General features: G+C 41.2%; 2 protein-coding genes across 2 annotated transcripts in view; both read left to right on the forward strand.

Annotated features, from left to right (window-relative positions):
* Positions 1–227: 227 nt before the first annotated feature.
* LOC136877325 (esterase FE4) lies at positions 228–83,746 on the forward strand. The gene is made up of 10 exons (XM_067151267.2): positions 228–448; positions 8,099–8,236; positions 12,717–12,870; positions 20,881–21,066; positions 49,488–49,687; positions 61,177–61,351; positions 69,142–69,323; positions 78,587–78,725; positions 81,083–81,206; positions 83,451–83,746. Exons 1-10 carry the CDS (start codon positions 239–241, stop codon positions 83,605–83,607), a joined length of 1,665 nt encoding a protein of 554 aa, XP_067007368.2. The 5' UTR covers positions 228–238; the 3' UTR covers positions 83,608–83,746.
* A 14,699-nt stretch (positions 83,747–98,445) lies between these two features.
* The window catches only part of LOC136877730 (esterase FE4), a 67,308-nt gene continuing 21,574 nt past the window's right edge, over positions 98,446–144,179 (forward strand). Inside the window, exons 1-5 of the mRNA XM_067151940.2 lie at positions 98,446–98,655; positions 116,420–116,557; positions 122,047–122,200; positions 127,808–127,993; positions 132,617–132,816. Of these exons, the coding sequence (XP_067008041.2) occupies positions 98,446–98,655; positions 116,420–116,557; positions 122,047–122,200; positions 127,808–127,993; positions 132,617–132,816 (888 nt within the window). The remainder of the gene's footprint in view (positions 98,656–116,419; positions 116,558–122,046; positions 122,201–127,807; positions 127,994–132,616; positions 132,817–144,179) is intronic.

Below are 144,179 nucleotides of genomic sequence, written 5' to 3' on the forward strand. Positions count from 1 at the left end.
GTAGGCCAGAAGCTAAGGTCGTAGGAGACATGTGGAGAGGAGGTGATCTAATGAAATGAGATAAATTTCTGCGCTCAATTAGAGAAGTGTCTTATCGAAGAAAACAAACCTTGCCAAAACAATTGACGTTCAGCTCTTGAGAGGTAAATCTTATCACTTGGTTCCACTTTATCTACATCATAAGTGCTTATTCAGCTCTATATAACTGTGAGCGATCCATGATCTGCATAGCATAGAAATGAAGGGCACAAGAGCACTACTCTGGACTTTATTCGTCCTGGCTACCAGTCAGCTGGCGGAAGTCTTCGCTGATGACGAATACCCGATAATAACTCTGCCGCAGGGTGCTCTGAGGGGGAGGAAGGTGACTCCAGATAATCTTTCTAGTTATTATACCTTCCTCGGCATACCTTACGCTAAGCCTCCGGTGGGAAATCTCCGTTTTAAGGTAAGAAACTGTCATAAAAATTGTGATGTATTTTCAGTGTGCCCTCAAATTTTAAACTTAAGGGAAATTGGAGAGTTTAAAGAATAAAATCGGCTTATAGATTTTCTTCATATAAAATACAAAGTGTCCTGATGATGAAGATGATGATTATGATGGCGTAGGGAGAGGGTGAGAACTGGTATAGGTATGTATCCTGCTCCTGTCGAAAAATACAAGGGAGTCTGCTCAAGCCTTACAGTCTCCATTGGACGGAAGAATAACTTAAGCAACGTCATACGCCCCCACTTGATATGAACTCTGCGGAGAGATTAGGATCTGATCCCCGTCTTTTGGCACTCAATCTAGTGTTTAGAAATTGTATACCACCATCTCCTCTACCCTGCCAGCCATCGTTGTGATGGTTGAACACTTTTCCGACAACGGGACACGAACCAGCTAACCACCGTGTCAGAATTTGACGTCATAGCCACGAGGCGGGTACATTGTCTAATTAAATTAATGTATTAATTGTTACAAAACTCGTCCATAAATGATCAATTTCTTTTGTAGCGACAATTCAGGATATATGCATTCGGACCTTGTTTAACGAAATCATGCCCCAACTGAGATACCGTTTCACAATATGAGGGACATGAGAGAAATAAGGCACTCAGTGGGCCTCAGTTCAGCGCACCAGGTTACAGTGCCTTTAATGTGAGTAATGATTTTAAGGTAAAAGATGGCTTTAAGTTAGATACCATCCCGGAATTTGCCTGGAGGAGAAGTGGGAGATCGCGGTAACCCACTTCGAGGATGGCTGAGGAGGGAATCGAACACCCATCTACTCAGCCGACCTTCTGAGGCTGAGTGGACTCCGTTGCACTCCTTGTAACACTTTTCTAATTTCGTGGCAGAGCCGGGAATAGAACCCGGGACTCTGAGGACGGCAGCTAATCACGCTAACAACTACACCACAGAGGTGGACTTTATGTGTTGACAACGTTGGAAATTTCTCCGCTTTATTTTGGGCAAAAAGTTTTCTCTCTCACTTATTAGTCGTCAGTAGTAGATAAGTATGTAAGATGTTAAATTCAATATACACTGACTGACAGAGCAAATGCAACACCAAGAAGGAGTGGTTCGAAAGGGATGAAAGTTGGGGAAAAAACAGAGACGGCACGGACGAATAATTGATGTTTATTTCAAACCGATATGCAGGTTACACAATGCGCACGGCATCGACGCAGTAGGATGTAGGACCACCGCGAGCGGCGATGCACGCAGAAACACGTCGAGGTACAGAGTCAATAAGAGTGCGGATGGTGTCCTGAGGGATGGTTCTCCATTCTCTGTCAACCATTTGCCACAGTTGGTCGTCCGTACGAGGCTGGGGCAGAGTTTGCAAACGGCGTCCAATGAGATCCCACACGTGTTCGATTGGTGAGAGATCCGGAGAGTACGCTGGCCACGGAAGCATCTGTACACCTCGTAGAGCCTGTTGGGAGATGCGAGCAGTGTGTGGGCGGGCATTATCCTGCTGAAACAGAGCATTGGGCAGCCCCTGAAGGTACGGGAGTGCCACCGGCCGCAGCACATGCTGCACGTAGCGGTGGGCATTTAACATGCCTTGAATACACACTAGAGGTGACGTGGAATCATACGCAATAGCGCCCCAAACCATGATGCCGCGTTGTCTAGCGGTAGGGCGCCCCACAGTTACGGCCAGATTTGACCTTTCTCCACGCCGACGCCACACGCGTCTGCGGTGACTATCACTGACAGAACAGAAGCGTGACTCATCGGAGAACACGACGTTCCGCCATTCCCTCATCCAAGTCGCTCTAGCCCGGCACCATGCCAGGCGTGCACGTCTATGCTGTGGAGTCAATGGTAGTCTTCTGAGCGGCCGCCGGGAGTGCAGGCCTCCTTCAACCAATCGACGGGAAATTGTTCTGGTCGATATTGGAACAGCCAGGGTGTCTTGCACATGCTGAAGAATGGCGGTTGACGTGGCGTGCGGGGCTGCCACCGCTTGGCGGCTGATGCGCCGATCCTCGCGTGCTGACGTCACTCGGGCTGCGCCTGGACCCCTCGCACGTGCCACATGTCCCTGCGCCAACCATCTTCGCCACAGGCGCTGCACCGTGGACACATCCCTATGGGTATCGGCTGCGATTTGACGAAGCGACCAACCTGCCCTTCTCAGCCCGATCACCATACCCCTCGTAAAGTCGTCTGTCTGCTGGAAATGCCTCCGTTGACGGCGGCCTGGCATTCTTAGCTATACACGTGTCCTTTGGCACACGACAACACGTTCTACAATGACTGTCGGCTGAGAAATCACGGTACGAAGTGGGCCATTCGCCAACGCCGTGTCCCATTTATCGTTCGCTACGTGCGCAGCACAGCGGCGCATTTCACATCATGAGCATACCTCAGTGACATCAGTCTACCCTGCAATTGGCATAAAGTTCTGACCACTCCTTCTTGGTGTTGCATTTGCTCTGTCAGTCAGTGTATCTATACTTGACAGGAGATTACCCATATTAACAACACAAAGAAAAGAAACAACGCTGCTAATTCCTTTAAGAATAAAGGGCAACTACTACTGAGATGAGCATCCAATGCTGTTTGCTAATTAAAATAATGACCAAAAATAATTATACACATATTCGGAAGTAGAAGTGTGCAATTACACAGTTCAAAAAAAATAGGGGATCATGTTTTTGAACGTATGCCATGCTCCACAAAACAATACCTCACACCCAGGTATATTACCAATTAAACCTTTATTCTTTACCGTTGAAGTATTCAAAAATCATCGATGAATTAGCGTTCATTTTCAGAACACAAACGGAAATGTACAAATAGGGCGAAACAAAGTGATAACAGTCTTCCAGGGTGGATTTTTATCACAGTTGGAGAGTTTCAGTAATGTGTATGTCCTCCACGAATATTTGTCACAGCTTGGCAACTACGTGGCATTCTCCGTATAAGTTGATGGAGGTCACGTTTTGCGGTATCAGGTCCCATTCTTCAGTGAGAGCCTGTTGTGGTCTTGGAGAGTCCGTGGTGAAACAGGATGCCCACGAAGACTTCTGTCGAGCTTTGAACGTCATGTTCTCGCAAGACAGCTCTGGCGATGTGCACTATATGAGCTCTGGCATTGTCGTGCATTAGTAACAATTTATGGCAACACCGTATGCAGCAATCAACGCATGCTGTAGCAGTATCTACTCGATGGACACCGTAGCGGTAAGATTACCATGGACGACGACAAGATCCGTAGGACCATCAATATTGATGCCAACCCAGACCATCACAGTACCTTGTCCGAATCGGTCGCCTTCCTGGACAATACTCGTATTTGACATTCATTGGTCACCATACACGTTGACGTCCACCACGCTTTGTCAGGGGAAATCTTGACTCGTCTGCGAACGACACAGTTCTCCAAAGGCGAAGTTGCCAGTTGTCGTGGGTACGGACAAACAGAAAGCGAGCTGCGTGATGTTGCTTCGTTAAACGGGGCACTCGAACAGGACGTCTGGGTCGTAAGGACACTTCTCTTAACCTGTACCTTACTGTCTGGTCAGAATCGTGACTCCAGTGACCCTCCAGAGGTCTAATCGCAATTCTCTGACAGTTGCTAAACGACGCCGCAACGCACAGATGGTCAGATATCGGTCATCTTGTCGGATTGTCATGCGTCTACGACTTTGTCCAACCCTCCTTGTAAACTGCCTCTCTCATTGTAGCGTTTCCACAAGCGCGAAATAACTGACGGAAATACATTGAGATCCACAGCGTCTCATGGGATGTGCTGGTTGATGTACAACGTGCTCATATGACCTCGGTAGTCTGTGTACCTCCCAACGACACACAGACGCACCGCTATTCACTTTGTTTTGAGGGATCACCTGAGAGTTTAATGCATTTCTACGCCTACAGATGGAGTATAACTTCGATTTGACATACCCTGAGTAGCTAAGGTTTCAAGGTATGCTGTACGACCATTGGAACCGCATTTACCAAATGAACGTTCACATACCAGACGTTACAAAACATGTTCCCTTAATTTTTTGAACTGTGTATAAAACATACACAACTTAAGAAAATGGTACCTGGAAGAAATACACGGAGTATATTAATTATATTCTTTCCTTTATTCGTTACCTTACTTAGCTAATTTTTTTCTCAGAATTTATCATCGGCATATCTTATAATATCCTAACCCTATACGTCGAGTAATCCAGATATTAATTTAAGAATTCCACATGCTAAGATCGTATCTGGATGATATGCAGTACGATAAATCCTCGCTTGTGACACACGTTTATAACTGAGATAATAAAACTTCTCATTTTACAGCACTACCTTTACTAATGAATTAATATGTCAATCTCAATCAAGGATGGTTGGCACATAAATCAGGAAGAACGCTATGCTCACATATACATCATCTTAACACTCATGCACTACTATTATCTAGAGTTACTTATTCCAAATAAAATAGTCTTAGTTCTTATTAATCGTGTCTATGTCAAAAAACTTCCAGGATCACAATTACGACCCCTCGTTACAATATTATCGACAATTCATCATTATTCCGCCTTTTTTATTATACGTAGTCTATGCACTACTCCATATAGACGAACATAACTATTTATTACATCCATTTCTACGGTGACACATTTATATTTAACCTTGTTGAAGATCTCTTTCTTATACGTCTTATTATTATCAAACAAGTGATCACTACAAATCGTATACACAATGAAAAAGAAATGGCGTATGGCGCTTAGTGCCGGGAGTGTCCTAGGACTCGGCTAGCCAGCTGCAGCTTTTGATTTGACTCCCATAGGTGACCTGCGCGTCATGATGGGGATGAAATGATGATGAAAACGACACATACACCCAGCCCCCGTGCCAGCGAAATTAACCAATGATGGTTAAAATTCCAGACCCTGATTGGAATCGAACCCGGGACCTCTGTGACCAAAGACCAGCACGATAATCATTTAGCCATGGAGCCGGACATATACGTAATAATATAACGCTATAAAATGCTCAAGTCGACATACCCTCCTCAATATACACTCCACTTTGGTTAAATATCATCAATGGCCTTCGAATGAAATGCCTTCAAATTCAACGTGTTGAAATTACAATAAGCGTATCACCTTTTTATGTTCTTTCATATCGAGGCTTACTACGAATATTGGCTCATGATTGTTACTCTCATAATAGATATATGAAGTATACCCCAAATATAATTATTCCATGCTGATACTCCCTAGATTCATAACCTGTAAACACACATAGGTAACTCCAAATATGTGGACTCCTTGAAGTACAGGTTAGCCTAGGTTTACCCTGTTCGAGGGGTAATAAAGAAACCAGTTCTAACATTACGAAAGAGGTACTCTTCTAGTCACATCTAATGCAAGAAGAATGAAAATAAGAAAATATAGCAAGGAAATGTCCACTTGTCTTACTCCATCTGGTCACCTATCACAGTGGTCAATTATGGTATCCTTCCTTCGGCCTCCTCCACTGCTAATTTAGCACGTCATGTTTTTATCCAGGCAGTTGTCATTAGACATTATAATTTCTTTGTCACACATGATACTTGATTATTTCAGTGATAATATGTCAATTGTACCGAAACTCAAATATATATTAATTAGAACAAGTAGCATATAATTTCATTATTATTTCAACTCAGTTCTATTTTACACACTCGTCTTTGACAACTCATTGACTACAAGTCTTTTGACAGATAAATACCACGGATTACCATTATTTATTTCTTAATACATGTTCTACATTATTCATTTTAAAACGCTTTCCATTTTGTAATACCCATTTTACCCTAGTATTCATTTTTAATTCTCTCTTATTAATACAATTATATGTGTTTAAATCTGAGCACCCTGAAAACATCTGTACCTTTCAGCTGTTGATATTTGGAACGTGTCTGTCATTGTCATATCTCTACTAACAAGCTATACTTCTCAGAACAATTTTAGAGTTGCTATTAATTTTATAGCAACTTTTCATATCCTTAACTAATTAACAATACTACAACCACAGACCACGGGGCTCTAATTGACTTTGGGGTTTATCAATATTACAGAATAAATGTATATAGGCCTACTGAGAGCGCAGTACCACGATATGAATTTTCATCCGGGTCTAGTCCTATATTGCATCAAAATATCTATTTACTGTGTCGGGTAAGAGGAACGCCACTAAAAGTTTTTGAAATTTGCTTGACTGATCGAAAGTATAGGGTAAAAACTGATAATATGTAAGGATAAATAACTTCTATTTAAAGAGGTGTTCCACAAGGAAGTATCCTGGGACCCATTTTGTATATTATATTTATCAACGATATAAGCTAATACGTTATAAACTGTAAAAATTTCATGTATACGGATAATAAACTAATTGCATCAGTACATAAAAACTCAAAAGTGGCAGAAAAGCATTTACAAATAGAGTACAACAAATTTCAATAATGGCGCCATGAATAGGGGCTAATATTTAACACTTCAGAAACAAAAGACTAGTACATTAGTACCCCAAAAATGCAGAGAGAAAACGTTTGAATACCAGGTCATTCAGTTTAGTGTGTTCGTGATCGTGAACAAATACCATGCAATTATGACTATGTAATAGAGGAAGTTGATAACATGAAATATCTAAGTATAATAATAGATATATATTTTTCATGGAAGCAACAGGTTAGTAAGTTGTAGGAGAGTCTGAGGCTAAGCTTCTCAAAATGCAAGTGGTTAAGTACATATTATCCCATGATAGCTTAAAAGTAGGTTATCGTTCAGTTGTTGAATCACTTATATCATATGGTGTACGTGTATTGGAATCGGCATCAGTTACACACATAAACATGACACAAATTTTTCAAAATCGTATAATCAAAACATTCTTTTGAAAAGAAAACTTACAATAGTTAGCTCAAGTGAGAACGTGTTAACAGTGATGTACCAGTTGATAAGGTTCTCGAGAGTTAAACAGTCTTATATGTGTAACGTAATTAAAGAACATTCCTAGAAGACTCAGCATAGAATTGTAAATGATCATACACATGGAAAAATACTGAAGCATAGCAGTTATTTTCAGATGATCAGACACTACAACAAATATGGATCGAGAACACTACAAGTTGTAATTCCTAAATTTTGAACAAGTTTCCCTTAGGATTGACGTACTTGGGAATAAAATACCAATTAAAATAACATAATAAACTATGGATAATAAAATATAAAAACAATTTAAATATTTGCACATTAATGAAAAATGTATCAGACTTATCTATTTTGAATGATACTTTAAGGGATTGATAAAAACAGAGACAACATGACTAAAATACCATGCTAATTATACCAATGTAAATGTACGAATCTTATTAATGTAATAAACAATAAGAATTACAACAATGTATAAGAATATGAAACAACAACACTGGTAGATAAGCACAGTAAGTGCTTTGCGGGTGTAAATAGTTGCAAGGATAATGTATATGCATAATATCTTACTACACATTTGCAAATGCATTTTGGATAAGTTGTAAATAAATAAATAAATACTTTATTAAGCATTGGTAGCCAATTCACTTAGTTTGTTGTTGTTTTATATTCCTGACAGGCTCCTGTCCCTGCTGAGCCGTGGAATGGAACCCTGGAAGCACTAAAGGAAGGGCACATGTGCAAGCAGCCTAGCGGCCCTATAAGAGACTCTTATAGTGATGAAGACTGCCTCTTCCTGAATGTATTCACGCCAGAGGTGAGTAAACAGGAGTATGATAAGTTACAGTATCAAACAGCAGAGACTAGATTCAATCTGCATGTATGCTCTGCAATAACTGTTACTTTGTTTAGTACTTCAAACATATATTATGATTCAAGTTACATTAATTCACTTAATTATAATTATAGAAATTCCAATTATAATTCTAAAAGAAAAATAGAAATTGTCAGCATGAACCCATCGTGCGAGTACAACAAAAGTTGCCACACGGCATCGTCCCCACCTGGACGATTGGCCCATTCATTCCCCTCAACTGACGTGTAAATTAATGCTGGATATTGATCTTTACTTGTGAGCCATCTTCGGTATCACTCTGAACTATTCCAAATCGGTCCTGCACCCGGAAGTATCCTTACATACATTGTGGTTACAAATGACATTCCTGCTCAGCAGATTTCTCTGCACCATGCCACCCAGACGCGTACCCTCCTCTCTTGTGCACGCGCTGGCGCGATGTTCCCCTTACCAACTTCATCAGGTTTCAGGCTTCTATTCATGGCTAGTCTGGATCATGGGATGGCCAGTGCTCTTGTCAAAACATATATTTTCAAGAGAGGTTTCCTGGATCGGCCGACTGATCACCCCGGGCTTCCTTGCCACACGTCCAAGAATGTCAGCTGGCCACCATAGATCTTCGCAGACACCACGCCATATTCCATTCCTGCGTTCGAGTGCCTAGCTTCTATTAATGCGGCGGAGATGGCGGCAGTAGCGATGCAGTCCACCGGACTCTCACTGACCTACAGGTTTACCAGTATGATAGCATAATTATTATTGTATATACTGATAGCGCAATAGTGCTATATGTATTGCCATCCGAGCGTGCTTCCTTGTTGCATCACAATAACTATTCACTTGTATATATCTTAATGTAATAAAGTTAGCATCAGAGATGGGATTGCCATCTTGTGGAGCCCCATTGCCTCAACAACCAATTCGGCAGATCCCCCTCCAGGGAAGTGCTAGATACAGTACACGCGAGCCTCATTTGAGTATACGAGGAGGCTTGATCCTGCAGGGACGTCAGTAGGTGCATCAGCGGATCAGGTGATGGGACTTCATAATAATAATACGGCATGAGCCGTCCGCATCACTGGGCCCGTAGGACTCCTTATGCGGAAGGAGCGGGATCAGGAACGGGGTCTACTACGGTCTACTACGGTCCCACACCGAAACACTTCAAGACTATTGGCAACTATTCGACCCGGAGAATGATACTCTTCAACAGCTCCTCCCTTGCCTGAATCCATCTATGTGGAATATGAACGGTAGAGATCTGCGCTGTGGGACATCGTTGGTGATGACGCACTGCACGATCCGGCGTGGCCAGGCACCTATGGCTCTCAGCAAGACATACATGATATCGAGGAAAACGAGGACTCGCTCCAGGATCCCTCGACTGCCACCGGAACCATATCATATGAGGACCAGTTAGGAAATTTTCCTTTAATGAATACCTATTTTTGATAGGAAGAAAATATGTTTCCACATATCTGACAGACACTTCTCGTGTTCTTAACCTCAGTATTTGGTACTCCTTATGTTAGGAGGAAATCCTTACTTTCCTCCCCCAGAAAATTATTCTGCTGTTTAATATTTTCAGTCAATGATTCTTCGTTTAAGGTGTGTTCCGAGGGTAAAGTACCGGTATGCGAAATTTCTCTCGAACCGGACACATTGATTTCATTGGGAATCTTCTCTTTTACTTTTCTTTCAGAATTGTCAAACATACACACGAGACTCTTCCCTTTCTTCTTTGTAACATTAATCTCTGACTTTTCGCACTGCTATAATGCACTCATGTCCATAAAAACCGAAACACCTTGAAATGATCAAGATAGGAAGTTCATATTCACAGGACATGTACACTAGTATGTTTTGAAGAAATTATTAGCATTTAACGATGTAGGCTCTTAGATTCGAGTTCCACATCGATATATCGGCGAACAACCACCGACTGGTAAATTGTGCCTGCGGCTCTTGTTGTCGCTATACACCGAAGGTAATGGATCAGTGAAACTTGAGCAGACGTGCAGGGTGCCTCGCAGGCGCATGCGAGAACCGTACCGTCAAATTAGTGAGATTGAAATAGGGCGTATTACTGGCATGAGCGAACCTGGTGCATTAATTCGGGAAATTGAAGCTCGTGTGGGACGAAGTTTGCCGGCAGTGCAACGGGTGTGTACAGAAAGTTTCACAGGAGACCGTAGAACACTACGAGATGGGTCTGCTTGCACCACCCAGACCACACTCCGAGAATATCGACACCTCATCCAAATAGCATTTGCAGGACAAATCCTGGAACATATCGCTCACATTCAGTAGTGATAGTCCGTCCTACCTTTGGATAATGTGCATAAGCATGCTGAAGTGCAATGGTGTACGAAACGATTTAACTGGTGACAGGAATGGCAGCAGATTGTGTTTTCGAAAGAATCCAGGTTCTCTTTGTTGGAAAATGGTGGCCGCATTTTGGCTCGCCGCAGACATGGGTAGAGGCCTCACATTGACTGCATTTGCACAAGACATACAGCGCCAAATCGAGGCCTTACGGTGTGGGGTGCTATTGGATATAACCACAAATCAGAGATGGTACGTGTTCAGGGCACTGTGACCTGTTTTACCTACGTAAATGGCATCCTGCGACCCGTAGCCATACCCTTTTTGCAGGACACCCCGGACGCCATACTTCAGCAGGACAATGCACCATCACATGTTGCTGCACGCACACGTGCCTTCTTGTTATCGCAGGATGTCAGACTATTGCACTGGTCCACCCGATCACCGGACTTGTCATCAATCGAAAATGTTTGGGGTATGGCGAAACGACGGATGCGGCTCTGTGAGCCAATGCCAACCACCAAAGATGAACTGTGGAACCAGGTGAATGTAACATGGATGGCTATATCCCAGGACGCCATTATACGCGTGGATGCCATCACGCCTGACAAATTATTAGTGCACATGGAGGACCCAGAGCCTACTAGGCAGCAGGACACTTGCTGAACCTAGGTGACTGAAATGCTAATCCTTCCTGCAGAACATGCTAATGAACATATCCTGTGAATATGAAATTCCTATCTCTAGTCTTTCAAGGTGTTCTGTTTTTTATGAACATGAGTGTAACAATCTTTACCTTCATCACACGGCAACTTCAAATGTGGAAGAGCGATAGATTTCAGCTTTCTTCTAGGGTTTAACTGAAGTAATCCTGACTTTAAATCTCGTTCATAATCTTCCATTTGCAAACTTTTCGGAACAAATCCTTGTATTATTTGTTTACAAGGTTCAGTGTCTTTAGGGAAAGATTGAAAGTAGATGTTTCGTTCATTTGCGTGTCTACTGTGATTTGTGTAGCATACAATGCCACAGCATGTTGACATGGAAATTAGCATCAAAACACTCTATGGGCCGATGACATAAACAGCAACAAAACAACAACTATAAACTGATACAAATGGTGGAAATGGAGTACTATGTTTGTTGAAATGTCTTTGTTTTGGTTTTCAGTTTTTTATTCGAATTTACTTTACGTCACCCCGACACATTTACTGTAGCTCTTAGAGCGACGATGGTATAGGAAACGGTTAGGAGTGGAAAAGAAGCGACTGTGGCTTTAATTGAGGTGTAGAACCCCAAGATTTGCCTGGTGTGAATGGGAATCCACGTAAATCCACTTTCAGACATGCCAATACAGTGGTTCGGACACACGATATCTCGAATGCAACCTAACAACTATGTGACCCAAACCGCGCTGTCACTTGTTCGGTTCGAAACACCTCATAAGCTATGATATTCCTCTTTAAAATGACGTACTCTTCTCCTTCCACATTTTCTAAAAGACACTCGGGAACGTAGCCGTACAGTAAGTGAGCACCGAGCTGTGAAGGAAGGCTATTGAACTTCCCTTATTAAGTCAGCAATTATCATGCCCTTCACCCAAGTCCGGCAGTCTCAAATGATTTTCTTCGGGTGTATACGTGTATACGTCAACAAGCTAACAAACATTCTGGAGTTCAAGAACAATATTCGCGAGAAAAAAGATTCGTTACAGCCGTAGACTGTTGACAAGGGAATGAAACTGCTTTGAATAGAGACCATCTTTGAGGAGAACTGAACGGTAGCCAGATTTGCAAAGCCAGTATGGCATAAGCAAAGTCATTTGTTATAAATTGTGCAAGTTCATGTGTGACTTTTGAGCAAGCCTGTAGTAAATCAAAGCAAAATCCTTCTCCATACGGACGTTCAAAGCTCAATGGGTTAAATATCTTGGCGGGGAATCAAAGCCCTTGTCCTCCGAGTGAACCGAGCACAATTTTACCGCCTTGGATATGTGGTCCACTAATGCGTGTTAAGTTTATCACATCTTCAAATTCACGAAGAGGTAGTAAGATAAGGTCCAGTAGTGCAGAAATAACTTTGTATGCTTTTTAGTTAAACTGTTGAATTGTTTCAGCTTCCAGGCTCAGGATCCTTGAAACCGGTGATGGTTTGGATCCACGGAGGTGGTTTCATGTTTGGCTCTGGTAACCGCAATAGACAAGGTCCTCAGTTCCTCATCAATAAAGGAATAGTTTATGTTAGCATAAACTACCGACTTGGTATATTCGGTAAGTGACATTTAATGTAACATTCGGACACAATAAATATCAATTAATCGTTTCTTCAATGCACTAGTGAATTCTCTCAAAATCTGACACGTACTTCTTGATAAAATGGAATGTCTTCAAGTGTGTTACGTTTGCCAGCCGTGCAACGAATCAATGCTGTTCCTTAAAAGCAATTTCATATCCGTTTCTCATCTGAAGGTTGCCTGTGATAATATTAAATGTTTTAAACCGCACAATGTGATAATGATTTATTTACGCACACAGTGGAGTGAATAACTGGCTACCTGAAGAAATTGAGGGAAAATGTTGTCACCAACGGCACTTAGCTAGGATTTATGCACAACAATATCCAAACAAAAGCCACAAGACATCCAGATCGCAAAATGTTCATGAATGTTGAGAAGAGACTACGCCGTATTGAGAAAATCTGTTGCCGGAAAAACTCATTCAAGTACTAAAATCATGCCACACATATTGGAAATACGTCACCCCAATGAACAGAGGATTATTACTGGAACATACTCTGCACTGGCACCCGTGGATGGAACACGTGCGACCTGATGTCAATGCTCGTCAAGAGAATTATTGAGAGTACATAGCTGAACAATTGAGTGGCGCGCATCTGATGTTATTACATACATGTCATAAAATTACATAGGCTATGTTGTGGCTCGTGCAGTTTTGGTTTACCAGGTTACATCTCCAATTTCATCAATTAACACCCCGTGGAACTTCATGTGGTAATCAAATTTATCTACTGTTCCCAGAATACAGGGCGTCCGGTTACAGGGCTAAATGGTTAGTGTGCTGGCCTTTGGTCCAGAGAGTCCCGTGTCCGATTCCCGTCCGGGTCGAGGATTTTATGTTTTACTGGTTAATTGCCATGGCGCTGGGTGGGTGTGTGTGGCGTATTCAGTGCTAGATATCATCCTAGGTAGCGCCCTCATCTTCACAGATATGTAGGTCGCCTAACAGGCCGTCTACGGGTAAAAGACCCGCACCAGGTCCCTCCGGACGCCATACGTCATTAATGAAGCGTAGCCTACAGGACTGAACTCGTGCAAGAGCAACTATCACACCAACATTGATATCAAGAGTATGAGAGAGCACAGTGGGAAGACTAGCATTATGTGCGGAACAGGGACGGGGCGAATTTGAACATTTGTTCTGATGAAATTTGGAGACGGCTTTGGGCGGCTATACACATGCTCGTATGGAGAAAGCTAGCCCAAGGTGGCGGATATACATAGGTTCGTATGGAGAAATCTGGCTCAGGAGGGACATAGATTTAAGGAGACGGCCTAGGGACGATTGCACAAGATGGCGGCTGCGTACAACTTCCTAGTGCTAAACCCCCAGGCAAGATGGACGCTATATATTAGTTATATGAGACTAACTTTAAAAAGAGGGACTAGTAGCTAATGGTGATACATTGTTCTTATAGGCCTATCTCCAGAGAGCTGCTGCCTCAGGGGCTTACAACATTAACTTATGACCTATTATTTTTATCAGCTTGACGTTCGAGAATTGAGGTAAGTGCTACTAGGCAAGGTAACTGATATATTCTATTCATATAGACCTAACTAGAGAGCTGCCTTAGGGTCTTAGGGCCTTACAACTTATGATCCTATTAATTTTATTACCTAACATTTGTGAACTAGGGCAGGCAAAGCATTATCAGAATTATGATATGTAGATAAACATAGAATGTTGTTATAACCTAACTTTGTAATCTGTTACAAGTGTTAAAGTTTATTCAATGTAGGAATGGAAAATGCTGAACCGAATAAAATCGTGCTACACACACGATAGTGAATGGAACCCAGGGGTCACGTCTTATCAGAATGGCAAAAGGACGAAAGGACTCTTCCTCTTCCTCCTTACCGTGTCCTCCTCCTAAGGATAATGGGCTAAAGGGCTAAAGAGCTAATGGGCTAATGGGCTAAAGGGATTAATGTCTTAAAGGGATAAAGGGCTAAAAGGCAAAATTCTCTCCGTGCCCTCTTCCTAGGGATAAAAGGCTAATGGGTTAAAGGGGTTCTGGTCTAATGGGCTAAAGGGCTAATGTACTAAAGGTCAAATTACTCACCGTGCCCTCCTCCTAGGGATAAAGGGCTAATTGACTAAAGGTCTAATGGGCTAAAAGGGCTAATGAATTAAAGGGATAAAGGGGTAGAGGACAAACTTCTCACCATGCCCTCCTCCTAGCGATAAAGGGCGAATGATCGAAAGGGCTAATGGGCTAATGCGCTAAAGGGCTAAAGTGCTAATGGGTTAAATGGATAAAGGTCTAAAGGGCAAATCTAGAGTTGACTGTAGAACAAGAGAAATCATATTGACGATTAGTGCTTAGAACAGAAAATTTATAACGCAAACACAATATTTACTGTGCTGTATATCTCTATTCGAGAAGACAAGTTCAATCCTGTTACAATTAGCAAACACTAGAATTGATTTTAGAACAAGCTAATGCTGTATATCTTCATCCGACGAGAGAAAACATGTTGGTTATTGAGGAGAAACACTTATAATGAAAACACAATAGTTACTGTGCTGTATGTCTATATTCGACAAGACTAGTTCAATCGTGTTAAAATTAGTAGACACTAGAGTTGATTGTAGAACAAGCTAATGTTGTATGTGTTCATCCGACATGACAAAACATGTTGACAATTAGTGTTCAGAACAGAAAACTTATAACGCAAAACAATATGAGATTCCAATTCTGCTTTTACGTGCATTATGGGATTAATCTTTCTGTTGATAAAAACGTACTTCTGTGCAATAAGCGCGCGCATATAGGATTGCAAATCTTGTATATCTCCATCCGGCATACTTCTTCTGAATCACTGCAGATAAAATATTCACTACTTAGCAGGGGATACCTTTGTACTAAGGAGATGGATTTTGCGGGATTCGAGCACATGCAACGTCTGTATAGTGATTTAGTTATCGAAACAGAATGCAAAATCATACTACTGTGCAGATAAAATGATTTTACTACTTACCTTTGTCCTACATCATATTTTGTTAAGGAGAAATATCATGGATTCAAACCCTGTTCTAGCACCATAGTTAGAATTAAAAATCATGCGATTCGAACTTTGTTTACAAGGAAGAGGAATAGAAGTGTGCTTCCTCTTAAATCAGTAATTACTATCACCATGCAGATGCCGACATACAGTTGTACTTCTTCTTAATCACTGCTGATAAAATGATTTTAGTTACTACTTAGCAGGGGATACAATGAAAAATATTTGTTCCAAGGAGATGGATTTTGCGGCATTCGCATACATGCAACATCTGTATAGTTATTTAGTTACCGTTACAGAATAAGGAATCACACCACTGTGCAGATAAAACGACTTTACTACTTAGCAGGGGATACGTTTGTCCTACATCATATTGCGTTAAGTAGAAAAATTATGGATTCAAAGCCTGTTCTAACACCATTGTTAGAATAAAGCACCATAGGATTCGAACTTTGTTCACAAGGGTGAGGAAGAGAAGTGTACTTCCTCTTAAATCAATAATCACTAACATCATGCTGATAAGATGAGGTGTGACAGGGATCAGAAATGTATATTGTTAACTTACTTTCAGGCTCAGTGAGAAAAGCAACGGGAAACTGTCTCACTCCTCATTTCCTTAGTATGCCTCTTTAGTGACACCTAGGCTATCCATGACAGCTGTTGGTGGAGATGTAGGGGATCAAACTAGCCCTTGTTTTGAATACCCAACATACACATTGATTTTAGTGACGGCTACTCACGCGACAGCCTTTCTTTAGTCGACAGGTGTTTTGAATTGATGTAACCTCGAAGGATTTACTTCTACGAATTGAAAACTCAGCCTCGTAAACTAGCTGATCGACTGGATGCCGACTGGCTACGACCCTAATACTTTCACTGTAACGGAGGTTTGTTAAAAAGCACGTGGATTTTAAATTGCCCGCCACTACATGCATAGCTACTCTACTAGACCTCGGGTGCTGACTCAGCAAGAAAAATGCCGACGCTTGTATCCAGAACTGTCATTGTTCCACTACTAATGTGTGAAAATTATTCTTGAAAAATATTCTAATTTAGTAGATCAGAGAGTTTCTCTTCTGCCTTATTCTGAAAATATTTAGACCATGATATGGCTTGGTAAGAAGACAACTTATTTTTCCTGATCTCGAAGGTAAGAGAAAAAATCAGGAGCCTGCACAAAAGCAAATATAGTAATATGATTTAGTTGTCAATAAACACAAACATTTCCCATCAGAAAAATATAACATTTAAGTGTATTCGTAGATTTTATCAGGGTCCATAGTTGAGAGTATTTTTCAGTTTAAGAAAATAATGTTAGAGCCGTTACCTCAATAAGTATTGCAGCCCTGGAGATGTATGGCAAATTCATTTATGAGCCGTATAGTAATATAACCGAAAGCGAAAAGAGATTTCCTTTATATTAGACAGTTTGGGAATTATTTGAAGTGAACGTTCTCAGCTGACTCACCTCATATAATAAATGTTCTATTGTGAGTCTTGACATGTTAGGAGTAAAATATCCTTTAATGCTTATCTTCAGAACGGATGGGAATTACGGAATTGTCATATTTAGTCCTTTCAAGAGCAAATTTCGCTCACTTAGGACCTACTCTTAGGACACTGTCCACAGAGTAGGAAATAAGTCTTTCATATTATCGCTGTCCACATTTTGAATATTCATGGCAATTTACATCCCAAGATATTCAAAATGTATTGTTAGACGAAGATGAGTAGACCTGGTAAAAAATCATGGATTTGGCCTTTCGGTGAATGTTTCGAAGCACATCCTTATGTGTGGTTGTGGAAAGGTGTCCACATCCAAATCCTAAGATCATGGACTGAAACCAGCAGAGGTAGCCTCAATGTTGATGGGAAGGAAATGTTCAATTTTTCGCACTCCATTGTACCAACATATTCAGTGTTTACTTGACAAAATTAATTAAAACTCGGCCATACATCGCCCAACACTCATCTTTCTATTAAAAAGTCACTATAAATTCACTGAACGTCTGTTAGACACATTGAAAATTAGAACAGGAAAGAGTGAGGATTATTTAGCCGTTGCCAATACGTTTTCGTTCAGATGTAAAATTCAAATTGATATTGTTCGCTGTTATGAGAGTTTTAACGATGCTGTTATAGAAGTTGTTCAGAAATTGCTATTCTTCTCAAACTGACTTCTTTACCCACATACTTCAGACAGGTATTCTTCCTAAGGAGTTTAAGAACACTAAAATCCTTACCATATTGAAACCTGGTAAACCAAAAATATATCACAAATCTACAGACCAATCGCTCTCCTCAGTTGTTGCTATAAACTCATTGAAAGATTACTATACATCAGAATTAGCATTGTAATTAATCAGCTTATTCCTATTGACCAAGCTGGTTTTAGGCAGAATCGTAGCTGTTGTGACCAAGTCCTTGCACTCACAACATGCATTGAACCAGGTTTTCAGAAACAGTTCCAAACCTCTGCTGTTTTTCTGAATCTTTCTGCTGCTTATGACACGGTTTGGAGAGAATGACTGCTGTGTGAACTTCTTCAGGTACTACCATGAAAAACCACGGTACAATTAATTGGAAACATTCTTTACAATAGACTCGTTCAGGTTGTTCTAGGGAATAGGACTATCAAACTGAGAAGATTGAACAACGGTCTCTCTCATGGATCAGTCTTGGTTCCTCTCCTGTTCAATCTGTATGTATCAGATTTGCCACCAAAGAAATCTACAAAATTTTGTTATGCTGATGATATACAAATAGCTTTTGCTACAAGTCATAGTAACCTGAAAAGTACGGAGAACATTTTAACTGATGACCTTTCCATCCTTAGTGACCATTTTCGGAAATGAAGACTCCAACCAAACACCAGAAAAACTGAGGTGACCTGCTTTCATCTAAATAACAAAATGGCAAACTGTACTCGCCAAGTGTCTTTTAACGGCAAGGTCCTCATACACAATAATTACCCAAAGTACTTAGGTATAACATTAGATCCGACACTCTAAATACAGCAGCAAAGATTAGAGTCCTAACAACCTTCTGCAGAAGTTGTGTTGTACAACCTGGGGTGCTTCTGCAACTACCTTGAGATGTTCTGCCCTTGGTTTAGTTTTCTCTCTCGTCGCCATAAGACCTATCTGTGTCGGTGCGACGTACAGCAACTAGCAAAAATAAGTTTTCTCTGCGGCAGAATATTGTGCTCCTGTGTGGATCAACAGCTGCCATATGAAACTTGTGGACCCTCAACTCAACAACACTATGAGAATTATTTCAGGTGTAATAAGATCAACTCCTACTTACCGGCTTCCTGTCTTGAACAACATCAAGCCTCCTTTATTCCGTAGAGCACAAGCTCTCTTGAGAAAATACTCCATAATAAATGAGAAACCTGGCTTGCCCATAAACTCCATTATTCCCGACCTTCAGGTGAACCGGTTGAAATCTAGGCATACGCCAGTTAAGTTCGCTCAGAAGCTCACAGAAGACAATTTGAACCCCTATGCCCAATGGAAGGAAGAATGGATCTCAAAAACAGGTGAACAACCCTGGCCTTTCTTCCCACCTAACTCGAGGTCTGATATCCCAAGAAGAACTTGGACTATCCTTAATAGGATTCGATATGCTCATGGTGTGTGTGCTGCGTCCCTGTATAAATAGGGAAAGATACAATCCCCCGAGTGTGACTGTGGTGCTCCTTTTCAAACAATCGTACTCATTGTAAAGGAGTGTAGCAGAAGAGCCTACCCTGGAGATTGGTTTGATTTTGGACATTAAAATATAATGTACTTGCTTTCTTGTTTCTGTATACATATATGCCATGCGATAAATAAATAAATACATTTGTACTTTGATAAAAGCCAAACCTATCACTCGCGAAAATTCAACCATGGGCCAACTCTTCGTATTCTTTGTCACACTATACGTAGCTGACATCTCGTACACTGCATACGCTAGTACTTTTTTAAGGTTAATTGTTTTTGCGTCACACTAACTACTCTGATGATTATCAGAGACGCCGAGGTACCGAAATATTGACCCGAAGGAATTATTTTACGTGCCAGTAAATCTATCGAAACGATGCTGACGTTTTTGAGCACCTTCAAATACTACCGGACTGAGCCAACATCGAACCTCCGAAGTTAGGGTCAGAAAGGCCAGCGCCTCAACAGTCTGATTCATGCGGCCCGGCAACAAGGTTGTTAATTCGGGTGTTTTCTCGACTGCCAAAGTAAGATCAGTATCAGTTGAATTAGGATAAATGGCCAATGTCATCATTACATTTTTGCCTTTTCTTGGTACGTAAGATAAACATGTGATCTCGCCAAAATGTGCAAATCCAGAGCTGTTTCATTCTTTTCCCATTCACGAGTTAGCTTATTTGTCAACTGAGGTTTGTTTTTCCTGCTAGTACGAGCGACGACATTATTTTCTTCAGCATTTTTCTGCGAATGAAACACTCGAAAGCCAATTATCTGCAGTAATGTTTCTGTCCGTCCCGTAGACATGGTCTGCCTGAGAACATCGTCTTGTGGTGAATTAGATATATTGGAAGGACCATCACACTCTTTTCGATATTACGCCTCCATAGACGTAATATACCAGGTTCTTGCATCGCCGTGATGCTATCCTTGCCAGGCTTGCTCCGTAAGTTCTGTTTGGAAACACATTCTTCTTGTAAAGGGGACAAGCTACTCGTTGGTGCGGGCATATTCGATAGTGTTTCATTCTTAACTGTTCTCGGTCAACACTGTGAAAAGTTCTGTAATGCGAACCAATTTGCCACTTCTCTACGCTCTGGGTGATCATTTATGTCATCAACATTTAGACACCCCAAAATAAATAGATATCCGCCGTAGATGCGAGGGTGTGCAATATTTTTAATTCCTTCAAATTTATCTTTGCTGCACGACGAGAACCATAACGATTACTTATTCCAAGTTCAATGATGCCATGCAACATACATTTCTTTCAGGTTTCCTGAGCACTGAAGACGAGGTAGTTCCGGGCAACGCTGGAATGAAGGACCAAGTCCTTGCTTTACGTTGGGTGCAGCAGAACATCGCCGCATTTGGTGGCGATCCAAACCAAGTGACTATTGTAGGAGAGAGTGCTGGTGGTGCCGCAATACACTACCACATGCTGTCTCCCATGTCTAAAGGTAAGATGTTACCATAGAAGTGTTACTGTATGGTCCAGTGGACCTTGAATTTGAGACATAATTTTTCTTAGCTTACATTTCCTCTGTACATTAAATTCCTAGCATCTTCTGAATTTAAACTTCATGCTGAGGATTTACAAAATATTTTAGGTGTAGATTGATAGACGGATAGACAAAGAATAGATAGATGGTTTATTTTACCTGGCTAAGTTAGGAATACTGGTCCCCGTTTCAAGCGTAACGTAACCTGAAGTCCAAATAGAAGACTAATATAAACTGAATTTAACTCCTGACGTACTGCAACATTTAACCTACGTGAACAGTAAATCTAATACAATTTTGTTTTGCTAGTTGCTTTTCGTCTCGCCGACACAGATAGGTTTTATGGTGCCGATGGGATAGGAGAGGCCTAGGAGTTGGAAGGAAACAGCCATGGCCTTAATTGATACAGCCCCATCCGGCCCCGCGGCGTAGGGGCAACACGTCCATCTGTCACTGGCGGCCCCGGGTTCGATTCCCGGCCGGGTCAGGGGTTTTTAATTGTAAATGATTAATGTCCCTGGTCTGGTGACTGGATGTTTGTGTCGTCCTAAATGTTCCTTTCCTCACTTTACTCGTAATCCATTTCCAAATACACTCAGGTTCACAACATATGGTGCAAGGTAGGGACAAAAGATCTTAAGTCGACGACCCGAAGGAAGAGCATTAAAAAAAGATACAACCTCAGCATTTGCCTAGTGTGAATATGGGAAAACACGAAGAACCATCTTCAGGGTTGCCGATGGTGGGATTCGAACCCACTATCTCCCGGATGCAATCCAACATCCGCGCGCCCCTAACCGCGCAGCCAACTCGTCCGGTAAACTAATACAGTAAACAAACTTAATTCTCATAATAATTTCTAAATATAAGAAGAAGAAGAAGAAAACCAACATTTCTAGCATTTCAGGCAAGCAACTCAATGTTGAACACATCCAAACATTCTAGGGATATGAGCCACGAATGTTAGGTAAACAAAATAAAATAAAGTGTGAGAACATATTCTCTATCTATTCCTAAAAATTACAATCCTTTTACCGAACTCGATAGCTGCAGTCGCTTATGTGCGGCCAGTATCCAGTAATCGGGAGATAGTGGGTTCGAACCCCAATGTCGGCAGCCCTGAAGATGGTTTTCCGTGGTTTCCCATTTCCACACCACGTAAATGCTGGGGCTGTACATTAATTAAGGCCACGGCCGCCTCCTTCCCATTCGTAGGATTTTCCTATCCCATCGTCGCCATAGGACCTAACTGTGTTGGCTCCGTAGAACACACAGCCTGTATAAGGAAGAGAAGCCTGTCTGTGCCGTCCGTAGAACACACAGCTTGCATAAGGAAGAGAAGACTGTCTGTGCCGTCCGTAGAACACACAGCCTGTATAATGAAGAGGAGACTGTCTGTGACGTCTGTAGAACACACAGCCTGCATAAGGAAGAGGAGATTGTCTGTGCCGTCTGTAGAACATACAGCCTGTATAAGGAAGAGAAATCTGTCTGTGCCGTCCGTAGAACACACAGCCTGCTTAAGGAAGAGGAAACTGTCTGTGCCGTCTGTAGAACACACAGCCTGCATAAGGAAGAGAAGACTGTCTGTGCCGTCCGTAGAACACACATCCTGTATAAGGAAGAGGAGACTGTCTGTGCCGTCCGTAGAACACACAGCCTGTATAAGGAAGAAGAGATTGTCTGTGCCGTCCGTAGAACACACAGCCTGTATAAGGAAGAGGAGACTGTCCGTGCCGTCCGTAGAACACACAGCCTGTATAAGGAAGAGGAGACTGTCTGTGCCGTCCGTAGAACACACAGCCTGCTTAAGGAAGAGGAGATTGTCTGTGCCGTCCGTAGAACACACAGCCTGTATAAAGAAGAGAAGACTGTCTGTGCCGTCCGTAGAACACACAGCCTGTATAAGGAAGAGGAGACTGTCCGTGCCGTCCGTAGAACACACAGCATGTATAAGGAAGAGCAGATTGTCTGTGCCGTCCGTAGAACACACAGCCTGTATAAGGAAGAGCAGATTGTCTGTGCCGTCTGTAGAACACACAGCCAGTATAAGGAAGAGGAGACTCTCTGTGCCGTCCGTAGAACACACAGCCTGTATAAGGAAGAGGAAACTGTCTGTGCCGTCCGTAGAACACACAGCCTGCTTAAGGAAGAGGAGATTGTCTGTGCCGTCCGTAGAACACACAGCCTGTATAAAGAACAGAAGACTGTCTGTGCCGTCCGTAGAACACACAGCCTATATAAGGAAGAGGAGACTGTCCGTGCCGTCCGTAGAACACACAGCCTGTATAAGGAAGATAGGACTGTCTGTGCTGTCCGTAGAACACACAGCCTGCATAAGGAAGAGAAGAACGTCTGTGCCGTCCGTAGAACACACAGCCTGTATAAAGAGGAGAAGACTGTCTGTGCCGTCCGTAGAACACACAGCCTATATAAGGAAGAGGAGACTGTCCGTGCCGTCCGTAGAACACACAGCCTGTATAAGGAAGAGGAGACTGTCTGTGCCGTCCGTAGAACACACAGCCTGTATAAGGAAGAGGAGACTGTCTGTGCCGTCCGTAGAACACACAGCCTGCTTAAGGAAGAGGAGATTGTCTGTGCCGTCCGTAGAACACACAGCCTGTATAAAGAAGAGAAGACTGTCTGTGCCGTCCGTAGAACACACAGCCTATATAAGGAAGAGGAGACTGTCCGTGCCGTCCGTAGAACACACAGCCTGTATAGGGAAGAGGAAACTGCCTGTGCCGTCCGTAGAACACACAGCCTGCTTAAGGAAGAGGAGATTGTCTGTGCCGTCCGTAGAACACACAGCCTGTATAAAGAAGAGAAGACTGTCTGTGCCGTCCGTAGAACACACAGCCTATATAAGGAAGAGGAGACTGTCCGTGCCGTCCGTAGAACACACAGCCTGTATAAGGAAGATAGGACTGTCTGTGCCGTCCGTAGAACACACAGCCTGCATAAGGAAGAGAAGACTGTCTGTGCCGTCCGTAGAACACACAGCCTGTATAAGGAAGAGGAGACTCTCTGTGCCGTCCGTAGAACACACAGCCTATATAAGGAAGAAGCGATTGTCTGTGCCGTCCGTAGAACACACAGCCTGCTTAAGGAAGAGGAGATTGTCTGTGCCGTCCGTAGAACACACAGCCTGTATAAAGAAGAGAAGACTGTCTGTGCCGTCCGTAGACCACACAGCCTATATAAGGAAGAGGAGACTGTCCGTGCCGTCCGTAGAACACACAGCCTGTATAAGGAAGATAGGACTGTCTGTGCCGTCCGTAGAACACACAGCCTGCATAAGGAAGAGAAGACTGTCTGTGCCGTCTGTAGAACACACAGCCTGCATAAGGAAGAAGAGATTGTCGGTGCCGTCCGTAGAACACACAGCCTGTATAAGGAAGAGAAATCTGTCTGTGCCGTCCGTAGAACACACAGCCTGTATAAGGGAGATAGGACTGTCTGTGCCGTCCGTAGAACACACAGCCTGCATAAGGAAGAGAAGACTGTCTGTGCCGTCTGTAGAACACACAGCCTGCATAAGGAAGAAGAGATTGTCTGTGCCGTCCGTAGAACACACAGCCTGTATAAGGAAGAAGAGATTGTCTGTGCCGTCCGTAGAACACACAGCCTGTATAAGGAAGAAGAGACTGTCTGTGCCGTCCGTAGAACACACAGCCTGTATAAGGAAGATAGGACTGTCCGTGCCGTCCGTAAAACACACAGCCTGCATAACGAAGGGAAGACTGTCTGTGCCGTCTGTAGAACACACAGCCTGTATAAGGAAGAGGAGACTGTCTGTGCCGTCTGTAGAACACACAGCCTGTATAAGGAAGAAGAGATTGTCTGTGCCGTCCGTAGAACACACAGCCTGTGTAAGGAAGAAGAGGTTGTCTGTGCCGTCCGTAGAACATGCAGCCTGTATAATGAAGAGAAATCTGTCTGTGCCGTCCGTAGAACACACAGCCTGTGTAAGGAAGAAGAGATTGTCTGTGCCGTCCGTAGAACACACAGCCTGCATAAGGAAGAGAAGACTGTCTGTGCCGTCCGGAGAACACACAGCCTGTATACGGAAGAGGAGACTCTCTGTGCCGTCCGTAGAACACACAGCCTGTATAAGGAAGATAGGACTGTCTGTGCCGTCCGTAGAACACACAGCCTGCATAAGGAAGAGAAGACTGTCTGTGCCGTCTGTAGAACACACAGCCTGCATAAGGAAGAAGAGATTGTCTGTGCCGTCCGTAGAACACACAGCCTGTATAACGAAGAGAAATCTGTCTGTGCCGTCCGTAGAACACACAGCCTGTATAAGGAAGATAGGACTGTCTGTGCCGTCCGTAGAACACACAGCCTGCATAAGGAAGAGAAGACTGTCTGTGCCGTCTGTAGAACACACAGCCTGCATAAGGAAGAAGAGATTGTCTGTGCCGTCCGTAGAACACACAGCCTGTATAAGGAAGAAGAGATTGTCTGTGCCGTCCGTAGAACACACAGCCTGTATAAGGAAGAAGAGACTGTCTGTGCCGTCCGTAGAACACACAGCCTGTATAAGGAAGATAGGACTGTCCGTGCCGTCCGTAGAACACACAGCCTGCATAAGGAAGAGAAGACTGTCTGTGCCGTCTGTAGAACACACAGCCTGTATAAGGAAGAGGAGACTGTCCGTGCCGTCCGTAGAACACACAGCCTGTATAAGGAAGAGGAGACTGTCTGTGCCGTCCGTAGAACACACAGCCTGCTTAAGGAAGAGGAGATTGTCTGTGACGTCCGTAGAACACACAGCCTGTATAAAGAAGAGAAGACTGTCTGTGCCGTCCGTAGAACACACAGCCTGTATAAGGAAGAGGAGACTGTCCGTGCCGTCCGTAGAACACACAGCCTGTATAAGGAAGAGCAGATTGTCTGTGCCGTCCGTAGAACACACAGCCTGTATAAGGAAGAGCAGATTGTCTGTGCCGTCTGTAGAACACACAGCCTGTATAAGGAAGAGGAGACTCTCTGTGCCGTCCGTAGAACACACAGCCTGTATAAGGAAGAGGAAACTGTCTGTGCCGTCCGTAGAACACACAGCCTGCTTAAGGAAGAGGAGATTGTCTGTGCCGTCCGTAGAACACACAGCCTGTATAAAGAAGAGAAGACTGTCTGTGCCGTCCGTAGAACACACAGCCTATATAAGGAAGAGGAGACTGTCCGTGCCGTCCGTAGAACACACAGCCTGTATAAGGAAGATAGGACTGTCTGTGCCGTCCGTAGAACACACAGCCTGCATAAGGAAGAGAAGACTGTCTGTGCCGTCCGTAGAACACACAGCCTGTATAAAGAGGAGAAGGCTGTCTGTGCCGTCCGTAGAACACACAGCCTATATAAGGAAGAGGAGACTGTCCGTGCCGTCCGTAGAACACACAGCCTGTATAAGGAAGAGGAGACTGTCTGTGCCGTCCGTAGAACACACAGCCTGTATAAAGAAGAGAAGACTGTCTGTGCCGTCCGTAGAACACACAGCCTATATAAGGAAGAGGAGACTGTCCGTGCCGTCCGTAGAACACACAGCCTGTATAAGGAAGATAGGACTGTCTGTGCCGTCCGTAGAACACACAGCCTGCATAAGGAAGAGAAGACTGTCTGTGCCGTCCGTAGAACACACAGCCTGTATAAGGAAGAGGAGACTCTCTGTGCCGTCCGTAGAACACACAGCCTATATAAGGAAGAAGAGATTGTCTGTGCCGTCCGTAGAACACACAGCCTGCTTAAGGAAGAGGAGATTGTCTGTGCCGTCCGTAGAACACACAGCCTGTATAAAGAAGAGAAGACTGTCTGTGCCGTCCGTAGAACACACAGCCTGCATAAGGAAGAGAAGACTGTCTGTGCCGTCCGTAGAACACACAGCCTGTATAAAGAGGAGAAGACTGTCTGTGCCGTCCGTAGAACACACAGCCTGTATAGGGAAGAGGAAACTGCCTGTGCCGTCCGTAGAACACACAGCCTGCTTAAGGAAGAGGAGATTGTCTGTGCCGTCCGTAGAACACACAGCCTGTATAAAGAAGAGAAGACTGTCTGTGCCGTCCGTAGAACACACAGCCTATATAAGGAAGAGGAGACTGTCCGTGCCGTCCGTAGAACACACAGCCTGTATAAGGAAGATAGGACTGTCTGTGCCGTCCGTAGAACACACAGCCTGCATAAGGAAGAGAAGACTGTCTGTGCCGTCCGTAGAACACACAGCCTGTATAAGGAAGAGGAGACTCTCTGTGCCGTCCGTAGAACACACAGCCTATATAAGGAAGAAGAGATTGTCTGTGCCGTCCGTAGAACACACAGCCTGCTTAAGGAAGAGGAGATTGTCTGTGCCGTCCGTAGAACACACAGCCTGTATAAAGAAGAGAAGACTGTCTGTGCCGTCCGTAGACCACACAGCCTATATAAGGAAGAGGAGACTGTCCGTGCCGTCCGTAGAACACATAGCCTGTATAAGGAAGATAGGACTGTCTGTGCCGTCCGTAGAACACACAGCCTGCATAAGGAAGAGAAGACTGTCTGTGCCGTCTGTAGAACACACAGCCTGCATAAGGAAGAAGAGATTGTCTGTGCCGTCCGTAGAACACACAGCCTGTATAACGAAGAGAAATCTGTCTGTGCCGTCCGTAGAACACACAGCCTGTATAAGGGAGATAGGACTGTCTGTGCCGTCCGTAGAACACACAGCCTGCATAAGGAAGAGAAGACTGTCTGTGCCGTCTGTAGAACACACAGCCTGCATAAGGAAGAAGAGATTGTCTGTGCCGTCCGTAGAACACACAGCCTGTATAAGGAAGAAGAGATTGTCTGTGCCGTCCGTAGAACACACAGCCTGTATAAGGAAGAAGAGACTGTCTGTGCCGTCCGTAGAACACACAGCCTGTATAAGGAAGATAGGACTGTCCGTGCCGTCCGTAGAACACACAGCCTGCATAACGAAGAGAAGACTGTCTGTGCCGTCTGTAGAACACACAGCCTGTATAAGGAAGAGGAGACTGTCTGTGCCGTCTGTAGAACACACAGCCTGTATAAGGAAGAAGAGATTGTCTGTGCCGTCCGTAGAACGCACAGCCTGTGTAAGGAAGAAGAGGTTGTCTGTGCCGTCCGTAGAACATGCAGCCTGTATAATGAAGAGAAATCTGTCTGTGCCGTCCGTAGAACACACAGCCTGTGTAAGGAAGAAGAGATTGTCTGTGCCGTCCGTAGAACACACAGCCTGCATAAGGAAGAGAAGACTGTCTGTGCCGTCCGTAGAACACACAGCCTGTATAAGGAAGAGGAGACTCTCTGTGCCGTCCGTAGAACACACAGCCTGTATAAGGAAGATAGGACTGTCTGTGCCGTCCGTAGAACACACAGCCTGCATAAGGAAGAGAAGACTGTCTGTGCCGTCTGTAGAACACACAGCCTGCATAAGGAAGAAGAGATTGTCTGTGCCGTCCGTAGAACACACAGCCTGTATAACGAAGAGAAATCTGTCTGTGCCGTCCGTAGAACACACAGCCTGTATAAGGAAGATAGGACTGTCTGTGCCGTCCGTAGAACACACAGCCTGCATAAGGAAGAGAAGACTGTCTGTGCCGTCTGTAGAACACACAGCCTGCATAAGGAAGAAGAGATTGTCTGTGCCGTCCGTAGAACACACAGCCTGTATAAGGAAGAAGAGATTGTCTGTGCCGTCCGTAGAACACACAGCCTGTATAAGGAAGAAGAGACTGTCTGTGCCGTCCGTAGAACACACAGCCTGTATAAGGAAGATAGGACTGTCCGTGCCGTCCGTAGAACACACAGCCTGCATAAGGAAGAGAAGACTGTCTGTGCCGTCTGTAGAACACACAGCCTGTATAAGGAAGAGGAGACTGTCCGTGCCGTCCGTAGAACACACAGCCTGTATAAGGAAGAGGAGACTGTCTGTGCCGTCCGTAGAACACACAGCCTGCTTAAGGAAGAGGAGATTGTCTGTGACGTCCGTAGAACACACAGCCTGTATAAAGAAGAGAAGACTGTCTGTGCCGTCCGTAGAACACACAGCCTGTATAAGGAAGAGGAGACTGTCCGTGCCGTCCGTAGAACACACAGCCTGTATAAGGAAGAGCAGATTGTCTGTGCCGTCCGTAGAACACACAGCCTGTATAAGGAAGAGCAGATTGTCTGTGCCGTCTGTAGAACACACAGCCTGTATAAGGAAGAGGAGACTCTCTGTGCCGTCCGTAGAACACACAGCCTGTATAAGGAAGAGGAAACTGTCTGTGCCGTCCGTAGAACACACAGCCTGCTTAAGGAAGAGGAGATTGTCTGTGCCGTCCGTAGAACACACAGCCTGTATAAAGAAGAGAAGACTGTCTGTGCCGTCCGTAGAACACACAGCCTATATAAGGAAGAGGAGACTGTCCGTGTCGTCCGTAGAACACACAGCCTGTATAAGGAAGATAGGACTGTCTGTGCCGTCCGTAGAACACACAGCCTGCATAAGGAAGAGAAGACTGTCTGTGCCGTCCGTAGAACACACAGCCTATATAAGGAAGAGGAGACTGTCCGTGCCGTCCGTAGAACACACAGCCTGTATAAGGAAGATAGGACTGTCTGTGCTGTCCGTAGAACACACAGCCTGCATAAGGAAGAGAAGACTGTCTGTGCCGTCCGTAGAACACACAGCCTGTATAAAGAGGAGAAGACTGTCTGTGCCGTCCGTAGAACACACAGCCTATATAAGGAAGAGGAGACTGTCCGTGCCGTCCGTAGAACACACAGCCTGTATAAGGAAGAGGAGACTGTCTGTGCCGTCCGTAGAACACACAGCCTATATAAGGAAGAGGAGACTGTCCGTGCCGTCCGTAGAACACACAGCCTGTATAGGGAAGAGGAAACTGCCTGTGCCGTCCGTAGAACACACAGCCTGCTTAAGGAAGAGGAGATTGTCTGTGCCGTCCGTAGAACACACAGCCTGTATAAAGAAGAGAAGACTGTCTGTGCCGTCCGTAGAACACACAGCCTATATAAGGAAGAGGAGACTGTCCGTGCCGTCCGTAGAACACACAGCCTGTATAAGGAAGATAGGACTGTCTGTGCCGTCCGTAGAACACACAGCCTGCATAAGGAAGAGAAGACTGTCTGTGCCGTCCGTAGAACACACAGCCTGTATAAGGAAGAGGAGACTCTCTGTGCCGTCCGTAGAACACACAGCCTATATAAGGAAGAAGAGATTGTCTGTGCCGTCCGTAGAACACACAGCCTGCTTAAGGAAGAGGAGATTGTCTGTGCCGTCCGTAGAACACACAGCCTGTATAAAGAAGAGAAGACTGTCTGTGCCGTCCGTAGAACACACAGCCTATATAAGGAAGAGGAGACTGTCCGTGCCGTCCGTAGAACACACAGCCTGTATAAGGAAGATAGGACTGTCTGTGCCGTCCGTAGAACACACAGCCTGCATAAGGAAGAGAAGACTGTCTGTGCCGTCTGTAGAACACACAGCCTGCATAAGGAAGAAGAGATTGTCTGTGCCGTCCGTAGAACACACAGCCTGTATAAGGAAGAGAAATCTGTCTGTGCCGTCCGTAGAACACACAGCCTGTATAAGGAAGATAGGACTGTCTGTGCCGTCCGTAGAACACACAGCCTGCATAAGGAAGAGAAGACTGTCTGTGCCGTCTGTAGAACACACAGCCTGCATAAGGAAGAAGAGATTGTCTGTGCCGTCCGTAGAACACACAGCCTGTATAAGGAAGAAGAGATTGTCTGTGCCGTCCGTAGAACACACAGCCTGTATAAGGAAGAAGAGACTGTCTGTGCCGTCCGTAGAACACACAGCCTGTATAAGGAAGATAGGACTGTCCGTGCCGTCCGTAGAACACACAGCCTGCATAAGGAAGAGAAGACTGTCTGTGCCGTCTGTAGAACACACAGCCTGTATAAGGAAGAGGAGACTGTCTGTGCCGTCCGTAGAACACACAGCCTGTATAAGGAAGAAGAGATTGTCTGTGCCGTCCGTAGAACGCACAGCCTGTGTAAGGAAGAAGAGGTTGTCTGTGCCGTCCGTAGAACATGCAGCCTGTATAATGAAGAGAAATCTGTCTGTGCCGTCCGTAGAACACACAGCCTGTGTAAGGAAGAAGAGATTGTCTGTGCCGTCCGTAGAACACACAGCCTGCATAAGGAAGAGAAGACTGTCTGTGCCGTCCGTAGAACACACAGCCTGTATAAGGAAGAGGAGACTCTCTGTGCCGTCCGTAGAACACACAGCCTGTATAAGGAAGATAGGACTGTCTGTGCCGTCCGTAGAACACACAGCCTGCATAAGGAAGAGAAGACTGTCTTTGCCGTCTGTAGAACACACAGCCTGCATAAGGAAGAAGAGATTGTCTGTGCCATCCGTAGAACACACAGCCTGTATAACGAAGAGAAATCTGTCTGTGCCGTCCGTAGAACACACAGCCTGTATAAGGAAGATAGGACTGTCTGTGCCGTCCGTAGAACACACAGCCTGTATAAGGAAGAGGAGACTGTCCGTGCCGTCCGTAGAACACACAGCCTGTGTAAGGAAGAAGAGATTGTCTGTGCCGTCCGTAGAACACACAGCCTGTATAAAGAAGAGAAGACTGTCTGTGCCGTCCGTAGAACACACAGCCTATATAAGGAAGAGGAGACTGTCCGTGCCGTCCGTAGAACACACAGCCTGTATAAGGAAGATAGGACTGTCTGTGCCGTCCGTAGAACACACAGCCTGCATAAGGAAGAGAAGACTGTCTGTGCCGTCCGTAGAACACACAGCCTGTATAAGGAAGAGGAGACTCTCTGTGCCGTCCGTAGAACACACAGCCTATATAAGGAAGAAGAGATTGTCTGTGCCGTCCGTAGAACACACAGCCTGCTTAAGGAAGAGGAGATTGTCTGTGCCGTCCGTAGAACACACAGCCTGTATAAAGAAGAGAAGACTGTCTGTGCCGTCCGTAGACCACACAGCCTATATAAGGAAGAGGAGACTGTCCGTGCCGTCCGTAGAACACATAGCCTGTATAAGGAAGATAGGACTGTCTGTGCCGTCCGTAGAACACACAGCCTGCATAAGGAAGAGAAGACTGTCTGTGCCGTCTGTAGAACACACAGCCTGCATAAGGAAGAAGAGATTGTCTGTGCCGTCCGTAGAACACACAGCCTGTATAACGAAGAGAAATCTGTCTGTGCCGTCCGTAGAACACACAGCCTGTATAAGGGAGATAGGACTGTCTGTGCCGTCCGTAGAACACACAGCCTGCATAAGGAAGAGAAGACTGTCTGTGCCGTCTGTAGAACACACAGCCTGCATAAGGAAGAAGAGATTGTCTGTGCCGTCCGTAGAACACACAGCCTGTATAAGGAAGAAGAGATTGTCTGTGCCGTCCGTAGAACACACAGGCTGTATAAGGAAGAAGATACTGTCTGTGCCGTCCGTAGAACACACAGCCTGTATAAGGAAGATAGGACTGTCCGTGCCGTCCGTAGAACACACAGCCTGCATAACGAAGAGAAGACTGTCTGTGCCGTCTGTAGAACACACAGCCTGTATAAGGAAGAGGAGACTGTCTGTGCCGTCTGTAGAACACACAGCCTGTATAAGGAAGAAGAGATTGTCTGTGCCGTCCGTAGAACGCACAGCCTGTGTAAGGAAGAAGAGGTTGTCTGTGCCGTCCGTAGAACATGCAGCCTGTATAATGAAGAGAAATCTGTCTGTGCCGTCCGTAGAACACACAGCCTGTGTAAGGAAGAAGAGATTGTCTGTGCCGTCCGTAGAACACACAGCCTGCATAAGGAAGAGAAGACTGTCTGTGCCGTCCGTAGAACACACAGCCTGTATAAGGAAGAGGAGACTCTCTGTGCCGTCCGTAGAACACACAGCCTGTATAAGGAAGATAGGACTGTCTGTGCCGTCCGTAGAACACACAGCCTGCATAAGGAAGAGAAGACTGTCTGTGCCGTCTGTAGAACACACAGCCTGCATAAGGAAGAAGAGATTGTCTGTGCCGTCCGTAGAACACACAGCCTGTATAACGAAGAGAAATCTGTCTGTGCCGTCCGTAGAACACACAGCCTGTATAAGGAAGATAGGACTGTCTGTGCCGTCCGTAGAACACACAGCCTGCATAAGGAAGAGAAGACTGTCTGTGCCGTCTGTAGAACACACAGCCTGCATAAGGAAGAAGAGATTGTCTGTGCCGTCCGTAGAACACACAGCCTGTATAAGGAAGAAGAGATTGTCTGTACCGTCCGTAGAACACACAGCCTGTATAAGGAAGAAGAGACTGTCTGTGCCGTCCGTAGAACACACAGCCTGTATAAGGAAGATAGGACTGTCCGTGCCGTCCGTAGAACACACAGCCTGCATAAGGAAGAGAAGACTGTCTGTGCCGTCTGTAGAACACACAGCCTGTATAAGGAAGAGGAGACTGTCCGTGCCGTCCGTAGAACACACAGCCTGTATAAGGAAGAGGAGACTGTCTGTGCCGTCCGTAGAACACACAGCCTGCTTAAGGAAGAGGAGATTGTCTGTGACGTCCGTAGAACACACAGCCTGTATAAAGAAGAGAAGACTGTCTGTGCCGTCCGTAGAACACACAGCCTGTATAAGGAAGAGGAGACTGTCCGTGCCGTCCGTAGAACACACAGCCTGTATAAGGAAGAGCAGATTGTCTGTGCCGTCCGTAGAACACACAGCCTGTATAAGGAAGAGCAGATTGTCTGTGCCGTCTGTAGAACACACAGCCTGTATAAGGAAGAGGAGACTCTCTGTGCCGTCCGTAGAACACACAGCCTGTATAAGGAAGAGGAAACTGTCTGTGCCGTCCGTAGAACACACAGCCTGCTTAAGGAAGAGGAGATTGTCTGTGCCGTCCGTAGAACACACAGCCTGTATAAAGAAGAGAAGACTGTCTGTGCCGTCCGTAGAACACACAGCCTATATAAGGAAGAGGAGACTGTCCGTGCCGTCCGTAGAACACACAGCCTGTATAAGGAAGATAGGACTGTCTGTGCCGTCCGTAGAACACACAGCCTGCATAAGGAAGAGAAGACTGTCTGTGCCGTCCGTAGAACACACAGCCTATATAAGGAAGAGGAGACTGTCCGTGCCGTCCGTAGAACACACAGCCTGTATAAGGAAGATAGGACTGTCTGTGCTGTCCGTAGAACACACAGCCTGCATAAGGAAGAGAAGACTGTCTGTGCCGTCCGTAGAACACACAGCCTGTATAAAGAGGAGAAGACTGTCTGTGCCGTCCGTAGAACACACAGCCTATATAAGGAAGAGGAGACTGTCCGTGCCGTCCGTAGAACACACAGCCTGTATAAGGAAGAGGAGACTGTCTGTGCCGTCCGTAGAACACACAGCCTATATAAGGGAGAGGAGACTGTCCGTGCCGTCCGTAGAACACACAGCCTGTATAGGGAAGAGGAAACTGCCTGTGCCGTCCGTAGAACACACAGCCTGCTTAAGGAAGAGGAGATTGTCTGTGCCGTCCGTAGAACACACAGCCTGTATAAAGAAGAGCAGACTGTCTGTGCCGTCCGTAGAACACACAGCCTATATAAGGAAGAGGAGACTGTCCGTGCCGTCCGTAGAACACACAGCCTGTATAAGGAAGATAGGACTGTCTGTGCCGTCCGTAGAACACACAGCCTGCATAAGGAAGAGAAGACTGTCTGTGCCGTCCGTAGAACACACAGCCTGTATAAGGAAGAGGAGACTCTCTGTGCCGTCCGTAGAACACACAGCCTATATAAGGAAGAAGAGATTGTCTGTGCCGTCCGTAGAACACACAGCCTGCTTAAGGAAGAGGAGATTGTCTGTGCCGTCCGTAGAACACACAGCCTGTATAAAGAAGAGAAGACTGTCTGTGCCGTCCGTAGAACACACAGCCTATATAAGGAAGAGGAGACTGTCCGTGCCGTCCGTAGAACACACAGCCTGTATAAGGAAGATAGGACTGTCTGTGCCGTCCGTAGAACACACAGCCTGCATAAGGAAGAGAAGACTGTCTGTGCCGTCTGTAGAACACACAGCCTGCATAAGGAAGAAGAGATTGTCTGTGCCGTCCGTAGAACACACAGCCTGTATAAGGAAGAGAAATCTGTCTGTGCCGTCCGTAGAACACACAGCCTGTATAAGGAAGATAGGACTGTCTGTGCCGTCCGTAGAACACACAGCCTGCATAAGGAAGAGAAGACTGTCTGTGCCGTCTGTAGAACACACAGCCTGCATAAGGAAGAAGAGATTGTCTGTGCCGTCCGTAGAACACACAGCCTGTATAAGGAAGAAGAGATTGTCTGTGCCGTCCGTAGAACACACAGCCTGTATAAGGAAGAAGAGACTGTCTGTGCCGTCCGTAGAACACACAGCCTGTATAAGGAAGATAGGACTGTCCGTGCCGTCCGTAGAACACACAGCCTGCATAAGGAAGAGAAGACTGTCTGTGCCGTCTGTAGAACACACAGCCTGTATAAGGAAGAGGAGACTGTCTGTGCCGTCCGTAGAACACACAGCCTGTATAAGGAAGAAGAGATTGTCTGTGCCGTCCGTAGAACGCACAGCCTGTGTAAGGAAGAAGAGGTTGTCTGTGCCGTCCGTAGAACATGCAGCCTGTATAATGAAGAGAAATCTGTCTGTGCCGTCCGTAGAACACACAGCCTGTGTAAGGAAGAAGAGATTGTCTGTGCCGTCCGTAGAACACACAGCCTGCATAAGGAAGAGAAGACTGTCTGTGCCGTCCGTAGAACACACAGCCTGTATAAGGAAGAGGAGACTCTCTGTGCCGTCCGTAGAACACACAGCCTGTATAAGGAAGATAGGACTGTCTGTGCCGTCCGTAGAACACACAGCCTGCATAAGGAAGAGAAGACTGTCTGTGCCGTCTGTAGAACACACAGCCTGCATAAGGAAGAAGAGATTGTCTGTGCCATCCGTAGAACACACAGCCTGTATAACGAAGAGAAATCTGTCTGTGCCGTCCGTAGAACACACAGCCTGTATAAGGAAGATAGGACTGTCTGTGCCGTCCGTAGAACACACAGCCTGCATAAGGAAGAGAAGACTGTCTGTGCCGTCTGTAGAACACACAGCCTGCATAAGGAAGAAGAGATTGTCTGTGCCGTCCGTAGAACACACAGCCTGTATAAGGAAGAAAAGATTGTCTGTGCCGTCCGTAGAACACAAAGCCTGTATAAGGAAGAAGAGACTGTCTGTGCCGTCCGTAGAACACACAGCCTGTATAAGGAAGATAGGACTGTCCGTGCCGTCCGTAGAACACACAGCCTGCATAAGGAAGTGAAGACTGTCTGTGCCGTCTGTAGAACACACAGCCTGTATAAGGAAGAGGAGACTGTCTGTGCCGTCTGTAGAACACACAGCCTGTATAAGGAAGAAGAGATTGTCTGTGCCGTCCGTAGAACGCACAGCCTGTGTAAGGAAGAAGAGGTTGTCTGTGCCGTCCGTAGAACATGCAGCCTGTATAATGAAGAGAAATCTGTCTGTGCCGTCCGTAGAACACACAGCCTGTGTAAGGAAGAAGAGATTGTCTGTGCCGTCCGTAGAACACACAGCCTGTATAAGGAAGAGGAGACTGTCTGTGCCGTCCGTAGAACACACAGCCTGTGTAAGGAAGAAGAGATTGTCTGTGCCGTCCGTAGAACATGCAGCCTGTATAATGAAGAGAAATCTGTCTGTGCCGTCCGTAGAACACACAGCCTGTGTAAGGAAGAAGAGATTGTCTGTGCCGTCCGTAGAACACACAGCCTGTATAAGGAAGAAGAGACTGTCTGTGCCGTCCGTAGAACACACAGCCTGTGTAAGGAAGAAGAGATTGTCTGTGCCGTCCGTAGAACATGCAGCCTGTATAATGAAGAGAAATCTGTCTGTGCCGTCCGTAAAACACACAGCCTGTATAAGGAAGAAGAGATTGTCTGTGCCGTCCGTAGAACACACAGCCTGCATAAGGAAGAGAAGACTGTCTGTGCCGTCTGTAGAACACACAGCCTGCATAAGGAAGAAATTGTCTGTGCCGTCCGTAGAACACACAGCCTGTATAAGGAAGAAGAGACTGTCTGTGCCGTCCGTAGAACACACAGCCTGTATAAGGAAGAGGAGACTGTCTGTGCCGTCCGTAGAACACACAGCCTGCATAAGGAAGAGAAGACTGTCTGTGCCGTCTGTAGAACACACAGCCTGCATAAGGAAGAGGAGACTGTCTTTGCCGTCCGTAGAACACACAGCCTGTATAAGGAAGAGGAGACTGTCTGTGCCGTCTGTAGAACACACAGCCTGTATAAGGAAGAAGAGATTGTCTGTGCCGTCCGTAGAACACACAGCCTGTGTAAGGAAGAAGAGATTGTCTGTGCCGTCCGTAGAACATGCAGCCTGTATAATGAAGAGAAATCTGTCTGTGCCGTCCGTAGAACACACAGCCTGTGTAAGGAAGAAGAGATTGTCTGTGCCGTCCGTAGAACACACAGCCTGTATAATGAAGAGAAATCTGTCTTTGCCGTCCGTAGAACGCACAGCCTGCTTAATTAAGAGGAGATTGTCTGTGCCGTCCGTAGAACACACAGCCTGTATAATGAAGAGGAAACTGTCTGTGCCGTCCGTAGAACACACAGCCTGTATAATGAAGAGAAGACTGTCTGTGCCGTCCGTAGAACACACAGCCTGCATAAGGAAGAGAAGACTGTCTGTGCCGTCCGTAGAACACACAGCCTGTATAATGAAGAGAAATCTGTCTGTGCCGTCCGTAAAACTCACAGCCTGTATAAGGAAGAGGAGACTGTCTGTACCGTCCGTAGAACACACAGCCTGTATAAGGAAGAGAAGACTGTCTGTGCCGTCCGTAGAACACACAGCCTGTATAATGAAGAGAAATCTGTCTGTGCCGTCCGTAAAACACACAGCCTGTATAAGGAAGAGGAGACTGTCTGTGTCGTCCGTAGAACACACAGCCTGTATAAGGAAGAAGAGATTGTCTGTGCCGTCCGTAGAACACACAGCCTCTATAATGAAGAGAAATCTGTCTGTGCCGTCCGTAGAACACACAGCCTGCTTAAGGAAGAGGAGATTGTCTGTGCCGTCCGTAGAACACACAGCCTGTATAATGAAGAGGAAACTGTCTGTGCCGTCCGTAGAACACACAGCCTGTATAATGAAGAGAAATCTGTCTGTGCCGTCCGTAGAACACACAGCCTGCTTATGGAAGAGGAGATTGTCTGTGCCATCCGTAGAACACACAGCCTGTATAATGAAGAGGAAACTCTCTGTGCCGTCCGTAGAACACACAGCCTGTATAAGGAAGAGGAGACTGTTTGTGATTATAAAAAAAAATGTTTTACGTCGCACCGACACAGATAGATCGTATGGTGACAATGGGGTAGGAAATGAAAGCGACCGTGGCCTTAATGAAGGTAAATCCCCAGCATTTTCCTGGTGTGAAAGTGGGACACCCAGGAAAAAGATCATCAGGGCTGGAATCCACTATCTCCCGGATGCAAGCTCACAGCCTCGCGCACCTAACCGCACGGCCAACTCGCCCGGTAGAAGAGATTGTCTCTGCCATACGTAGAACACACAGCCTGTACAAGGAAAATGCCTCTTCAAGGCAAGCTAATCAGATGTTAAAACACAGTAATGAAAATGGAACGTCATTATGTGTATGAGTGTCTCCGAATGACTGGATGAACTGGAAAAATAGGAACCGAGAAATTTCAGAGAACGATCCTTCGCTAGACGATATGCCAAAAGATGCTGGATGAACAAATGAGATTAAGAGGAAGTGGGTAATTGTATCATAAAAACGGCAGACTTGCAGTGTCAATAATAAAATGCTAGGGGCTTTACGTCGCACCGACACAGATAGGTCTTATGGCGACGATGGGATAGGAAAGGCCTAGGAGTTGGAAGGAAGCGGCCGTGGCCTTAATTAAGGTAATCCCCAACATTTGCCTGGTGTGAAAATGGGAAACCACGGAAAACCATCTTCAGGGCTGCCGATAGTGGGATTCGAACCTACTGTCTCCCGGTTGCAATAATAAAATGAAGACTGAAGTTGTATGGTTATCTGTTAGAATGAATGGAATAGGCTGACAAAGCCGATGTTCGAAATACTGTGTGCTAGGTCTGAAGTTTCAGGAAATCAGAGATTTTTGGCAGGGTTTTTCTCAGGTGGAAATACATTTCCGATCGAACACGATACAGATAAAAATCAACAACTTCAAAGGCATGCACTAAGAACTGAAGCAGCATAGAGGATGGACTAAGCAAAGAAGATAGACTTCAAGAGAAAGAATACAACGATTCTTGATGCAAAACTCAGTTACTTAACATGGCCTTTAATGGACCTAAATTCATTTTATAACAATAATTTTAAAAATAATAATAATAATTTCATGATCTCAGCAATCGTTTGCAAATATTTTGATATAACGTTAGGTTGGTTACCTCTGTAGTGGAAGTGAACCTTCTAATCTCAAGATGCATAGAATAATGATATTACCTTCGTCATGTAATGACGAAGAAATACCTTTTTCATTTGTTTTATATGAATATTCATGTTGTTCTTTTTTCCTTGTAAGTTCTGTGTAGAATAAAGTGAAATAGTTACGGGACTAACCTAGTGTATTTCTTGTGGATAATTATTATTTTTACTCCACGAATTGGTGAAACGACATGATGTCGCAAGAAAACGAAGAAGTAAATAACGGATACAAACAGGCAGTAGCTTCGTGTGTTAATGTCCCTAGGATCTGGAAGTCAGATCCTAGGATATGGTTCATAAAACTTGAATCTCAGTTTCGTACGAGCAACATATCTCGTCATCAGACTAAATATGACACCGTGGTGAGTTCAATCGACGCGGAAATATTAACCCAGGTTGCTGATATCCTTGTTATTATTATTGATAGAGGCTTTACGACGCACCGACACAGATAGATCTTATGGCGACGGTGGGATAGGAAAGGCCTAGATGTTGGAAGGAAGCGGCCGTGTCTTTAATGAAGGTACAGCCCCAGCGTTTGCCTAGTGTGAAAATGGGAAGCCACCGAAAACAGCCTTCAGGGCTTATGAAAGTGGGATTCGAACCCACTATCTCACGGAAGCAAGCTCACATTCGCGCGCCCCTAATTGCACGGCCAACTCGCCCGGTGATATCTTCGTTAAGCCGCCCGATTCAGGAAAATATGTTGTCATTAAAGAACAATTGACAAACTATTAATGGAACTGGAAGTTGGTGATCGCAAACCGTCCCAACTGCTGCGTGAAATGTGGAACTTAGCCGATGACGGGGTTGGTGAACAGTTCCTTAAGACGCTACCTCGTGACATGCGCACTATAAGCCTACTATCAGTGAGCAGTGACGATCAGGCAAGGCTTGCCACCATGGTAGATCAAATTTTGGACCTGAAACAAACCCCTTCTTTCCAGGGAGTACCTATAAATGTTGTCAATCCCCACCGAGACGACCTACAGGATTTAAAAAACCAGGTATCTGAACTTTCCATTCAAGTGTCAGATTTAAGCAGACGACTCCATTCATGCTCCCATCAGCGGTGCAGATCAAATTCGAGAGGGAAATCCACCAGCAATAATTCTCCTGCAACTCCAAACCTGTGTTATTACAACTCAGATTTCGGTGAACGTGGTTATAAGTGTTTGCAGCCATGCAGTATGAGTGCAGTACTTCAAGCCCAGACGGGTAATCCGGAAAACTAATTGCCCATGTCTCCACGGCGATACAGAGTCAGAGGACCCAACTGAGTCGCCAATATGTGACATGGAATCATCAATCTGATAAGTACTGGGGCAAATGTTTCAGTTTATCCACCTTCAAGCAACGAAAATCACACTCTAAGTAAACTCCAACTCTTTGCAGCTAATAACACTAAAATTAAAAAATATGGTCAGATATAATAATAATAATAATAATAATAATAATAATAATAATAATAATAATAATAATAATAATAATAATAATAATAATAATATTAATAATAATAATAATAATAATAATAATAATAATAATAATAATAATAATAATAATAATAATCATTGTAGGACTATACCCAGAGCACAATAGAAATAATCAAACTGGAGAAAGATTAATTGATTTTTGCAAAAATTTTGATCTCAAATTAATGTCAACACATTTCCGGGCGATTTCACACAAGAAAACAACCTGGAGATCCCCAAATTTTCACTTGGGAGAATGTCAGCTAGATCATGTGGCTATTTCCAAGAAAAATCAAAAAGAAATTATGAATGTTAAAGTTAAAAAAGGGATCATTGACTCTGACTACCATCTATCCTTAACCAAGGTCAAATTTCAACCAAATAGCTCCAAACCCAAAATAACAAAAAACCTGCGTGTCGATCCGGAATTTCTTAAACAGAACACTTGTACTTTCCTTGAAAATATTCCTAATCACAATCCTTCGAGCTGGTTAGAACTCAAAGATATACTTTTGAAGGCTTCCCGAAATGTTGGCACACCACCCAGGAAACGCAAACATAGGTGGTGGAATGAAACCTGCGACAAGGCCATAAGCTTTATAACTAAAGCCTGGAAAATGGAATTCTCATAAAACTGAACAAACCTGGCAGGAATTCATCAAAACACACAAACAAACATAAAAAATTATCAGGTCTAAAAAACGCAAGTATGAACACTACAGATTGGCAGAAATTGAACAAGATTTTACAAAAACAATACACAAAACTTCTACAAAACTTTCAGAGAAGAATTATCAAATTATCAGGCACCTGTCTTTGCTTCAAACGCCCAGATGGGACATTGAAAACGAATAATCAAGAGAACTGCAAACTTCTAGCAGTTTATTTCCAGGATGTTTAAAACTGTGAATCCCCTAAAGAACAACGCACCTTTGGAAAACCCTTATCTAATCAAGATTCTGAACCCCCAGCACTGGAAGAAGTCAAATAAATAATTCAAGGATTCAAAAATAACAAATCGCCGGGCGAAGATGGTATAATTGCCGAAATGCTGAAGATAGGAGGTGAGAGCGTAGTCCGGAAAATCCACTCGAATCTTGAGAACATCTGGACCACTGAAGAAATCCCGGAAGATTTGAAATGTGCGCTAATCCATCCACTACACAAGAAAGGGGATGAGACGAACATCAATAATTATAGAGGAATTAGCTTGATACCAGTTGCTTACAAAATTTTCCTAAGCCCTTCTCACTAGAATTGCTAAACAAACAGACCATCTAATTGGTGAATACCAGGTAGGTTCCAGAAAAGGTAGATCTTGTACAGAACATATCCTTAATCTCAAAACTATCCTCCAAATGCGTAAAACTAGAAAAACGATCATTAGGCTACTTTTGTAGATTTCAGAAAAGCATATGACTCTATAGACCGTCAAATAACTTATCAGTTCTCTTGAAGAATTTCAAGAGGATAAAAAACAAGAAAATTAATCAAACAAACAAGAACTGGCACTACTTCCAAAGTTAAATTCCCAGGCGAAATATCTAAGCCTTTTCTTGTTAACACCGGGGTCCGTCGAGGGGATGGTTTATTGCCGTTACTGTTTAACTGGGTACTTGAGAAAGTAATCAGGACCTGGGGAAAGGAAAATAAAGAAATAACCCTTGGAAGACTACGTAAAGATAGAATTAACGTGCAATGTCTGGCTTTTGCTGATGACATAGCAATTGTTTCCATTAACATGCATAAAGCAATTCATTGCATTGAAAAACTACATGAAATTGCCATCAAAACGGGACTTCAAATTTCGTATGAGAAAACTCAGTACATGGAAGGAGCCTCACGATACTTAGATGGATTAAATTAGGTAAAATTGTTGAAGTGAACCATTTTAAATATTTAGGGGGAATTATTCAGCCCTATGGTTTAAACCGCGAAGCAAATAAAGAAAGAATTTCCAAATTACAGCAAGCGTACAGGATCACTTGGAACAGGCATAATAAAAAATCTCGGAATGCAAAACATAGACACTATAATGCAATGATGAAACCTGAAGCGTTATATGCCTCAAAAACCTTAATCATTGGTGGCGGATTATTAACCAATGATATTGAGAAACAAAAGAGAAGAAAAATTTTACGAAAACTTTTTGGCCCAGTTTGTATTGATGGAATGTGGAAAAAAATCATCCCAGGAGAAATATTGTAGTTCTGAAAAAGTTTCTCACACTTTTCGGAAAAGGCGATTGAAATTTTATGGACACACTATCAGAATGAACACTAACAGGCTAACTAAAAGAATTCTCAACCTGGCCCTTTCATTAAAAACCAAGAACAGCTGGCTTCGTGAAATTGAAACAGATCTCCAGGAAATAAACAACTCAAAGACATTGTACAGGATAGATGTAAATTCAGAACCAAAATCGACAATCATCACTTTGAAGGCAAACCCACCAACACAGCTACTATAATTTGGACAGAAGTACGAAGGAAAAGGTTCAGCGGGAGGATTAAAAGATTTTGGGAGGAAAAGAAGGCCAACACATCAGCTAATGAAGTTCAACCGTGCTCCTGAATAGGGCATAACGATGTCAAAAAAGATAATAATAATAATAATAATAATAATAATAATAATAATAATAATAATAATAATAATAATAATAATAATAATAATAATAATAATGTTATTGGCTTTACGCCGCAATAACTACATTCTACAGATTTTGTAGACGCCGAAGTGCCGGTGTTTTTCCCGCAGGGATTATTTTACATGCCAGTAAATCTACCGACACGAGTCTGACGTATTTGATCACCTTCAAATACCGCCGGACTGATCCGGGTTCGAACCTGCCAAGTTGGGGTCAGAAGGCCCTGCGCCTCAACCGTCTGAGCCATTCAATCCGGCAGAAGTTATTAAAGCTCGTTCTTGGGTTATGCCGGGAATTTCAGTGGCCTTTCATCATAGCTGATGTAAGCAGACCCATCATTGCAATTGACTTTCATTCATATTTTAATCTAATGGCTGACAGCCAAAGCCAATGGTTAGTCGATACCAATACTTCATTAATTACTAATCGCATAATTTACCAAAGCAGTGTATAAGAAGATACAGGTACAGAGCACGGAAACCTATATCAGACCGTTTTAAATGAAGTACCAGACCGGACACCTCCCAATATACGAGCATTGGGGCAAAAGTCATGGCAACTATTTTTTTCTTGTAGATATGTGCACGGAACACTAACGTGTATGTGTCGTGTGGAAGTTCTGCAGGCATAGTGTGTATGCAGAACAACAATGGCTCTGTGATAGCTGGTAGTAGTGCAGCGAGGGCTGTGAAATCAGTCAGTTGGTGAGTGTCCTGTGAGATGGAAGTAACCCATGTTGAGCAGCGCGCTTACATCAAAACAGCCGTTCTCCGAGGGAAAAATGCAGTGAAATGTCACAGTAAATTAGTGAAAGCCCTTGGGAATAATGCTCTACCATACCGTACAGTAGCACGGTGGGTAGCAAAGTTTCAGCAAGGACGTGTGTCAACCAGTGATGAACAACGTTGGGGACGACCTGTCATTGTGCGGACCGACGTGGCACGTGCCGTCATCGAGCATCTCTCGGTTGAAGACAGACGATGGACGCTACTGGAGATAGAGAGGGCAAGTGGCATCGAGAGACGCAACGCAACAGGATATTGCGTAATGAGCTCCAACTGCACAAAATCGCATCGCGGTGGGCACCGAATGCACTGACGGAAGTTCAAAGGTGGGTGCGCTATGCAATATATTCCGACCACCTTGCACGCTGAATATAGGACAGCGATCAATTCTTGTCACGAATAATCGATCGATGAATTTTGGGCCAGGGAATACGAAGTAGAACTGTAACGTCAGTCTGCGGAGTTGCGACATGCTGGATCAACAAGGAGGCAGAAGGTCCGTCAGAATCCTTCCCCAGTCAAATTGATGGTGATCGTCGTGTATGACATCAGGGGTGCCATTGTTTGTCTCTTTCTTCCACATGGGAGAAAAGTGACCGCACAGTACTACAGGGACTTCTTGGTGTGACGGGTACGACGTGGCGTTCGGGAGAAACGTCCAGATCTTGTGAACAGTGCAATAATCCTGCACGATAATGCAAACCCTTATAAAGCAGAGTGTGTAGGGCACCTACTGCGACGTTGGTGAAGGGAAGAATTGGAGCACCCACCGTACTCTCCCGACATTTCGCCCTGTGACTTTGATCTCATTAGAAAGATTAAGGAACCACTACGGAGTAGGCAGTTTGCAACACGAACACGAGAGGACATTGATAATGCTGTGCGCCAACAGGTGACCCGATTCACACATGGTGCGGCAAATGCTGAGGCAGATGGTATTCAGCGCCTCCCATATCGTTGGCAGCGTGTTGTGTTAGTAGCAGGGTACTATTTTGATGGTCTTTAGGCCCAGGTTTGCCATGTCAACTGATCTGTACTGTGTTGTCATCCTTTTGCACCGGGGAGGCCATACTGCTCTGTATACTATCGTAAAATATTAGTGTGTTACGACATTTCAGTGCCTTTTATTGTCCACACATGCAGCTAACACCTTGTCCTTTCGTCTGTATATGTCACATTTTACACCGGACTGGTATCTTCAAGAAACATATAGTTGCCATGACGTTTGCCCCAACCCTCGTAGTAAATAGGAAAATTAAGAACCGCAACGTAGAGCATCACATCGAGACTAAAGCTCACCCTGTATTGCTAAGTCAAAGAGACTCACAATTCAGAAGATGAAAGCACTGCGAAAATTATTTGAATATATGCTCAAACAAGGCTTATGTAGAACTTCCAAGAGTAACTGGTCAAGTCTCCTACATCTAACAAAAAAGAAGTCTGCTGAATGGAGACCTTGTGGTGATTAGAGGGCCCTGAACAGATTTACAGTTCCTGATATATATCCTCTATCCATCCTCACTGATTTCAGACACATATTCATAAGCCAAGAACTTTTCATCTATTGACTTGATCTGTGCTTTCCAACAAATACCTGTCCACAAAGCCCAAATCCCCAAACAACCATCACCACTCCATTCGGATTATTAGAATTTTCATTCATGACATTTGGATTAAAAAGTGCTGCTCAAACCTTTCAAAGGATTATGATCATTCTGTTGATGGGACTTGGATTAGTTTACTGTTATTTGGATGACGTACTCGTTGTTTCACCTGACAAAAAACACATCAGAGCCACTCTGGCACTGTTTTAAGAGACTTGTTGAGTATGGTCTCTGAGTTAACGTCACAAATTGTAAGTTCTGTGCAGAAGAAACTCAGTTCTTGGGCTACTTGATAAATCAAGACGGTCTGAAACCGCTTCCATCAATAGTAGAAGCCATCTCAATCCTCAGTCAGCCACTTCATTAGAGTCTTTTTTGGCATGCTTAATTTTTACCACAGGATTATTCCAAATTGTGCAAAATTACAGAAGACAATAACAACATTATTAAAAGCACACAAGAAAACCAGCACCAAAGCACTGCAGTGGACTACGGAAAGAAGAAACGTTTTATTGCGGAGAGGCCCTTTGCAGCGTGACGCTACTGGCCCATCAACAACACCAAGCTTCCCTATCAATGATCACTGATGCTTCGGCCATTGTTATTGGGACTGTATTCTAACAAGAATTAAATGCCGTGAAACAATCCTTACATTTATTCTCCAGAAGCTTAACCAATACACAAATGAAGTACAGTGCCTATGACGGTGAACAGCAAGCCATCTACAGCTCAATCAAATATTTCCGAAATTCATTAGAAGGGCAGAAATTCACAATCTTTACAGATTACAAACCATTAGTCTATGAATTTCAGCAAGACATAAACAAGGCAATTCCCAGGAGAGCACGGCAATTGTAGTATATTGTAGAGTTCACCGCATACATCAGGCACATCTCAGGAATCGAGAACGTGGTTGCAGATTCACTGTCGCGCATAAACACCATCAATTCACCTACACTCCTCGATTATGATGTCATGGCAGATAAACAGAAAGATGAAAACGAACCGCTTAGGATGACAAAAATACAAATACCCAATTCCAGTAAATTTATCTGCTGTGACACATTAACTGGTCGCACTCATCCTTACATACCGCCAGACTTCCGCAAGAGAGCATTTTCAACAACCCACAGCTTATCCCACCCTGGAATCCGAGCGACAACGAAGATGATCACTGAAATAATCATCTTCCCGAACATAAGGAAAGAGTGCAAGAATTGGACTCGAGCATGTTTGGAATGCAGAAATGTAAGATCTAGAAGCAAACGCAATCATCTTTACCAGATTTTCCTGTACCTAACGAACGATTCACACACATCAACGTGGACATCGTTGGCCCTTTACCACCTTGCAGGGGATTCTGACATCTATTAACAGTTGTAGACATGTTTTCCCGCTGCTTGAAAGCAGCACCTTTGGAAGATCAAACAGCAGGAACTCTAACCAGAATCTTAATTTCGAATTGGTTTCCAAGATTTGATATACCACTTCAAATCACAACAGACCAAGGTCGGCAATTTCATAGCGAGCTCTTCAAAACCATTGCGAAGTATTAGGTTCTCAGAGCAAAACAACTACCGTATACCTCCCTCAGCCTAATGGACTAATAGAATGTCAACACCGGACACTGAAAGCAGCAAATAAGTTCCACCTGCTTAAATCATATTCATGACTCGAGTCACTTCCCCTCCTCCTCTTAGGCATCGGTTCAGCAGTAAAATAGAAGACTTTGATGTTCACCTACAGAGTTACTTCACCTCGTCCTCTTAGGTATCCGTACCGCAGGCTAAGGAGACTTGGGATGTGCACATGCAGATTTATTCTAAAATACAACCATCCGACTTCCAGGTGAATTTCTGTCTGATGCCCCTAACATCACCCACCAAGACTTTGCGAGAAGTCTTCAGGAGACAATATGCTTACTGAACCCTGTTCCAACATCCACGGATCTCACATAATGCTCAAATGTGTTTATATACAAAAACAGCTTACACATGCCCTTACAAAGTGAAGAAACGCGGCCACAAGTATTTTGAAGTTGAGGTCAATGGATAGGTTAAACAGATCACAATTGATCTCCTGAAACCAGCTTTCATACTCAAGGAAGATCTTTCAACACAGCACACACATACAAATACAGACGGAAGACAACAAACCGAACACTCACCACCAACTCCTGTACCCGTAGCATTTGAATATACTTTGGGAATCAGATATGGTCGAACAGTTTATTTCTCCCGCAGATTCGTGGACTTTCTGGTTGTTATTTGGTGGGTGCCGCTAGTGTGTATTGGAAGTGAATTTTCTGACCTCAAGATGCATTTCCTTTTATGAATATTCATGTTGTTCCTTTTTCCTTGTAAGTTCTGTGTAGAAGAAATTAAAGAAATGGTTACGGGGCTAACCTAGTTTATTTCTTGTAGATAATTATTGTTTATACCCCACACCTGCTTAACAATTTCGAGTTATGATTTACGCTCTATGGATGGCAGAGAAACCAGAAATCCATTTGATGATGTATTGATGATGATGATGTTAGTCGTTTAGTCGCTTTCGACTCTCCGTGACCCCATAGACCAAAGTGCGCCATTTCTTCCTGTCGTATACAATTTTCCGAAGTCTTTCTAAATTGAGAGCCGTGGCTTCCTTGATGTCATCAATCCACCTCATCCGTTGTCGCCCTCTTCTCCTGTTACCATCAGTCTTCCCCAGCATTAAGGTCTTTTCCAGTGAATCATGTTTTCTCATGATATGACCGAAGTACTTTAGTTTTTGCCTGAGTATTTGACCTTCCAGTGAACAGCCTGGGTTGATTTCCTGTAATATGGACTTATTAGATCTCTTCGCAGTCCACGGAACTCTAAGGAGTTTTCTCCAACACCATAGTTCAAATGCATCTATTCTTCGGCGCTCAGCCTTTCTTACTGTCCAGGTTTCGCTTCCGTACATTGCTACTGGGAAGACCATAGCCTTCACTATACGAATCTTCGTTCTTAAAGTTACGTCTCTACTCTTGAAAACGTTATCAAGGTTGGCCATTGCCTTCCTCCCAAGGATAAACAACGAATTTGACACCAAAAATCATTTGAATACCAACATCATACGACATGGATTACCAGACGGATGGACTTCGTTGCACCCTTCATATATTAGACTAACTCTGGCAGTTATAAGCTCATGATATTCGGATCAGGAGGGTGGCAATGTATCACACCTACAGAGGGAGTAGTTTCGACAGATCTTAAATGCATATAATATTATTTTCTAAAACTACCTCAGCCTTTCTCGGTACTGAGCAATTCTGACTCTGATAATAATGCTTTGAAGAGAAATGCGAGAACAAATTAATATTGATTTACGACTATGTTTACCAGGACTTTTTCACGGCGCCATTGGTCAAAGTGGCTCATCATCCTCTGCTTGGGCTATAGCAGATAAACCGAGGAAGAATGCTTTTCTCGTTGGAAAAGCGTTGGGATTTACTGGAGAGTCTAGTCAGGACCTGGTGGACTTTCTGCGCAACGTCAGCTCGGACGAACTGCTCACGACATCCATTGCCACTGTAAATGAAGAGGTATGTTTTCAGCCATCAGTATTATTTCCTCTAGATTACTCCCTACCTATATTCCATTCACACAGCTCGTTGATGCGGAGGTCATTCAATACGTCATGGTAATCATGTTATATCTTCCGAACATACGGAAACACAGTAAGTGCAGTACTGACGTTTGAAAGTCTGTATCGCTCTCTAACGAATACCACCGACTTCTAGAGTCTAGGTACGTAGATGACTAGTTAATAACGCATGAAACTGTGCTACTAGTACTGCTCTAAGATTGATACACGAGGTCGAGTCAAAAGAAAGCCTTCGTTCTTTAGTAACATGTCGTAACATACGGACAAGAAACGGCTTCAGTCACTAACACTAATTAAAAATTACAGGTCTACACAGAGCGGCACATATTATACGTACGCATTGGGAAAGTTTAGCTGGTTTTAAAGTGAAGTCGTCGGAATTGGAATGCTGTGAAGATGTGTTGTGTATGCTACCTAAAGTTGTATTTCACTACATGAGGTGTCGATACTTCTTCCGCACAAAGGAGATACGCAGAGAGCTGGCTACTTCTAAGACAGCTAAATCATCTCGAAAATACTCCAAAGCGTCCAGCTGTTGAAATCATCTTAAACTTGTGTTGAGTGCATCACTTTATTAGGTAGATATAAGGAATGGTAGTACTGAACGTGTATCTGTTAATTGTACGACGAGATGCGGGTGTTATCAGTGCCATCTGTGGGGCGGTCCGCGGTAACTCGTGGAGAGCGCACACTCCCCCTTATCTACAGTATGGTACTGCTAACAGACAGAAAAGTATTGGGTCATTTCGAATATGGAAAGTGGAGTGACATGTTGAGTTAAGAGAAGCGTTGGCTGATACCATAACCGTACCTGAGATGGCTATAGTGATAGTGCTCTGCAGTCTCAAACTGGTGAACGATGAGGCTTTCAAACATAGACCTGTATAACTGTTGAACTGGGTCGGCGGTTGTAGAGAAGGGGTGGCTACGGTAAGGACGTATGTGTGCAGAGCATACTGTAGTATGGATGTTACACTTTGATCCTAATCTTGTCGAGAAAGGGACAGACTAAAGTGTTAGAAATGTGGTGCTACAGAACGACACTGAAGAGAGCATGATGATGATCAGGTGCCATCAAGTCGACGTGGACTCTTGCGACTGCATATATGGACTACCCCCAGATGTTTCAGTCTTCAATCATAACTTCAGAACCTTCAGTGGCACGTTCCTGTTTGATGTGATAAAAATAATAATGGCGCGTGGCATCCGAGGAGGCTTATTTTAGGTCTTTCGAGTTAACGCCGTGCAAGCGACCTGCGCGTCTATGAGAATGGGGCCCTACGTGTGATGAGTTCTAATGATGAAGGTGGCACACATCGCGTCCCCGAGCCATATGAATTAACCAGTTAATTTAAAATCCCCGAACCTGCCGAGAATCGACACCGGGACACACTGGACCAAAGGCCATAATGCTAACCATTTATCCATGGAGCCGGAAGGTTGATTTGTTGAAGTCAACCCACCTCAATGCTGGTCGTCTTCGTCTCCGTAAGCCCCCCACATTCGCATAAATAGTGGTATTTTCCAATTAATCAAAGCGTCCCTAAATGTGTCCTAATTATGAAATCTGTAATATTTTAATGAATGCCTCTAGAGACGGATCCGGTTTGGTCTTTTGAATGCCCCATCTACAACAACAAAGTTCAAATGCATCAATATGCTTCCTATCTCGCTTCCTTTCTGTAAAGCATTCAAAACTACTGTATATGTGGCAATGGGAAAGACTAATTCCTTAACCATTATAACTGTAGTATACCAAGACATCGGAGCACTTAAAGATCTTATCCAGGCATTTGAACGTTGATCTTCCAAGGGCAAACCTTCGGCAAATTTATGGACTGTTTGAGCTATTTCTACTGAACGTTGATTCCAACAAACAGAAACTTCTCACTTGTTTGATTAATTATTTAGCATCATGTTTGATGGTAAAATAATAACTCACTTCTGTCACATTACAATCAGACTTCTTGGTAACACAGGTGGAGATAAGGCAACACCGCAGACCGGCCGTGTTTATTGAAATTGTTAACTTGGAGAAGAGGAGAAACTGGATAGGACATACCTTTAGTCACGAAAGTCTTCACCACACATTAATGTAGGGATTTCGAAAGATTGTAAATTGCCGGGGAAGACCTCATTTTGCGTAATAGAAGTGAATAATGTGGACCGAATGTAGCCACAGCTACTGTGCAGAGATGAGAAGAATGCAAGAATGAGGAATGTGGCCTCTAATCACGAACTTCCTGTTGTGCCCAGACAGATCGGCTCTTATCTGTTCTTATCTGCTACACAAAGACATTGACTCACACTTTGCAGTTTGCTGGATTACGACTGACAAAAGCGAAGAGCAACCAGTAAAAGATAATATAAAGTCGCCTGGGTAGTAGCGGAGTTGCTATGGTAACCATTGCGTCACTAGCTCTACTAGTGAAAACCCCTACGCCCCGTGCCTTACCGGGCATATGCATTCCTCTGATCTCCCAACAATACTTGGCGCTGAAGAAACTGGCTGCAGACTGGACTACATGAAGAGTAGCTATATACCAATTGGAATCCGCAGTAGAAGGAGGAGATAACTCTGGATTTCATGCTCATTAAGTTGATATTGAGACAACTAGGCGTCAAAATGAGGTTGTTTACCTTCACCACCCGGCAGTATCTCAAGAATATATCATGCAAGACTACGATACCAGAGACAATGGAGGAGCTCAATATATATATATAAAATTGGATGTTGGTATATTTAACGTTAATAGACTCAAAAACTACTGAACCGAGTTCGCTGATATTTTCACAATTTTTTCTTATTACATCTGAAAGGGATTATGAAGTGGTTTGAACGAAATCGGTAAGGTAGTTTTATTATTATGAATAATTTTATGAAATTTTATTAAATTTCAAAGTCGCATCAAGATTGGATCGACTTGATGGACAGATTGTCGCTAGGCGACAGCAGCTTACGCTATACCATGATAGTCCGCTAAATGAAATGGCGTATGGTTTTTAGTGCCGGGAGTGCCCGAGGACATGTTCGGCTCGCCACGTGCAGGTCTTGTGATTTGACGCCAGTAGGCGACCTGCGCGTCGCGATGAGGATAATATTTGCTGTATATAGGAGGATGAAAACACGCCGCATTGAATTACAAAGTACCTTTCTTGATAGGAGGTGCGTTCTTATGCCTATTATTTTGAAATAGCAATCCAACATGCCGTAATCGAGATGTACTTTCATGTCATAGTACCAACATTGATAGGTCTGCCCATTTTGAAGACGTGTAAAATATTTAAAAATATATAATATCACTAATGGAATGACAAGAGTTATCACCCCTCCCCCCCTCCTAACGAAGAGCAATTGGGGGTTCCCAACGAGCAAAGGCGATTCTATGTAATCTATAGGTGGGTATGTAAGTATGTATGTATTACATCTCCTCCTATACCACTCGAGCGATTTCAACCAAACTTGGTACACTTATGACTTGGTATCAGGAATAAAAAAACCCTCGTGGGGGAAAGGCACCACAAGCACCCTTAAAGGAGGAGCCTTGGGGGACGAGTTAAAAAAATAGTGTTGAATTCATAGTTTTCTGGGTCGCTGAGATAAATAGTGACACTCCGGATTTTAAAGCCCAACTTCAGTCCCCTTCGGGGCTTGAGCGAAGGGGGAGTGAGTAATAATAATAATAATAATAATAATAATAATAATAATAATAATAATCAGAAGAAGAAGAAGAATAGAAAATAGAGCCGAATTCATCATTTTTAGGGTGGCTGAGATGAATAGTGATACTCCGGAATTTGTTGAAGTCCAAGTTTATCACCCTTTGGGGTGGTAGGGACGAGGGGGGAATGATATATAAAAATAATCGGAAATAGTGTCGAATCCATAGTTTAAGGGGTCACTGAGATGAATAGTGACACTCAAGATTTTTCAAAGTTCATATTCAGCACCCTTACCGGTGGGGGCGAGGGGGAGTGAGATATAAACATATTAATAATAGAAAATAGAAGTCGAATCCATAGTTTCGGAGTCGCTGAGATGAATAGTGACACTCCGGAATTTTTGAAAGTCCAAGTTCATCACCCCTTTGGGTGGAGGGCGAGTGGTAATGAGATATAGTGACGAATCTATAGTTTTCGGCGTCGCTGAGATGTATAGTGACTCTCCGAATTTTTTAAAGTCCAAATTCATCACCCTTTGCGGTGAGGGACGAGGGGAGAGTGAGATATAAAAATAATCGGAAATAGTATCGAATCCATAGTTTTTTAAAGTTCATATTCAGCACCCTTAGTGGGGAGGGGGTAGGCGAGGCGAGAGTGAGGTATAATAATTATAGTAATAGAAAATATAAGTCGAATCCATAGTTTTCGGGGTCGCTGAGATGAATAGTGGCACTCCGGAATTTTTTAACTTCGAAGTTCATCACCCTTTGGGGTGGGGGGCGAGGGGTAATGAGATATAGTGACGAATCTATAGTTTTCGGCGTCGCTGAGATGTATAGTGACACTCCGGATTTTAAAAAGTCCATGTTCAGCATTAAGAGATAAGAGTTTCGTAGTGTTCCCTATTGAAGTGAGTTCAGCGACCTGGGGGGGGGGGGGGCGTTGAGTGATACATAAAATTAATCGAAAATAGTGTCCAATCCGTACTTTTCGGGATGGCTGAAATGAGTAGTGACACCCCGGATGTCGTTTAAGTCCAAGTTGAGCCCCAGTAAGCAGGGTTGTGAGAAGGGGTGAAGAAAAGAAAATTTGCAAATGACCGAGCTTTTGGGTGTTTGTATGCATGCTCCAGCATAGTCGTCAACTAAACTTGGTACAATACTAAATTTATTTAATAAATTCACACTATCTGTAAAAAATACTGCAGTGGCAAGACACCCCTAGAAGCCCTAGGGAAGGAGGCGATATATAATTATAACTAAAAACGACTGATATTAGTGTTGAATCCGTAGTTTTCTGGACTACGGGAGGGATTTCAGCCAAACTTGGTACATTTATGACTTACTATCGTGAGACAAACTGCGAGGATGTATGTAGACCTAGCACGCTAGGGGTGGGGTGGGAAGGGCTGAGATGTAAAAATAATCGAAAATAGTGTGGAGTAGTGAGACGAATATTGATACTCCGGGCGTCGTTCTGTGTAGGTTTCTTCCAACATAGCCCTCATACAAAATTGGTACACATATGACTTACTATCTAAAAAGAACACTATTGGGTAAAACACCAGTAGCACTCCTCGTGGAGGTGGTGAAATATAAAAATAAACGAAAATAACTGAGTTGAACTGTAACACTCTGGATGGATTAGTCATACTTCACCGCAATTGCTATGGAGGTTGAGAAGGGGTGAAAATGAATGTAAAAATAACCGTAAAAAATTAAAAAAGAATGAAAACAACCGATATTAACGTGGAATTCATTGTTGTGACTCCTTGAATATCGTTTAAGTCGACGTTCAGCCTCCATCGGGACGCTACACTGAAAGAGGTTTTGTAGTGAATAGTATAAAATGACCGAGATTAGTGTTGAATCCCCTGCGTTTGGGGTCTCAAGGCTGATTGGTGACAGTCTCAATGGCAGTTGAAATCTTGTAGATCATATCTATACCGTGACTGATAAATACATGAAGTTATCACTTATTATCTTTTTGAAGGGATGAAATACTTCCTAATCAATTCGAGCTTCCACAAGGATAAAATTTTACTAAAAAATGAAATCATTTAAAACCTGGAATCAAACACTTCTAAATAACTCTAAAACTATATAACAGATGGTAAAAATCCATGTCCCAAATGGGAATTCAAAAAAAATTCACTTTAACATAACTAACTGGTTATACTAATCTTAAAAGTAAACATCCTAAACCAACCGGGATACGACGGGTAGTCAGCTAGTATTGATATAAAAGGCGACGTCTGAAGACGAAGGAGACGACTCGTACCGTCACGATGCACAGTGGTGTCAAAGAGCAAACTCAGTAAACTTCGGATTATCCGGTTTCGGATTATCCGGTTTGTGCGTTATGCGAGCACCCTCGATGTTCCTTGTATTATTATATATTTTATTTCCTTTATTTTTGTGATGGTATTTTGAATTGTGAACTGCACACTTGAAACTCGAGCACGCTCTCGACTGCAAGTGTCCTGGCGGCACGCTTTGTTGGAGAGCTCAACACTAAATAATGCAATATGCAGCCGTTCTTTGTCGCTGTTTTATGATGGCAGTCTTGGCTGCGAAGCGAAGGAAAGTGCTTTTAACTTTAAAACTAGAGATTTAGTAATATAAAAGCTTGAGAAAGGAGAGCCATCGACGAACTTTGGATGCTATTAAAATGAAGTCGCAATTGGAATGCTGTGAATAAATCGGAGAATTTTTGACTAATTGGCTGAATGATCAGCGTACTGGCCTTCGGTTCAGAGGGTCCCGAGTTTGATTCCCGGCTGGGTCGGGGATTTTAACCGTTATTGGTTAATTCCATTGGGTCGGGGACTGTGTGTTTGTACTGTCCCCAATGTCCCTGCAACTAACGAATAACAATATACTCCACCACAGTAACACGCAGTTACCTACACATGGCAGATGCCGCCTTCCCTCATCGGAGGGTCTGCCTTACAAGGGCTGCACTCGGCTAGAAATAGCCACACGAAATTATTGCCGGCGAATGATTACGGGATTGGTGTTCAGAGAGTTAGAGACGTTAAAAACAGCAAACGGAAATTCTTAGAATTCACTAGAAATTACAGCAGTGAAGCAGGATGTTATGCACTTCTGAATATTCGTACTTGTATACAGAAAAACTTCATGAATCTCTCGAATTCAAAAGAACATTACCGATTATTTTTCGCTGAACGACAAAAACAGGTGATTTATATGTACTTTTGTATGTCAAGTGTTCTAACAACAATAGAAGTCGTGAGTAATTTTTATACTGTTTCTTTATTGACAACAATGGTTATTGAATGTGTTAACTGTTCAACATCCTTGAATTTTCAAACTCTATTGTATGTTCTGTATCATTAATAATATCGTTCTGCGTTAAACTGAACGAAGTCATATTATCCGATGATAAGTGCGGATAATCGAGTTTGCTGTATTTGCAAATATTAAAAAAATACAAATGTGATAATTTTTTACGTCCGCGTTTTTAATAGTGAAGCGGCCGGTGTAACGCAGCTGCCGCCATAGCGTATGTTAAAACCTGAGCATACGCATGTAAGTGAAGAGACTGGATTCAGACTGGACATCACGGAGACCTTCTAAAAACCGATCTTTGTACTGAACTCCGCAAGAGGAGGAGGAGTTTATTGCTGTATGGGAGTCTTTATATACAACACAGTTTCATCTACCATCAAGTAACGACATTTTCATGCGACTGCACATGGCCTACGTGAATTCAGCAACGGTTTCATGCGACGTTAATGCAGTGCTTCGAAAACCTGTACGCCCTTCCCGCCACTTCCAGGATGGGTCACGTAGGAGGAGTCCCGACCAGTCTCTCAGGGTCCTTAAATGTATAGTTGTTTTACGTGGGATCAGGAAGAGAACCGATACGCCGAATTATATTTTATCTCCCAGCAGACTTGATGGACGTACCCATGGATCGAATAGCCGGTGTAAATGTGGGTTTTGTTGCTGTTAGGTCCTTTAGGGGATTGGAATATTTGTGGTCATCAGTCCCATGCTCTAGTGAGTGTGGAAATGACCTGATTATCTGTGTCGGTACGGGGTTTGTAAGATTGTATGGTATTATAATTATTCGAGAGTAGAGTTAGGATAGGTACTCCAGGACATGACGTATGCTACTATCCCCGTTTTGCATTGCATAAATGGAGAATGAATAGGGCAAAATCATGCTGCCGTATACGTAAACAACGTTCCTTGAGTCAAGGAAATAATGCATGGGATAGGATATCCAAATGAGTAGTATTGAAAGTGAATTATTTAAGCACATCGAACGTTTTGTTTCAAACGGATCATGTACATGTTATTAAACTACATAAATTAAAGTACCTACAGTTCATCCTTCCTAACCGAAAAACATGTATAATTGTAGAATAAAGAATTATTAACTTATTGCTGCGTTTGCAGTGCTTATTAACCGCATCAAAATTCATGTTTATGGGCTGAGTGGCTCAGACGGTGAAAGCATTGGCATCCTTGCCCTTACTTCTCAGGCTTATTGGTGGTATATTAACCTGCTCAAATACGTCAGATTTCTATTAGTAGATTTACTGGCACGTTAAGGAATACATGTGGGACAAGATTCCGGCACCTTGGATCTCCGGACAAAATTCCGGCACTTCGGAGTCTCCGAGAACCGTAACAAGTACTGGGACGTAAGCAAATAGTATTATTATTATTATTATTATTATTATTATTATTATTATTATTATTATTATTATTATTATTATTAAAATAAAAGCTATCGGTCACACTCTAACTTTGTAGCTCTTGATTTGTTAGAATACACGAAAAAGAAAATAGTGAACTCTCAGCAACTCTGAATTATTATCCGAACTGTTAATTATAACTCTGAACACGACTCCGAAATTACTTGAACATGTACTTCGATGTTACCGTTCTGTTCCTTCATAGGAGGTGCTCGAAATGTCGTCCGTTAACTCGACGACCAACTTCCATGTGGTGACAGCATAAATCCCCCACCCACTTCCACACCTCCATGTCAGTTCTCACAGTTAATAAAATAAAAATCTAGTGGATTGAACTCGGATGAACTCGATTGGCAGCTGACGGAACTATACCGACAAACCCACCGATTGGGGAAACGGCGTTCTAGTGGTCGACGAGCATACATACTGAGGTGAGGAGGTGCCTCATCGTGCATGAGCCACAGCTGCTTACGTATCTGTAGTGGAACGTCGTCCAGAGGGTCTGGCAGAGAAAACTGTATACAATGGAGATAACTGAAGCCAGTCAGTTTGCAGGCAGCTCCAAAGGTCCAAGAAGCAGTCCCCTCAATTTATAGCCTTAATATTTTTAGAAAACCTGTGCTGGAAATGACCTTGGTGAAAGGCATTGAGTGTCTTCTGCTCATGAATGGGCATTGTGAAAAATAATTATACCCCCTCCCCCCTGGTAAAGGATGCCTCATCTGTAACCAACTCACTGTGAGGAACGTCTTCATTACGTTCACATTATTACAAGAACCAGGTACATAATTTAGTTCTTGGTAGGTAATCCGCTTCTTGGAGATGCTAAACTTCTTTTTACAATTTCCTGTCTTATCGTCTTACTGCGACGATGGGATAGGAAATGACTAGGAAGCGGAAAGAAGCAACGTGACCCTTATTAAGATACAGCCCCACCGTTTGCCTGGGTTGACAATGGGAACATACGGAAAACATCTTCAGAGCTGTCGACAGTGGGGTTCGAATCCACTATCTCCCGAATGCAAGCTGTTAACTACGTGACCCAAACCACCCGGCTACTTGCTCGGTAACATGCTGAACTTTGTAGTAGTGCTGTGGGTACAATAGCTGTTCACGCAATGTACGATGAGCAGTCCAGTTAGATGTACCTCCTTGCCTTACCAAGCTCCTTGTGCTTATAGTCGGTTCCTCTTGGACAAGTTTTCCTTTAAATCCTTCCCGCCGAAGCTCCGAGGTATCGCGATGCGATCCACGGCACTCGATTCGAGAATGAAGCGAGCCTGAGTCCCGGAGCCTCCGGCACAGAGCGGCGAACGTTCGGCTATTGGAAATACGGCAGTTTGGAAACCTTGTCTATACAGCTCCGTAACCGAGGTGAATATTAGCTAATTCGGCACATGTAAAAGTTTCCGTTATGTAATCAATTGGCTACAGTGATGTTGTTGGCCCACCACTGCGGGACAAGCAGGAACAACTTGTCAGCAATGACAGAGGAGCAGGTAGCGTGGAGTCTACATCCAGTGTCATATTCACTTGTTCACGCACTACTGCTGAGTATAACGTCATTCAGACTGCTTGCGTAACAGCTGCGTAACATAATTTCCTCATCAGCTTGGTGTACGTAGAGTTGACAGTGTCTTAAGATTCATTTAAAACAAACACAAGAATGCATTTTGGAATAAATCAATGGAGCGCAGGCATGTGGAATAATAATAATAATAATAACAACAAGCTCGCCTGGTGGCCATGATCGCTAAGGCGCTGAAGTCTAAACGGTCAGATACCGACGTTAGCCGGTTCGAGTCCCGTTGGTAGAAAATATTTTCACCATCAGAATGATGGCCGGCAAGGTAGGGGAGGTGGTGGTATACAATTTCTAATCACCAGATTGCGTGCCAATAGCCTGGATTAAATTCCAAACCTCTCCGAAGGGCTCACATGGAGTGAGGGCATATGACGCTGTTAATGGTGATTCGTCCGTCGGATGGGGACGTTAAGTCTTAAGCAGCCCCCTTGGTACTATTCGACAGGAGTAGGCTATGTGCCGGAACCGGATTTCACCCTCTCCCTACTATCCTATATCACGTCATTCATTTCATCTCATTAAATCCTCTGATGAGGTTGACGTCCGGTCATAAAAACCCGTCTCGACAGATTCATCTCACGTCATACCCGACCCCGTAGGGAAACGAGACAAGGGTTGGACAAACAACAAACAATAATAATAATAGGAAGAAGAAGAACTGGCTACTCGCAATTAATGCTCTGCCTAGAAAACACTAATCAACGTTTATAACTATGGATCTCAACGGGTGTATAATGTCCTAAATATGGTGAAACGGATGCTCTAATGCCGCGTTAATTAGCTGGACGGTAGAGCGCAGGCCTTCTGTTCGCAACTTTGCAGGTTCGATCCGGCTTAGTCCGGTGATATTTGAAGGTGCTCAAATACGCCAGAATCGCGTAAGTAGACTTAGTAGCATGTAAAATAAGTCAGATGAGACAACATTCTGGCACCTCAGTGTCTCCGAAAACCGTAAAAGTACTTAGTGGAACGTGAAACCTATTATTATTCTTTTGACGAAAGCTAGACCGGTTTACGAGTACAGCATGACCTCGTCTCGCACGTGGGCTGTCACCCCTCTACCCCAGCGAAAAGGAGAGGAGCACACCAACATGCGCTGGCCTACTAGAGCAAACAGGTTCAACAACTCATATACTCTGCTACTGTAGTTGAACAAGTGACTCAACGACAGGAGGACAGTATGACATAACCGGCGTTTCCTACTACGGCAATTCAAAACACATTTGGTCCTGAAATATTTGGCTCGTTTATAGGGAAACTAATAGGACAAGGTAAAACGTACATAATACGTTTTGTGAGATGTACTTTTCTTCACCGACTGGCAAAATATCTGCACGTATACCCCTAAGAGCCTGCATATTTTTTAGCTTGAAACCTCATTGCCAGTGATCTCCTTGTACATTCCAGGTGTCGTAACATTCTCTTTGTTTTCTTTTTTGTGTGTGTACAGGACCAGTTTCGTCTTATGAGTAAGTTCCACGAAGTACCTACTGTGGAGCCAGTGATAGACGGAGAAACGGCCTTCATCACAGAGGATCCGGTCACTCTTTTGGATGAGGGGAAGTTCCACCATGTGCCCTATCTAACAGGAGTAACTTCAGAAGAAGGAATACTTTTCGTAACTGGTATGTATAATAAATTTCCTAGTAGAATATTTTGATTATAAGGTACAAATCTCCCTTCTTATCACTTTTAAGCATGCTTTTACATTTTTTAACAATTTGTGTTCCACCGTCACAGATAGGTCTTATGTCGACGATAGGATAGGAAGGGGATAGCCGTGGGAAGTAAGCGACTGTGACTTTAATTCAATTAATTAAAGTACAGCCCCAGCCTTGGCTGATATGAAAATGGGAAAACACGAAAACCGTCTTGAGGGTTGCCGACAGTAGGGTTCAAAACAACTATCTCGAGTATGCAAGCTGTCAGTTACGTGACCTAAACAGTGTGGCTACTCGGTGGGTCAGTTTTAAAAATTCTTAATGCTGTATAGTATGAAAGTAACAAACTTCATTCACGAAGTATATTCTCCAGTGGGTAATATGCACATTCCAATGGTGATGTAGGAATTAATGAAGTGTCCACCCTCTAGTTTTAATGTTCATTTTATGTTTTTCTTTTTTGTTAAGAAGGAGGCCATTCTTTTTCAATGTTGAATGAGTTAGTATAACTTTCGAGGTTTTATAGCTTACTGAAATACAAAATATTGACTTAGAGCATTATAACATTCCTGTACAAAAACAACTAGTAAGATAATTGCTTGTTTATTTCAACAACAATATGCTCAGGTTCTATGAAAACACTTTTCACCATGTTTACATTTCGTAAGCTTGTCAATGATATCAGATGTGACAAATTATATGCATGTAGAAGTCAGTTATGGATACTTTACTAAATATGGGAAAGTTTTGAGTACTTATCTTAAAAGCAGATCTGGCTCTGGCTTCACTGGCTTGCTGACACAAATATGTCTCTAGAGGAACGCGGAGGGGTGACAATTCTCCTCATTGGGAGAGGGAAGTGCTACGTGTCTGTAGTATTTACGTGCATTATAAAATGAATGTGTGATAATGATTTTTGGAATAAATTAATGTGCAGCAATGAATTAAAGAGTACTTTGTGTGACTTTACCTTTTGTCATAAAATAATAGCCGAAGAACTGTCTTGAATGGCGAGCCGTTGCCAAAATTCGTGAAATTTAGTACAGCTAGTTATAATCTAACCAACATTCCAGTCGTACTTTGCGTCAGAGTAACCTCTCTGATTCAGATGTTCTTGCTAGTTCCTTGGGCCATTAGGAATTAGTCTGATCTTTCTGAGTAAATGAGTGTTTTTATTAAATGATGCTCGTTTTTGTATATTATGTTATCTAGGTATCTGCTCCGGTGTAATATCCCTCTAGGTATCTGGTATGTTGAGAAATTTGTTTCAATGTTATTTACGAAGTTCACAATCTTTCTTGATAATGGTGATCCCATGGTTAGAAAATAGATTTTGTAGCTGATTGAAAAACTCTTTTGGTTTAAGGTTGTTCTGACTTACTAAATTATTTAATCGTTATCATCTTCAAAACGGCAGACAAGGCTCAATGCGGAAACAGTCGAAGGCAGAGGCGTGCATTGAGATGAAGCAAGGGAAGCTCTGCTTCAATGCCCGAAATATTCCCTTTAAATTCATCATTTTCTATTAGTTATTTGCCATAGTTCCTCTTGTGTGAAAGCTCAGTTTTCGTATCGTCCGCGGGTAGAAGGTCTGCTTCAGCTTGCGCTGTAGGTAACACAGAGAATTTATAGCGTGTACTCCTACAAGTCCTACACCCGCAGAGCATTGACTTCCATTCAAGATTAACTTACTACCCAGCAGTTCGAACTGAAGCATGCATCATCTCGTTTCCAAGAAGCCCTAGTTCCTTTCGTCATCAAAAGATGGCAGTAAGCATGGGGAATATTCTGAGGGCGATAACAACACCGAATAGGGGATATGGAAACTTTCACTTCGAACCACATGAATAGGCCGCATTCAGTGACCCAACCACGGGGCGGATAAGTACTAGCAAATTTATGCTGTGAATGAGTGAACAGTAGTGATACAGTATCTGAAGTGTAGAGTAGACACTTTTAATTTGCGAGTGTATGTTATGTAAATCAATGCCCAATAGTTCGTGTTTGATTCAGGACCTAATAGCCCTAACATTTTCAACACGTTCATTCGCAGAGACTTAATAGCCCTAACATTTTCAACACGTTCATTCGCAGAGAACTAATAGCCCGAAAATTTTCAACACGTTCATTCGCAGAGACCTAATAGCCCGAACATTTTCAACACGTTCATTCGCAGAAAAATGAAATTATAAAGAAAATGTAGACCAGCACCGGAACTCCCGAATTTAATTCAGAAGTATAAAAAGTTTACGCACCATTTTCCAGTAAATTCGTATGAAAAGCATGATTGGCTTGCTGGTAGTACAGAATTAAACGGTGTTTTATGCTGGAATTGTCTATCATTTGCAGCCGATAAGATCACAAGCTGGACAAAAACTGGTCTCTCGCATTTAGGCAATCTGTCAAAATCTATAACAGGTCATGAAACGACAGTGGGGCACATACAGGCAACCGTAATCCCTAGCGACAGTCGGCGAACTCAGAATAGAAACTGAATTAGATACGAAACTGGAAAATGATATTTCGGAACACAATCGAAGGGTGAGACAAAGTAGGGAAATTTTGAAGCGTCTCATTAATACTGTCTGTTTTCTATGGAAACAAAAGTTATCTTTTAGAGGTCATGATGAATCAGAATCATCAACAAATCGCGACAATTACACAGAATTACTTAAGTACACGGCAGAATAGGACCCATTGTTGGCGAACCAATTATAAATAGCGTCAGTGTACAAAATAATTTCCAACAGAACTCAAAATGAACTCATTGACGCCATTGCATCTTCTTTGTTAGAAGCAATAACTTAAATCGGCAAGTTTTGTAGCAGTATTAGTAGACGAAATGACAGATGTTTCAAACAAGGTTCAAATGTCTCTTGTAATGAGATATTTGTACCAGGGTGAAGTAAAGGAACGATTCATAGGCTTCAATGATGTAAGCTCTGATCGCAGAGCTCCAGTAATAGCCGATACCTTAACGGAATTCGAAATTAATCAAAAATTAGTTGCTCAGTCCTATGACGGAGCGGCCGCTATGGCGAGATGTTTAAACGGGGTACAGGCAGTGAAAAAGGAAACTCATCCCGAGGCTTCATTCATTTGATAAGTATTGAGAATTGTGTTGATAAATGGTACATTCGATGAACAATATAAAACAGATGATAAGAAATTGAACAGAGAAAGAATATTTTAAACTGAATGTTGGAGTTGCGTTGATAGATGGCATTTTGAAAGAAAAACCGAAACATCTATGGATATTGATATCTTTTCAGATTATAAACAAAACCTCAAAGAATATTGCCTTCAAGGACAATTGAGAAAAGGGAAAAAATGAAAATTAGTATTAGGCAATACGGCAGACAAAAAGAACAATTGCGACAAGATAGTTCCATACTATACCTTAAGCCTACATACCTAATGGCTCTAGACTTCAACGGAGTTGTATTGTCTAGGTTACCTGAGGTACAATTCATTTCCTGGCTGAGATGTATCACATCCTTTCCTTCCCTCAGTTTCCTACTCCACATTCCCCTAATAATCTATATATATAAAAGAACATGTCCTGACTGATTGACTGATTCATCATCGCCGAGCCAAAACTACTGGACATGAAACGTTATTGACGATTAACACCTACCGTTGGACAGGTGGATGTTAATGTAAAGTTTGACTCAAATATCTTCAGTAGTTCTCAAGTTGTAAAAAATACGCTTTACACGCACCCGCTCTTGAGTTAAGTCCGGTGGGACTTGTACCGGAAAATGGTCCATTAATGATATCTCCCTTATTAATCCTCGTATTGAAATGATGCACATGAGGAAAAAGGCTTAGAAATTAATTTCCATTAAGGCAGGTTGTGTATATTTTGTGGGAATGCAAAATCTCGGTTTCGGTTTCATATAATCCCCCAGTCAATTCAGGGATTTAGAAACAACATTTGCCCCAAAACCTACCAAAGGACAGATGGATTCTAAACATCAAGTTTGGTGGAAATATATCCAGTAGTTTCCAAGTCATAGGCAAACAGACAAACAAACAAACAGACAGACACCAAAACTGAATATATGCAGATGGTCATTATTACACCTGAAACGGATAACTGTACGGAAATTTCGCCAAAATTGTCAATGTACAGACACACTCTAAAAGTGCAGATCTTTATTTCGATAGTTACTGCTTTGAAACTGTACGACGTATCTACAAACGGACTTGACCATCAGACGCCCCTTTCAGTGCTCTACATGGTTGGTCCTATAACATCTTCCCGTATCTCCTATTTTTATGGGTTAGATTGAGTTAGAGTCATTGAATGGGGTGAAATTTTGTAGTTTTCATATACTACTTTATATTTTTGGTACTCATGTGACAGCCAGAATCATAAAATTTGGCTATAACATGGCCAATTGTCATGTAAATGTGCGTGCCGAATGTCATGATTCTACCTTTCCTATAAGTGTGCTAAATGATAACATATACGTGTAAAAGTACAAAATCAACTTGAAATCGAAAAATACAGCTGCATTTAACGTATTAGGGATAGAAATACGACGAAAAGTCATAGGAAAAAAGTTGTAAATCTCTCCAATATGAAACGCCATTTGCTTTCTGACTTGTGATACGACTTATTGATTAGCCACCAATTACCCCGAAACGAAGATCTGCACCGTCGTTAAAATTGCATCCATACTTTGCAATTTTCCTGGGCCAAAAGTTATACATTTGCATAGCTTAGAATATTTCCTCAAAGAAAACAGTGTCCAGCATTCGGGATTAGCACTCGCATACATACGTGGTAATTAAGAAAGAAAATAATACAGTTTAATAAGTTGAAATTAATAGAAAATGGATTATAACTGAGGACATCCGGATGACGAAAAATATGTAAATACCAAGTGAATGTATTGGAAAATCAAATGCTCCGCAATAAATTATGCCGGTGTGAGTTATGGATATAAGAAAGCGGTAATCGGAGAGAAATTTAGGCGCAGGGATTCTTAGGTAATCAGATAAGAAGATGAATATTTGTGTTATTAAGCTATTCGAGGACGGTTATAACCTCCAATGATATTCCGCCAATATCACGCAGAATGGTCGATTGACGACTCTCTTGCTTTCTACCCAAGGAACAACCACGAATTTAAGGGAATGATGAGGAAAATGGCAATACGTCACTTCCCTGCTGGCAAGCAGTCAGAGACGTTGCCATGGTAACCCATATATTCGTTGTCGGTCTGTCGGTCACTCAATGCAGAGCATGGTATCGGCAGGAAATAGTAAATTTCTCCGTCATTTGAAGAGTAAAGTAAATTATGAACATAAAAAAAGTTGTTTATAATGAAGAGACCTTTCACATACGGTCCACAGAGTTTACAGAAAATCAATAGTATAAGAGAAAATGGAGGAAAACCGTTGTGGTTTTCCTATAAAATACCCGTCTTTTCAAAGATTTTAAAATGATATGCATATCGAAACCTTCCCCGGGATGAGAATACTCTAAATATGAAGTTTGGTTGAGATCTATCCAGCCGTTTCGACGTGATGGTGGAACAGACAAACAGACAAACAGACAGACAGACACGAAAAGTAAAAACCACCGATTCGGTCTTGAGTTGACCTAAAACGGACAGATACTTGAAAATTTAGCAAAACAAAAGGAATTACAGACAGCGGACCCCCTACAACTTTATGTAAAAGATTTCGGTTTACATTATTTTGTAAAAAAAATCCATCTTTATATTGTAACCCCCAGTAAATGAATGATTGGTATGATTCGAAATATGGAAAAAGGAGCATTGAGAAAGGTATAACGCTTTCTAAGAAATACAGAAAATACCCCATCTCTCTTCAATATAAATAAAATAATAGCTTTGTCTATACCCTGATTAGAAATTTTTTAAATGTGTCTGTGTATTGGTCATGTCCAGAATAAAAAGGGAATACCTCTTATGTTTATTTCATGTCACGTCTGTCTGTCTGTCTGTCTGTCTCTCTGTCTGTCTGTCTGTCTGTCTGTCTGTCTGTCTGTCTGTCTGTCTGTCTGTCTGTCTCTCTGCGCAAAATGTAAAAATGGCAGAAAAGAATTTAATCTTCTTGAGCATTTAACAAGAGAAAGGTCACTACAATCAGAGCTATAAAATATGTATTCAAGCAGGGTGAAACAAAAGTTGACGGGAAGTTCTAAAATGTAAATCCCAAATAAAACCGTTAACACAGTTCCTATTGATATGATTGATCCTTAAAATCTCCACCATCACTTGTCGTAGTATTATTATTAATATTATTTATTAGCGTATGGCGAGGAAATTATATACATAATATGCAATATACGCACAATAACAAAAAAAACATTGTTTCACTTCAGACATTAATGTTATCGGTTATGTCTGAATGTCCAGCTTTTCAGTCCACTGTTGTGCTTCTGCTGTTGGAGATAGGAAGTGTACTTGTCATAGATGGCCTAGGAGTCTTTGAGGAGGCTTTATACAAAACTGAGGATTGACGTAGTTTCCCGTAGCTTTCCTCACCGAACCAGAAGTTGCCATTGCATATCGATCGCCAAGCGGACTGAAACGCACTCATCAACCGACTCTCTGAGTGACACTTTCCCACCACTCATAACAGGATATTTATATTGAAGAGAGAGAGGTCATATTCTGTATTTCTTAGAAAGCGCTATACCTTTCTCAATGGTTGTTTCTCCATATTTCGAATCATACCAATGAGACTAGACTGCATAGTGCAGTCACATTTATATAATCAGTGTCAACAAAGTATCACATTTTGTGCAGCCTATACCAGAAGACAAAGTGCGCTGTAAACATAATAACTCATAGACGTTCCTTGTAAGTAACTAAGTGTTAATATGAGGAAATATTATTTTAATTGGTGTATTCACATCAACGAGATTGTAACTAAATGGTTGCGAGGGTTTTTACGGATTGTAATAAAAATGCAAGGGAGATGACATGTAAGACACAGGTAATACCAATATTAGACTGTGGTTCTAGTGTGCGGGACTCTCTCACCAGGGTTACTTGATTCGAGAACTGGAAAGGATCCAAAGTAAAGCAGCACGATTATTTCTGGTTGACTTCCGACAAAAGAGTAGTGTTACAAAAATATTGCAAACTATGGGCTGGGAAGACTTGGAATTAAGAAAACGAACAGCTCAACAAAGCGGAATGTTCCGAGCTGACAACTGGGAGATGGCGTGGTATATGATATTAGTAAAGGAAAAGACTATAATTTAGTTTCCAAAAGATCATAATATGTGGATAATGTTCGAGTCAAGAAGAAAAGCTGGGGCAAATGTTCGTTCGTAGAAAAAGGAATTAAGGATTGAAATAATTTATCAAGGGAGATATTTCATAAGTTTCCGAGTTCTTTGAAAACATTTAAGTTAATACCAGGTAAAATACTGTTACGGAATCATCCCTAAGTCAAACCATTGTTGATTGATTGATTGATTGATTCATTCATTCATTGATGATTGATTGATTGATTGATCGATCGATCGATCGATCGATTGATTGATTGATTGATTGATTGATTGATTGATTGATTGATTGATTGATTGATTGATTGATTGATTGATTGATTGATTGATTGATTGATTGAATGATTGATTGATTAACTGCAATAAGATGAAATTATTCTGCTTTTACTTTCAAATGTTAAAATGATTGTATTTCTCCTAGATCAATTGTGAAAATATATATAGCTGCTTAAATCTTATACTCACGTTCATTTTTCAGAAAGAATATTCCAATATAACAGAACGTTAGAGGAGGTTGATGAAGATTTTTCAAAAACATTTAAGCCTGAATTGAGGATTTGCAGAGAAGAGCCTTGCGGAGATGAAATGATAGCCAAGATCAGATCTTTCTACTTCGGTGACAAGCCATTGAGCAACGACACTTTAGAGGAGCTAGTCCACGTAAGTGATTAGAAAATATATGCTAACCTATTAAATGCTTTGAGGCTAGGTACTGTTTTGCAGCCATGCCCTATATTGGCCTACCACACACTCCTCAGTATTAGTAGCAAAATATAATGGTATTCACAACAGGGAGTGATCTAACGTGTTAACTTGTTTGTCATCAAAAAGTGTTGAGTATTTGGCGTAATTCTTTGGCAGGAGTAACAACAACAATAATAATAATAATAATAATAATAATAATAATAATAATAATAATAATAATAATAATAATAATAATAATAATAATAATAATAATAATAATAATAATAATGTTAGGAAGAGGAAACAAAAGGATCGAAATAAATTGTCTTGCATTTGCAGATGACTTTGCAATACTTTCTGAAAATGTAACATCTGCTATAACCCAAGTAAATGTCTTGGAAAGAATCGCCAGCAGAACTGGCTTAAGAATTTCTGGAGAAAAACATAATTTTTAGCAAATATTTGGGATGCACCAAAATTTCTGAAAACAGATATTGGCCAAATAGAGAGGGTAAAAAATTCACATATCTAGGGGAAATAATCCAAGAAAATGGTTTAGAAAAATCTGCAGTAGAGGAGAGGGTACATACATGGAGAGAGCTTATGGTGTCACCAAAGATATCTACAATAAAAGATGGCTATCCAAAAATGCAAAAATAAGGCATTACAACACAGTAGTGAAGCCAGAATGCCTATATGCAAGCGAATGTCTGGCATTAAACTATAATTTAGATAAACTAGAAATACTAGAAAGGCGAATCATGAGGAAAATATTAGGCCCACAAAACACAGCAGAAGGTTGGAAATTACGAAGTAATGCTGAAATATATCAAAAAATAGAAAATATATCAGATGTAATGAGGAAAAGGAGACTTATGTTTTTTGGACATTTATATCGAATGCAAGATAGTAGATTAACCAGTAAGATTTTCAGATATTTGTGGGGTAAGAAATCAACAAGCTGGGTCAATGAAGTAAGAAAGGATTTAGAAAAAAAAAGAATATAACAACAGAAGAAATAATTATTATATATTCAGATCTTCATCATTTTGATTGTATTATTAGTTAGCTATAACACATCAATTTATCTAATCAATAAGATAGGGAATTATTCTTGTAATCATTGTATGAACAGCTTATTTCAGAAAGGGACTTGAGTCACTCTTCTATAGTTTTGAGAAATATACCAAAAATATAATATGTATAGTTTTGATTTATACAATTTATGACTCTACCATATTCTTTATCTGAATGTAATGCATGATTTAAACTTAAAACAAAATTAAGACTGTTTACATACAGGAATTAATTTTTAAAAAATTGCTGACCGATGCCCTTTTCTGAAGTAAAATCAAGAATTGAAAAACAAACATGTGATTTCTTTTATTATATTTTAAATTTATACTCGATACAGAATGGAATACAGAAACCACATTTGAAAATTTATATCAAAACACTATTTTCATTTGCACTTCATAAATAATTGTCGAGACTACTACAAAGAACAGCAAATTGTGACACCAGTAAATTTAACCTCAAATTCCAGCACTTGTTGATATGATTTAATCACAATATGCAGACAGTAGCATTATTTCATCATACAAGCTTCTGAATTAATATGGAACGTACTTAATTACCTTCTTTATATCCTCCATCTTAGCAATCAATCAATACTGATCTGCATTTAGGGCAGTCGCTCAGGTGGCATATCCCCTATCTGTTGTTTAAATGATCGCAATGAAATTAGAAATTTATTGAACATCACCCTTGGTAAGTTATTCCAATCTCTAACTTCCCTTCCTATGAATGATTATTTGTCCCAATTTGTCCTCTATAATTCCGACATTATCTTCATATTATGATCTTTCCTACTTTTAAAGATGCCACTCAAATTTATTCGTCTACTAATGTCATTCCACACCATCTCTCCGCTGACAGCTCGAAACATACCACTTAGACGAGCAGCTCGTCTTCTTTCTCTCAATTCTTCCCAGCCCAAACTTTGCAACATTTTTGTAACGCTACTCTTCTGTCGGAAATCACCCGGAGCAAATCGAGCTGCTTTTCTTTGGATTTTTTCCAGTTCTTGAATCAAGTAATCCTGGTGAGGGTCCCATACACTGGAACCTTACTCTAATTGGGGTCTTACCAGACATTTATAAGCCTTCTCCTTTACATCCGTACTAAAATCCCTAAACACTCTCATAACCATGTGCAGAGATCTGTACCCTTTATTTACAGTCCCATTTATGTGATAACCCCAACGATGGTCTTTCCTTATATTAACACCTAAGTACTTACAATGATCCTCAAAAGGAACATTCACCCCATCAACGCAGTAATTAAAACTGAGATGACTTATCCTATTTGTGAAACTCACAACCTGATTTTAATCCCGTTTATCAACATACCATTGCTTGCTGTCCGTCTCACAACACTATCGAAGTCACGTTGAAGTTGCTCACAACCTTGTGACGTATTTATTACCCTATACAGAATAGCATCATCCGCAAAAAGCCTTACCTCTGCTTCCACTTGTTTACTCATGTCATTTATATATATAAGAAAATATAAAGGTCAAATAATACTGCCTTAAGGAATTCCCCTCTTAATTATCACAGGGTCAGATAAAGCTTAGCCTACTCTAATTCTCTCAGATCTGTTTTCTAGAAATATAGCAACCCATTCCGTCACTCTTTTGTCTAGTCTAATTGCACTCATTTTTGCCAGTAGTCTCCCATGATCAACCCTATCAAATGCTTTAGACAGGTCAATCGCGATACAGTCAATTTGACCTCCTGAATCCAAGATGTTTGCTATACCTTGCTGGAATCCTACAACTTGAGCTTCAGTGGAATAACCTTTCCTAAAACCGAAATGCCTTCTATCGGACCAGTTATTAATTTCGCAAACATGTCTAATATAATCAGAAAGAATGTCTTCCCAAAGCTTACGTGCAACGCATGTCAAACTTACTGGCCTGTAATTTTCGGCTTTATGTCTATGACCCTTTCCTTTATACACAAGGGCTACTATAGCAACTCTCCATTCATTTGGTATAGCTACTTCAACCGACCAATAATCAAATAACTACTTCAGATATGTTACTGTATCCCAACCCATTGTCTTTAGTATATCCCCAGAAATCTCATCAATTCCAGGCGATTTTTGACTTTTCAACTTTTGTATCTTATTGTAAATGTCATTGTTCTCATATGTAAATTTTTATACTTCCTTAGCATTAGTCATCCTCGTAACCAACAATCTCTACATACTGATGACTGAATATTTCTGCCTTTTGAAGGTCACCACATACACACTTCCCTAGTTCATTAATTACTACCGGGATGTCTTTCTGGGACCTGTTTCTGCCTTAAAATACCGATTCATACCCTTCCATTTTTCACTAATATTTGTATGACTGCCAATTATGCTTGCCATGATGTTATCCTTAGCTGCCTTCTTTGCTAAATTCAATTTCCTAGTAAGTTCCTTCAATTTCTCCTTACTTCCACAGCCTTTTCTAAATCAATTTCTTTCCGGTCTTCACCCCCTTCTTAGCCTCTTTATTTCTCTATTATAATAGGGTGGGTCTTTGCCATTCTTTACCACCTTTAAAGGTACAAACCTGCTTTCACATTCCTCAACAATTTCTTTAAACCCAGCCCAGAATCTGTTTACATTTTTATTTATCGTTTTCCACCGATCAAAATTACTTTTTAGAAACTGCCTCACGCCTGCTTTATCAGCCATATGATACTGCTTAATAGTCCTACTCTTAAGACCTTCCATTCTATCAAACTCATTTTTAACTACGACAAAAACAGCTTCATATTCACTAATGCCATCTATTACTTCGGTTTCTATATAGAGCTCGTCTGGTTTTACCAGCACCACATCAAGGATATTTTTCCCTGTAGATGGTTATTTCACTTTATGAATCAGCTCTCCTTCCATATTAGCTTATTTGCCATTTGTTGGTCATGCTTCCCGTCGTTCGCATTTTATTCCCAATTGACATTTGGTAAATTCAGATCTCCCGCTGAAATCACATTTCTTTCCATGTCGTTTCCCACATAGCTCATTATCTTATGAAATAATTCTGAATCCGTGTCAGCGCTACCCTTTTCCGGTCTGTGCACTCCAAAGACATCAAGTTACCTATTATCTTTAGAAATGAGCCTTACACCTAGAATTTCATGTTTCTCAGCTTTAACATTTTCGTAGCTTACAAATTCTTCTTTCACCAGAATGAATACTACCCTTCCGACCATTCCTATCCTATCTCCACGATACACTCTTCAGTTCCGTAAGAAAATTTCTGCATCCTTTATATCATTTCTCAACCATGATTGAACTCCTATCACAATATCTGGAAAATATATTTGTATTGAGTTACTTAATTCTATTCCTTTCTTTACAATAGTTATACAGTTCAACAAAAACAGTTTTATGTCATCCCTACTTGACTTCCAGATCTCTGTACCCTTTTCACCGCTCCCTATACAACCCCGTTTCCCTCAATGTACTTCCTTATTACCCTTCCAAACAAATTTCCTAACTTATACGTACCACTGCGATTTAAGTGAAGGCCATCTGAGCGCATATCCTTGTCTCCTACCCACCCGTTTGGATCTAGAAATTTCACTCCCATTTTTCCACATACCCACTCCATAGTCTCATTTAAATCCACAATCTCCCTCCAGTCAGTATCCCTCCTACCCAGTATTCCACTGATAACAATCTCCGCTTCCTTAAACTTCACCCGTGCTGCATTTACCAGATCCCACACGTCTCCAACTATGTTGGTACTTACACCAGCTTGCCTTAAGTTGTTGGTACCAACGTGGAACACTACCACCTTCCCCTCCCCCTCCTCCTTCTCTTCTACTTTCCTCAACATCTGCCTCAACCTTATTCCTATGATAACACTCTACCCTGGTACCCTTTCCTCCATACACCTTCCAACATGTCTAACGATGGAATCCCCCATGACCAGAGCCTCAACCCTACATACCTCATTTGATCCCCTCCCCTCCTGGTCAGCGCTATCTTTCCTGATAGCTGCAGAAGCTACTTCCTCCTCCTTTTTCTACTTTCGATCACACTATTCCACCTGTCTTTTCCTATCCTCTACTCTACATTTCCCTTTCCTACCTTTTCACTTCCTCCTACTTCCACACATCTCAGCAAGAGTTCCTTGTTCCTCGTCTTCCCTCTGTTGTTCTACCGGGAGTGATTCGTACCGATTTCGCACAGACATCAGTCCTGAATTCTGAGCCTGAATAGAGCCTTTAACCTGCAATCTCCTTCCCCTTAGAACATTAGACCACCTGTTTTCTACAACTCCCCCTTTCCTTCCTCTCGCTCTTGTACACCTACTGTAACCTGTACATTGTTTGTGGGAAGCCTATCTTCCTTCCTGTCTGCTGCGAGCATCCTAATTATCTCCCTGAAACTCTCCAACTCCTCCCTCATACCCCTCAATGCCTCACCAACCCAAAGTGCCTACACTTGCACTCCTTATCCATTATTTACGAAAAAATGAAAATAAAAATAAAACAACATGTGCAAAAAAAATGAAAGGAGGGATATATTGTGTGGAATGGTACTCAAGGATCACACCACAATAAGGTAAATAATATACGACTACACTACAATACTACTTAGGCGAACTCTACTTTTATCCTACAACACCCCAACAGGAAAAAACTGCTGTTAGTTACTGAATGTCGCAAGGAATAGATAAGAATTAGACAATTATAAACTGAAATTAACCCTATTTTATTTACAACAACATAATTTTTGTAAGAGAGTTTCTACGGGTACCTCTACTATATCGGTACTACTCAAATATTTTACAATAATAAAATAAGCACGCTATATTCTAATAAGATATTACTCGTATACTACTGTACAGTACATTACAATAATTTTAAACTACATTCAGAAGTATCCTAATTGCAATACCGGTACCGTAAGTCACTATTAAGCACCTACAGAAATGAAAACTGCAAGTTTGAAATTTGCAAGAACTACTGTCTGCTCAGAGATTACCAACAAAGCTAAATGCTTAGACAGGTTATTATTAGTACTCTGCTCTAATAAATACACACGAATATAGCAGGCAAGATACGATACTATCTAAATATACTGTATCTACACTATAATTCTCAGCTGAAATGTGATTACATGAATTTTTACAGCAGGTGGATTAATATTATTCTCCCTACTACGCGGGACGGTGAATAGAAGTGTCCTTAAATGCTGAAATTAAGAGGTTGTCTTCAGTAATTGCTGTCAAAATTACGCCGGGGGTTTGAACTGCAATATTATTGGGATATATGAATTTGATTATTAACTTTTACTCGATGAATGAACGAAAGTGGAAAGTACAAATTATGTAGGGAACTAAGACTACAAATTATCGGAATAAAGTAATCAGCTGATTTTGTATTTATTTACACAACTACCATGTGCATGTAGCAGCAATCGTCAACCATTCTAATAGAATTCTAATAGAATCGTCAACGATCCTAAAACTGTTAAGTACTGTAATTATCCAGCGAAATTACCGTGTATTCTCTTTAACTTCCTTTTAAATCGTTGTTTATAGACGTATCGTGTTATTTAATTTGATAAATTAGTACCTTCGTGATATTGTGGAAGTTGCGATGAGTTACAACTCCTTATGATTATATGCCTATGTAAGTATTATACCAACGAACCTACAGATATTTAAAAACATTGCTTTAAAAGGTAATATTATTACTTAAAGTAATTCTTAAACCTAAATTCGAATCACGGTACACGTAACTATCCTGCTTAACCTAGAAAACGTAATCTACCCAACACCAACTGAATTTCTTGTTACAAAATTCAAATAAATATCACTACTCCCAATTTCTACCAACAAGCACTAAACACCAATATATATAAATAGCTCTAAATGGAACACACACACACACACACTCTCACACAACAACACACACACACACAATTTAAATAATTTCAATATGTTTTAACTACTTTATCACTACAATAATGCAAGAGCTCTCTCAGCAGCTAACTGTCCACAAGCGCACCCAAATCTTTCTGAAGGGTATTACCGAATACTGGGAATGTACGCATTCTAGTCATTTCACTTCAACAATAGGAATATGTTGTAGTAATAATCACTGATCGTATCCTGAGCACACAGCAAAATGTATTCTGATTGAAAGATGGCAAATTTCCTTTCAGAATTATATTCAAAATAGTGATACTCGGATATTCTGAAGAGTTCCCTCTGCTTGTATGGGCGTCCTACTGTTTCAATTGAGAACAGAGTGTTCTTGTACAGCACTGGTCCCCATTTATCATAGTTAATAATATGTTCAGTTTCAAATATGTTAAGTCTGTCTCATCTACTATTCGTGGCAATTATCAATTTAAAAAGCTATTTGACTATGTAAATCCTGATGGAGCACTTTATTGGGCGTTTTATTATACTACACTTCCAGTCACATGGAAGAAATGAATGTCCTCTAAAGGGGAAAATCTGCTTGATTGATTTTAATATATCTGTGTCTCTTAAATTCAGCATTATTCTGGACAAAGTATGATTCTTGTTCTGACCAGGACAATTGTCAGAGAGAATACGAAGTTCGGTCACAGTGTCCGCAACGTGTGATGTTTTTGTAATGAAATTAAGTATGGAGAAATTTAATTTACTCCATTTTTTTTCAATGTTAACAAGTTGCCAACTTCAACCTGATCATCAGCTGAAACAATAGCCAACGTTTTCTTCAGCGAATTACCTGAGTCACTGTCAGGGTTATCATTCTGAATGACACGTCAATTTAACCACGTCATTATAGCTCCAAGGAGATCATGACTCAGGGTCCATTCTTGCATTAAACGTGCGTCTATAACAGTAGAAAACAAATATGTCGCTAACTAAAAATCCAAAAAAACTGACTCATGTCCCTTTCTGAAATAAGCTATTCATATATATGTAAATAAGTGGCATTTATTGAATGTGTTGAATTTAATCCTGATGTGGGTATAACTTATTATTCTTCAAATGATTTCTATCTAATATAGTGGTCATATGCCTTTGCCGGCAAGATGTAGTGTTTACAGTGCACTATGTCTTCTGGTATGGGCTATATCAAATTTGTTACTTTCATTGACCTGTCTTAGTCTCATCCTTGGCTTTGACAATATGAAAGTGACTGAGGTATGAGTGATGCTAGTAATACCATTCCTTATGCAGCCAGTCCCTGTTATGAATGGTGTGAAAATATCGCTCATAGGGTCGGTTGGTGCATGCATTTCAGTGGGCTTGGCAGACTGATATGTAATAGCAACGGCTGGCTCGGTGAGGGAAGCAACGGGAAACTACCTCACCCCTCATGTCCCTAGTACGCCTCTTCAGTGACGCCTAGGCTATTGATGACAGCTGTTGGTGAAGCTGCAGAGGATCAAACCAGCCTTCGGGCTGAATACCCAACATACATACATAGTGGTCATGTTGGAAAAAAGAGGAACATGGAAAGTTAAAGAATTTAAATTGATACGGGCTCCATAACAAGACACAACGGGAAGAGAAGATAATAATAGTAATAATAATAATAATAATAATAATAATAATAATAATAATAATAATAACAATAATAAAATCTGATAAAAAGTGGCTGGAGAAATTTCAAGTCGAAGGGAAAACAGGATATTTGATCAAAAGGAACTCAGGCTAATAAAAAAACCAATAATTACATTTCTGATGATACATTTCCGAACCGTTCGAAATGAGAACCACTAATATTATTATCGATACCTCTATGGCTGCCAATGACAGTGAGTTGCCGAAATAGTTGGAGTCAGTTCATTTTTCTGGCTACTTATTCAGTATATCTTTATAGATACTTCGTTCTAAAAGCAAATGTTTTTATACATTCAACTTTTCAGAGTTACATTAAGATGCTGTGCACGGAGCTGTAAGTCACCCTATGAACTAGAAATTGGTACCTGACCGTCCCATATAACAGTATATTATCCCGTTGTAAATGGTTAATTATAATAATCCAGTTCTTTTGTATGAGTGTCATTGCAGGTTACGACAAGTGAGTGGAAGGTAGCCAGCAGCCTTATTGTACAAATTTGTTGAAGCTTTTCCATTCTAATACTATGTTGTTATTGGAATATACGACCATAATGTTTCATTCCTCGTACAATATAATTCATTCCGATACTTACAGATGTGTACAGATATTCTTATGCATGAAGGAGTTCTGCATGGAGTCAAGAAGATGTCTTCACTAAGCTCTGCACCAGTTTACTTTTACCAGTTTTCATATGAGGGTGGTCTAGGATCTCCCCACCTGATTAAAGTCCCAGGTACGTAATATCACGACATTGTGTGACGTGCATGGAACAACATATCTGGAAATGATCATATAACCTTCACAATTATTTCTAGTGCAAAACACATATTGACTCGTCTTTTCTAAAATCTGAATACTACTCCAGGAATGGAACATTCCATGTCAAATTGTACAGCAAAAGAAAAATAGTATTCGTAAATTTTAAAATATTATCTTAGAGAAAATGCTTGGAGACATTCATTTCTCTGCATATCACCTTCCATTCATGAAGAGCATTCACATTAAATGTTGACTATAATATATTTTGCTGTCACTCAACGTTATACAGAAATATTATGAACAAATGTTATGACCTTAATTTCTTTAGGATTATGAAGAAACAATGCATAAAATCTCCCTCTATATACATATAGAACCAGTAACGCTGATGAAACGCCCAACTTGAAGTTATTTTAACTTCAAATTACGCGCTGAGAGGACTTTTCCTTACACTACTTGCAACTTGATTTGTCTGCTGTCCATCTCACAATTTTGTCGAGGTATTTTGACAGTCTCCCACAATACTGTAAATATATAGTTACTCCAAACAATACATCATCCACATAAAGCATTTTCCGCGATTTCAGTTCCTTACTCATATCATTGTCCAGCTTCATGTTTCAATGGTGAACGTGCTGGCCTTTGATCACAGGAGTCTTGCCGGGAATATTAAGAATAATTGGTCAATTCCGCTGGCACGGGGCTGGGTGTATGTGTCGTCTTCATAATCATTTCACCCTCATCACGACGCGCAGGTCGCCTACGAGCGTCAATTCAAAAACTATGCAACCGGCAAGCCGAACACTTCATCGGACACCCTCGTCACTAAACCCCATAGTCCATTTCACTTTTGCTCAAATCATTTATATTTATAAGAAAACAAAGACATCCTATAATACTGCTTTGGGGGCTCGCTCTTGATCACTACAGGATCAGGTAATGCTTCACCTACTCTGATAATCTGAGTTCTATTCTCTAGAAATTTAGCCACCCATTCAGTTACTTTTGTCAATTCCAATAGCCCTCATTTTCGTCAATAATATTCCATGATCTACCCTGTGAAAGGCCTTGAACAGGTCAATAGCGATGAAGTCCATTTGACCTGCTGAATCTAAAATATGTTCTGTATCTTGCTGGAATCCTACAAGTTAAACATACATTACTTTCTGTCAATCCAAGATGTAATTTCGTAAAACTGTCTAATATAATGGTAAATAAAGCTCTCCAAGAGCTTACATGTAACACATGTCAACCTGACTGGTCTGCAATTATCCGCTATATGTTTATCACTAAGGCGCGGATGTTTATGCAGTAATAGGTTAGAATGCAAACGTAGGGAAGGGAGTAAGAGGTAGAGTCTACTCGCACAAGGGTAATGCTATGAGGTTTGCATAAAGATTATGGGTTCGGCCCATTAGAACCCCTAGAGTTTATGTTACTCCCACCACGTTACGTTACAGCAGGCCAGACTACATTTCGTACTAAATAATTTTGTTACAAAATATTTTTGTTAGTAGGAAAGGTCGACTAGCCCGCTCTAACGTACTGTAGTGGGAGTAACATAAATTCCAGGGGTAATAATGGGCCGAACGCGTAATCTTTATGTAAACTTCATAGCATTACCGTCATGTGGGTAGACTCTACATTTTACTCGCTTCAGTAAGTTTGTACTCTAACCTAATACTGCATAAACTTCCGGGCCCTATTTATCACATTTCGTTTTGTACAATGGAGCTACTATAGCAACTCCAGAGTCATCTGGTATAGCTCCTTCATGGAAGCAATAATAAATATGTACTTCTTTTATAACAGTGTTATAAAAATAGTCTTTTTTTACGAAAAATGAATGGTTTTGACTCTTGAACATGAAATAATTGATGTTGATGTAATCTTTTTGAGGAGCCTATTTGGATGGTTTTTCGGCTTTAATAATAATAAGGAGAATAACAACTCATGATTAGATGTTAAGACAATGACATACTGTAATATCTGGGATAGCATAAGGTAACGTAAGACTCCTTTGATATTAACTTTCGCCAACTGCCTTTCTCTGCGAGGACCCGATTACCTTCATGTTGGGTCCCTTACAACAACAGTCACCATTATCCCTCACTACAAGAACTTCGTACGGAGTTCGTATCAATGTATTCCATAAATGTATTGAACTGAACTCTACGATATATCTTGCTAGCATGTAAGCTGATTTAAACAAATTTAATAACTTTCAAAATAAATCCATCCACAGTTGCAAGCACAAGAGCATTTTAATATCACTTTCTTCGGTGCTTCTTATAAATGTCGCATTTGTGAAATAATTCTGTTATCCGGCAGGTGCTACGCATGCCGATGACATTCCATACATCTTCGATACTGGAGCCCAAGTTTCGGAAGATTCTTTGGACGCTAAAGTGAGATCAAGGATGGTCACCCTGTGGACAAACTTCATAAAGACTGGGTAAGTATCCGGAGGCTCTCTCTTTAGTGAAAATTAAAAAGTTTACTTTCAACAGTATTCCATGAATCTTTTTTCAGTAGTGTGTTGACTGTGGAGTAACAAGCAACTTTTCAGATTAATGTGCAAGCTGGATATTGTGGGTTTTTTTACCCGTATTCCGCTAAAACCTCTCATGGGATGTTTCGCATTATTGTAGGTCATAAATATATTTACATACGATGCAGAATATATCTAACGTGAACTTCTAACCCTCCAGTGGACGCGCGGATCACAATAGTGATCCAGCCGTTTGGTTTTTTCGCTCCTGTGTTTTGGTATGACCGTTGACCTTGGGCATCTGTGTACCTTCCTCGCACCCGATTCCCTCTCTGATAATGCAGTAGTCTCCTAACCTTGACTGATAGTTGTTGCCTTACAAAGCAATTTATTCTTGTGGATCACAACTGTGATCCGTGCGACCACTAGCGTGAATTCTTTTGACTTTGTCTGTTTTCTTATTACGGTGTCTAATTTGAGTTCATGTGCATATATCTACTCCATTTTAAGAGTTTATATTAATTATTGGTATATAAGTGCAACATGGATGATTATGAGAATATAAATCGATGGCTGAATGAACCAGACAGTGAGGTACCTCAAAAGCATTAGGATATCTGGTAATTTTTCAGGTATTTCTTATAAATGTATGCATAATTATATTATACTGTACGGAGAATAAGTTATTTTCACAATGCATTATCATATTCGTTGAATAAATAGCATACAGTAGTCTTATATCACAAAGAAAGTAGGGATCACAATTGTGATCCGCGTGACCACTGACGTGACTTTTCTTCGCGCGACCACCGGAGTGTTAAAGATACAATGACTTTTCCAGATCAAAATAACATGCGAGACGAAAATTTACAATATCTAATTTTAATAATGAAGGAGCACTGTTTCACCCAACGAGACTTTGACCACAGTATGACGTCATCGCGTGATGCAACAATGCTGTCATCTTGAATTACTAAATGTACCGCGTTCCGTGGCTAACAAGTAGTATATCTACGGGCTTTGCTTAACTCACTTGAAATAAGGTCAAAATTTGCTCGGAAATTACCTATTCGGTATCTGGCATTGGCCCCAATTACAGTAATTATGTTCCATAGTTGTCTACTCGACCCATGATACGAGATGTGTACTGTACGTTACGACTCTTTAAAAAATGTTGTGCAAGGCACATTATTCAATAACTGCTGTTCAATACACTGGGAAATATCCGCGCAGTGATAATGCACACATCGTCTCGTGTGAGGGGTGGAACACCATTTAACTATTTAAAGAGTATTTCATCGGAAACCAATATGTAAGCATTATCAAGAGCTGTTAATGTTCACAATTTTGAAGTATGAATCTCTACTTTGTCTCAAATGAATTCCTCAACCCTCTCCGTCTGACCATCTGTCTGTGAGAGCTAATCTCAAAAGCCTCTGGATGGATTTTGAAGCGGTTTTCATCATTTTATTAAAAATGTCTCGAGAAAGGTATATCAATAGAAACATTCACCAAAGACCAAAGAAAGCCAAATAGTAAAGATTTCAATGAAACAAGTTGAAGTAAAAACGGCCGTTCCTACGCTGGCTAAACCGTTAAATATTCATTTATACTATGCGATTAAGATTCGTTCAGCATAAAAAATTCTACAAAAGAAGTCCACGACAGCATAATTTTCTATAAAATTTGATAAAAGTCGAACGGACACAGGTAGGTCCTAAGGTCTTTCGGTGACAATAGGATTGTAAAGGGCCCCAGCAATTGTCTGGTGTGAAAATGGGAGGCTAGAGACATGAATAAGAGAAAATATCGATATATTTGAACATTAAAAAATTCGAACAATTTAGAATCTACTACAGTGAAAATTACCTGGAGGTTTATCAGCAGTAAAATATAACATCATTTGCATGAAACCAAATGCTGTAGCGTTCAATGGAAGTCGATAAATGGAGCGGTGTTTACGTACAAGCCGTAACAGTAGCTTAATGTACCAAGCTCTGGCTAGGACTTCACTAGCGGGAGTAAGTGGATTCGGACCTTTAAGATATTTGAGGAAATGAGGATGAATCACTCGACAGAACATGGTGGAAGACTGTCAGACAGGCTAAAACATAATATTTGTTAATGATTGTAATAGTAAACCAGTTACAGCTAAAAGTATGTCTAAGCGATTTCTGATTGAGATACTTTCATTCTCGTGTATTTCAGGAACCCAACACCAGACGTGACAGAGGAATTCCCTGCGTGGCTTCCCTATACGAGTGATGCAACGAACTATTTGGACATCGGGTCACAGCTGGAGGCGAAGACGGATCTGAATAAGAGCCGTATGGACTTCTGGGAAGACCTCTACAGTTTGAAATAATAAAAACACATAAAAATTGTAATTATATCTCGAATATCTTTGGAACCGAAATGACTTACGTGATATATGATAGTATGGTGTAGATGATCTACATCGTAATAAGATATGTTGGAAATAATATATATATGTTTTGAAAGAGGATTCTCCACTTTATTCCACTTAACCTCTGTTAATTTGTTCTATCTATACTCTACCTAGCAATGAAACCTCATTTAGATCAGCACATTCTAAACTGTAATAAAACTTCTTAAATATTGTGTAAATCCACCAAAAACCTCTCAGGTGCAAAAAGATCTCATCGTGGCCAAAGGGTAGTTCTACTAACCGATACATAAGTTAGTTTCACCTCGCACTTCGTAACAATTACCAAGTACCAATCGATTACCAGGCACATATGGTAACCGGTTATGTGGATACGCAACAATTTGTTCATAAATAGCCTTCCCGCATTTAGGGAGATAACAGAGGTATTAGAGTGAGTTATTTCTACTACCTAAATATTGTCTACTAGCAATACTTTATCCATTTTCAGACCAGGCAAATGCTGAGGCTGTACCTTAATTAACGCCACGGCCACTTCCTTCCCACTCCTAGCCCTTTCCTATCACACCGTGGCAATAAGACCTATCTGTGTCGGTGCGACGTAAAGCAACTTGTAAACAAAAACAAAGAAAAATAGTTCAATTTGAAAAATTATAATATGTTTACATAATACTGCCAAAATATTTAGAGTAAGGTCAGTGTTTAATAAATTGCATTTAGTTCTCTATTTTATATTCTTAATCCGTTTACCCTCCAGGGTTGAATTTTCCCTAGGACTCAGCGAGAGATTCCACCTCTACCACCTCTAAGACAGTGTCCTGTGCCTGAGACTTTGGGTCGGAGATAAAACTGGGAGGGAGGACTAGTACCTCGCCCAGGTGGCCTCACCTGCTATGCTAATCAGGGGCCTTTTGCGGGAATGGGAATATTAGAAGGGATAGACAAGAAGAAGAGCTAAGCAGCCGTGGAATTAAGTTACATACCATACCGGCACAATATGTTCATCATATTTTTTTTCTCATACGACTACAACCGGCTCAGAGCAAATATCTTCCTCAGACATGACGTCCTTTTAAAAGGAGACCGAGTTCCATGGCACCGGGATATGAAAGTTTTCAACGAACATTTTTTGGAAGACTGCCAAACTTTCTTCAAGCACCAACTAGGACACATTACCAACGTCTGTCTCCATTAGTTCATCAACAGAGATGAATATAGCAAGAAATTATATTTACAAATGAAAAGTTATCTCTGAAATTTACTTACTATTGTCACAAAGTTTTATGAGGATTCGTATTGCATTTTGTGCAAGTTAATAACACCAGTACCAAAAATAAGTTCTTACAAGTGTACCCTATTAAAATAGAATCTCAGAAAGCGAACACATTTCTCTTCAAATATTTGGAGAGAGAGTGGCATAAGTTACTGCTTATGTTTTAGGGAAAGTTATCGTATTTAAGTCTTCTTTCTAGCCTATAGTGCATTGAGACTGAACGCTCAAGCTCTTGTTGTTCAAAATTAAAATTAATCAACGTATTTTTAAATGTCACTTCCGGGGATGTACTAACTACTATTGAAGGGAAAGTCTAAATACAGGAAGGAACATATTCCTGATTAATTCTTTGCCGAATACGTTGCCGAACTGTCTTAGCTGTACATAAAATACATGCTGTACTTTGGATAACACTGGACAAATGTATTCACCCACAGTATCAAGTTAAGTGCTCGGATAAATGAGTTTCATTCAATAACAATCATAAATACTGCCTATGATTAGCATTACCCCTGATCACCTCGTAAAGCTTTTCAGGAACAGTTCCACTAGGTCATGTCTGGCCTCACCACAACCACAATATGATGCTGAACAAAATTTTACTACTATTACTACTACTACTACTACTAAAACGTTTTCATTCCTGCCTTCGCTCAGGCTGGGAGATTTATTACGGTGAAGGAGATGCTTGGAGATGGTGAGGGGTTTGGCGGCCGTGGCCTATACTAGGAACTGTCCCGACATTCGCCTTAGTGCAGGAGAATGGAAAACCACGGAAAGCATTCTCAGGAAAGCCGACGGTTGGGGCCAGCCGTGAGGTTCAGTCCTGTCCCATCTCCCGAATGCAGAGGTGCAGAGCCACGGTAAAGATGTGGCCAACCCCCTCTCTGCTTGGTTGGCCGGTGAGAGTGCAGAGCTGTTGGACCACGGACCAGCCGTGGCCACTTAAGGGCCGAGACCCACTCTGCACCTATCGACCCAAATTTTTTGGCACGAAGGGGCTCATATATAGATCGGTAGAAGAAGATGATGGAACATGCCAGAATGTTCCGCCGTGGAAGTGATGTGTCCATGCACAGCTGAAGTGAAGGAAACATTACGTGGCGAGACCACACAATCGAGGTGGCGAACACATGTTGCAGTCAAGAGAAAGTGGAGCGCAATACAGTGCAGCGAATCAAATCTTCACTAATAGAAATGAAAGTGTCTGTACGCAAGGTTTCTTCGTCGGCGTGTTCTACGACATGCGATGATTACCGACCAACTTGTAATACGAGGAGAGCAGTGGGTGAGTAACAATTACACATTGTTAAATATACTCAAGCTCTGTAAGTCTTTCTAATCGTGAAATTACCATCATTTCGGGCCGATGTGGCAGGAGCTAATTTTTCTCTACGATATACACTCCGCTTCAATAAGAAAAGTTCTGCATCCACAATATCACATCTCAATCATTATTCATTTCCTGTTACAATATCTGGTAAGTGTATATTCATTAAATTATTACTTAATTCAATTCCTTTATTTACCATACTTCTGGAGTTAAAACTAACATTCGTGTGTTGTTCTAGCTTGACTTCATGCTTCCTGTCATCACTGCTTCCAAGTTCATCACGTTTTCCTGAATATACCTAACCTATAACTCCTCTAAACAACCCCCTAAATTGTATGTACCATTAATATTCAGGTGAAGGCCATCTGAGCATACATGCTTATCTCCTGCCCACCCATTAGGTCCTACAAATTTCACTTCCAAATCCCCACATAAAAATTCCTTATTCTCATTTCAATCTCCAATGGCCCTCCAGTCGACAACCCTCCTTCACAGTATCCCACTGTCAATAATCTCTGCTTCCTTTATTATTGTCCGTGCTGTCGTAACCAGGTCCCGCACATCCCCAACTATGTTAGCACCTGTTTCTGTTTGCCTAACATTACCGGCATCAACGCGGAAAATTACCACTTTCTGCTTACCCTCCTGCTTCTGTACTATATTACTCAACAACTGCCTTAACGTAATTCCTAGATAACACTCTACCCTGGTTCCGTTCCTCCACAGACTTTCTCCACATGCCTCACAATTGAGTTACCCATGACGAGAGCCTTAACTCCAACCTCCTCTTTCAATCCTCTCCTGGTCCCTTTTAACTTCCGTGACGCCAACACACTACCCTCTTCCACCTCTCTCTTCCGGTTCACTACTCTACGTTTCCCTTTCCCACCACTCCTCTTCCTCTATCCTCGCTCATCCTCTGTAACCTTCCGTGAATTCCATCTTCCTCTCCTGAACTTCCAGCAGTGAAATATACCGATTTCTCATCGACACATCTCCTGGACCCACTCCCTGAGGAAAGCCCTTAGGGTACATTTATGCATCAGTTTCGCTGCTGGCACATGGATGCTCGCCCTAGCACCTCGTTGCTGACTATAGCCAGGCTGCTCGCCATGGAGCTTTTACCCTTCAGCAGTCCCGTATTCACGCTGCTGGCAACTCCCAGTTTTAGTCAAAAATTCAAAACAGCGAAAATGATAGTTAAAGCTCTTAGTATTTTTCGTAATATGCTTATTTAAATTAATTAATTTATTTATTTATTTATTTAATATGTCTATACATAGATTCCTCCTTTGTTAGACCCCGTGTAATGTCCATACCTAAAGAAGCTCTTCAACTGCACTTACTGAACAAATACACAAACAACAAGAAAACACAGTAATTAAATTAACAGAATATTAGATTAAATTAAATTAAATTATATAAAATAAGCAATAAAACAACGAAAATAGAGAAAATTAGAGTGAATAATCTTCACCACGGAAAAATAGTCCCTGGTAGGCCCCTATTGGAGATCTGAACGCCATGGTAATACGTCACAATAATACATAATGAAATCATCGGCAAAATGAAACAAAATCATATGCTCGGCAACTGTATGAACAGAAAATTTGACTTAAAAATCAAGAAAAATTTTAAACTAATGAAACGGCACTACAGCAACCTGGCACATGACCACCCATATGAAGGGCAATGCCCTACGTTTCCTCCCCTGCCTGACACAGCAAATCTCAATACATTCCACTCCTACATATTCACTCAAGATCTGTTACAACTTGCTGACCAACAATAACTTTGTGTCATCTGCTGAGTCTGTGTTCTCTATTCTTTTACTGATTCCTCCTTGTGCACTGTTCTACTTTAAAGTTACCTCTCGTTATTTCCTATGACCTCATCCTCCAACTTCTTACCATTTAATAAATGTATCACTCTTAGCAAACCGGAAACACTTCAAGCAGCAAAATCCAAATTCAACATTAAATTACACATTAAATAACTTACTATATACTCAAATACCATTAACAAATACACTCCACCACCTACCTAGTTTTGCTTCTTAACAGTAACTCTAATCACTCACAGACAAAATTTAAAGCACCTTTCAGCCACCCTTCATTATATCACTTAACTCAATAATTAATCACAAACCACCAAATCAACCCCTTACAAATAACAATAAAATTCCACAATTAACTTGCTGCCTCTTATACAATTCACAAACATACTTCAACATTTACCAAAATAAGCTTCTTAACAGTAACTCTAATCACTCTTACCCCAAACTCCAACTGCCTTTCAGCCAACCTTCATTATAATAATTAATCACTCTTACACACCACCAAACCAACCTCTTAGATATAATCACACTTACTTTCATTTATATTTCTGATATACTTAACTATACTCCATTTACACCAATCCGAACTCCACATTAAATTACGAATTAGAAGACTCACCCACTCTTACCTCAAATACAATTAATAAACACACTCCTACCTAATTCAGCTTCTTAACAGTAACTGTAATCTCTCTAAGACCAACCTCCAACCACCTTACAGTAACTCTTTATTGTATCACCAACCACAATAATTCATCACTATTACACACCACCATATCTACCTCTTACAAATAACAATATATTTCCACCATTAATTTACTTATACCACTTATACCATTAACAAACACACTCCACCACTTAACAAATTTAGCTTGTTAACAATAACTCAAATCACTCTAATCACTCTAATCACTCTAAGCACTCAAAGACCAAACGCCCATCGCCTTTCAGCCAGCCTTAATTATAATTACTCACTCTTACACGCCACCAAATTAACATCTTAATCATCACTATTACTTTTACTTATACACACTTCACAACCTACCAAATTTGACTTCCTAACATCTTCCAGTCGAATTACAGTATTTACAGGCCGAATCACCTTTCATTATTATCTACTTTACTTACTAATACTACTTGACATTTTACTTCTCTTTATTATGCCTTCATCACTTTTACCTTTCTTAATGACCATATTTCACATTAGATTACAAATTAAATAACTTACACCTAGCTCAAATACAATTAACAAACACACTACACCACCTACCTATTTTCGGTTCTTAACAGTACCTATAATCACTCTCAGACCAGACTCCAACCACCTTACAACCACCCTTCATTATATCACAAATCTCAATAATTAATCACTCTTACATACCACTAAATCAACTTCTTAAAACAACAATAAATTCACTCTTACCCTCACTTATAATTTTGATATACTTCACTATACTCACTTAAACAACTCCTTAAGGCTTATTCCACACGATCTACCAAATTTAACTTCCTAACATCTTCCAGTCCAATTATTTACAAACCGAATAATCGTTCATTATAACCTAGCTTAATAATACCGCTTGACTTTTTACTTCTCGTTACAATGCCTTCATCGCTTTTATATTTTTTATCCCATAGGTCCTTTAAGCCCATGCTTCTCCGTTTAATCATAGTTCCTCTTGCTTTTGATTCTTCCCTCAAACCATTATTTACAATATGCGTTTGTCCACTTGCCATTTCTTCTCTTCACCAGCACTTCACTGATTACATGTATGATCTGACCATACCTCCGTGCTCCTCTTGCGTGCCTTCCCTCCGATCTCGACGCTATACTAAGCTTCCCCAGCTCACTGCTTCCATTTGTTCTTTCCTTGCCAAAATGCTCGTTTCTCCGGCGCTGCTTACTATTACCTGCCTTTTTTCCACTCTCGTCCCCATCACTTCTTCATGCATAAGAACCTACTCTAATACCCGTAATTTCGTCACAGTCCAATATATGACCCTTCTGCCATTTGTTAACACTAATTGCTGCCCCCTAATGTGCGCTCTTAATCCTTGAGGTCTGGTCATCATTAAATGTGTCTTTAGGATTTTATATTCATATTCCCTTCTACTCCCATGTCCTCTTTTAATCCGATTTTTTTCATTCTGCACGTTCCCCGCGTTATTTCAGCCATCAATGTGTATAATAATTTCACATTTATAGGCCTGTTGCCACGTGCTTTACCAATCCTTTTCGCATCATCTAGATCTACTTCGCTGAAATTAACTTTCATCTTGTACTGAATGACGTCCACAACTTTGTAAATTGTCCCCACTTTGTCCTCACCCTTTTCTTCCGGCACTCCATATATAAGTAAGCATTACTTCCTATGTTCTTGACTACTGTCTTCTATTTCTCTCTTCAAATTCAACATCACGTCTTCCATATTTCTTATTGTCTCTCTGAGAAACACAATTTCTCCCTCGTTGTTTCCCACTTTTGTCATTGTTTCGTCCGTTTTTTCTGGATCCATTGTCTCATTTTCGAACACCTTCACCTGCTCCTGTAACATATTTTGAATCTGTTCAAACGGGCAAACTTCTTTCACAACCTCCTTTACCACCTTCCTTATGGCTTCAGCATCTTCCCAGCTCATGTTGCCACTGGAAATCGGTCCGGGATTCAATTCCACGCCCCCATGACTAGCAGTAAAATAATCACCGCTGCCAACAACGTTCACTCAACCTTCATTCCCATTTCCACTTTACCTCCATCTTTTGGCTTTTTGCTTCTTCCTTCTCCCCTGCCATCTTCCAATAACTAACCACTATTGTTCCACACCAATCATCTTCCTCGTCACACTCCGCTTCCCTCTTGCACTCACCGCTCACACTCCACTCCTACCCTTCCGGCACACTCGACCCAGCAGGTCCGCATGAGATGCTTGCTTAGACTGGAATGCTTTTTCGTAATATGATTATAGATATAGAGTGGCTGAACACTTAGAACGCGTACTTCCAGGAGCCACCATTTCAAGGAGGAGCAACGCAGCTCCAGCTGAAGGTTTTAATGTGAGGAATAAATTCAGAGATTTTTAGCGAGTGAGTCACAGTTTTGTTGCCGAGTGTATTTTAAAGAATTTGGCACGTTGTATATATAAGAAAAATGTAAAATACTCACCTGGATTTTTCAGTTATATTCTACTGCGAGAGTTGTTTGAAGAATGGAGTTACAGATACTTCATTTTGTAATTTAATAATGTACTCTTGTGTAAAATACGGGGTTATGGAGTACATCATTTTGACTTTAGATAGGTCTCCTGAACGAAATGTATTTACAGTTTGAAAAAATAAATGTCGAGCTTTCCATGAAAAACGAGTTACTTCATATAAATCACCTTCTTATAATGATAGAGGTCCCCTATGTAGCAAGAATCCAAACAAATTGACATAATCGTTCCGCATTCTTTTTCCAATTTATTCCATAGTTTCATGATGCTTGTTGTTTAAAGCACGCTAATCTTTAGGTCATCGGCCCCTGGTGGTACGAGATGATACGAAATGAATTATAAGTTATAATTAACCCTTTAAGTTTAGAAAGATGATAATGATGAGGACAATTATTATGAATCTAAAATAATCAGTTGATCTAATTCGCAATGACTTATTTTCCTCTAAAAATTCAAATTAAAAATACACAAAGATAGTCAATAGAATGAAAGAGTAGTTAACATTAAAGGAAAACTTAAAAGACATTTTCGTCCCTCCATGTATCCCACTTCAACCTCCTATAATATGATCCGCATGTCGGTGGTTCCAAAAAGCATTTATTCGAAGACAGATTCAGATAGCAAGTGATCACAGAACATCTGTATAGAGTGCGAAGGGAGGAAGATTCTAAGGTACAGGATGGTCGGCGATGTGCCAGCTTCGAAAAACTAACATGTTTGAGACCATCGAAGGGGCGAGGATAGCAGAGATCAGCGTAGCGATAAGCCTAGCTCAAGGGTAAAATCACTGATTGAGATCCATTGGTTCGTTTCATCATCGCCTAACATCTAGCAGCGAGGCTTGGCGATGTGCTAGCAGCGAAGCTGCAACTTAAACGTGCCCTTAGCCCTACTATTCCTACCTCTTAAATTAGCCCACCTTTTTTACACAATATCTCCCCTCCTTCCCCACCATTTGTCTACCTATCGTACCCTGTACATTTATTCAGGGAGACGTATCTTCATTCCTGACCTCCATTAAAAGTCAAATTATCTCCTTCCAACTCGTCCTTGTCCCACATCTTCCTTAATTCCCACTCACACCCATAGTCCTTACAATGCTTCTCTCAGCCATTCTTTTATCTCTTCTAATAAATGCGAAATAGTATGGAAATATGAACAATATCATCAATTTCATCGCCCAATAGTGGGACGAGTCTCCTGAATAATCAATGTTAATGGCCGAGGAGGAGCGAATTTAACAGTACTATGTTCGAATTGTTGAAGTATGTATGCATCCCTCAACACTCCAGCCATAAAAGTTTTCCATACCGAGCTCGATAGCTGCAGTCGCTTAAGTGCGGCCAGTATCCAGTATTCGGGAGATAGTAGGTTCGAACCCCACTGTCGGCAGCCCTGAAAATGGTTTTCCGTGGTTTCCCATTTTCACACCAGGAAAATGCTGGGACTGTACCTTCCACGGCCGCTTCCTTCCCACTTCTAGCCCTTTCCTGTCCCATCGTCGCCAAAAGACCTATCTGTGTCGGTGCGACGTAAAGCAACTAGCAAGAAAAAAAGTTTTCCATTTGCTCCCTCAATTTGCCTTACACTTCAATCCTGGGGACTTTTATGTGCCGTAGTTTACCTCTGATTTTGTACAAACCAAAAAATAGCCCCTGTAAATCCTCCGTCCCCTTTTGTTCATAACATGGTTTGTAGGTTAGTTATTTACGCTTTTGCTCTTGAACTTAAATAAAGAATTTCACATATTTATGTGCCGCCGTTTTACCGTGATGGTGTTGAGCAGAGTCGTTCGATATGGCAACCATGTTGTCATAAGAGAGTAGTATAATTGGATGGTTCGGCCGCCACCGCCACCGCAGGCTCCCAGAGGCCACCTCCACCACCATCACAGCCAGAGGCCTCCCAGATGCCCCCTCCACCACCACCACAGCCAGAGGCCTCCCAGAGGTCTCCTCCACCACCCGCGGGAAATTTGAATTTGTAAACAAAGCCACGTGCTTTTTGACAGCTGTCATCGGCAACAACGCATCGCTAACCTCAGTACTGCCATCCTGACGGGCCTAAACCTCAGTAGTACAAACTTAACCTAACTAGCGCGAGGTAAACAAAGCCACGTGCTTTTTGACAGACAACAACGCATCGCTAACCTCAGTACTGCCATCTTGACGGGCCTAAACCTCAGTAGTACCAACTTAACCTAACTAGTGCGTGGTAAACAAAGCCACGTGCTTTTTGACAGCCACGTGCTTTTTTGACAGCTGTCATCCGCCATCTTTAAACCACAGAGCACTGTGCCGCCCTCTTGATCGTAGTAGATGTAAATTCGTCACCTGTCATCGGCAGTGCTGCCATCTTGGCGGGCCTAAACCTTAGTGCTACCAACTTAACCTCACTAGCGTGAGATACGTGCAGCTGTCGGGTACCTTATGAGGGCAGTTAAGAAATTTTGAAAAGTACCCATTCCCAAAACGAAGCAAATCTAATCCAAGACATAAAAGTGGAGTGTTTCGTCCTGAATACCATACGGCACACACACGTCTGTCCAAGATAGGCTTCCGTTAGTCGGTAGGTTGACCAAGGTTCCTGTAGTCAACAAGTATTTCAGAGTGTGGAGCCGATATTTTGTGAGAGACATATTAGAAGTGTCTTATCGACGAACTGAAAACCTTCCCCAGACGTCATAATCAACCGTACTTGAAGTGATGTATCGGGTCTTGAGAAGAAAATCTTATCAGCACCATCTAATATAACTACAACAAAAGGACACGTATCTTGCATATCGTCGTTGCCGGGACAAAACCTCCTATATGATAATATTTTTGCAGATATACTGACCCGCAGTACATACATTATGAAGAGCGAGAATGTCTTGATCATATTCACACAATATTGCTCCTTAGATGACAGAACATTACTGGCCGAAGTTCTAAGCTAAAATATTTCACATAGAAGGTTTTGTCCCGACAGCGACGATATGTAACTGCCAGTGATTTATGGTCTGCAAAACATGGAAATCGCTGTTACAGCACTTGTGACATTCTCCAGCTCCTGGCTGCTCTTCAGCTGGGAAGAAAACGCTCTCTAATGATAACAAATAAATAATTCCGCGTGGCTATTTCTAGCCGAGTGCAGCCCTTGTAAGGCAGACCCTCCGATGAGGGTGGGCGGCATCTGCCATGTGTAGGTAACTGCGTGTTATTGTGATGGAGGATAGTGTTATGTGTGGTGTGTGAGTTGCAGGGATGTTGGGGACAGCATAAACACCCAGCCCCCGGGCCACTGGAATTAACCTATGAAAGTTAAAATCCCCAACCCAGCCGGGAATCGAACCCGGGACCCTCTGAACCATTCAGCCAACGAGTCGGACTCTCTAATGATGCATATCCCACCATAGCAATTCTTCAAGGCACTATGAAAGGAAGGAAAATGACTCCGGAGAACATCTCACCACATCACACTTTGCTGGGTATACCGTATCGGAAACCTCCAACTTAAAGTAAGCATATTACACAAGAATTGTACGCTCTCTCTTGAAAATGTCGTTTGTTGTATACATGGTAGTTAAATGTTATGGTATTATGCAATATAAGAAGCGCCGGACGGGATGGGGACAGTGAGATGGAAAGAATCAACAGATCACCAACATACAGGATGTATCAGAACCATGCCGACAAAATAATCAGGGATGATCTTCGTATTAAGAACGATGGTATAATAGGATTGGCGGAGAAAATTTTCCTGTTCGAGACAATGGGGTCACTTTGTTACTTCTGGGCGTGCCATTCAAATTGACGAACTCGCCGTATTTGCTAATGCCAGAGCACAAGCTGCTGCGGTGATTCAGGGGAGAAAAGGTAAGTGGGGTGTATGCTGGAGACAGAGATAATGTTCCACGCGTATGCACAAGTTTCCTCGTTCGACTCGCACGGGATTGTCCTTATCTCTTATAGGAAATATCCAGAGCTCATTTATTGAACAGCCCTAACTGCACACACACACACAGCACAGGAACACACTGCAATTAAGAAACACTTGCCATTCAAAGAATGCACCAGGTCGTTTCTCCTCTCATCTTTTGCCCGCAGTAACGTATTTTGTTATTTAACATAAAGATTCTAAGCTGCCGCCCCAGGATTGTGTATTCCTTCACTCACATCATTGTATAAGGAATGAAATACTGAACGAAGGAAACAACACGCCCAATTGTTTGATTGTAGTAGATATTCAATACCCCCGCTCCTGCTCCGATGCTCAGTTCTCAACGGTGTAGTAGTAAACTTTGGACTCTGTTCTGGATGTGTGGTACGTCGCTAACGACCTGGAAATATGCGTGTATTTTGGCGCACGTTGATCTTCTCTTTTTTACGAGATTCGCTTAGTAGTCAGTTTGTGAAGAACACACTTCACACTGCCCACACTGCCTGCTGGGCCTAGGAAGGGACTATGGGAAACGAACAAGACACTTGTGTATTCGCGGTGAGCATTACCTCCGTCCCCGACTTCTCACTTCTCTTCCCTTTCCTTCCGTCCCCTGACGCACAGCAACAGACAGCTGCTGGCGCTCTGGTATAGCAAATACGGCCAGTTCGTCAATTTGAATCGTGCGCCCGATAGTAACAAGTACTCTCATTTTCTGGAAAAGAAACATTCTTTCCGCCAATCCAACTGCACCATCGTTCGCCAGCATCCCTGATTTGTTGTCGTTATAGTTCGGATACACAATGTATATTGATAAGAGGTTAATTAAGGTGAAATCGTACAGATATTATTATCTAATAATATACACAAACAAGAATCAATAATAATAATAATAATAATAATAATAATAATAATAATAATAATAATAATAATAATAATAATAATAATAATAATAATAATAATAATAATAATAATAATAATAATAATAATAATAATAATAATAATAATAATAATAATAATAATAATAATAATAATAATAATAATAATAATAATAATAATAATAATAATAATGAAAACCTACAACCTGTTTTCTAGTCATTGACCGGGTCAGGGATGTAATTAATGAAGCATATACTGGCTGTTAGTACGATGCGGTCGCCACTCCCAAAGTGTATTAATGACTGATAGATGCTATAAAATGAGAATGTAGAGTGTTGCTGGAATGAAAGATGACAGGGAAAACCGGCGTACCCGGAGAAAGACCCGTCCCGCCTCCGCTTTGACCAGCACAAATCACACATGGAGTGACCGGCATTTGAACCACGGTGTCCAGCGGTGAGAGGCCGACGCGCTGCCGTCTGAGCCACGGAGGCAATATTAATAATAATATTAATAATAATAATAATAATAATAATAATAATAATAATAATAATAATAATAATAATAATAGGAATAAGATGTATCAATGAAATAGATTTAGTGCCTGGAAAAATTCAACTCTAAGTCTATAGGAGAAAACATAATGTGAAAAAGAAGACAAATACAACAACATATGTTCAAAGTAAAATGATAACCTCGAACAACTCGAACAACTCGAACAACATAAAGGAACGTATACCTGCTTAGGGTATGAACGATCTTACAAATAGCATCCAAGGATAACAGAGTTTAAAGGGCACAAGTCCAACCAGGGCACATCGTAGCCAGATAAATTACATTTGTTAAAACATATGATTTGTTATATAGATCACATAGAACCCATGATCATCTAGACAGTAAGATTGATAGATATCATTTAGTACGTAGCCTACTTCTAATTCCAGCATTTGGGGCAATTTGCTGATACAAGTAACTACCTCCTGGGCAACTTAAGAGTCAGTGGCAACTAATTTAATGGCATGGAAAGTAATTAGCCATAAAATAAAGTGCATAAATTACCTTGGAAAGATGACAAGAGGGAAATGGTCCCACGAAATTCAGCGAGATCTCCAAGTAGTTTGTAATCAAGAGAGCAGATGCAGGGAAGAAAAATAAAATTAACATGCTTCTAATACTCACACATTTTCATCAGAAATGACGCGTAGAACAGCTGTTAACAATTTAAGACTATTTGAGAGGCTTACGATCGGAATGAATGAGAAAGTACTGGTAAATATAGCACAGCTTTCAAAAAGAAAGTGACAATGGAATGACACAAGTGGTCCAGGATGGCCATTAAAGTTAATAATAATAGTAATAATAATAATATAATTATATTACATTTTGTGAAAGTTGGCCAGCCTCGTGATGCAGGTGAAGCGTGTATGCGTCCTATTCGAAAGCCTCGTGATCGATTCCCAGACTGCCCGAGATATTTGTTGCCAATTGAGTGCTGAAACAGGTCCATGAAGCAACATCAGATATACTGAGGAGTTACTGATGTCAGAGGCAGAATGGTTGAGGTTGTCGTCTCTCTAACCAAATGGCACTTCAATACCTTCATACTATCTGGTTCGGTGGCAGCTGGCCTTTTAAAAGAAAGTTATCACGAATAACTGTGCATTGCGTGCAGTTGATTGCACAGGTCCCTTTACACCAAGTAGCAGGTTACAGACTTTAGTTATAAATCTGCAAATGTGCGATGCTTGGGTCCCAAAACATAATATGTCAGAATTTACTTTCTTTACTTCAAAATAAACGGCAAGAATCTTTCGCCTTTGTGTTCGACATAATTTAGCTAATACGTCGTGTAGAAGTGCAAGTGAAGCTTGCCGAATTCAGTTACAAGCTCTACTAAAACACGATTGAAAACGAATTGCGCATGCTGTCCATTTCGACTGTAAAATGTCGGTAGTGTATTTCAGAATAATGCAGTACTGAGCAACCCAGACAAGAACATTGATGTTAAAGATGGTGGGTCTTTATCGTTCTATGTACGCTAACATAAACACGTACACACACCTCCTTCAGATAGGTAGCCATCGGTAGGCCAGTAGAACAAGGTCGTAGGAGGCATGTACAATTCAAACGTTTCTTGAAGTCTGGATATCTAAAGTAATAAGATATACTTTTGTGCTCGATTATAGAAGTGTCTTATCGAAGAAAACATGCCTTGCCAAAATACTTGACGTTCAGCTCTTGAGAGGTAAACCTTATCACATTTTTTCCACTTTATCTACATCAGAAGTGCGCAGTCAGCTATATATAACTGTAAGTGATCCATTATCTGCATAACATAGAAATGAAGGGCACAAAATCACTACTGTGGACTTTATTCGTCCTGGCTACCAGTCAGCTAGCAGAAGTCTTCTCTGATGACGAGTACCCGATCATAACACTGCCGCAGGGCGCTCTGAAAGGGAGGAAGGTGACTTCAGATAATCTTTCTCCTTATTACAGCTTCCTCGGCATACCTTACGGTAAACCACCGGTGGGAAATCTCCGTTTCAAGGTAAGAAACTGCCAGAAAAATTGTGATGTATTTTCAGAGTGCCATCAAATTCTTAATTTGAGGGAAGTTGGAGAGTTTTAAACAAATATGAGATTTATGGGTTTACTTCACACAAAATATAAGAAATGTACTGATGATGAAGAAGATAAGGTAAGGAGAGGGTGAAAACTGGTGTCGACATATAGGCAACTCATGTCGAATAGCTCAAGGCATACGCCCCCCACTTGATATGAACTTTGTGGATATACAGGTACTGAACCCAGGCTTTTGGCTCGTAATCTAGTGATTATAAATTGTATACCACCACCTTTCCTACCCTGCTGGCCAACATTCTATGGTAAAAGCTTTTACATCAACGGGACACGAAACGACTAACCACGGTATAGGTAAAGTTACAACCAGCATAACAGCACCACTGTGGTGGAAGTCAAATGCTGTACAAAATTTCGAAAATTACGCACTAAATGTTTTGAGACATCACCGTGTTTGATACCACTGGAATTCCGCAATCACTTTCCCTGACTAACTCAACGAACAACGGGATTGATCCCAAGGTCTGTTCACTTATTAGAGTCATTTAAAGGATAGGGTTGAAGAGAGCACAAAGTAAATACAAGTTAAAAGAAAAGCTAACATTTATTCGTAAAATAAGCCCTTCACACATTATTGATTATAAATGGAAATTAATGATAGCCTGCGTGATGTCATTATTCTAATCAGCCACATTTATTTACAAAATATAGTTTATGAAAAGCCAAAATATTTTGATGACGACAAAACACCTGCATTAAGTCTGAAATGAATCAGAAGAAACAAAATGTTAGCCTGTAATATCGGCTAAATGATATTTCACTGGATAACAAAATTACTTACTTCTCAATAATTCGTTTGTAACTCAACAAATTTAATACTATTCATCTCTATTTAACAGAAAAACAATTAACGCTGATACACATAGCATCGAATATAATGAATAGAACAACGTAAAATAATATTAAAAATTAAGAAATCTCTATAAGTAGTTGATGATCAAAATCTAACACTACTATCAAGACTCAGTATTATATACAAAATATACATGATCTACCAGTTATCGGGTCAAAATTAGATCCAAAAATTAATCGTTATTGATCCACTTCTTCATTGTAAATTAGAAATTAACATTTCTTTATTATAAATTAATTACTCATTAACTGAGCTGAATTATCACCTTAAATTCCTTGCCATTACGGTATCACTCTGAAATACACAATTGATTTTCAGTCTAACACTGGAACATCTTTATGAGATATTTTAACTCGCACAGTCGATATATGTCTCACGTTACACAATTAATAACTGATTTTATCCATTAATTTGCTCTGATTAATATTTTATAATTTATTTACTTTAATCTGACAAGTTATTGGTTCATGTTGTTCTTCTTGTTATTATTTCTTCATCTCTGGAATATATTACGACGTTATTACTCAATTAAATGAATTACTCAAATAATATGTAAGTTAACCCTGAATTAATCCACTATCTGTACAAAAATAGGCTATCAGCAAAAACAAAGAAATACACTTCCAACGCTGAAATGATCTTACCTTCATGATGAACACGAGGTCGAATCACAACCCACATTTCGATAACACATTACATGAACAATGTTTGTCCAACCCGTGTCCCGTTTCACTATGGGGTCGGGTATGAGGTGAGATGATTCTGTCGTGGCGGCTTTTTATGACCGGATGCCCTACCTAACATCAACCTCATCAGAGGAGTTAATGAGATGAAATTAATGACGTGATATATTATAGTAGGGAGAGGGTGAACCCCGGTGCCGGCACATAGCCTACTCCTGTCTAATAGCACCAAGGGGTTTGCACAAGGCTTAACGTCCCCATCCAATGGACGAATCACCATCAACAACGTCATACGCCCTCACTCCATATGAGCACTGTGGAGAGGTTTGGAATTTAATCGAGGCTTTTGGCACGCAATGTAGACATCACATGAGCAATTATATGATGAAATTATTTCAAACTACTCATACATGGATCCAAACATACACAAGGTACACGATTTGTATACAAGATACGTTCTCCGTCTCCTAAACGTTTTAGGTTAAGTCATTACTTCTATAATGAGGTGACTCATATCGGTTTATCAATTGGATGATCTTCAGTTTGACAAATCATATTCCATCATCTATCTAAATAGTAATCAAATCCAAAAATTATCACTTTAATGTTGCTACTCATTAATCAACGATGTTTTAATCCATGTAGAAGTAATTCAGAATATTACGTAGTTCCGATTCAATTCAGTAAATACGCACATGGCCTGGGTTAACATAAATGGCTAACATAAATCCCATGGTTGTTGAGCATCTCTTAAGAATTATTACCATTAATCACTCGTTGCGAAAACTGCAACAGGTGCTCTTCAAATTAGGACACAGGTGCATAATTAACCTATCTAATACTCTACAATAAAATTCTGGACTCGCAAGTCTACCATATCACATCATATGAGTACCACTTCGCTTCTTTCAACTCTAACAAATTTTTATCTTTAATTTAACACTCAACACCGGTTAAATTCATCATTGACCCGCTGTTATATATTATTATTATTATTATTATTATTATTATTATTATTATTATTATTATTATTATTATTATTATTATTATTATTATTATTATTATTATTATTCCGGGGATACCCGTAGAGCAGAAAGAGGTTAAAGAAGGAGCCGGGGTGAATGGGTCTGTCTACAGTATCAAGAATTGAATTAAAATTGTATAAGGTTATATTTCTTTTCCGAAACCAAACTTAACAATCTTTTCTATGACAATATTACAGGTAAAAGTAGCAATCATTAAACAAGATTGGGAAAAATCCAAGATTCAGAACCTTAACACTTTGCACCTTAAGCCCCCAGTTTTACAATTCCGCAGATACCATATTCAGTTTACACAATTTAAGTTGAAGTATTGGGAACCATTAAGTCAAGGGCAGATATCCCCCAAACCAAGTGCACTTGCTCCCAAAATTACAATATCTGGCCTTACAGAGGCAGTCTTTACAATTACAAAGCTAGAAAAAGAGCTCACCGGCTCTCCGTTTCTTTCAGCCTCCTCGAAGCACCTTCAAAAATCTTACACTCTCTGGCCTTCCATGGCCCAACTTACAATTTGAAACAGGGGTATCTCCTACCCAACCTATAGAGCCTTTGCGGAAAATAACAGGTTAAGTAAATGGCCCGAAACACAAACTGAATGGAGGCGTATACTTGCACTCCTAGATATGAACAGTAAAACAACCTAAGGGGCTCTAGGCCGATGAAACAGGGGCCATTCCCAAACTACTGAGGTGACTCGTATAGAAATTACTTTACATAATTACAGAATGAAAAACAGTTATAAAAACGTATTCACCTCAAACCAAGATGAAGGGGGACTCGAGAGGGTAATTCGCTCTCTATCCCCGATTTACAGTTAAAGATTTTATGAAGGCTTTACATTAGCCGGAAGAAAGTTAGATGTTAGGAAAGCTCGTTACATAACTAAAGAGTCGGACTTTTCCCTCGGGTTAAACTAGCTGCCGACGAAAGAGGCCGCCCGCCTCCTGCTTAATGCACACACTCAGAAAGATGACGATCAATTGGCCAAGAATCGTGAAAAGCCGTAGTTTATAAACCCTCAGGGAAGGTTCGGGATCATTCAAGATTAAACTAGCCACACCGTCTCAACTTTTGTTCCTAGATTTCAAAAGTAACACTCAGAATCGAACAAGAAGCCTGTGATAGGCGGCAAATTAATTACAGAAATTAGTGATTGGCTAGATTCAAAACTGGCGGAAATAAAAAGGAAATATTGCCAACCCAAAAATAAATGAACATCAATCCGTTAAAAAAAAACTAGAAATACAAAACTTCATTGAATTATACAAGGTGGCGCACGAAATATCATACATCGGAATTGTTTTATAAAATGTGTAAACCTGGGCTCACAACCACGTTCATTTGTGAACAGAAACCTTATTTCGTGCGTGATCCGACAGGCAGCACCAGATGTCGCGCGTGCGTACGGGCTGCCAGTTATACAGCATGGCGGACAAAGGGAGATTGACGCGTGAACAGAAGGGGAAGATAGTGTTGTTTTATGCGGAAACAAAGAGCGTAGCTCGGACCAAGGAAAGGTTTCGTGTTCATTTCCGTATTCGGTGGGCTCCTTGCCGGCAGACGGTATACAGACTGGTCAGGCAATTTGAAACAGACGGCAACATACTGGAGAGAAAACGGCCCCGCCTCAAGCCGGTCTGCTCACCGGAGAATGTTGCTGCTGTGAGAGCGGCTGTGGCTCGGAGCCCCACCAAATCCACCAGAACTGCATGTGTTCAGCTGGGCATCTCTCGTTGGTCAATTCAGAGAATACTGCAGTCTGGCCTTGATGTATTTCCATACAAAATGACAACAGGTTATAAACTGACGGCGCTTGACAAGCAACGGCGAGTACAGTTTGCTGCGTGGGCTATTGCAGACGGTGATCCCGTATTGCACAACACATGGTTCAGTTCTATCTCAATGGTGCAGTGAACAAACAGAATGCCCGGTTTTGGGCGAAAGAACGGCCTGCTATTGTGCACAAGGTTGAAAGTCATGGTGTGAAAGTGTGTGTGTGTGGGCTGCAATTTCCAGTCATGGAATTATTGGGCCAATCTTTTTCAACGACACAGTCAATAGTGCGCGTTACTTGGACATGTTGGCATACAGTTTCCTCCCAGAACTCTTTGCATCACGACTACCAATAGAAACACAATGGTTCATGCGAGATGGAGCTCGTCCGCACACAGCAAATGTTGTTCTGGACTTCCTGAATGAACATTTCGGGCCCCGTGTAATGTCCCATCGATATCCCGGGCGTTTTCAGAGCGGCTCAATCTGGCCACCGCATAGCCCCGATCTCAATCCCTGCGACGTCTTCCTGTGGGGATATTTGAAGGAGACAATCTACCGCCATAAACCAGAAAATGTACAGCAATTGCAAGCGGCCATTGTGTTTTTATTCCGAGGGTTGAGTGACGACTTGTATCGTAGAGTTATCACGAACATGCGGGTTCGTCTCGAAGATGTTGTACACCGAGAAGGTGGACATATTGAACATGTCCTGCACACGGACTAACCATGCACATGTCAGTAAATGTTGTAACGCCATTTTGTATTCAATATGTTGTATATTACATTTTCTATAAACAATTTCCAGTGTATGACATTTCCTGCGCCACCCTGTAAGTTCTTTCACTTTGCACAGGGGGGCATGATCATAGTTTTTTTGGTGGTGTCATCTGTGGAAAAATGTTCAAACTTCTTGATGAATGCCAAACAAAACAAGGAGAAATTCACTCAGTTCAGGCAACTGCACCAAAACAAAATTCCATCATATTTCTGTGGTGACATCTTCTGAGTAAAGTTCTAAGTTGGTGTAGTTTTACCAATAGAAGAGTTAATTAGGGACTGAATTTGAATGCGCGTCTTTGGGGTGTACCTCCCGGTAAAGTTATTATTGTTTTTAAAGTAATAACTCTTTATTGCCACCCTAGTTTGCACCATCGGTTACAGACAATAAAGAGCATAAAATACACATGAACCCAAAAAACCAAACAAAACAATATAAACCAAACAAAACAAAACAATATAGACTAACATACTATTATATATAATATAAAGCTCTAACTATCTACACTAAAACTCTTAACTAAGAACCCCCAAAAAAACCGCACAAAATAATATAAACCAAACAATACAATTACTATCTACTCTACTTATTTAGTGGTGTCAATGTCGGCGGAATCCAGCCTGACACTGCACCAACTTGTCTAAAACTACTGAGATGCCTCTGGTATGCGAGGAACTCCTCCGCATGTAAGGGCATCCCCTATCTACTCTCTACAGCTAACTAAACATTAAAAAAAAAAACCTCGGCTGCATGCGGCATTCCCTGTGAGGAGAGAGCCATCCCACCCTGGCCGCTTCAGCCACTCCTCCCGGGTTAGATATTACCCCCACCTATAACTCATACTTCTCTCCTCATCTTACGTGGCGAATCGTAGAGGCGGTTTCCGGTCCATCATACGATCCGTCACGCATTTATCTACTGCTCCGCCTATAATCGTGTCGTCTTACTGCCACCATCTTGCTTCACTTGTTATTCTGTGAGCGGACATGTTTCCTCTTTCACCTAGGGATGGGACTACCATCCCACCCGTCTGTCTCTTATACCCCTCCCCCTTCCATCCCCAATCTTCCCCTCTTACTCTTCCTAGCCTCTGTCCATCTCTCTTATAATACTTATTCGCTAACTACTAACTACTTTCCACTATACCGTATAGTTAATATTTATACACTATATACAAACGCACTTGTTGACAATTTCCAGTTCCTTGCTCATCGCTTTTCTTTCTTATTCTTGCGTCTCTTAGACTAAAACTACTTCCTAATTGCATTTTTTCTTAAAAATAGTTTAACTTACATATTAAACCACGGAATTGCCACAAAACAAATCTGTCTTTTCCTTGTTTCCTCACATCACTTATCAATCCTTTCCATCTCTAAACAGTCCAACAGTTCCTCTTCCTCACGACCACTCATTACTTATTAAAATTTTTTAGCCAGAGTTTAAAATTATCTACTATTATGTTATCCAAACACCTTTTCTTGTCCACTAACCCTATCATTCATATTCTAACACTGTTTACAAATGTATTTGTTGACAATTCTATAGCTCCTACGAGTCTTAGACTAAAACTAAAAAACTACTCTCTAATTTTTTTTTGAACTTAAATCTTAAACCATCGAATTGCCAACAATCAAACCTGGCTTTCCCTTATTCCTTCTCTTTCTTCCACTTATTTCCGTTTCTAAACAGTCCAACAGTTCCTCTTACTCACATCCCTCGTTGCTTTATTATTTTTTTTCTAACATAAACTACCACCTCCGTTCTCTCACACATGCAATCCTCTCCAAATATATACAAATCTTCTTTTCATCATACAATCAGATTGTACTTCAAACTCCTCTTATTGTCTTCAATTTTTATATAACCTAGCAGTTTCGTCTACCTCCTTCCTCTCCTTCCTCTGTAACCCTCTTTTACCCCTTATTCTCTTAATTTCTTTATAAATCTCATTCTAACCATATTTAAATATTTCGAAATATTTGTTCCCCTTCCCCATTCTCTGGCCAGCCAAACCGTCATCTTTTCATTTTTTTCTACTTTTTCTATCTCTTTTTTACTCAACACTTTCTTTTTCAACTCTTCTAACTCCCTACATTCGATGAATATATGTAGGTCCGACCATTTTTCTCCACACAGAATACATCTACCTGCATTTTCTGTACCTATCCACCCTCTGTTTGTAGGAGTTCCAAAAATCCACCAGTATAGACCTCTCTTGCCCTTCCGGTCCTCCACTTCGATTTTCGGGTTCATGATTTCTAACAATTTATTAAATACTGATAGTGAGGCTCTTTCTCTACATTCCATTATTAAACTCTGTCTCTCTATATCGGCAACTCTCCTTATAACCCTTCTCCATACCCATTCTTTCTTTTCTCTCCACCTCTCATATCCTATATCTCCTAACCCCAGTTTTCGTAATTTATTTTGCACTTATTTACCCAATACCTCTCGTTCTCCATATTTTTCTGGAACCTATATGTGTCTTGTACTAAATCCCCTCCCTTCCCTTCTTCCAATCTCATCCAATACTTCATTACCCTCTTGGCTATAGTAGTGTCTATCGATTCTTTACATACTAATCTAGCCCCCACATTTGCAGTACAGTTTGGGACTCCCATAATAATCTTACTAAATTTCGCCACCACCTGGTTTAGTTCTTTTCTATTTTCCTCTAATCCCCATATTTCTACCCCATATAACATTTTTCCTTTGACCATTGATTGGAACACCAATCTCTGTATTTTGTACTTTATATCCGGAAATTTATTTTCTAATATCCCCACTACTGCCAGTGCTCCCCTCCATTTATATCTGGCTCTTCTAATCTGATTTTCCCACGTGCCGTTACTACTAATGATAACTCCTAAATACTCCATTTTTTCTGGTCTGATTTCTTGCTGCTCGACTGTCCAGAATTTCTTTTCTTTTTTGGCTTTCCTCTTCCTACATATCATTATCTGCGTCTTCCGTACATTTATCTTGAGTGCCCATCTTCTAGTATATTCCACTACCTCATTTAGTCCTTCCTGCAACCCCTTTGCTGTTAATGCCAAGATCAATAAATCGTCTGCAAATAGCAGCCCCGGTATCTCCCTCTTCCCCATCCAAGGGCATTGCCATCTCTCGCCTCCATGTCTATCCAATATATTATTTATAAACAGTAGAAATAATATCGGTGATAGCTTACAACCCTGCCTCACACCCCTTTTCGATTCCATACACTTACTCAACCCACCCCCTTTTAGTTTAATCATCACCAATACTTTCTCATATATTCCTTCTATTGCCATCCTCATTTTTACCGATAACCCAACCTCTCTTAATCTAGTAATTAACGCCTCTCTATTCACTGCATCGAAGGCTTTCTCTAAATCTACTGCTGCTACATATAATCTCTTCCCTGCTATTTTCACATACTTCGTAATTAAAGTATCCAAAATCCATATATTATCCACAGTATTTTTCTCTTTACGAAATCCATTTTGATAGTCCGAAATCCTTCCATATTTCTCTGCCCAATTTATAATCCTATTAGCTAAAATACCTGTATATACCTTCGACAGCGAGTCCAGGAGTGTTATTCCTCTATAGTTGTTTGGATCACTTCGACTTCCTTTGTTCTTATATATAGGACAAAGTACTCCTTTTCTCCACTCGCTAGGGAATTTATTCGTTTCCCATATCTTGTTAAAAAATTTCACCATCACTTTCAACATTACTTCATTTGCTCCTACTTCCTTCCACATCCTGTTAGTAATACCATTTGCCCCACCCGCTGTTTTGGTTTTTACTTTACTTAACACCCTAACTATTTCCTGACTTGTTATCTCCTCATCTAGTAACTGTACTCCTGTTTGTACTTCCTTTACAATATACGTCTTTTCCATACCCTCCTGGCCTTCTCCCCTCCCACCCAAAAGCTCTGCAAAATATCCTAACCACTCATTTTCTGTTATCATTGTTCCTCCCCCTGTCGATCTAGTTCTCTTTATCTTATTTATAGTTTCCCAAACCCTATCAAATCTTTTCTCTTTGCAATACCTATTTACTCTCTCAGCTTCCGCCGCTTTCCAGCACTTTTTTTCTCATTTAGTAACTTCTTGTAATCTCTTCTTACTTTACAATAATCCTCTCTTTTCCCTTGTTCCCCTCCTTTCTTGAAGTCCGCTAGAGCTGTCATTACAACCATTCGTTTCCTCTTACACTCTTCATCAAACCACCCCGCGCCTATGTTTCTGTCTATCTCTTCCCTTATTCTCACTTTCTTACCCACCTTCCATACTGGGCGTTCTATTAGTTTTAAAACTTCATCCACATCCCCTCCTTCCAACATCCTTTCACTTTCAACCCTTATACTCTCTTCACTCTCTTTTAACTCTGTTCTCAATCTCTCGATCGTGGTATCATTCCAAATGTACTTCCATCCCTCCTTATACCTATCTCTTTTTCCTACCCTTCTCTTCACTCCATCATACTCCCCTCTTAATTTTATCTTGATGGGCATATGTTCTGTTATCACACATTCTGTCACCTCAAAACTTATTATCTTCTTTAGAGCTATTTCCGTGCTAACTCCTATATCTACTACACTCCCGCCCTTCGATGAGATGAATGTCAGCTCACCATTACTATCACCCTTCATCCATCCATTTAAAATATATAATTTTTCTATAGCACATAACTCTAATAATCTTACCCCATAGCTATTTATATCTCTGTCTTTACTATTTCTTCTGTACTCACTCACTTCCTTATCCTCTCTCCCATAATCGGGTACCCTATTACTCACTCTTGCATTCCAATCCCCTAACAATATCATTCTATCTTCCACATATAATCCTTTCATTTTGTTTATTTCTTCAATCAGTTCTTCAAAAAATGTTTTATTAGCATAAGTTGAGTCTTTAGGATGGTTGTATAATAGAGCCAGGCAAATTGCCTCCTTCGCATCATTTCCCATTTTAATTCTCAGCCATACCACCCCTTCTACCTCATTCTGTATTCTCTCTACTCTCTCTACTAACTCATTTTTTATTAAAACTGTTATCCCACCCGGATTTCTTCCCATTCTCCCCCTTTTTTCTTTTATCACGTTGACTACTCTATACCCATCCCATTCAATTTCTATCCCTTTTCCTAACCACGTCTCTACTAGGGCAATAATCTCATACTCCTTTACTGTTTTCTCCAATTCTTTATTCCCTATTTTCCCCATCAACTCCTCAATATTCCACAACCCTATCGCCATCTCTAGTTATTTATTCCCTCCCACTCTTTGCCCCTGAGTGTAGTAGCTTCTCCATTTCCACCTCTACTTCTTGTCACTCTTCCCTGTGAGTCCTCTCCAGATCTCTCCTCGTTCTCTTTTCTCCCGTCATCCTTCCCTTTCTCCATACCTACGCATTTTTTCTTTCCCCAGAGATCTTTCAAACTTCCTTATTTAGCGCCTGTCTTTTTTCCATTTTATTTTCAGTGTTCCTTTTACTCGGAGAGAATGCATTCTTTCCCTGCCTACTGTTACCTTCATTCACAATTTCCACTGTACTCCTCACCAGTTGTGGCACATTACTTGCTTCCTCCATCTCTGTGTTGTGATGTCTCTTCAAGGACTCTCCATTTCCGCCCACCTGGTTGCTGGCACTGCTGTTCAGCACATCCCTACTTCCCGCACCTGATGTGATGTGGACTTCGCTCACTTCCGTAATATCACTCCTTTCTACGTCACTGACCTTCCTTGCTACTTCCACTGTTGCCAAGGACACGTTCTGCTGCTGTTGGTGTTCTTCATCAAGCTTTTTCAGCCTTCCCGCCCCCCACACTCGATTCCACCTTCCGTTTCCAACCACCAGCTGCTGCCCTCTAATATATGCCATAAGACCTTGTTTTCTTGCCTCTCTTAAATGTTTATTCAGAATTCTGTTCTTCTCTATGGCTTCCCTGTCCATCTCCCGTTTTATCCACACTTTCTCTCCTTTCAGATTACTCGAATTTCTTATTACAATGTCCGCCATCAGTGTCGATAGTAATTTCACTCTAATTGGTCTCTTACCTTTCACTCTCCCCATACGCTGTACATCGTCAATATCAACTTCACTGAAGTTGATCTTCATCCTGTTCTGGATAACTTCTACCACTTTGTACACTAGTTCGACTTTAGACTCTCTTTCTTCTTCTTGGACACCGTATATGAAGATATTTTTTCTTACGTTGTCTTGTAAACTCTTCTCGACTGCTCTCTTCGTTTCTCTCAGGTCCCACTCCAGGCTTCTTACCTTCTGCTTCAATAGCTCTAATTCATCTTTATTACACCCTTCCTCTTCCACAAACTTCTTTACATCTTCTTTGACACTCAATTTTAGGTCCATAAATTCCCTGGATAACTCTCGGAACATTTCTTTTATTTGCTCCGTCTGACAAGCCTCTCTCATCATCTCTCTAATCGCCTCGTACTCTTCCCATCCAAAGGAACCTACTGGACCTGGGCCGGGATTAATCTCTACTCCTCCTATTATCAGCAACACCATCACCACCGCCGCCACCAGTAACGTAGCCACCATCTTCCTTTTTTCACCCTTTAACTCCATTCTTGTTTCCATTCTGCTTCCCTTTTTACAGTTCCATCTGCCGATCGCTATCCTATATTGTGTCAACGTGATACCCATTGCTCCGCGCTCCACTCAGCACATCCGCTCAACTCACTGTCTCACAGACGACTCGTAAAATTATTATTATTATTATTATTATTATTATTATTATTATTATTATTATTATTATTATTATTATTATTATTATTTATTAGTTATTAACTTTTACTTTTAAAAACCAGCCAATCTGAATTAAAACTGGTTCTAGATAACTATAAAATTAACATCGTGCCTTGAAATCTAGGCGGATGACAACTTCTAGCCCTTCATAAAATGATCATTGCATTAATTCAAAAAGATAAGTCCTCAATTATATGCAGATTATTAAAATTATGATTTTGGAGATAATATCCAAGTGTATCATTTAGAACAGGGCCTCTCAGAGTGCATGCGCGTGGTGCATGCACTGTGCACGGTGCAAAGACGACTTCGCTTGGTTGACCAGAGTGCAGACGCCTCCACTCCTCTCTCCCCACACCTGTCTCGCCCGTTCGGCCTGTCTCCGCGTTCCTCACCTTCACTGCTATTTCTCCTCCACTGCGAAATGTTTACGTGTGGTGAGCGGAGACGCTCAAGTTGTATGGGACAAGGTTACCAGTGTTATTAAAAAAATTAAAAAAAGTGAATTAGAAATACACATACATGTTTGAGAGGAATGCAAACATAATTTTAAAAAATGCAGAACCCGTAACCAAAATGAAAATGCTACAGTACTGGAACAAACCTCATTTGTGGATATAGAATGCTCTTCTTCAAGATGTTTCAACTTCCTTAATTCTTTCTCTCTGACGTTTCCTATGATTTCACAATAATTTTCCGAATGTAGTCTGTTGTAGTGTCTTTCAACAGACGATTTTCTTACGCATGTAATTATCGTCCCTATCGTCCCACAGATTAAGCATTTGGCGTTATCGTCACGACAGACAAAAAAAACATACGAAAGTTCCCAGTTCGATTGAAATGGACTTTCGGAAGTCTTTGCTTTCTTCGAAACAGGTTGCTCTATTATTTTGTTGTCGTGCGCTTATCTATTTCACTGATAAACACGTCGTCTACCACCAAACGCTTCGTCGCTCTCAGCACACTACACCATCCGAGTCAAGCCGAGTTGAGGCGAAGCGTACCGATGCACAGTGCACAGAGCCTATGCACCTCGCTCTGCACGCGTGAGAGTTTGGGCGTTTGAGAGGCCCTGATTTAGAAGAATATAATAGAATCCACTCCACATTCACATCAAAAACTACCAACACCTGAGTGAAGTTAAAAGGTGAAAATATCATCTAAATACAACAAACTAATAGAAAATATTACTTCTAGAAGAAATACCGTATTATATTCTACGAAATATTGATGGAATACATTTAAAAATGTTTTTAAATTGCATGATCAGACTCGATCCTTGGACGACAACTGCTTATACTTCTTGGGTCCTAATGTTCCTCCTTTAGAACATGGCGTTGCGCTAACATTTTAACTGCATATTTCCAACAATGTCTGGTCCCAAGTTGGTCGACGATGTCGTTGTGGAAATCATCTCTTTAATGTTGATAAGATGAGGTGTCTGATGTACAGGCTGAGTAAGATTTATGAAGTACCTTCTCTTCTTGATCAAGTGGTTTTCAAGCGTGGCATGTGTTCCGATCATTCTAGAACATATTGTCTAGCTATAAGGTTGAAGGTTGTATGGTCCTAGAAAAGGTAGATGCTGCATACAGGAAAATCGGGGAAACCTTTGAATAAAGGAAAACTTGGTGTACTGATATTAAGAGCTCAGATGGAAATCCACTTCTAGGGAAAGAAGACAAGGAAGAAAGATGGCTGTAACATATCTAACAGTTGTATAGACGTAAAGAAATAGAGGGTGTGTTTCCGGAACAAGAAGATGTTGTTGATGCTGATGGATTTTGAGATCAGAATTTGACAGAGATTTGAAGGACCTAAATAGGAACAAGGAACCTGGAATTGTGACATTCCTTCAGAATTACTGACTGCCTTAGGAGAAACCAGCATGGCGAGGTTATTCCGTATAGTGTGTTAGATGTAAGGGACAGGGGAAGTGCCATACGATTTTCCGCAGAATGTTATTATACCTATTACCAAGAAAGCCGGTGCTGTCAAGTGTGAAAACTACAGTACCATTAGTTTAGTATATCTCGCCTGCAGAATTTTAACACTTAATATTTACAGAAGATCGGAAAGACAATTTGAATCTTAGCTGGGAGAAGATCCATTTGGATTCAGAAGAAATGAAGGAACACGTGAAGCAATCCTGACTTTTCATCTGATCTTAGAGGATCGAATTAAGGAGAAGATCTCGAAAAGTGATTTGATGATATTGATTAGACCAAGCTACTTGAGATTGTGAAGGTGATTGGGGTCAGATACGCAGATCGAAGAATTATCTTCAATCAGCATAAAAATCAGTCTGCAGTGATAAGAATCGAGGGTTTGAAAAAGAAGCAACAATCGAGAAATGAGTGGGGCAAGGTTGCAGTTTGTCACCCCCCCTTTTCAATATTTATATAGAACAGGCAGTAAAGAAAATCAAAGGTAAATTTGGGAAGGGAATCATAATCCAAGGAGAGGAAATCAAAAGCTTGAGATTTGCTGATGATATTGTTATTTTATCTGAGACTGCAGAAGATCTGGAAAAATTGCTGAATGGTATGGACAGAGTGTTGGGTAAGGAATACAAGATGAAAATAAATACGTCCAAAACGCAAGTAATGGAGTGCAGTCTAACCAAGTCAGGTGATGCACAAAATATTAGATTAGGAAATGAAGTCTTACAGGAAGAAGATGAATATGGTTACTTGCTCAACTATGGCAGAAGTAAGGAGGAAAAATGCAGACTAACACAAGCGAAGAAGGCCATTTTTTAAGAAAAGAAATTTCCTCACTTTGAACATCGCTATAGGAATCAGAAAGGTGTTTTTGATGACTTTCTTCTGGAGCATGACATTGTATGGAAGTAAAACATGGACGATATGTTGCTCAGAAAGAAAGCTACTTTTGAATCACAGTTGAAGATATATTGAATCTAATTAGTGAGAGGAGATCGATTAGGCTAAATTTGAAGAGAATAAGTGGTTGAATGAGAGGGCACATTTTAAGACACCCAGGATTTGCTCAGTTGGTTTTTGAGGGAAGTGTAGATGATAAGAACGGCAGGGGTAGACCAAGGTATGAATATGACATGCAGATTAGAGCAGAAGGATGCAGCAGTAACGTAGAAATGAAAAGTTTAGCACAGGATGGGGTGGCATGGAGAGCTGCGCCACACCAGTCTGTGGACTGACGACTCAAACGGAAACATAAAACAACACATTACCTAGCTCTCGATCTCAGAAAGAATGGAGCACATGAGATCTACTTCACTTCGCTTAAATAATTACTTCTATGGAAGAGTGTCACATCGTGTGTCTTGATTGGATAATTTGAGAAACAATTATTCACAATATAGGTTCGTTTCTTATGTGTATGTGCGCAGCACGCGCTGGCCTTGAGTTGACTTGGTGTGCTACGTGATCTGCTCAGTCGCCGGATGACTTGACAAGAGAAACAAGACATCAACTTGCCTCGGGAGAACCCGTATCACCTGGCAGTATGGCGGTCACGGTTATATCGTCAAAGACATGTCACCAAATAATATGCTAAGCGGAAATAAATGTGGCTGTTACAGAAAATACAGAAGCCTACACATTTATGTCACTAATTTGACGGCGACAATACCGAATTCGAATAGGGTAGAACTGGCCCACCTTCAGCTTCTCACAATTCAACTTCACAAATTACAAGCGCATGGAATCATACAACTTACTGAAGTGCACACACAGACTGGTACGGAATGGTACGATATGATACGGTTCGTGCTATATAATTAGACCTGTGTCGCTATATCAGTTAATCATCGCTGCCAAGAAACCCCAGCGGGACATTCCCCAACCATATTTGCTACTTTCACTAAGAAAAAGTGCTCCATTTCGTCATGCATCTCTTTCATTGGCAGTATTGTCGTAAGAATTACGGCTGCCTAGACTTGGGTATCTGATTTCTATTTCAGATATCATCACCATTGGCAGACAGCTCTTTTGGGCCTTGGTCTTCCTAAGCAGTTTTGACTAGTATTTCCTGCTCAGCACCAAGCTCCTCCAGCTCTTAATAACCAGGATGCTGATGTCCTGACACACACATTGCTCCCACCTCTGCTTTGCTCTTCCAACTTTTCGGAGTACTTCTGGGGACGTATTAAGTAAAGAATCTTCTTCTTCACTCTATGGTCAGTGGCACGAAGCACACGTTCAGCACTCTACCTTCTTGATCTTGATCTGTGTGCTTTCATATAATTAGATATTCTGCTTCTAATTTTTCAAGAACAACGTAAAGATCAGAGTCAACATTTTCGCCCCTCCAACTTCTTATGAAAATCAAGTTGGACAGGTGTCTTATATCTATCATGAGTGGGCAATTTGAAAAACGTATTTCCACCTGAAGATTTCCACGTCATTTTATGCATACTTTTATGACAGAAATGGCAGGAAATATTTATTATCTTGATCCCATCGTCATTTGTCTCGCTATGCACTCTGTATTTAGTAGTCAGAGGCATATTCCAGACTTCTTGTCCTATTATGCATTCATACCCCCGAAAATTATTTTTCAGTCACCTTTTGGGAACTCACTATACAGCTCATTCAACCCATCATAAAACAAGTATTTCTCTACATCGCTTTTGTTTTCAGTTGGACAATGTACACAGATGAGGCTATAGTTGAAAACCTTTCCCCGAACTGTTAACTTGCACAGTCTGTGGGATTTAAATTGAAAATCCAAAATGAGGTGCTTTCTTTCATCATTACCAACAAAACTAGTTTCAAATATGTGTTCCTTCGTGTGGCAGCTGTTAAATACTGTGTGATGATTCTTTTCTATTACTCCGATACATGTTCATATCCCTTCTTTGAAAACAGTGACATCTAATCGATACTTGTCAAGCTGATCGAAAAGCTTTCTCATTGCTCGAATAATGTATAACGTTCCATGATCCAGTTCTCAAGTCCGGTAAACGTTTGGCACGTCGTCGTCGTCGTCGTCGTCGTCGTCGTGGTTAATGGGTCCGAATCTCGTTGGCGGAACGAAAAACACGTTCAGGGCGAATTAGAGTAGGAGTTGTAGAGGCATAACATTCATAGTCACTGGATTGCGTACTAAAACCTGGTTTCAGTTCCAAACTTCTCCGCAATGCTCATACGCAGCGAGGGCATATGATACTGTTGATGGTGACTCCTCCGTCGGATGGAGACGTTAAGCCTTGAACGGACCACTTGGTGTTCTTTGACAGGAGCAGCCTATGCTCTGACACCAGGTTACACACTCTTCCTACCTCAGTATCATCACAACACTGATCATATAACCATCACACTAGAAAAAATCGACACACACTCGCATAATGTTCACCATTGAGAAGAGAAGTGACTCTCTCTCACTCACTCTCTCTCACACACACACACACACACACACACACACATGCAGTATATATATGCGTCATTTGTTGTGATTAATTTAAATCCGACCTCCGTCTTCCTTTTTTTCGCGTTCAGATTCTTCACAAAATCAGCATGAACCCATGAACCCACTGTAAAGTACTATATTAATACATTCTAGAAAGTATCCGAAAACCATAAACCTATTCCTTTCGCTTCCTAGTAAATCTATGAACACGAGGCTGGCTACTGAACATCTACGATAACCTCAGAACAGTCGGGATTGAAACCGACAACTTGTGGTCGAAAGCCAGTGCTCTACCGTCCGAGCTCTGAGCCTGGCTTTCTTCTACTTCTTCTTGTTATCATCAGGTTTTGGTAGCAAACTCATTTGCTGTCTCCCTGACAGGCTCCTGTCCCTGCCGAGTCGTGGAATGGGACTCGGGAAGCACTACAGGAAGGGAACATGTGCAAGCAGCCTGCTGACGGTAGAAGAGCCTCAGCTAGTGATGAAGACTGTCTCTTCCTGAACGTATACACACCGGAGGTGAGTGACCAGGAGTACAATACAGTATCATATAGCGAAGACTCGACTCAATCCGTAATGTGGTGAAATTGGAAGTACGATGAATTTCGAAAATGATTTTCAAATGTATACTGTATTTGTGCTCACTAAGAACTGATATTTTATATATTACTTCAAGCCAATATCATAATTTCAATTTCATTATTTCGCTTAATCAAAATTATAACTAGTTGTAGGGCCCGGCTACGCTCAGGTAATTTGTTTAAATTTTTCCTGTAGGATTTGTATTAACTTTTTGAAGTGATTTTTTGTAGATTTATTTATTGTGATGTTGATTGAAAATTTAAGAAATCTTGTGTAGTTTTAGAAATATTGTTATATATATAATGTTAAGTTTACATTTGAGATGATTTAGTTTTGCGTTAAACGGTTCCCTTGTGGCACCATAGATTGTCTGGTAAGTAGTTGATTTTTTCAAACAAATAATAGAAGTAAGTTATACCTGTGTCCGGTTCCGCGGTGTAGGGGGCAACGTGTCCGCCTGTCACTCGGCGGTTCCGGGTTCGATTCCCGGCCGGGTCAGGGGTTTTTAATTGAAAATGATTAATATCCCTGGCCTGGGTACTGGGTGTTTATGTGCAAGTACACGCAGGTTCATAACATATGGTGCAAAGTAGGGGCAAAAGATCTTTCTAGGTCGACGCCCCGAATAAATAGCATTTAAAAAAGTTATACCTGTACGTACATACGCATCGTGCTATGGACATGATGAGCCACTGGGACGGACATCAATCAGTTTAGGGATCCCGAAAACTACGGAATCAACAAGCCTCTCAGTCATTTCGGATATTTATTTTACCCCTTCTCAACTCCTATGCCGATGGAGGCTAACTTTGACTTTAACGGCATCCAGTGTGCCACAATTCATCTCAGCGATACCAAAAACTAAGGATTCGACATTAATATCGGTCGCTGTCGATTATTTTACATGTCCTTCCCTTCCCCCAGTGATTCTAGAAGTTTCGTACCCCCCCCCCCCCCACAGTATTTTTTTCCAGATAATACGTTATATTTGCACAAAGTTTGCTCGAGGTCTATGCTGGAACATCGATCATCTCGGTCATTTTGGATATTTTCCTCTTATCCCTTCCCACCGCCATACCAATGGAGCTGAACTCGGACTTAAATGACATCCGACGTGTATACGTGTTCATCTCAGCGACCCACAAAACTATAGATTTCAAATTAATATCGGTCGTTTTCTAGTATTTTTAAATTTCATCCCTTTCCAGCCCCGCCCCTAGAACACACACATACATTCGTAATCTCGGTCAGTTTGGACATTTTTTCACCCCTTCCCAAATTCCATTACGACTGGGGCTGGACTATGACTTAAATGGTATCCACAATGTCACCGTTCATCTCGGCGACCCCGAAAACTTTGGGTTCGGTACTCATATAGGTCTTTTTTTCTCAGATTTCACTTCTTCCGCTCGGAGTGCTGAGATTTCTTGCCCCCACAGTCATTTTTCCGGAGTGTAAGTCATATGTGTACTAAGTTCGGTTGAGAGTTATGTTGGAACATTCTTATTTTCGGTCATACATTTTCTTTTTCACCCCTTCCCACCCCGTGTCGATGTGGTCACGTTTGGTCTTAAACGACATTTGGAGTGTCACTGTTCGTCTCAGCGATCCCGAAAACTGTAGATTCGGTACTGTTTTCCATTATTTGTATATGCCAGCCCCTCTCAAATCCACCCCTAGGGGTGCTAGGGGTGGCTTAATCCTACAGTGCTTTTTCCCTGACAGTAAGTTACATGTGCAAATTTCAGAGTTTCAGAATTTATATAGAATATCTTGTAAATAGCGAAAATGACACTTAGATAGAGGTAATCAGCTAGGTGCCGTTGAGGCTAGCCCTGTGTGGCAGGAATGGCCGTACGTAAATGCGGACAGCTTACGTAGCAAGCATACGTAACAGGGAAGCGAAAGAGCGAACACACTTTACAGGGAGGGGAACAGTGACGTTAGATTGTGATTAGGGAGCTCTCCTCCACTACTCAGGAAGCGAAATGCTGATTGGGGTACAGTATTAAAACGCCGCTATATTCACAAGAAAGCCGAGCTTTTCATGATATTCCTGTTTGATTCATACTGCGCTCGATATGAATAGCCAGTTTTATTTTCTTATATTTATACATTCAAAGAAAACTGACACGTTATATTTTTGTGTTACAATTTGCAAAGGTACAGGGTTTAAGCGTACAAGCTACGATTTACTACTCCTTGGATGGGAATGAGAGCATTTCCATTTTTAAAAAAGTAAAATTCCTGTCATTCACTCAGAGAAACGTAATTTATTTACATAATTCAACAAGTTTATTGCTTGATTTTGCACAGTGTTTTATGACTTTACGTGTTCACTGAATTTCTGAAAATAGTATTTATAACCTTCAACGAAATCCGCTGGGTTGTTTTTATGATGAGCAATGTTATGTAATTAATTTAATTGCAAAACCGCACGAAGAGTGGATCGACTTCATGGACACATTGTCGCTAGGCGAGAGCAACATACGTTGTATCATGATTGACCGGTAAGAAATGCTGTACATAGGAGGATGGGAACAAGCTGCCATGATTTATAAAGTACTGTGCGTTTCTTGTGAGGAGGTTCATGGCCGTACCCGCTATTTGGAAATAGCAATCAAAAATGCCGTGACCTAGATGTACTTTCATATAATAGGACCATCTTTGATAGGTCTGCCAAGTTTAAAAATGTAGCTACCAAGCTCGACAGCTGCAGTCGCTTAAGTGCGGCCAGTATCCAGTATTCGGGAGATAGTAGGTTCGAACCCCACTGTCGGCAGCCCTGAAAATGGTTTTCCGTGGTTTCCCATTTTCACACAATGCAAATGCTGCGGATGTACCTTAATTAAGGCCACGGCCGCTTCCTTCCCACTCCCAGCCCTTCCCTGTCCCATCGTCGCCATAAGACCTATCTGTTGTTGGCGCGACGTAAAGCAACTAGCAAAAAAAAAAAAAAAATGGCTCTGTTTAAGATGTGAAAAACATTAATGAAACAGTGAAAAATATAGAATATCAACAGTGGAAGGACACAATTTTTCATCCACTCCTAACGATGAGCAACTAGCGGTTAGCAGGCGGAGCATTCAACGAGCAAAGGCGAGTCTATATAATATAAACGTTGAAGTATGTAGGCTATGAGTATAAGTTGAACGTGTTATCCTAAACCACTGGAGCAATTTCAACCAAACTTGATATACTTATGGCTTACTATCTGGAGACAAACACTTTGGTGGTGGACCATCAGTTTTACCCCTAGGCATGGGGCTCATCTAAAAAATAATCGAATCTAAAATTTTAAGGGTCACTCAGACAAACGGTGACAATTCGGATGTCACTTAAGTCCATGTTCATGTCCTATTGGCATAGGGGTGAGAAGGGGCGAAAAATAAAATGTCAAAAAATGACCGAGGTTATGGACATATATGTGTGTATGTTCTCACATAGCTCTCAATTAAAATTGGTACAGACGGGACTTACTATTTGAAAAAAAATACTGTGGGGACATAACACCCCTAGCACGCCTAGAAGAAGGGGTAAATGAACAGCAATGCCGAGAAAGAAGTGCCGAGAGTGTCCGAGGACAAGTTCGGTTGGCCAGATGCAGATCTTTTGATTTGACGCCATGGGCGACCTGCGCGTCGTGATGAGGATGAAATGATATGAAGAAGACACATACACCCAGACCCCGTGCCAGCAAAATTAACCAATTATTGGTTAAAACTCCCGACCCCGCCGTGAATCGAACCCGGGACTCCTATGACAAAAGGCCAGCACGCTAAACATTTAGCCATGGAGCCGGACTAGGAGAGGGCGTGAAATGTAAAAATAATCGAGAACGACCAATGTTAGTGTCGAATCCATAGTTTTTGGGGTCACTGATATGAACAGTAACACTCCGGATGTCGTTTAAGTTCAACTTCAGTCCCCATCGGCATAGAGGGTTAGAAGGGGTGAAAAAAGAAAATGTCGGAAATGACAGAAATTACGGATGAATTTGTGTCTCTTCCAGCATAACTCTTAACCAAGCTTGATATACATATAGCTTACTGTCTGGAAAAAAGAAAAAAAATACTATTGAGGCGAGAAATTCCTAGACCCGCTAGGGGCGAGGAACGAGAGGCGATGACATGTAAAAGTAATGAAAAATAACTTATATTAATGTAGAATCCATTGTGTATGTGTCCCTGCTGATACGAATTGTGACGCTCTAGATATCGTTTAAGCCCATATTCAGCCTCCACTGGGACAGAGACTGAGATGAGGTGAAAATAAATGGTCTAAAACGAGCAATATTATTGTTCAATCCACAGTTTTTGGTGTCGCAAGGCTGACTGCTGAGTCTTAACGACAGTTAGTATCGTGTACACCATATCTACAGTGAGACGATTAATACATGCATACTCTTTTTTTGAATGGATCATATATTTCCCATGCAATTCGGGCTTCCGTGAAGACAAAGTTTAACTCCAAAATGAAATAATCTAAAACAGGGCCTATCAAACGTCCAAAATCTGACGCGTGCAGATAGAGGCGCAATAGCTCCGTGCACTGTGCATCGCTGCCGCTCGGCATGCCTCGAATCGACGCTTCGTCTCTGGGCTACTCGGCTAAGCTCGGCTCAACTCGCCTATACTCGGCTCAAGTCAGCCCGGATTTGGAGCGCTTCGGCGCAAGTGGGGCAGAGGGAGACAGGCGGAGCGAGCGAGACAGGCGTGAGGAAAGAGAGAGTAAGCGCTATTGCTCCAAATCGAGGAGTGGGGGGTCTGCACTCTGGTCAACCAAGCCAAGTCGTCTTTTGCACCGTGCACAGTGCATGCACCACGCGCATGCACCCTGAGAGGCCCTGATCTAAAACTTGAAATCAAACACACTTGAATAACTGTAAAAGAACCTAATACATTGGGTTCGTTGAGATAAACACTGCCATTCCAGATGTCATCCAAGTCCAAGTACAATCCCATCGGCATGGGGAGTGAGAAGTAATGGGACAGAAAACACCAAAAATGATCAAGATTGTGGATATATGCTCCAGCACGGCCCTCAGCCAAGCTTGGTACACATATGACTCAATGACGAACTCTAAAAAATATAACTTTACCCATAATTAACGATAATACAAATCCTAAAGCTAAACATTAAAAATCTATCCGAGCAATGCCGGGTAGTACAACTAATGTACCTACACTCATTTAAAAGAAAATAACAAAGGAATGGATACTGTGTACGCCCTCCTTCAACCTAGCTCTGTTCCCACTCGTTGTCTTGCTTCACATGCACGCCCCCAAGTGGCATTTCGCGCAAGCAATCAGCATTAAATCTCTCATATCTTATTTGCGCATGCCCCATCTCCTGCGAGCGTCTGGACTACGTTGTCATTACTTTATTTTCATCCCTCGTACGTTAAAACTGTTGCACTGTTTCAGCTCCCTGCTTCAGGCTCCTTGAAACCGGTAATGGTCTGGATCCATGGAGGTGGATTCCTATCGGGGTCTGGTAACCACGAACCACAAGGTCCCGAGTTCCTCATCAATAAAGGAATAGTTTATGTTAGTATAAACTATCGTCTTGGTATATTCGGTAAGTGGCTACTCTAGTACACTAGTGCATTTATTCAAAATTTGACATGTACTTCTTGATAAAACGAAATGTCTTAAAAAGTACATCGTTAACCATCAGTGGGCCTCCCTATTCCAATGAATGCTATCTCCTTAAAAGCCATTGCATATCAGTTTCTTATTCACGGTTTGCCTATGGTAATATTCATCATCATCATCATCTGTTTACCCTCCAGGTTCGGTTTTTCCCTCGGACTTAGCGAGGGATCCCACCTCTACCACCTCAAGGGCAGTGTCCTGGAGCTTCAGACTCTTGGTGGGGGGATACAACTGGGGAGTATGACCAGTACCTCGCCCAGGCGGCCTCACCTGCTATGCTGAACAGGGGCCTTGGGGAGGGATGGGAAGATTGGATGGGATAGGCAAGGAAGAGGGAAGGAAGCGGCCGTGGCCTTAAGGTAGGTACCATCGCGGCATTCGCCTGGAGGAGAAGTGGGAAACCACGGAAAACCACTTCCAGGATGGCTGAGGTGGGAATCGAACCCACCTCTACTCAGTTGACCTCCCGAGGCTGAGTGGACCCCGTTCCAGCCCTCGTACCACTTTTCAAATTTCGTGGCAGAGCCGGGAATCGAACCCGGGCCTCCGGGGGTGGCAGCTAATCACGCTAACCACTACACCACAGAGGCGGCCTGGTAATATTCAAGGTTTTAAATCATGCAGTCCGATCATGATGTATTTACACGCACATTAGAGTGAATAACTGCCTGTCGGAAGGAAAATAAGGGACACTGTATGTCATCACAATGAGCGACATTTAGCTGGGATTTTTGCACAACAATATCCAAACAATAGACATGCACATCATAATATTTTCTGAAATGATGAAAAGAGACTACGCCATACTGAGATAACCTGTTGCCAGAAAACCTCATACAAGTACTAGAGTTATGACACACACACATTGGAAATATATCATCCTAAAGAATATAAAATTATTATTAAACATAATCTGCTCTGGCACCCGCGGAAACTACACATAACTCAGCGTCTGCAACCTGATGACCATGCCCGTCGCGAAACTTTCTAGGAGTGGATAATGGAACAATAGAGTAGCGGACACCTGAATATTAATTATATTATTACTTACTCGTCATAAGCCAGCCCCACGGTATAGAGGTAGCGTGCCTGCCTCTTACCTGGAGGCCCCGGGTTCAATTCTCTGCCAGGTCAGAAATTTTTACCTGTATCTGAGGGCTGATTCGAAGTCCACTCAGCCTACGTGATTACAATTTATGAGCTGTTTGACGGTGAAATGGCGGCCCCGGTCTAGAAAGCCAACAATAACGGCCGAGAAGATTCGTCCTGCTGACCACACGGCACCTCATAATCTGCAGGCCTCCGGGCTGAGCAGTGGTCGCTTGGTAGGCCATGGGCTGTTGAGCCATTGGGGGGGGGGGGGGGTCGAGGGTTACAGGTCATTACATATGTTGTCGCTCGAGTTGTTTTGGGTTACCGGGTTACTCCTCCATAATCAACGATTTACACCCTGCGGATTTTAGTGGGTATTTACTGATTGAAACTTACCCACAGTTACCAGCATATAGGGATAACCTCGTGCGTAAACTTCGTGCAACAGCAACAACAACTATCACACCAGCACCAGTACGACTAGCACTGTGTGTGGAATGGGGATGGGCTATTTTGAACATTTGTTGTGATGAAATTTGCGACAATAATCGTACGTATTGTGACTAATCTTGCTTTTCCTTTCTATTATATGCTCCTACCAGGTGCGGCAGCCCAACTTACTGCGAAGTATGTATGGGAAGCAGCCGGTACAATAAAGTAGAATGCGTATCATTTGTACATGAAAAATATTCTAAGGAATTGGCCGCGTCGATTGGGCCACGGAAAACCATTTTCAGGGCTGCCGACATTGGGGTTCGAACCTACTATCTTCCGAATATTGGACAATGGCCGCACTTAAGCGACTGCAGCTATCGAGCTCGGTTTTCCCATTTTCACACCACGTAAATGATCGGGCTGTACCTTAATTAAGGGCATGGTCACTTCCTTCCCAATCTTTTCCCTTTCCTACTCCGTCGTCGCCATAAGAATTATCTGTGTTGGTACGACGTACCTTAAAGCAAAATTGTACAAAAAATAATGCAGTAGATTAGGAATTTTCCCTTCAGCCTGATTCTGAAAATATTTTCACCAGTGAGATGCATTGGTAAGAACTTATTTGCCCTGTGGTTTAAGATAAAGGAGGGAAATTTTCAGGAAGCACCCCAAAAACATATACAGGGTGAAGCGAAATTCGCGCACTTGGGCGTCGCAGCGCGACTCCTTACATGCCAGCAATAAAAAAAATGTCTCTCAAAAAAGTTGATCCTCCTAGTATATCAGACAGAACCAGGGCGTTGAAGAGTGGCAATTTGGCAACATTGTAACCCCATGTAGGGTAACTACCTCTGTCAGCACATAATATCCGTGCTGTGGAGTTCGTGCAGTGGATAGGGTTTTGTGTTAGCATGCAGGAGGTCGAGGGGTCGATCCAGCGTTGAAGGGTATATTTTTATTTCGTAAATGTATTCCAGGTGGTATGGTATCTGGCATTTTAATCGTCAACAGCGATTGCAGCGGGTCTTCAAGACACCATTTGCACTTATACACTACTATCCTAGAAATGAACGAACAATCGTTTTCATTGGTCAGATTTGAAAGACGCCCTTTCCACGTCGTGGGCGTGAATTCATTCGCACCACTTCATATACTAGACGTAAAACCTCTTTTCCTTGTACCCTCCTCCAATAGTCTCATAGATTAGTTCGAACTATTATTCTTGCCTCGTCCCGGTCCATTACATTTCGTTAGGGCCTTACGTTACCAGTAGGCCTAGCAAGGTAGTTGTTGTGTTCAGCGTTACAAAATGTTGTAAATATAGGATACATGCGCCTCAACCCAGGATCGAACCCTCCACCTCCTGAAAGCTAACCCAATATTCCATCCACTGTAACAACTGTACAGCACGGATAGTTTTTGCTGACAGAGGTACTTACCGTACATTTGGTTACAGTGTTGTCAAACTGCCACTCTTCAACGTCCTTTTTCTGCCTGATATACTCGCAGGACCGACTTTTGTGAGATACATTTTTTTATTGTTGGCATGTGAAGAGTCGCACTGCGAATTTCGCTTCACCCTGTATAGTAATATGATTCACTTGTCACTAAAGTCAAATGTTTACCGTCTTAAAAATATAAGAAATTTAAGCGTGGTCTCAATAGGTATTTACACCCTGGAGAAATGGCAAGTTCATTTATCAAACTCTTAGTAATATAACCAAAAATGAAAACATTTGCTAAATCTTTGATGGTTAGCGAATTATTTGTGATAAATTTTTCAGCTGACTCAGCTCATATAATGAATGTTGTATTGTTAATCTTGACATCTTATAAGAAAATAATGTTTAAAAGCTGATCTTCACAACGGGTGGGAAATACGGAATTGTCAGAGTTAATCCCTTCAAGGGCAAGATTCGCTCATTTACTGTTAGGACACTGCCCACACAAGGAAGTAAAGCACACTTTTATCTTATCATTATCTACCTAGAGAATATTCAACCGAGCTCGATAGCTGCAGTCGCTTAAGTGCGGCCAGTATCCAGTATTCGGGAGATAGTTGGTTCGAAGCCCACTGTCGGCAGCCCTGAAAATGGTTTTCCGTGGTTTCCCATTTTCACACCAGGAAAATGCTGGGGCTGCACCTTAATTAAGGCCACGGCCGCTTCTTTCCCACTCCTAGCCTTTTCCTGTCCCATCGTCGCCATAAGACCTATCTGTGTCGGTGCGACGTAAAGCAACTAGCAAAGAGAATATTCATGACCATTTACTTCCTGTAAATCTTTCAGATTAGTCATAGGGAGCGGTGTCTTATATATTTCGTGTGTGGACCCCCTAAATGGCGTTAAATTAATCCTTATATAATTAGTCTATCTACAGTTACATAAATGGTTAGGTGGCGAGAAGACACCACCCCTTAGCAGGTTGAGGATATTTAGGAGTATGTAATTCCCAGTACATTTATTACACATTTTTGAGATAATCCTAATCTTATGATATTTGAGTTAACAAAGGTTTTCAGAAAATGTGTCGTAACCCACGTGCAGATTTAGCAACACCGCCTCGCAAAGGCAATTTAAAGTCGCGCGCGAAACGAGATGATTGAATAACTTGAGCAGCCGATGAAATGACAACGGTGAAAGACACCGAATTTTATTTTTCAGTTCTTTATCAGTATGAGCAACACTCTAATGCTCATATATCTGATTGACGTTCTTTCCGACCACCCCGTATACCAGGTTCTTGCATCACCCTAATGCTATTCTTGACAGATTTCCTCTGTAAGTACTGTACTTTGTAACAAGCTACTCGTCAGTGCATGCATATTCTCCGATGGCGCTTCATTTTGACTGTTCTTGGTCAACACTGTTAACAGTCCTCTAATGGGAGTCAATTTGTTCAGTTCTGTATGTTGGGGACGATCATTTATGTCATCAAAATTGAGACACCTCAAGAGAAATAGAAATCTTGCCGCAGACGCTATAGCACGGCCTCTCAGGGTGCATGCGCCCGTGCACTGCACGGCGCAAGGTGCAGGAGACGACTTCACTAGGCTGACCAGAGTGCAAACCCCCACTTCACTTCCCCTACACCTGTCTCACCCGTTCTGCCTGTCTTCACCTTCTCCACCTTCCCCGCTGATCCTCCCCTCACTGCGAAATGTTTATGTGCGGTGAGCGGTGACACTGTTGTATGGGACAACGTTACCGGCGTTAAAACACTCCTCTATCAATTTGGTTTGAGCAGACAATTCATCTTCTCTAGCTCTTCTTTTCCTTCATCTTTGCATTGAAACCGGTACCATTTATGTCTGGAACAAGGGACAGGCTGACAGCAATTCTGAGAGCCTTCTTTAAAATAGAGTCAGAAATAGGCCTACTTGCACGCAATCTAGTTTTCCTACAAGTCAAAAAAGGAAAAAGTACCTTTCACATATGCATATGGAACGAAACATAGAAATTATCTTAGCTACTTCTCGATGCACCATAGGAAAATCTTCCTTCGACAAATGCTCGTAAAATTTGAGCTAAGCCTTTGTATTGGAAAATATATCTTTTTTGATTATCACATAAGTATTGTCCCACGGATCAAGCATTTGGCTTTATCGTCATGACTGACAAAAAACAGGAAAGTTCCCAGTTCGATTGAAATGAGCTTTCGGAAGTCCTTTCTTTCTTCGAAACAGATTGCTCCATTATTATGTTGTTGTCTTGCGCCTATCTATTTCACTGATAAACAAGCCTTATATCAGCGAACGCGTCATCGCTCTCAGCACACTACACCACCCGAGCCAAGCCGATTTGAGCCGAGTCGGACCGATGCACAGTGCACGGAGTCTTTGCGCCTCGATTTGCAGGCGTGAGATTTTGGGCGTTTGAGAGTCCCTGTATTATAGTATGCAATATTTATAAGTCTTTCGAATTCAGTTTTTCAGTACGAAATGACGCTACAATGAATACTAATCCCAAGTTCCATGATACCATGTACCATACATTCCTTTCAGGCTTCCTGAGTACTGAAGACGAGGTAGTACCGGGCAACGCTGGAATGAAGGACCAAGTCCTTGCTTTACGTTGGGTGCAGCAGAACATCGCCGCATTTGGTGGAGACCCAAACCAAGTGACTATTGCTGGTGAGAGTGCTGGTGGTTCCTCGATACACTACCATTTGCTATCACCCATGTCTAAAGGTAAGATGTTACCACATAAGTATTTTTGAATTGACAAGTGGACCTGCAATTTGAAGCGTGTATTTTCTTAGCTTTCATTTTCTCTGTAAACTAAATTCTTAGTATCTTATGAATTTACATTTAATGCAAAGTATTTTCAATCAGTAGAACAAATAATATATCAGATGTAGATGAACATACAAATAGACAAATATATAAATAGATAGATGGTTTATTTTACCTGGCTACGTTAGGGATAATGGTCTCCGTTTCAAACGTAACCAGAAGTCCAAATATAAGAATACCATAAATTCAACTTAATTCTTGGTCTACTCTATCATTTCTATCCATGATTGGGAGAGAGGCGCGTTTATCCACTCATGCATGCATGAATACAATCCTATCAGGCAAATCATTCATTCATTCATACAGTCATTCAGTCAAATTTTAATGTCAGTCGTAAACTGTGGATAACAGTGTTCAGACTCGTGATAAAATTATGGAGTCAAAGTCAATAGTGAGTCAGGTAGAAAGTAATAATAATTTCAGTATCTTTTTCTGTTTTCAGTCTTGTCAATGTTCTTCGCATATTGTAGATGAAATAACATGATATTGGAGAGTGTTGCTGGAATGAAATATGACAGGGAAAAAACCGGAGTTTCCAGAGAAAAACCTGTCCCGCCTCCGCTTTATCCAGCACAAATCTCACATGGAGTGACCGAGATTTGAACTACGGAAACAAGTGTTGAGAAGCCGACGCGCTGCCACCTGAGCCACGGAGGCTCCATGACAAGAACTACTACCAATTAGAAAATATACATTAATCATGTTCATTAATCATTGCCCTAGAGAATGACCGGAAACAGGCTGTGGACTTTCATTTTCAGGCCATTGATATGTACTCCGCTGTGTATTCGTTTCTAATTAGGTTTGTTCGCTCGTTTGTTGGTTTACTAGTTTTGCTTTATTTTGGCTGAAAAATGTATATACTTAATTCCCAATAAAGTAAATACCCTGTGCTCAGTTTCTGGTGATCCGGAGCTGGAGGAGAAGGGTATTCTATCGTATAATGTATCATTCCACCCGCGTTAAACAGTAAATCAAAGAGAGTGAACAACTCAAAGCACAAACGTAATGTTGACTTTAATTTTGAATATTAGTAATAATAATAATAATAATAATAATAATAATAATAATAATAATAATAATAAGAAGAAGAAGAAGAAGAAGAAGAAGAAGAAGAAGAATAACTGAATATTGAAATACTGAAAGATTGAACAGCTTCAGGTACTTTGGTGGTATTTCCTTGATGAAATCTAGTGAAACGTATGCTCTCTGGTATCTGTCGTCCGTAGAACACACAGCCTGTACAAGGAATAGAATATTGTCTCTGATCTCCGTAAAACACTCAATCTGTATGGGGAAAGAGCTATTTTAAGACAAGCTAATCTGATGAATATTGAATTTTCACGACCGCATTGTAATCGAAACAGACTTTCAACGTATTAGGTCGTGTTACGTACATGTAGTACGTGTTGAAGAGATGTTAAGTACAGAACAAAAATGGCCAGCGGGACACCAGTACTTAACATCTCTTCAACACGTACTACATGTACGTAACACGACCTAATACGTTGAAAGTCTGTTTCCATTACAATGCGGTCGTGAAAATTCAATATTCATTGACATGCCCCACAACGGGCGACTTAAACGCACTCTACAGTGTGCTAGCAGTAGTGCCAGACCTGTAGCTCAGATCCTTTCAAACAGAACAACGATGGCCTAGGCCACCATAGCTCAATTGGTGGATAGATAATAGAAATTAAGAAGTGGAAAATTGTATCAGGGAAACGAGGGACTTACTTTGTCAATAATAAAATGAAGACTGGAGTTCTATGATTATCTGTTAGAATGGATGAAAAGCGGCTGACACAGAAGATGTTCGAACTACTGGACAATGGTACGAAAGTTTCAGCTAAGTAGTTTCAGGAAGTCAGAGGACTTCGGCAGTATCTCAGGTGAAAAGACATGACCGATCGAGCACGATACAGATAACAAGTCAAGAACTTCAAAGGCATGCACGAAGATATGAACCAGTACAGAGGATGCACGGAGGAAAGAAGGAGGCTTCAAAAGAAAGAATACAGCGATTCCTGATGCAAAACAAGCTTCGAAAAATGTGTAGAGTTACATAATATGGCATTAAATAGTTCTAAATTAATTTGATAAGACGAATATTAATAATAATAATAATAATAATAATAATAATAATAATAATAATAATAATACCGGGCGAGTTGGCCGTGCGCGTAGAGGCGCGTGGCTGTGAGCTTGAATCCGGGAGATAGTAGGTTCGAATCCCACTATCGGCAGCCCTGAAGATGGTTTTCCGTGGTTTCCCATTTTCACACCAGGCAAATGCTGGGGCTGTACCTTAATTAAGGCCACGGCCGCTTCCTTCCAACTCCTAGGCCTTTCCTATCCCATCGTCGCCATAAGACCTATCTGTGTCGGTGCGACGTAAATCCCCTAGCAAATAATAATAATAATAATAATAATAATAATAATAATAATAATAATAATAATAGTAATAATAATAATAATAATAATAATAATAATAATAATAATAATAATAATAATAATAATTGTACCGGGCGGTACACCTCTACGACGCAGGTTCAAATCTTGCGCCAATTGGAACTTCTCTACTGGAGAAACCCGGAACTTTAACAAATGAAGTAACTCTACGGTTTATCAGAAGATGTCACTGAGTGTTTTTGATTTACTTTTGTTTTTCAGTGATCAAGAAGTGTGGACATTCTCTAACAGATGTCTCTACCAAAAACTATGATAATACACTCTGGTGCAATGGAATGAACTATCTTGAAGAAATTTTGTATTCATAAGTTTTGTCTTTACTAAATTTTGTTCTGTGGTTTATGGGTTGGTAATATTAACTCTTTCTTTCCGCCTGTTTTAAATTTAACCAATCGGTAATGTCTATAATTAATTTTCCTCCAATCATAGCTTTCTTCTTCAAATTTCCATGTGTAATTCATAGTCTTCCAATAAAAATTGAGGGGATGTGTCTACTAATTCTTAAAAGGTCTCTAATTTTCCACGAGGGTATGAAAACTGCTGATTTTCTTGTCTCGGGGCCACTAGTATAACATCTAACTCAGTGTGTGAATATGTAGCAGGGGGCGGGAAGCGCCTCGTTCTTAAGACAGCAGATCTTCAACAAGGTAATGGCCTTTTAACAACTTTATTTCTTGCTAGCTCAGCAGTCTAACTGTCGGGGAGGGTTCGAAACCTTTAATATATAACCTATTAAACATGTAAACCCTTTTCCTGGTAAACTTCAGTTTTCTTGAACTTTAATGCGGGGATAGAGAGTGCTTCTCCCTCTCGAGCTCCCCCTCATTTTGAAATTGAGGTGACTACGTTTTCATAACCGTTTCTTCTCTTCCTTAATGTATTAAAGTCTTCTCATACGAGTCACCTCCCTAGCTTGGGATTTGCCCCTGTGTATCGGCCTAGAGCCACTTAGGTTTTAAAGGTGGATTTAGGAGTGCAATTCTCGCCTCCATCCGTTTTGTTTTGGGCCATTTAAATTAACCTGATGTTTTGTTTTATTCATGCTAAGGCACTGTAGGTTGGGTATTAAATACCCCTGTTTCTTTGTGTGCCTTGAGTGCAGATAGAAGTGAAGTTTGTTATGGCCTTTGATAGGCTTGTAAAATTGAGAGGAGGTCCGCTCTTTTGGTATTATGAAGCGGTAGCAAGAGCTCCAGGTAAGTAAGGGTTTTTTGCCCTTTGATATTTTGTGATTGTGAGCTGAGAGCTCAAGAATTGATGAATTTGGGCCGGTTGCCCAGAATTGTAAAGACCACTTAACTGGTGCTTTTCTTGTGAAGTGGCATTGTACCTGACTTTCTTTGGTGGAAACTGGTTAAATTTTCTCTAATTGTGTACTTAGTTTAACTTGTTGTTATTTATTGTACGCTCAAAAGTCTATGTCACCATTGTTAAGTTTTGAAAATATAACCTTATTGAAATTTTAATTCATCTTTCGGACTTGTAGTTAGACCCATTCCAGCTCGCACCTTCTTTTACCTCTGACTTCCACGGATAACTCCGTAACAATAATAATAATAATAATAATAATAGCATAAAATCAGCAATCGTTTGCATGTATATTAATATAACGTCATATAGATTACATACTTAACAATTTTGAGTTCTGATTTACGCTACTAGATGCCAGAGGAACCAGATCTCTATTGATCCATAGAAGAGCTTTAATTACTTTCGTCGGATAAACACATAATTGGCCACCAGATATAATTTCAGTGTCAACATCATACGGCATGGATTGCCGCACGGAAGGTCCTCGTTGTGCCCTTTAAATATTCGGCTAATTTTGCGAGGTATAGATTCATTATATAGAGATCCGGGGGGGGGGGGGTGGCAATGTATTACACCTACAGAGATAGTAGTTTAGGCAGAACTCACATGCATGTAATATTATTTTCTAAAATTGCCTCAGCCTTTCATGGTACTAAGAAATTATGACTCTAATAACAACGCTGTGAAGAGAAATGCGAGGATAAATTAACATTAGTTTATGATTATGTTTTCCAGGACTATTTCACGGTGCCATTGGTCAAAGTGGCTCAACATCCTGTGCTTGGGCCATAGCAGGTAAACCCAGGAAGAATGCTTTCCTCGTTGGAAAAGTGTTGGGTTTCACTGGAGAGTCTAGTCAGGACCTGGTGGATTTTCTGCGCAACATCAGCTCCGATGAACTGCTCATGACATCAGTTGCCACCATGAATGAAGAAGTAAGTTTTCAGTCACTTGTATTATTTCCTCTAGATTATTCCCTACCTATATTCCATTTGTACCAGTGGCGTGCATTGTTCGAACTTGAGACGGGTAACGAAGACGGTGCAAGATGTGCCTTGCTTCATATGCAACCGACATCACGCACGAGTGGATCGTGTAATCTGAAATGCCCGAGTTTACTCTGATGCGTTTGACAGGGCATGTTTGATGTGAAGTTTGCTGACTAGGGAGGATGCACTAGTTTGTTTTACTGACGTTGCAAGCAATATGGTTCATCCAGAGATGAGTAAGCCTTTGTGTACAAAGAGCGAAAGTCTGTAATCTGGCGGTAAAGAAAGGATGATGAATTGTTGAGTTAACCATTATTTTTGAGCGGAAGTTTACCCTGCCATGTGTATCGACAGACAGCGTTGTGGCTAAACTTCAAAACAGTAAATATAAAGTATTCAAGAGAGATGGGCTTACTTCTGATATTTGGAAGACGTTCCTGTTTGTGGTCACTGAAGAATATCATGTGAAACATGCAATGCACTGTTAACATATAAATACAGTACAACACCTTAAAAATAAACTCGCTTGCAAATGCATTGCTCGACAATACAAAGCGTGTGTTTTCATGTGTGCCAAAAATTCCTAACCATTCAACACTGTTGCCGGGGAAGACTTTAAAGAATTAGGGCACGATCCGATTAATGTCTGTGCTAATTTTGACGAAGTAGACATTGTTGATGTGTTATCACATCCTTCCCCCATTAATAGAAAGAAGGGTGGACGAAGGGGAACACATCCACCCGTAACTGAGATATCGCATGAAGGAGCGAGTATCAAGGGGGCAAGACCTAACGAACATACAGTAGCTCGCCCCGCCTTTGAGAACCAAAGCTCGGTCATGGTCATGCTCGACAAATATGAACCGACCATAGAGCGTGTTTTGCATAACACTAATTTGTACCGCTCGTAATTCATCATTATCACTGGCAGGATAGGCTTCCGTGGGCCTTGGCCTTCTGAAGAAGTTTTCCCCATAATTCTTGATTCCAATTACCTTTACATCACTTCTCACACCTTCTTTCTACCTTGGCGCAGATCTTCCAAATTTCCTGGTTCCTTTTGTCATTGCATTAAATATATTCTATATTTTTTCTCTCATTATCACATAGCACATGTCCTGCCCATTGCAACCTAATGATCTTTTGGCAGTTCACAATGTTCAGTCCTTATACAAATCATACAATTCATGATAATATCTTCTTTTCTAGACACCGTTCTCCTCTACGTGTCCCAAAATTTGCTTCAAAATCCTTCTTTAAAATATTCCAAGCTGCCTTTCATCATATTTTTGGAATGTCCAGGTCTCACCAACATATGATAATACATGTTTTACTAAAATATACATTAGAACTTTAGTTTCTCTAAAAACAGCTTAGACTTCAGATGTTTTCTGAGGCAATCACAACACCTGCTCGCAGACAGTATATGTTTTGGGATTTCAGAACTAACATAAATTTTGGAATTAACCTCTGATCCAAGGTAGGTAAGCTACACGAAATATCAAACTTATACGAGCCAATCTATGAATGTAATTACACTAGGGTAGTCTTTCTTGGTTACGGGCATGTACATAGTTTTTCCTTCATTAATCTGTAAATTCAGCTTTCTTGATTATTTTACGAAACTGTTCGTAAATACGGAGGTCATTTCGTAAGTGTAATGTCTTCCGAACATGCGGTAATACAGGAAGTGGAGTACTGACATTTGAACACCTTTATTACACTCTAAAGAATACCGCCGACTGGTAGTGTGGGAAATTGGTGACTATATAATAACGCACGGAACTCTGCTACTAGTCATACTAAGACGGATATGTGACGACGAGTCAAAAAATCTTACATAATATGTCAAAAAATGGACAATAAATGGCTTCATCTTATCGACAATGTATCAGAAGAAAAGAACGGTTTGCCAGAATTCTAAAAAGTCCAAAGGCACCATTGTTGAACATCAGTTAATGCGGCCGAGCCTAGTGAGGCGAAATCCGGGCTGCTGGAGCACTAAGCAAACACACCTACCACCTCAGTGGCGGAAATGTTTTGGAACATTTTTAATAACGATGTGTGAATTTGTTTAGAAGTATGAAATAACACGTCGACGATAAGATTAATTTTTAACTCATCCTTACAAGATACTTTATTTCAGCAATATCCATCCTGTGGTACACGTTTTACCTCAAAACTTGCGGTCTTGACCCCGACATATACAATTACATTACTTCCTCAATTTATTTCATTAAATAGAACACAGTTGTATAATTTTTCTACGTATTATCCGTGATATTACATATAATTGAAGATCAAACGTGGAAAAGTATGAAAGTGCCAAAATATGTGTTTTGTCTTTTTTTTATTTTTTATTTTTTGTAAAAGGGGGATGTATTAGCCATGTCTCATATGGTGGTAACTTGTGCATGCGCCTGAGAACGTTCGTTTAGTTGGTAGGAAGTTCAACAGGTACACCCACAGTCCAATGTGCCCAGCTGAGTTTTGCGGCGAATGTGCCAGCGTCTCGCGCTGCAGTTATTCTGTGCTGTCTATTGTGTCAATGTGCTATCACTCATGCATTTTCTAATTTATGATCCATTTAATTAAATAAATGAAATTTATACAAGCTTAATATCGTTATGTAATTATATAAAACGTATTATCTGTAGTAAACATGCACTTCAAAGGCTGTTTACTCAAAATAATGTTTCTGGCACTTCCATTATTTCCCATCGGTGGCCCTCAATTCTTCCACAGCTTAGCCCTTTCAGACCTGAAAGGAAACTGGAGGTGTGAATGTTTGTTTGTACGTCAAGAACTGACTAAAATGCTCCTCAATACACATATTAATAGTTTATTTTACAAAATAAAAACTAACATCCGAAAAACAGGACCCACACAATTGTGCGTATCAAAATTCAAAACCTCGTTGTATCACGTACGATGGTGTAGCTTCAAAATTTACGTTCACTAACCAATATACACACTTCATTGAATATATTCCGGTATTCAGTAAAGCTTCTAGATTAATATAAACGCAGTAAATAAATACTTACTTTCGGCACTACTGCTTCCTGCCATCTCGCCGATCAACTGTGCTTTTTAAACTCTTCTTCCTTCGCCCTGGCGATCAAGCGCATACTAAAATCAATTGAAATACACGCCACGTGTCCTGCACAATCACTGCAGTCCAGTGTAGCGCCGAAAAAACATCAAATACGGTCAGGGATAACTAAAATACGAACCCGCACAATTGTGCGTACTCGGTCTGAAAGGGTTAGGGAATGCATTGCTTCCCCTAGAAAAAAGAATCATTTGGCTGTCTACGCAGACATTCATGCACCACCATCATGTTTAGTATTTATCCAAACGGAATGTGTTTCTCCCGAATGCCTACTTGGCTTGTGGTAATTGATTAGGTCCTGGTCTGGTAAATACGGTTGATATGAAAAATACTCAAAATGATCTGAATAGCCACAAATGATGCACGGGCAGTATGGGCACGAGCACTGTCATGTTGCTTCTGTGACAAGCGTGCATCACCATATTCAGTCGACATTCGTCCATCAATTTCAGTAGGTTTCACATCTTCGCTAGACTACTCAAAAGCCGAATGATAGGGCGCTATTCTTCTTTTGGGCATAACCGAAATGGGTTCGCTATTGTTACATTGGAAGTTTGATGGTGTATGCTCCTATGCGTGGTGCTGCCACTTATAGGACATTATTTAAAACCCTTTAACAGTTATGCCATAGCGTATAGAAGGGGAAGTGTGCACTCTTATACTTTCACCCACAAGCTGACTGAAGACATTGGTGGTTCTTCAACCAGCGGCAACACAATCGCCTGAATCGCCAGCAGATGAAACATGTCATTACCTCGCGTTACATTTGTGTCCAGTTATCGGAATTTATATTGCTCTCTCCTGTCAATGATATCAGGTGCCATTAATCTACAGGTACATGAAAACAATGTGCCAAAAAAGTGATAAGGGGTCCGTGACATTCATGTTTATTTCACACGTTATACCGGAAACAATGGCTGGACATATGTCCTTTCTTTAAATTTGAAATATCAGCGGCTTAAAAGTTGACAGTAAGTAAATCCCGGCTTTCCAAACACTGAACGCTTGATTAAAAGACACTATTCGTTTATAGAGGGACACTCCACAATGGTTTAGTCCCCAGTGAACTAAGCATGGAGGCCCAAGAGGCTAAGAACGAGGTACAGAGAAGATTTCTCCCTCAAGGTGTCCGAATACAAACGAATGAAGATCTTCAACGTGCTGTTGATATCTTCAAATACGTTTAACATTTCTGTCCAGAAGGTGTCTAATAAGATAGCTGCGAAATTTGACGAAGAGGTCCTGGAAAATGCAACGGGCACCAGATTTTCTCTCTGAGCCAAAGACAACTCAAACAGTACGAACGAGTTTGGTGAACCCCTATTATTCTGTTGTGATACAAAATCGCCCCTTTCGTTCTTACAATAGCTTTACAAAAGCCAAAAACTATTCTTTTAACCATGCAAATGACAATGCGGCAATAAAACTCTTTTGCCGAGAATAAGTGAGTATGGTCCCACCGTTGCGATGGATGGTCCAATTCAATTGCCTCACCAGAGGGAACCTGCAAGAAGCGACTCACTACGCCGAAGACATGCAGTAGGTTCCTGGAAGCAAGCTGTTAGTAGGACACCACTCTTTCGAGAAAATATAGACCTGTAAAGAGTGCAAGGGAAGGGAAGGAACAAGATAAAGTAATCGTTAGAAATGCAGGGTATCGAACCCGGAGCCTCCAGGTAACTACTTTTACCCCACAGGGCTGACTTCTAATAATAATAATAATAATAATAATAATAATAATAATAATAATAGTAATAATAATAACCACCATCATCGTCATCATCATCAACGTTGTCCGCCTCTTTTGCTTGATAGTCATCGTATTTAACATAGGTTCAGAGGGCCTCAGGTTCAGTTGTTAATTATTTCTCAAAAGCTGGGTGCTTATGTTAGTAACAACGCACAGATTAATTTACATCTCACAATGGAGCCTCCGTGGCTCAGACGGCAGAGCGTCGGCCTCTCACCGCTGGATACCGTGGGTCAAATCCCGGTCACTCCATGTGATATTTGTGCTGGACAAAGCGGAGGCGGGACAGGTTTTTCTCCGGTTACTCCGGTTTTCCCTGTCATCATTCATTCCAGCAACACTCTCCATTCTCATTTCATAGCATTTATCACTCATTAATAAATCACTTTGGGAGTGGGGACCCCATCATGCTGAACCCTTGAACTTACCATTCCATCGATGGTCGGCCACAGTTGCTGCATTAGAGCAATATCGAACGCTTAAATCTTGGGGTCGTATCGGGAATATTTCGGTCACGATTTTAACCAAACGATGGGGTTCAGAAGAGAGCCTAACTACTTGAAATGAGGAGCAAATATGTGCTTACTAACGTTTATTGAATCAATTAAATACAGAAAAGAAATATTAGATAAAAGCATTGATCAAGAAAAAGTTATTTAATGTTACAAACGCAGTCACATTGCATGGCGTTAGTTTTATTAGTTACAGTATCGAAGAAATTTCTTCGGAGAAAAGTAGAAATATCACAGGTTAGTGGACAGCGAACACTAAAATAATGAAAAGTAACCTGAAAATCGGGCACCTATGGATCCAAACGATAACTGAGAATTAATCCACACGATCCGTGGAAAATCTGACCTTCAACAAGTAGAATTCCAGATTTACTCTTAATTAAAGTTATCCACCAGTCAAATACCCTGTCGGATATGGGAACAGCCGCCAAATGGACCCTTAATCGAACCAAATTGACTATCAGTTGCTTTGGATAGGTTACGAAAGACTACTGGAAAGCATGGTGTTCAGTACAAGTTAACAGCAGTATTCACAACGAAAAATAAAATTCCACCATGCATTGTCATCTCGTGACACCCTAAAGTTATACGATAATCCAGATGCTAAAACGTGCATCACCCAAACAGCTGTTCAGAAGGAACCAACAACAACACGATCCGAGAGGATCTTACGTTACGTCGTTCTGAAGGAATAAAACTGCGAAATGCAGGAAACACTTATTCATCACGCATTTAGAAGAAATGCCAAACACCGAAGTTAAATAAAAAGTGGAAAAATCACTTGGAAAATATTATTATAAAACCAACTTTCAGTTTATAAACGATTGCGTTAAGTTTAATAAAATTACAAGTCCACGTGGTAAAATAAAACATCTAAGAATTATTTCCTTTACAACAACGACCACCATTACAGATCCATCTACTAATTGTTTGTCCCAACAAACCAACTACATAGTTATTAATCGACCACAATCAACTATTATAAAAATGAAAGAACGACAAAATTTGAAAGTAAAAATATATTTCCGGCTGACGAATCGAACCCGCATTCGTAACTCAAGTCTCAGACAAATAAGCTGAGTGTCAACACGCACACTAGCAAAGCAATCGGACGTCTCAAGTCTCAAGTCTCAGACAAATAAGCTGAGTGTCAACACGCACACTAGCAAAGCAATCGGACGTCAGAACGACAAAACAATTAAGTCCGTAACTAAAATAAAATACTGAATTTCAATGAACTCAAACACGCGTGGCACACTGCAATAAATATTCAATCACAGTTAGCTCAGTACCCAATATTGGACAATCGTCACGTTCATGCCACTAGTGGTTCCATAATCTTAAGTAAACACCTTCCAGCTAGTAAGGGCTGTGCCAAGACATGGCCTCAATAATCCTTAGCTAACACTCTTCGCATTGCATACAGTACTGTAGACACTACCATCGATCAAGTCACTTCGCAGCAACATCTAATATAAGACTTGAGTATCTACAGCCGACACGCTAAACCTATCGTTGGGCCTACCTAATGTATACACATCCTAACACTAACCTCTATGTACATACACACACCTTCCTAAACCTATCGTTGAGCGTGAACTGCGACGTCTCATCATCAGTATACTCCTAGGATAACATGTGAAGTCCTAAATCTATTGTCGAGCGGAAATTGGGTTGTCTACGCTTCCTGTAGAATGTCAGGTGAAATCGTAACTTCAAACATACTCTTAGATACTTTAGCTGTAAACCTGGTCAAAACTAATAGTACTAATCTTGCCACAGAATGAACGCAAGTCGGGAAATGCAACTGAGTCCCTATCTTGTTAAATAAAACGTGAAATTGAAAATTAATAACGCGTGGCCAACAATCCACAACTCAAACACGATCTCGACATACGCAATGAAGTTTGGAAAATTAATAAGGACTTTCAGCACACGTCTAACAATACGTGAATATCGCCAAAACCGTAATCATCACCATCGCAAAAATCCACACTGTAATTCTAGGATGAGGCTAACAAATCGCCTACCATCTCACTATTCCAGACAAATCGTATCCATAACTATCCAGTGAAGCGAAATTTAATGAATCTACACAGCCAAACTACCGCTTTAATGATGTCCAATATTTCATCCCACAATGTTTCCGATTTAATGATAAATTATCATCTCATAATTATGAATTTCTCTGAGTGGAAATTTGTTATTACAGTCAAATAACACCAACCGTGTATTTAGAATGCTCTTCTACGCTTGAGGTCGCCTATAATGTTCATTATGCTGACTTTACATAATCATCACTTGGACTTAACTGCCAAGAGCTACAATATTCTACATAAATTGTTTTTCACTGGGGGATTAAAACTTGAAATCATAATGTGCGTCAGAGAGCAATCATTTCGAACCAATCTTCACCGGTCAGCTGTTCCGGATTGTTAGCGGAATACCACTACAGCCTGCCTCAGAAATATCACAATTAATATACAGCCTGTCTCAAAAATTCTTCGCCATCAACAAATATAGCCTGTCTCAAAAATTCATCTTCATCACCTCTCACGGCGGCATCATACATGAAATACAGGCTTCCTCTGCCTTCAACATCTATACAACTATTATCTCAACATATCATTCCGGCACAATCCATCTCTTCCTGTTCCAAAACTTATTTACTCAATCCTCCCGTGACAAACAACTTTTATAAGAAGCCTTTTTCATTTATTTTACTACAACTTTCGGACCTCAGGAATACAACAACACACCGTGATTTCCTATATCACCGACATACACGATGTCACAAAAATTAACTTCCCATGAAAAAACATAACTTTATCAGACCACACTGGATTTCGAGATGACCGTAAATTTTACTGAACATATTTGTAAAATACACTTTTAACATAGAAAATTTTATCCTGCGGTAAATATTATTATTATTATTATTATTATTATTATTATTATTATTATTATTATTATTATTATTATTATTATTATTATTATTATTATTATTATTATTATTATTATTATTATTATTATTATTATTATTATTATTATTATTATTATTATTATTATTATATGTAATTCGCTGGGGCCATCAAGGACCACGTTAAGTCTTGTTGCATTTGACACAGAACTTGGCCTTCTTTAGGGCCCAGATTTCCCTCATTCTTTGTGAGTGGGCCTGCTTACGCTCCTCTGTCCAAGGGGCACCGTGTCTTCTCTTCGGTTGCTCGTCACGGTTTAGCCCGTTCGTCAATATTTTCTTGCTTAAGAGATCTCTGTTAAGGGCGTCTTCATCTGAGATATGTAGCATTTGCAGGTCTTCTTTGGTATTTCTAAACCAGGGAATTGTGGTTTAGGGTTTTGAATAAAAAAGTGAAAGGTTTCTTTAGTTAACTTTCTTCCGTCCATTCTTTTCAGATGACCGTAAAATCGTGCCCTTCTTTCCCTGATCGTGTCGGTAATTTTCTCTATTTTGATGTAGACTTCCTTGTTGGATCTCTTTTGATGGATTCCATTTCTGTACTTTGATCCCAAGATTCCTCTCATAATTTTGGGTTCTCTTTTCTCCAGTTCTTCAAGGAGACCTTTGTTGGCATTTAGAGACAGGGTTTCGGCTGCATATAGAACTACTGGCTTCAGAACTGTTTCATGGTGACGTATCTTAGTGTTTTTGGGAAAGGCATTTTTTGTTGTAGATTGTGCGGGATGTTTGGTAGGCTATTTCCAGTTTGCGTACTCGCTCCTGAAGTGCTTCTTTGTCCAGTCCACTTTTCATGATTATCTCAAACAGGTATATCAATTTGTCCACTCTGGTGATGTCCCCGTATTTTGCATGGAGTTTTGGTGGAGCCTCTTTGATGTTAGTCATTACTTCTGTTTTCTCAAACGATATCTGCAAACCTTTTTGTTAGGCAATTTTCTTTAAAATCTCAACTTCAGCTCTAGCGGTTTCCATGTCTTTTGAGAGAACCGCAATATCATCGGCAAATGCTAAGCAGTCCGTTGCGATCCCCTTTTATTTGGTTCCTATTCTCAATGGACTGTAGTTGGTTTCCTGTAATCTCACCCGCCATGTTCTGATGATCTTTTCAACAACACAGTTGAAGAGTATCGGGGATAGACCATCACCTTGTCGGACTCCTGTTTTGATGTCAAAGGAATGCGAGAGACATCCGTGGAACTTCACCTTGGATTTTGTATCGGTCAGGGTGGCTCTAATTAATGCCAGCAGTTTCAAATCAACTCCAAATTCATTTAAGATGTTTAGCAGGACTTCCCGGTCAATGGAGTCGTACGCTTTCTTGAAGTCCACAAAGACAGACACATACTGCTTGGACCTTAGTGTACAATATCTGATGATCGTTTTCAGATTTTGGATCTGTTCAGCTGATGAGCGACCTTTTCTCAACCCTCCTTGGTATTCACCTATTTGATGTTCGACTTGTGCTTCCAAACGCTCCAGGATGGCAAGTGATAGAATTTTGTAAGTCACGGGTAGCAAAGATATTCCTCTGTAGTTGTTGATGTTCTTCATGCTGCCTTTTTTGTGTAGTGGATGGATCAAAGCTATTTTCCAATCTTCGGGTAGGGTCTCATTGTTCCAAATTTCTTCTATTTGCTTTTGCAAGATATCAAGTGATTCCTCTGGGGCATATTTCTATACTTCTGCTACTACTGAGTCTTCCCCCCGGCGCTTTGTTATTTTTGAGACGGGCAATGTGGCGCTTGATTTCATCTCTGTCGGGTGGTCTGGAATCAGGGTACCTGAGTAAGGGTTCCTTGGTCTCAATGGCGCTTTGCGGTTTAGAACAATTAAGTAAATTCTTGAAGTAATCTGCCAGAATGCTGCAATTTTCTTCAGTTGACGTCGCCAGTGTGCCGTTCTTTCGCTCAAAGCATAGAGATGGTGGTTTATAGCCAGTGAGTTTGCGTTTGAAGGCTCTGTAGTACTCTCTGCTTTCATTCTTCCTAAAGTTTTGTTCTATCTTTTCAATACGAAAAACGTTTCTCAGTTCTGAAAACCCTAGCTGCTTGGGCATGTTGGGTTTTGTAAGTTTCCCAATCATTTTCTTATTTCGTAGAGTAGTACTGTTTCCACGCATTGAGTCTTTCTTGGAGGACTGATTCGCAGGTACCATTCCACCAGGCATGCTCGTTTCGTCTCTTGATTTCTGCAACGTCTTTGGCGGCCTCAACAAGGAGACTTTTGGCGTTGTTAAAGTCACAGTCATTTGTTCTAGCCTTCTCCTGGAACTCCTCGACTCTTTGCCGAAGTTTATCGTTGTCGAAGCGTGTGATCTGTTTGGTTGTCTTCCTTGTGTTTGCGGGAATTGGTTTGAATTTGATAAGAGACATGTAATGATCTGAGGCCACATTGATGCCTTTCTTTACCTTGACATTCATAATCTCAGGGCTGTTTCTCCTGGAGATTGCAACATGATCAATTTGGAACTCTCCGAGAGCTTGGACGGGAGAACGCCAAGTCATTTGCTTTCTGGGTAGATGGCGAAAGTGGGTCGACATGACCTGCTGGTTGTGATTTTCCCAAATGGACACCAATCTTTTGCCGTTGGGATTGGTTCTTTTGTGAGCAGGGTAATTTCCTATAACTTTCTTGTACTTCTGTTCACGACCTAGTTGGGCATTGAAGTCACCCAAAGAAGCTCGACATGGTGTTTGGGGATTTTGTTTAATTTTTCATCCAGTAGGTCCCAGAAATTATCAACTTCGTCTGGATCGGACTTGTTCTTATCGTTTCTAGGAGCATGTGCGTTAACTAGGGCATAGGTTTTGTTCGCGCATTTAATTGTGAGTATAGACAATCTGTCATTCACAGGTTCGAAATTTGCAACCGATTTAAGGATCTTGGTTCTAACAGCAAATGCGGCTCCAAGCATCACAGCTCCATTTAGGATTCCTCTTTGCTCTTTGCTCT

Source organism: Anabrus simplex, chromosome 7 (genome assembly GCF_040414725.1).
Source record: "Anabrus simplex isolate iqAnaSimp1 chromosome 7, ASM4041472v1, whole genome shotgun sequence".
Classification (NCBI taxonomy): domain Eukaryota; kingdom Metazoa; phylum Arthropoda; class Insecta; order Orthoptera; family Tettigoniidae; genus Anabrus; species Anabrus simplex.

What these genes read in the sequence shown, in the direction of transcription:
- LOC136877325 (XM_067151267.2), top strand. Translation starts at nt 239, where the DNA reads ATGAAGGGCACAAGAGCACTACTCTGGACTTTATTCGTCCTGGCTACC. An exon ending in TGAATGTATTCACGCCAGAG is followed by an intron (nt 8,237 to 12,716) that starts GTGAGTAAACAG and finishes GAATTGTTTCAG; the next exon opens with CTTCCAGGCTCAGGATCCTT. An exon ending in CCACCTGATTAAAGTCCCAG is followed by an intron (nt 78,726 to 81,082) that starts GTACGTAATATC and finishes GTTATCCGGCAG; the next exon opens with GTGCTACGCATGCCGATGAC.